Genomic DNA, 101655 nt, shown 5'->3' with positions numbered 1-101655 from the left:
CAGGTAAAAGTTTCAGAATGGATTACTTGTCATCTCCTGTGTAAAAATATGTGTGGACATGATGGAGATGTGACGAACAGATGAAAAAGATGCACAGCAGCTGGACAAAAGTGGAAGGAGAAAAAAAAAAATGAAAGGACCGTGCCAGTCGGCACTCGTCGTGGTTTTGCTGGAGGCCAGGTGTTAAATCACTCCACACTTGAGGCGCAGAAACTTGGGAGTGGGAGGTCACGGTGGTAGCAAATGCATGTGATTAACAGGCCAAAAAGACAAGAAACACACCCACTGACATTCAGACCTTCACCAAAGACGAGATGCATTAAAATATCAAAGAGGATGTTGAAAATTCGGGTTTTGAGCGTAGTTTAGATTTCAAGTTAGGGGTTTACGCGAGTGTTGCCATTACAAGTGAGGGTCATGTTTCAAATTAAGGCTCAAGTGTGCATTGGGGATTAAGGTTGGCTTTTCAAGCATCAGTGTTTTCAACAAGGCGAAAGGTTTCAAGCCAGGGTTAGGGTTTCAATTTAAGGTTTCATCCAAGGGAAAGGTTTCAAATTGAGGGTTTAGGGGTTACGGTTTTAAATGAGAGACATTAGGGGTCATGAAACCCAAATGTCTCCTGCATACAACAAAAACAAAGGAAGTGACTTTACAATATTTATGGAGGGGACCGTAGCCGTCTACTGTTACTGATGTTTAATTTTGTCAACACAACAGGAGCCGTCAAGTTGTCGCCTCATTTTATTTAACCGCCACCAACAGAATTGAATCTCAGCAAAAAATACCTGAAATAAAAATCTGTCACACGGCAGGCATAAAGTAATTACAATCAAAACGTACCGACAGTGATTGTACACAACTTATAGTGGTGGGAAAAATGTAACTATAGTCACAGTTTGCATACAAAAACAATAATAAATAATATACAATCTTTAAACACTTTCGGGGCTGCAAATTAACCAACAGTGTCGCATACAGAAAGTATTGCACGGTGAGGTGGGGAGTTGGAGAGGGAGGGGGGGGGGCTGACGTGGCCGTCAAATTAGCGTTAGCTTAGCACGGGCAGCAACAATAGCGGTAATGGCAAAGACGGGAACGCAGGAAACGCGGCGGGAGATCAATACAGATTAGCGGGCGGTGATGAGGCGGAGGATGTTTTGCTCCATTTCGGGGGTGGGGGGGGGGCCGCCTTCATCGCCATCATCATTGTGGTCACTTCCTGTAATTGTGCTCCTACTTAGTGTGTGTGTGTTGTGTGAGTAAATGGGTCACATGGTGAGAAAACAACATCTAGTGTTTATCGACCAACTTGTTTTTTCTAGACCAGCTAAGCTGATACCTCAATGTTCTCGTAAGGAGCAGTTTGAGAAGCAGGTTACACTAAGCAACATGAAATTTGGTCGGAACACGCCTGTCATGAGACCCACAGAAAAGTGTCAAAGGAATGCTCCAAATGAAAGGAAAATGGTATTCAAGCAGCTTTTTGTTTTCAAGTTGTCCTCTCCCATTTCTAGTGGTCCTTGACAATTTGGTCTGCTCGCTTATCAAATTGGAAGCACATATGCTCGACATGGCTAAATGCTAAAATGTAAAGACTGATTGTTGCATGTGGGTGGAGCCTGGCGGCAAAGTTTTACGATTTGAAAGCTGGTTCGGTAGGACATCTCAGATGGTTTTCAAATTTTTAGCCCGCAAAGCTAATTCGACCTAGCCTCGTGGAATTCGGCATATCATGAGCAGAAACAGAATTTTGCAAAGGCCTTGCCCCAAAAGGAAATGGAAGCCTACCAGGGGTCCTTGAAAAAAAAAAAAATTTAAAACGACTCCGAAAGAGTTTGTCTGATTGTTGCCAAAATTGAAGCACACTTGAACCATATGTGATGCAAAGTTGATAAAGCCTTGTTTCATCATCATTTCAGTGGCGCACTGCAGAATTTGGGGAAAATTCCACTTCCGAAGCTCCTCGCTCATCAAACATGAAATTGGGTATCCAATGCAAAATTGTTATGTGAGCTAAAATTGTTATGTGGGTAGTAAAGTTTAATGCCGTGCCATAAAACAGAAAACAGAGGCAATAAAGTCTGCGGCAACACTTTGCGTGATAAATTTCCCACACTGAAGATTTAAAGGTGGCACTTATTTGTGGCCGGAAATACAAGGTGCACTTGGGCTTTATTGGTGCTGTGTCCACATTTCTGCACATCGTGGCCCCCGAAAATATGTAAAAGCCTCAATTTCTATTTCCCCTTGATGGCGTCCAAGTTTCTCTTTTTGGCGCAAGTAGAAATAAGCCCCTCTATTTGCAGTACGCTATTCACAAATGGACCTATTACCCCCCACCCCCACCCCTGTGGAACCTATCCTTTGCCAATTGCAGGAAACTCACCTTTTTGTGCTTTTGATGCTCTAAGATGACAAAATGGCCGCCAAGCCCGGGTTGATAGGAAAGTAGTACTTGGTGTAAAGTTAGTCTGTTCATGTGAGGGAGGAGCTAAGTTTAGCCTGGGTCGACAGTGGAAGTCACGGGTCTTCATTGCCTGTGCGTGTACATGTCTGGCGTGATTTTGAATCATTTAAGAGTAATATGAGATGAGAACAAGAGTTTGAAATAGTATTAACGTGTTGTGAGATTATAGCGGGTGGTATAGTGATGGTTAAAACAATTAGTACGGGAAATGATAAGCATTTGGGGGCCTCGGTTACAAGTTTTTAGTTATTCGCAGTAAGGCTCAGTTCCTATACCCCGACGGGGTTGCACTGTGTCTAGAGAACAAAAGGTGAAGAATACAGGAGCAGAAGTATTATTAGTACAAACCTAAGTCCAATGAAGTTGGGAAGTTGTGTTGTATCAACAAACAAAAACAGAGCACAATGGTTTGCAAATCATGTTCAAGCTACGGTATATTTAATTGTATACCCTCCAAAGACAAGATGATCAACTTTGTTTTTGGCAAATAATCATTACCTTAGAATTTTATGGCTGCGACCCGCCCAGACTGTTGAACGGGGCTGTATTTTACGGTTCAAAATGAGCCATGCATTTTCAATGGGAGGCAGGTCTGGACTGCAGGCAGGTCACGCCCTGTACCCGCACTCTTATTAGGGAAGCCGCACCTTTGTAACACGTGCAGAAAGTGGTTTGGAATTGTCATGCTGAACTAAGCGGAGGCACCGACGAAAAAGTCATTGTTGCATGGCAGCTGTATGTACCTTTGATGCAGTGCCGCCTGAGGGAATCAGTGTTGGTTTTCGGCCTTACGGCTGACATGCAATTTCTTCCTTCAGATTCTCTAAAACTTTTGATTGGCCGTATAACCCCCCAAATTCCTTGCAACTGTACATTGAGAAATATTGTCCTCAAACTTTTGAAACTATTTTCTCAGGCAATCGGTCACAAAGAGGCGAACCTTGCCCCATCTTTGCTCGTGAAGAACGGAGCAAGCAGTTCATGGAAGCTCCTTTGATACCCAATCATGGCCACCGCCTGTTCCCAATGAGCGTATTCACCTGTCGGATGTTCCAAGCAGGTGTTTGATGAGCATTCCTCAACTTTCTCAGTCTTTTTTGCCACCTGTGCCAGCTTTTTTTGGAAGGTGTTGCAGCCACCCAATTCTAAGTTAATGATTGTTTGAGAAAAACACCAACGTTTATCTGCTTGAACATTAAATCTCTTGTCTTTGTAGTGTATTCAATTAAATATAGGTTGAACATTTGATTTGTCCTAACCTCATTGGAATTAATTGGCTTTGTCCAAAAAGAAAAAAAAAAGGTTTTGTGTAAAAATAGTCCCAGCTCTTTAAAAAAAAAAAAAAAAAAAGGGCAAGAAAAGAAGAGAAGATTGTGGTCAGTTGCCGCTTAAAATGAGCTCGATCTCCTCCAGCCTTTTCAAAGCGGCAGCACGCTTCTGCTCGATGTCGCTCGTCTGCTCGGCGGATTTGGCCGCAGTCCGTCTGTCGGGCTGGCCGGCATCCAGCTCTGATTGATCAGGTTCTGCGGAGGATTTCCTCGCATTCTTCTCGCCTCGGGGACTCCGCCTTTCCTCCTCCGCCGTTGTCGGCTTTTCCTCCTCCGCTAGGGGCTGCCCGGCCGCGCTCATAGCCGCCATCTTGCCCCTGACGATGTTCAGATGGCGCCGGACGTACTCCTCGTGGGGCGCCAGCGCCAGCGTCTCCTCCAGGCAACGCTCAGCCCGGGGCAGGTCGCGCTCCTCAAAGTAGACCACACAGAGGTTATGCTTGCCCTGCACGTTGCCCGGGTCCATCTGGAGAATGCGCTGGAAGCAGGCCTTGGCGCCAGCCGTGTCCTTCTTGTGGTTCATGAGGATGTCGCCTTTGAGGATTAGGCCCTTGATGTGCTCCGGATGGTGGTGCAGCAGTTCATCCAGCACGGGCAGCGCCTCCATCTCGCGGCGCGACTGCGAGTAGAGCAGCGCCAAGTTGAAGAGCGCTGAGCGGAAGCCCGATTGCAGCGCGATGGCCTTGTGCATCCAGCGCTCCGCCGCCACGTTTTCCTCGGCGTCCATGGCGAGCATGCCCAAGTTGAAGTAGCCATTTGCGTCATCCGGCTCCTCCTCCACGTAAGCCAGGAAGCGGCGGTTGGCCTCGGGCCAGAACTTGGCTTCACCTGATGAGCGGGTGGGTGGTGGGGGAGGACAAGAAGGCATTGGCCATAGTGTTAACTTCAGATGTTAACTTCCGAGTGACCCGACCTGAAAAGTTTGAGTTATGAGCTGTCGCTTGGTGGATATTGTGTTTTGTGCTGTGAGCACAAGCATCAAACACTCGTGCTCAAGTTAAGAGAAGGGGGGGGGGGGGGGGGGGGGGTTAGCCACAAGTGTTGTGAAGTGTCACAATCACATTTTAAGTTCAAAACTATATCTCCTTCAAGGCACCTCGATACTGAAACCATCCCCACAAAAAATAATTTAAAAAAAACATTTAAAAAAACAGTAAAACGCTATGGAATCATAGCTGGCAGCTAAATAAGTTCTTTTGTATTAATTTTGAAAATGAAAAGGATAGTAACGTGAATACTTTTTGATAAAATCATATTTGGAATATTTTCGAATACTGTAGAATAAAAGATGAACCTTTTTTACAGGCATATGAAAAAATTACGACACCCCTTTGAACAAACTGTTTGCCCAAGGCAAATCTTGTATTTATTTATTTATGGAAATAAAAGTGATTTAACTGTATTTAGACAAATTATATATACTGTATATATACAGGTATACTGTATATACAGTATATATATATATATATATATATATAAATTATCCCCCCCCCTCACCATCAACAAAAAATATAAACAAAAATGTGTATTTTAAAGCACTTGCAGACTGAGGGATTAGTATCTTTGACATTTGTGACTGCATATGAAATTGACCAAATTTGGCCATAGAAGGTTTGGGCTTGATAGCAGCGATGTGATTTCAATTTTTTCCATGTCAAACCAAATGTGTTTAGTTCACAGCAAAGAAAGTAATAATAATAATAATGATAAGAAGAAGAAGAACTAAATAAATAAAAACAAAAAAAAACCCACTATTGTGACATGATTTCTGAAAGGGAGTGTGTGTGTGTGTGTGTGTGTGTGTGTGTGTGCGTGTGTCTTTTCTTCCATAAGTTATGTCACCACTAGTTTGTACAAATAAAGGCTTCTCCTATCTGCAGTGGAGTAAATCATCAGCCCTCAGAAGCAGATCTGGCCAGAATGAGCGTGAGAAAGCCATTTGCAGTGAGCTACTAAAACGTGACGAGTATGCCAGCAACCTTACACTGAACTTTCATTTGTCATCCAACTTGTCATTCAAGGTAGCGAGCGCTAAACAATGCTAACAATAGGCCGGTTGACCGCGTTCCAGTTGTAGTTATGAGTGTTCTGACAAACATGCAAAGGAAAGGAACCCTTCCAGGAGGTGTTCAATTTATTTGGAGCATGCAAATGTTTCGGATGGACAAAATTAGCACTGTGGAGGAATGTCTTCTCCCTCCCTAGAGAAAAAAACACGAGCTGTCTTTCACAAAAAGTTTTTTTTTTTTTAAATAAGACATTCATAAAAAATAAAAATAAAATCCAAGAAAAAGTATTTTTGAGAAAACAAGTCAGTGCCATATTACAACGAATATGTTAAAGTATTTTTTAAGAAGAGAAAAGGGAAAAAATCCCCCAAAAAGGTAAGGAGATTAAACAAATATTTTTGCATTATAATTTTTGCTCTTTTTTTAACTAAAGAAACATGATTTTTTTTTTTGTTAATGTTTTGTTTTTGTCTTGGATAAAATTCTTTTCACAAGTGACTTTTCTAGTAAAGGAAGAGGTCAGTCTTACAAGGTCGCATCATTCCTTAAAAAGCATTTTTAGGAGAAAAGTAATTTTGTATGAAGTGTCTTTTTTTTCCTTGCTTTGTGAAAATCAAGTGGCATTTTCTTTGGAGACAACACCCAAGTCAACTTATGAGGAAAGTGTTAAATCATTGAGGGAAATAAATAAAATGTCTGAATGTGAGAGAATAAAGCCATCCTGTATTAATGTTCTGCCAGAGAGGGTAGATGCAGCTGTTTAAGTGACAGCTTTGACGGATGAGTGTGCAAACTGCAGGTGAGAGTGGCGGCGAGAAAAAAAAAAAATCAAGCCTTTCATCTTCATGACTCATCCCCCCTTTGTTGCAGCTGCTTGAATACAATTCAATAGTCATAATCCTTCCTTAGCCTGTGTAAGCCTACATTAGTCCGCCGCCGCTGTACAATGCAGTACAGTTTACAGAAAGCATTGCCATTCAAAGGGTTTCAAGAGCAATTAATGTTATTTTTATATTTTTTTATGCCTGTGTCAGTCAAACGAGAAAAGCCAAAGATCTGACGGTGCACCCAGAGTTCATTCCAGCTCGTTCCGCATTATTACTGTCAACGCCCTGATCGCCTTGACAGGCCACAGGTGGTGCCGCCTGCTGGTTTTTCTGGTATGTCAGCATGGTTTGGGGGGGAAAATACTTCTGATTGGCTGATTTCATGGAACATTTTGATGAGTTTAAATCCATCCCTATTTTTTTTTCTGCTGTATGGACCTTATCATATGGGCCTCTCGTGCTGTTATTAAAGGACTCCAGCAAAGTTCAGTTTAGTTATTTGTTTGTTTGAAGTTCCTGTCAGCAGCTGAATAGTCAGAAAAAATATGGATGGTTGCAGAAAAAAAAAAAAGTAATGTTGCAGGAACGTGTCTATTATAGTGTATGTGTGTGTGTGTGTGTGTGTGATATACATAGATAGATAGATACACACACAAACACAAAATTCATATCCTTACAAGATTAAAGATTGTTTTCAAGACACTTGTTAAAATAATCTTTAAATTGTAACTTGAATCTCATAATCTGTAACTTCGATCTCACGGGGTTTTTTTCTCTTACAAAATAAAACAGATAATGACTTTTCAAATTAAGATTATTTCCACGAGATTACATGACCACTAAGGAACCCAATGGAAATAAGGCTACATTCAAGACATCTACAGTAAACTGTTCTGTTGAACAAACTAAACTACAGTCAACTCAACTAGTAAAATCCATTGAAGCATAGGCATTGGTGTGGTGCCGGGAAATAAAAGAAAAGCTCTCACCTGACTCCTGCATGAGGAGAGCGGAATTGAAGAGCGCCAGCTTGTGGCGTGGGCTGAGTTGCAGCGCCTGCTCAAAGTTGCGCAGCGCCTCTGACGGCTCCTTCATCTCGATGTGCACAATGGCCAGGTTGTACCACAGGTCGGCGTTGGCTCGGTCCAGCTCCAGCGCGCGCAAGTATGCGTCGCGTGCCTCGGTCAGCTTGTTCATTTTCAACAGCAGCTCCCCTCTGCCGGCAAACGCAGCACACACATTTCATTCGCAACGACCAAAAAAAAAAAAAAAAAAAAACCCTGAATATTTTTTTTTCCTCTGAATGTTGAATTTGTCAAAAAGAAAAAAAGGCATTATTTTTCAATCTTACATGAATAAAGTTATATATGTCTAAGTTTTTTTTTTTTTTTTAAGAAAGTCTTTTTTCGGGCAATTGCTTTCTGGAGGAAATGAGGTCGTTTTAACTTTAGCAGAACGTCCTGTTCCGAGAGAGAAAAAAATGAACAAGAACTAAGACAAACATTTCCAAGAACTTGTTGACATCTTTTTTAAGGGGAAGAAAAACATTTGGGGTGAACTTCAAATAAAGAAAGACAAATCTACACCTCCATCAAACAGACACCACCAACTGTTTAACGTAGTTTTGTTCCATAACAACATTTGAGCAGAAGAAATTGGAGCCCCCCCCCCCCTCCATCTGCAAAGACTTGCCTGCTTATGTACGCTTGCTTGAAGTCAGGCCTCATACTGATGGCCTGTCGATAAAGCTGGTCGGCTTCCTCCAGCCGGGACTCGTTTGCGCGAATCAGATTGGCCAAGTTAATGTAGACGTTGAGATGGTTGGGGGCCACGCGCGTAGCATACTTCTTACCGGGAATAATCTACTGAGACAATCACAGTCAAAGTTTCAGTCAAGTCACGTGACGAGCGAGGCTTACCCTCAGCTCGCTTACCTGCGGCATGAGGGACTTGGCAACTAAATAGGCATCTTCAGCCTCTTTGGCCTTGTTCAAGTTCTTGTAGGTTCTCCCGACGTTCATGTGGGCGCCAATGTCATCTGGGATGGTCGGGATAAATTCACAAAAAGTTGGATTCGCAAGGATCGAAATCAGACTTCTTTCCAAATGTGAATACAAATCTGACACTGTAGATGAGCCTCCCAATGCGAGTGCAGGAGAAACACACAGATGGGTTCAAAATACACAAATTGCTCACGTGTGCACACTGGTGGCTGCTCATGCAGCAATGAAAACAAACAAACAAATAAATGAATTAATAAACGGTACAAAATTGGGCGTTTGCATATTCTACCCGTGCCTGCGTGGCTTTTCTTCGGGTACTCCGGTTTCCTCCCACATTCCAAAAACATGCATGGTAGGTTGTGGTACACAGTCAAATTGCCCTTGGTGTGACTGTGGGTGGGTGGGGGGGGATCGGTCCCAAGGACTTATGATGAAAACTGAAGAGGAAGTCAGTCAATTGTTTTGGTTTGATGCAGCCCTTTTGAGCGAATTAACTCATTAATGGCCAGGCAGGAGGCCGAGGGGAAGACCAAATAGGTTCATGTCAGCTCTGAAGGTGAGGTTTATGGATGTCGTGAAAGAGGACATGAAGGTAGCTGGTGTGAGAGAAGAGCATGCACAAAACAGGGTTAGATGGAGGCAACTGATTCGCTGTGGCGACCCCTGCAGGGAAAAGCCGAAAGGAAAAGAAGAAGAAGAAGAAGAAGAATGGCCAAAAGTTTCACCCATCAACACAATATTGGGTGAACATGTCTATCATAACAGGAGATGGAAATATTTCAAGGACTTGTGCCTGAAACAGGAAGTGGGCTATTTTTGTTTGAAGCTGCTAATCGTGGCGAATTCAAGGGACGTGAAATAAATGCACCCAATTGGAGACAAGTACCTTACACAGACAAATACTGATGTTTTTTTTTTTAATCCTTGGGCCTGAAACAGGAGGTCGGCTATTTTTGTTTGCAGCTGCTAATCGTGGCGAATTCAAGTGACGTGAAATAAATTGACCCAATTGGAGACAAGTACCTTACACAGACGAATACTGATGTTTTTTTGTTTTAATTTAATCCCTACTTGTGTCAAAACAGACAAGACTTACCAGGCTGCACGGAGGTGGCCTGCAGAAAATAGCGCAGCGCTCTGGCGTAATCGTTCTGGTTCTCCAGCGCGTGGCCAACATTGTTCCACAGCTTGGCGTTGTTCTTATTTACCTGCGAAAACCGCCGCCCCAAAAAATAAAACACTTTGTTCAATCAAGAAGCGAGGCGGCATTGTCGCCCTCCCTCCTCACCTTCAGAGCTGACATGAACAAAGTATATTCCGACTCCCAGTCCCAGTTCCTGTTGAAGGTCTTGACCGCGTGCGTTGTCAGCAGCACGCCGATCATCAGCCAGGAAATTTTCTTCAGGTACCTTCATAATAAGGGAAGAAATTTCATCTGTGCTGTATGTTACACATACAGTACATTTGACAATAAAGTTGATCCAATCCAATAATAAGGAAAATAAGTCGTGATCAATGAAGGGAAGCTTCCCTTCTACTCAAGGTATAAATGACGTTACCAACAGGCATGTTTTTCGAATGTGGGGAAGAAGCCAGAATACCCGTACAAAAGCCACATAAGCACCAGGAGGAGCCGGAGCCAAGATTCGAACCAAAAGCGTACAACTGTGTATTCTGTGCGACCTCTCAGTTAGTTTCCCAAAGGGATGGATATACAGTATATATCCATCCATTTTCCGAACCGCTTAATCCTCACTAGGGTCGCGGGGGGTGCTGGAGCCTATCCCAGCTGTCTTCGGGCAGTAGGCGGGGGAACACCCTGAACCAGTTGCCAGCCAATCGCAGGGCACACAGAGACGAACAACCATCCACGCTCACATTCACACCTAGGGACAATTTTAGAGAGTTCAATCAGCCTGACATGCATGTTTTTGGAATGTGGGAGGAAACCGGAGTACCCGGAGAAAACCCACGCAGGCCCGGGGAGAACATGCAAACTCCACACAGGGAGGCCGGAGCTGGAATTGAACCCGGTACCTCTGCACTGTGAAGTCGACGTGCTAACCACTGGACTACCGGGCCGCCCCTACAGTATATATATATTTTAAAAAGCTTTTATATATTTTTTTTCTTTCATGGAAATGTTCCACGCACAAGAGAAAACTACTATCTGGAATACAGTCGGTCCGCTTTCCAAACCAGATCAGGCAATTTGAGGTTTCCTCGCCACGGCTCTTGCTCCCTTCATTCCAGACAACAAGAGGACTGAAATGATGGAATGCACTTCAAATTAGGGGAAAAAAAGTTAAATATGGTCAGCTCAATGTCTTCCTTTCAAGTCATTTGATCTCGTCCGCCACGCTCCACATGTGCTAGAAGCTCACATGCTCTGTATGACCTTTCCGAATATAGATATGGATTATACAGCGCCATGAAAAAGTGTTTGTCCTGTTTTGTTCTCTATTTACAGGGAAGAGTCCCAGAGGATCTTTTCGGACGGCCTGTCACCATTGGATGAACTCATTAATCGTTGCGAAGATTGAAGGAACTTGTAAAGGAGCATGACTTTTTTGGGGGGGGGGTTAAAAAAAAATAAAAAAATTAAAAAAAAGCCCCTTCAAAGCAAAATGACTGATAGCCTTCATGTCGCAACTTCATGCAGCGTCTCCTCTGCTCACCCTTTGTGCAAAACGACCTTGAATCCGTGCGCTACCAGCACGCAGAAACCCATGCTGGGGACATACAGGACCCTCTCGGCCACGACAAACCCCACCGGGAAGAAAAGGTTGGATGCAGGAATGAAGGGCAGGACGATCAGAGACAATGCCTGGAAGGAGATGGGAGAGGATGTCAGGAAAAAAAAGGGCGCTTCGTTCAATGAGGCACGTTATCCATGCCAGCTGCTGTATTTTGACGTTCCATCTCTTGATTGAAACACGATGCAACATTTCCAAAATAAGCGCTTTGTGCATCTGAGTCCCCACTAAAGGTTGTGTTTTGCTTTTATTTGCGGTCTGTAAAAATGTTCCGGCTTGTTGCGTAACACAAGTTTGATTTCATTTCAGCGTGCCGGCAAAAAAATAACCCATAAGGCCACATTTATGTAACCAGCTAAGGTGAAACACGAGGGCTCGACTGCGGATGCGGGAGAAATGTTTTTGGGATGCGTCAATGTGATGATGTTGAGAGGACAGGAGCATAAAAGACACGTTAAAGGGATTGTCACCAAGAAATAAGGTTAACAGAGTACAACTACTAAAACATTTCGCTGCTCCGAGGGCACACAGAACAAACATGATGCTGCACGCAGATGAGCACAACTGGAACTCCAGCTGTTGCTAAAGAATGTGTTTGCGCTTCATGCAAATCATCTTTAAAATTAAACTTGGCAGAGGAAGTCGCGGAACAAAAACATGGACGTACACAACATTGTCAAGTGACCACTAGTCTAAAGAGAGAATAAACAAATTTTAATCAGATGGCTTTGTTTCCCTAAATGTATTTTTGACGCCGATTTCAAACATGTCATTACTTTTTCCAGGTCTTTGAGATATTTTCATTTTTTTGTTTTTACATCTGACCTATGAAAGTGATACGGATTTTACCATGAGTTGTAATACAGGAAAAAAAAAACCTCCACCTGTTGCTGAAATCATAAATATTACGATATGACATTTTATTATCCTAATATTTTTATGAAAACCTACCATGCTCGAGAAAAAATGAGGGCAGATTCAGTGGAAAGAAATGAATTGACAAAATAGTCATCATGATGAAGCTGACTCCACATGACGTCAGATCAACGTTTGAAACAAATCTGGGTGCAACTAATAAGTCACATAGCGACCTGAAACATAAACTTGGATACAGACAACGTTGTGGAGCGACCGCTCGGCAGTCTACGAGAACAAATTAAAAACAAAATAAACAGACAACCCCCCCCCACACACACACACAATTCCCATGAATTCGCCTCACCATGACGACCGTCTTAGCAGAGCTGCGTGAGCAGGTGATGCTGCGATACGCCAGCAGGCCCAGGAGGACGTAGAAGAGCAGCGTGGCCAGGTTGCGCTGGTCCAGCGCAGACTCCACCAAGGGAATGGTGCCCATGGTCCAGTCGCAGCACAACTCGGACGGGTTGAGCAACAACCACGCGTTGACGGGCAGCAGGTAGTTGAAGGTCAGCTGGCGGGTTGGCGTCGGACTGACGGCTGCCGGGTTGTCAAATCTGAAAAAGATGCGCGCGTTGTGAGCCCGTTTCAGACAGAGATCCTGAAAACTATCGTGCATCAGAAGACACCCGTGTGAATTTGACACACAACGCAGCAAAGCAGACAATTGAAACATCTTTGTTCATCTTTCACTCCGTGATGCGACATCCCGCAACTAATACTGGCTTAAGTCTTCTCTTTAAAAATAGACATCCAAAATTTTAACACATTAACTCATTCAGTACCAGCCAATTCTAGACCAAGTCTGAAAAGACGTTTAAAAACGTCTTTGGGAGTGAATGAGTTAAAAAAAAAAATCTCACTTTTATCCCATTGTGACAGAGAGTCCAGCGAAGTCAAAACCTTTTTGGATGCTTTCACGCGGCGACACGAGACCTTTGCAATCTCACGCTACCTCAAGGCTTTTAAATTCAGAAATACCGCAAAATGTGCGCAGTCGGGCCAAGAGGGCTGTTTATCTGCATTTGACAAGCAGTCATTTTAGGGTCTTGCTGCCAATGTTAAAGCACATAGACTGGAAAGATCGGCGTTTTCATTAGGTGCATGTGGGCAAAGCATGGCGGGCAAATTTGATGAATTCCCAGAAGACGGGAACCCACATGTGATTCTGCCAACCTCTAAGAACGTGTTATGGCGACTGCTGCGTTTATCCTAATCCTGCCCTCTTAACTCATATTCCTGTGTTATGGCTCGTACGGCTTATCCCGGGAATTCTAGCCCCCCCGAGAAGCCAAAAACAAGTTTGAGGATTATAGGCTTAGCACTTGTGGAACTAATTGTTGAGGAATTTTATCTGTGAGATGGCCGGTTCGATGGCTGGCAAAGGAGCAGACAAACCTTTGACTCATCAACAAGATAGGACAGACGAGGAGGCTCCGGAACATGAGGGATGACATTTAAGACGATTACAAAGAAGCACTTCCCAAAGTTGTTGCTGTGGTACGTGCCGTGTCTTCGTTGCAGAATGAAGAGTCGTGGGGAGCCCTTCCTTCTTTCATCCGCATACCGAACAACGTGAGGGAGCGGAACAATTTGCACACAAATTACAGTCTGCAACTTACACTCCCCCACCTGTTGATTCCTTTGCACATATACCAACTCACTGTAGTCGAAGAACGGCGGCCAGCGATGTTCTTATTCGATTTATTATATATATATTTTTAAATATCTATCTGCCAAGGTCACTCACAGGGGCATGTCACAATAACGGTCTTGAGAACAACATAACTATCATGATAAACAATAGCGATGTTTTTTTTATGCTACTGCTGTTGTAATAGAGCATCATAAATGGGATGTTATCCTTTTTTTAAAGAGTAAATAACTTAATTCTCAAGAACATTGGCATTGAAATGGAGAACAACAGAAATATCTTAGATCAATTAAAAAAATATGGAAGTATAACAGACCCAGGCTCTATTTACAAAAATTGACCATGCGCCATTGTCAAAGACTGGGAAGCATTTTAAAACGGTACACACGAGCTATGATAGTGACATTTCTGCACTTCACACGCTACAAAAGTGCATCCCTGCCTCCCTGTGTTAGGTCTCCCATAAAGCAGGCAGATTTTCGTTTCATAACTCAGCCTTATCTTGTATTGTATCCAGCTTATTTTTCAGTTTTGTCCATGTTAGGGTCCGTTATGGCTGTTGGTCATCATGGCATGCGTATGTGTGCATGTGTATATGCGTGCGGACGTGTTGGCGCGCACGTGCGGCAATGGGTCGATTGCAGGTTGGCTGCTTGAAAAGTCGCTCTTGGGTCAAAAAAAGGTCGGGCACCTCTGACTTACAACACAGATAACATCCCATTTAATAACGTGGAGACCAGCGGCTATTAGTCCGAAGCAGCTAATGTATTCGTTTTTTAGGGCTAAATTTAGTTGCGGCTTTTAATCATGTGTGGTTTATAGTCAGGAAATTACAGTGCTTGGGCTCACAAATTGGTGCCAGTCTGGAGTCCTGTAATGTGAAATATGCCTTGGCTCCAAAAAGAATGCAAAACATCGAGTTTAGAGTGCAGCTTACCTGGTGAAGACGGGTAACTGCGACTGGATGACCTGGACACGCACTATGACGAGCAGCAGCGTGCTGATGACCAGCACGATGAGCTTCAGCAACATCTGGAGGACGGCATACGGGAAGGCGCCCTTTCCCCGTAAAGCCTGCCTCAGCGTGTCCAGCAGCACCGGTAAGGTGAACTGGGAGAGCAGAGTTCATTTTGAGTTTATAAAAATGGCTTTGTTGCACCCGCTACACATTTTCAAAACAAATCGGCCCTGGCTGAACATTTTGTCATGATCTGCCAAAAGGTGGAGGAACATGTCACAGCCCAAGACCTACAAAAATGTCTCTGGAGACCTCCACTAAACTCAAAAGGAAGTCGGCCATTTTTAATTTCCTTTCAAATTTTGCCTCATTTTTGGCCTTGAATAGAAGTTCTATTTGATCAAAATAGCTTTTAATCCAATTGCAATTCTAATGTAACAGATTCCCAACGAGCCGGTACCCCAATGTTGCCAGTGCTGCGAGAGCCCTTTAAATCCAGTAATTGAATTTCATTTTTTTTTTTTAAAAGTACTTTAAAATGTCAATAAATAAATACTAATACCATAAAAATCTATTAAGTCAATAAATATGCAACAGATAAAATGCTCCAATTCATTTTTTTTTTAAGTTGGACAGTTAGTTTACAAAAAAAAAATCCAAAATACGAATAACATTTCAATTTCAGTAATAAAAATCTACTTAATGGCTTTTACACACAAAATCCATCTCCATCACACTTGATTGATGGTCGACGGTTCCCTCACCCCTTGCGCCACAAACACCTCGTACACGCAGCAGATGCCGACGACGGTGATTCCCTGCTCTTTGCACAGTGTCGCTGCCGCCACCAGCGCGACGGTCAGAGCGATGGGAGCCCACACTAAACGCCAAGAATACACAACAAGGTTGGAAGGAAGTGAGCACTGAGCAAAGACGTAGACCACTGTAATAGGCGCCGACTGGCCAGCTGCCACGGGTGCTGTCCAAGTCCGTGGTTTGGGTCTAAGAATGATAAACTTCTGATCTGGGATTTTTTATTTTTGATTTCTATAATGTAGTAAGATTATTACCGGTAGATAAACGCACCAAATTAACTGATAATAGCTGAGATACAGTAGACATAATCTGCCTGTTAAGACATTGCAGCTTCTGGGCCTTTACGATTCACATAACTTTCTAACAACAGTTGCATTTTATGAAACCAGTTGTCTCAGCTTTGAATTTAAAATAAATAAGTGGCTTTGTTGGAGGGACGGTTTCATGTTTTTCCGATTGCTTTCAATGGGGGGAATTGATTTGACATTCTCCTAAATTGAGCTATGACCTTGGTCACAGAACAAATGAATCTCCTCGGACAATGTACCACAGAATTTAACAGTGGTAAGCGTCACACTCATGTAAAAGCGTGTCAACTGCTGTATGCTATATCCTTTTAAGAATTGTTTTTTAAAAAAAACATGAAAACCTCTCACCCTTTGAAGATCCCCCATGACAGATGTGTCATAACGCGGGAACAGAATGAAAAAAAAAAAAAGGAAAGAAAAAAACGGGAGGAAAAAAAGAACCTCACCTATGGCGTGGTCTGCGGCAGTCGATTTGGTGTAGGCCAAGAAAGCAGCTAGGAGGAAGATTGACGACAGGAGTTCAGCTCTGCCAACCACACCGGTCACCTGGTTGGAGTGGATGGGTTAAAAAAAAAAAAACCATTAAAAATTAAACATGACCACACATGAAATAAAAATCACAAGTAGCAAAAATGAGTCATTAATTTTTGTGTTGGTACAGTGACAACATTCTGTAGAACTATTTTCCTAAAGTAAGTTAGCCTGCGGGGGCAGACCAGCCCCAACCAGGTTTGGAAGGCCCATCCAAAACGGATGCCAAAACAGTGGATGTAAGAAGCCTTAATTAAACATTTGGAAAAGGACCATCCATCATGAGGGAGGAGTGAGTCTCAGATAAGACTTCACACACGTGCATTGCGGCTTTCTGCAATTCTCCTTCACACAGGGAACTTCCCACCTTTTCCAACCATTCTACATCTGTACCGCTCCAACAGAAAAGAGACACGGGAAAACGGTTGAAAATGATCATGCTTTTTTACACAAAACGTGGCGGGAGGACTGAGTGCCGAGTGTCAAACTTTACGGCTAATTTCCCGGCTATTTCCTTTCACAGGAGCAAGCCATGTTGCCTTTGTCCCCTTGTTCCATGCCTTGTACCTTTCACGGAGGCAAAGCCGTGTGTTAACAAGATGACTTGGGCTGGCAGTTTGAAAGGATGGGCTTCAAAGCTGCCTGTTTGAGCAAACACAAGTTGGCTGTTGAAAATTAAAAAAACAGAACGTAATAGAAAAGGAATGCTTCACTTCGGGAGGTAGACTGGGGGGGGGGGGGGGGGGGATCCTCACATGAAATATGATGATGTGAAATATGAAAACGGCTCTTCAGGGCTGCTTCATGAGGCGCCATGTGCACACATCAAAGCCTCCGGGGTGAGTCATAAGACACCTCTTGTTAAGGGTGAAGCAAGCACACACGAAAAACAAATATGAGGGACACCCTGTCTGACAACAAGGTGGCACATTTGCACAAACTTTTAGTGCCCTCATGTGGACGTAACAATGTGCAGAAGGGGACACGTGACATGGAAAATGACAAAGATTCCATGCTTTTTAGGTAGTGGAAATGGTCCTAAAAGGCCTGGGGGGAAATGTGTTCTTGGATAGACATTTTGTGACTTCATACTTGGTTTCAATCCATTTTCTCTCCTAAAAATGGCAAGATTCAAAGCAAGTTTTCCCTTTTGTTTGGTCAACAAGCTTTTCAAAACAGAGCTACGTGTCTTGAGGATTGATCAATGCAACACTTGAAATGTGTTCAAATTACCTTGAGCGATATATATTTAATAGTCAATGAAATTTAGCAATGAAAAGGCACTGGACACGTTCATGATTTTTCATATTTGATAGCAAGGTCAGAAACAGATCAAAATCCATATGCAACCCTTTGCTTCTGTACATTTTTCATTTTGTCATGTCGATTTTTCCGACTTGGATTCAATTGTCATTTGGTCTGCCGTGTTGAAATTTGAGCCTTATGTTCAAACATTAAGGCAACAACATTACAGTCAAGGACAATGGACATCTAAATGAAAAATTTACCATTTAAGCACCTTGTGCGCAAATATTTGGCTCTCCAGAGTGCCTGCGCAACCATCAAGTGTGACCCCGCAGCAAGTTAGCCAGCCAACGGCTTTTGCGAAAGCTTGAACAACAGTGCAAGCAGACACAATCCATTCACAAATTGTGGCGTCAATCATCCGGCGCTGTCTCGCAGTCTTGGTACAACTGTGTTCGCCATTGCTCTCCCGCCGCTCGCAACTTCACTTTGGCTGTTTCTGTCCAATACCATGGCAACCAAGCACAACAATAAAAGGGGACATCGCGCGCCAAGTTGTGCGAATCGCTACGGTGCTGGCCCCACTTCTTCTCGACAGGGTGGTTCACCGGGATGTCGAAAAGAGTGGCACCTCATCCATGTTGATGTGGTTGGGCTGGTTTGCCGTTTGTCGGCAACTTTTTGTGAGGCGTCCTGTCCATTATGGAGAAATTTTAAGACTTTTAAGTGCATTTCATGGTCGTGAAAATACAGTAGGTCAGGTAAATTCAGGAATCATGAACCGCGACAAAGCGCGAGAGTGTACAATAACTAACATGATCACAGTGATATATGAAGCTTCATGAAGCAATTGGTGAGTTTAGACTCCTCTAGATGGGGCACTTGGTTTAAAAATGCTGTGGAAAGAAAACATTTCAATTGCAGTAACCTTTGCCTTGAAACCAAGAGCACCATCTAGAGTAAGACAAAATATCACAAGTGCTTCATGAAGCTTCGTTTTATCATTACTACATGACATCCATCGCTAAAACGGGAGCGCAGAGAACCACTCACCGCTTCTGTGTGGATGGGGTGCACGGCAAATAGCAGCGCCGCCACCAGGCCGGAGGTGCGGTCCAGGAAGAGGCGGCACACACGCAGGAAAAGCAGGCAGGTTGCGGCATGGAGAGCAACATTAAGCAGGTGGTAGGAGGCTGGGCTCAGCTCGCTCAGCAGATAGTTGAGGCGGAAGGTGAGCACCGTAAGCGGCCGGTAGGACTTGTGGCTACGTTCCTGGAATGGGAGTACGAAAGACGGGATTCATTTTTGTGTCATTTACATTTCAACAAATCAAAGTATCGCTTTGCAAAAACTGAGACTCAGGTGCCTTCATAGGCAGAGTACTTTTGTTTTAATTTACCTTCAGTTCGGGTTGGGTCATATAGGCTGAAAGACAATATCAGGGGTTTTTTTCTCACCAAAATCCAATTCCTGGTTTGAATTGATTTTCCCCTACTTTGCTTACAAAAAAAGCCACGGACAATGACATTTTCGGTGAGAGAACAGGTGGAAGCTGACGTACCTCTGCCATAGGCGTACCCCAAAAGTCATTGAGAAAGAGATTCTTCAATGGCGTGGTGGGCCGCAGGTCCTTGTTGTCGAGGATGGCCGAGACATCGTCAAACACGAAGCCGCACGACAGGCTGTTCCAGTAGCACGCCAACACCAGGCCAGTAAGCAGCAGCGCCTCTTTCCACGACACGACAGCCATTGCGCAGCGATGCCGTCATGGATCGCTGTGCAAAAAAAAAAAAAAAAGAGGTGATTTAGGATGGATGGTTAATCAATTTTAGCAATTATTTTGAGTTTAGTGTTCATTTTTCTGCAATGCAAACTTTTTTGTGGCTTGTAGACCACTGCTTGCACTTACAACATGGCTGCGAAAATAGGAACGAGCTTAAAAAAAACACACAATCAGTGTTGCAAACTTCGTGACCATGAGCAACTTTTCATTCCTGCTGAGGAACAAAAAAAAAAAAAAAAAAACAAGATGAATCATTTTAACATTGTTTTGTATATGAATAGAAAGCAGCCCTCAGGTAGCGACTGGTTGTGGCTCACTTGTTTTCTGGGTTTGGACGTTCGCAAGTTGAGTCATTTTCAGTCTCCTACAAGTGGCAAATTGGCCACTCAAGATGGATAAAAATGGGTGACTTTTTTTCTGCTTAACTCATATTCCAGGAACACAACATTTGGATTGTAGAGGAAGCCGAAAGTAGATGGAGAAACCCCAAGCCAGCACATGGATCCCAGAATCAAACCCAGAACATCAAAAATGTAGCAGCAGCCTCATCAATAATAAAGACAGCAAAAAAGAAGAGTGCACGTAGAATTTGGGCGCATCTTCCTCAAAATCAATATATTGTTAGGATAGCCAAGTTTTAAAACCACAATTTGAAGTTGTCAGTCATGTAATGCAACCGGAAACCTAACAGCTGACTTCAAACCCAAAAGCAGGGTGTAACTACCGCTATTGTGAGCCCCTTAGGACAGGTTTGGGTTTTAGAAGTCGCTTTTCCAACCAACCATATTTTCATGGCACATTCTATTTTGCTAATTTTTCACCAAAAGAAGTTTAATTTCAGCTCGCCACCAACAGCTCGAATGAGTTATAGTTTCGCAGCTAATAGTAGTTAGCCGCGAGGCACGAGAAGTAGCGAGCCGTGATCCTGTAAAGTTCAATCTAAAGTAGCAATTCGTGTCGACACGTACCGTGTTCTCGAGGATAGGGGTGCAGTGTAAAACGTGAAGGGAAACGACAAAAAAATTGCTGAATGGAAACAAACAACGACAAAAGTGGGTACACGATCCAGCAAGCAGTATTCAAGAAGTGCGCACGCGCCAGCAAGAATCGATTTGACACGATAACTTCCGGGGCAGTGGTGACAAGAAAAACAATATTGAGTCTTGTTCGCTTAGGTAGATTAAAATTGGCGAGAAAATCTAAGAGCTCATGTTTCATATATTTCTACAAATTAATTTGGACTTTATAAATAAAATAACAAAATAAAAAAGTTGATACCCCCAACCGCTAGATGGCGTTGTACAGCAGAAGACAAATAAGTGCCGAAGAAGAAAATCAACACCATGAATAAAATGTTACCGCGTTATTTGTTTTTGTTTTTTTCATTCACTGCAATATGGATTTTGTTTAAGCACTGATCGGCTTACTGGAATTTTGCACACGACAACGGAGAGGTAATTGATCTCACTCTTGGAGAACGTGTGACAACGGAGTTCCGGAAGAATAACCAGTCGTCTATGTTGAAACGCACACTAAATATCCTACGACTGTTGTTTTAGAGGCGCAAAATAGAGAGGCTTCGTTTTTCTCGGTTTAATGGCATTGTTTGATGGCTGAAATGTTGCCAACTCCTCACGTGATACGTAGCGTAGGAATCTTTTTTTAGAAGTCCGAGTCAACATTTTGTGATGTCAATCAATTTGGATGTTTTTGTGTGATATTTTGGTGTTTTGTTGACGGCTATCAGCTGTGGGTGGCGTCGCCATGGCCGGGACTACTGTTGCTCTCGAGTGGGATGAGATGAGGAGGATCGAGCCGCGCAGCCTCCACGAATGTGACAGACATGAATTGGACCACCTTGTCGCGCGGCTCACCTCGGTAACTATCCAACACGAATACATAGTTGGCCCAAAATAGATATACACTACTTCTCAATTTTTTTTCGTGTATGCAAATTTCCTTTGCTAACACCTACTTTTCTGCCTCTTCTCCCTTTTTCCCCCTGGTATCTTTTTCTTCCTGATCTCCTTCCGTGTCCATACAATATCCTTATTTTGAAAAAGACGAGGTTCTGCCTTTTATCCTTTGTTCCTAAAACATACTATTTTATATCTTCCTTCTACCCCCATTTTATTTAGCATCTTTCACTCCCTTTCTTAGAATTACTTTTCTGCCTTTGTTTGGTACTTGTATAATACTTTATGTAATTTAAAAAGTGTGCACTGAGGTTTGCTCCACCATATTTGCAGTACAGAATAAAAACGTATCACTGAAACACCTGCTCTCGATATTATTTCACTTTGGCTAGCTGATATTTCACATATGATGACCAGCCCTACTCACGGAGTATCATCTCCTGCACCTTTAAATCACATGGACATGTCACGAGGAGTCCATTTTCCCACAGTGTATATGCGAAATGTGTCTTTGAAGGTGCATAAAACAATAGTGTGCATTAAAATATGACAAGAGCGCTCAGTCCAGGGAGCATCAAAGGATTAACTGCTATGCTAGTGAAACACATAATCCAAAAGGCGGACTGGTTACGGGGTGGCAATACAAGTTGAGAATTTAATGCAAGTTGGAAATAAAATTAATCCTCCGGATATGGTGATTTTCTTTGGAACGTTGACTTTTTTTGTCAACATCACAAGACCTCACAAGATGAGAATTGGCCACAAAAGACTTGTGCGCGACGACTATTTTATTCTCGATTATTTGCTATGGTAAAGATTTGTAACCATGAAGAGGATAAATTCCGTTTAAACTTGTGTGGCTCCACATTTTGCGATGACCCTGGTCTGACGCTGCAACAGATCATTTCTTTCTATTAGGAGTGCAGTCATTTTTAATCAACAACTAATTGACAACGAAATTCATCGCTAATGATTTTTGATCGTTGATTCATTGTTTCGAGAACTTGTTTCATTTAAATTTGTCCAAATCCTCAGAATTTCTGCCTCTCAACAGTAAATGCGCTGAGATTGCTGTCGTCATCCATGAAAGCAGGCTTATCTTTCTCTGGAATCAAAATAAAACATTTCCAAAACATCTGTGCTTTGGAAAACAATGGTCAAATATTTTTCTACTTTCTGACATGTTATGGACCAACCCAGGAACTTTAATCCTGATTAATTAGTTCGAGCATTTTCTGCACTGTGAATTTCAATTGTAAAATTGAAACGTGTCGACGACAGTTTCGCGGGAGTGCTGGAGCCTATCCCAGTTATAGGCGGGGTGCAGCTTGAAGTGGTTGCCTGCCAATCGCAGGGCACACATAGACAAACACTCACAAGCACATGTAGGGACCACTGAGGCGCATTCAACCTCCCGTGCATGTTTTTGGAATGGGGGAGGAAGCCGGAGTACCCGGAGAAAACCCACGCAGGCATGGGCAGAACATGAAATTTCCACACAGGAAAGCCAGAGGGCCCTGAGTCGAACCCTGGACCTCAATACTGTGACGCAAAAGTGCTAACCAGTCATCACCCTCCCGCAGACAGATTAATCCATTCTTGAAATAATCATTAGACGCAGCCCTAGTTTCAATTATTTTACAATGGAACAAAACTCCTGCATTTGACTTTGGTATTGCCACTACTCTGTGAAGGATGTCTGCATGGAGCAGTACAAGCGCTTGACAACTGAGATATAAAGGCCCGGAAAGCCCAAGTGTTGTTAGTGCGAGCGTGTGCGTGTGTGTGTGTGCAGAATACGGTCATAAATATTTCACTGAAACTCGCCGCAGCAGCGAAGATAAAAATGATGCACATCAAGCGGAAAATGTTGATTATCCAAGATGGGCGCTCACGCAGTGATGCCAGACAGCATTAAACGAACTGAAAAATCAAGACTTAACTGGCTGACAGTAAATACTTTTCGACCACCCCATTAGGGAAAAGTCATTATTCAAGCAATGTATTTCTTTCTTTATTTTGTGTGTGGCCAAAATCCTTGGGTGGGCCGGGCCCTCTTGAGCTTTTCTTCATTGTCATCTGAATATCCATACTCATTTTCTCACACGAGCTATTCCCCAATGTGAGACAAAACAAGAAACCCAGCTGATGAAAGTCTGAAAGTACCAAATGTCACTCAGAACATTTTGCTGTTCACCGTTCAGTCACATTTAGGGTCATAATGAGAGTAAAATAAGTCCCAACTATTTACAGGCAGCTTGTAAATAGTTGGGGGGGGAAAATCAGTCTGTGAAAGGGGCAATTCTCAGTCCTCATTTGATGTCGTTTTTATGAGGCGCGTATGTTTTGTGTTGCAGACAGAAGAGTGGCGGGTGGAGCGTCAGACTCAGGAAGATGTAGTCCACATGCTGCGAGTGTTGCAGGCCCTGCTCAAGGTCTTTTTTTGCACCTTGATTACATACCATCAAGATCACAGTGATGATCAGAATTGTGCCTGGATTAAAATGCGATTTTGTCCTCTTCCCGCTTCAGATGAAACATCAGGAAGCGTCTCTCGCCGAGCAGTTAATAGAAGAGCAAGAGAAAAATGGTCGGTACGGATAATTTGTCTGAATAGGAGATGCTGCTTATGTGGATTTTTGACAATGATGTCTGTTGTGTAGAAAAGAAACTTCAAGCCAAGATATTGAGACAGGAGGAAGACCTCAAGGTAAGGCTTGGTTTATTAAAAACTTCAAAAAATGAAAATTCACCAGTCCACATGGACTCATGCGTCATATTTAGAGGCTTGTTTCAGATCTCTCGTTATTTTCACAATATATCATCTTCTGTTGGCCCGTCACTATCGATTATTCCATCCATTCATCAATAACATTGATTTTGCACGAAAATGAGGATAGGCGGTTTGGATCATAGATGGAAGTTTTGCAAACATTACTTTTTTTTCCTATTACGGTTTATGAACCGATGATCGCGGTTTATATGGTGATGTTCAATGACTAAACGACACCAATTAAACGGCAGTACCCAAAATGACATTGACAGGGAGTGACATTGTACTCAGTAACGTTTTTGAAACAAAGCCACTTCTTGGGTGCCGCTTAATGCAACGGGGTGCATTGTGATTGGCTGAGCACCTTAAGAGGATTACTGTACAGCTAATTCCGAGCATAGTCGCGGCCGTGCTCGTTTGGATTACGACTGTCTTCATTTGTTAGATTTTGTACACCGTCCAACGAGTCACCTGTTTGTACTGCAAAGAAGAAGGTACTCTTGGGCTAATCTGTGTCTACAACATGTCTACCTAAGTTATTCAGCGTTCATATTCTTACCGTAATTGCTGATCATTTTCTTTTTTTGTTGTTGTTGTTGTTTCGTCTGTTCTCAGTACGCCAAGAGCAGAGATGGTGGTGGCGGGACAGACAATCGCTTCCTGAGGAATGAAATCCGTCAGCTGGAGACGCAACTGGAACAGAAGGAAAAGGAGGTGACCCATTTGAGGAGGGAGATGGGAGGAAGCAAGAAGACCATCGATGAGGTGGGTCACCGTCACATCAGAATCATTTTGATGCTCTTTGTAGACCGGTCGGGCCGGATTCATTTGTGGGACGTTGTGCGCTAACATAAGCCCCTGCTAACAGCTGTTGCGACGTCACACATTCAGAATGATTTTGGTGTTCGGATACTACGGCATGAAATAGTGTCTTAATGTTTGTTATATAGCTGAGCCCAGCTTGTGAAAAAAAATCAAATAAAATGAGCACCTGTGAAAGGCAATAAGCAGTAGAACTACAATCGCTGTTTGTTATGTGTGTGCTTGCTGTGTCCTCTTGCAGTTGGTCCTGCGAGCAGAAGCAGCCGAGGACGAGGTCAAGACGTTGAAAAAAGAGGCACGTAGCCGCCACGCAATTGCTAAAGCTTCTCGTGTCCTCTCCTCTTCACCTTTGTCTTTTCTGTTCAAATACAGCCTTACTCAATTGTCTCGCATTTGTCATCCACATTTTTTGTTGTCACATATTTTCCCAATGTCCTCCCTGATCATCTTTGCCAAAGATAAAAAAGCTCAAGAGGAAGGTAAGACTCGTAGGTTGTACGATAAAATTAGATTTACGGCCTTAAATCGTATCGCCAAAAACAAGGTCGTGAACATTAGAAAGCATTCGGCTTGCTTACGTCCAAGTGGTTTCGGATCCAGGGATCCTTCCTTCGGCTTCTGTACGAACCTGAAATCGTTTTTCAAATTCTGCCACCAAAGCGAGTAAGCTCACAAAATCATTTCAAGTAGCCATGGTCGAAGACAGCCATGATTACCTCCAAACACCAACATGACTCAACATGATATTTTGAAAATTCAGCCTCTTTGACTGATAAGTATGAAATCTGGAGGCCACGTAAGCCTTAAGGAGCCCTGCCACTTTAGGAGTCACTTCCATCGGTCTTTTTTAAAGACCGACTTGTCGGCTGGTTAGCGCCGCTTAGAATGTTTTGAGTGTTGAGCCCCTGAAAAGTTTCACCAAGCAACTTCAAAATTGATCGGCATGTTTATCACAGTGCGGCACGGTGGTCGACTGGTTAGCATGTCGGCCTCACAGTGCAGAGGTGCAGGGTTCGATTCCGGCTCCAGCTTTCCTGTGTAGAGTTTGCATGTTCCCCCCCGTGCCTGTCTGGGTTTTCTCCGGGTACTCAGATTTCCTCCCACATTCCAAAACATGCATGGCAGGCTAATGGAACACTCTAAATTGTCCCACTGTGTGATTGTGAGCTTGAATGGTTTTTCATCTATGTGTGACCTGCAATTGGCTGGCAACCAGCTGGGGGTGTACCCCGCCTACTGCCCAAAGACCTCTGGGATAGGCTCCGAAATGCCCGTGCCCCTCCTGAGGATAAGCGAATCAGAAAACGGATGGATGGATGTTTATCACCAAAAATCGGACAAATCCAGCCCTGAAGGGACACAGGATTGCGACATCGAAGTGGCCATTTAGCAAGTCATTCATTCCAGGGGATCCTTCAAAGACAAGCTTGCCGACTTGGTCGGAACCTGGAATGTTTTATAAATTCTGGCCCCGAAGCCATATTCGCTTTGCAACACGAAATTTGACGGGCGCGTCTATCGTGAGTATAGACAATAAATAAGCCCTACCCGAAAAAAAACACAAAAGCGGAAGAATTTTTATCATGGATATCACTTGTACAGTATAGCAATAGTTGTAGGATTTGTAGAGCCCCTTCTTAGTATAGAAGTGTAAATGTGGGGAGATGAGTATGATGACCATTGGCGTTAAATTCATTAGTTCATTTCCTTGTGTAAGTAAAAGTAAATGTGTCCTGGACCAGAACACGCAGCTGCAGCGGGATGTCGACTTTTACCAAGGAGAGTTGGAACGTAAGGAGTCCGATGCGTCCAAAGAGGAGAATGCCGAAACTCAAAAGAAGCTCAGCTCAGCCAACCGCCAGCTTTCCCAGTGCCTGGACGACTTGCAGGTAGGGCTGCAGTACTCAAGTCCAGACTCAAAATGTTTTTTTTTTTGTTCTCTCGGACTTGACTACCGACTCCTTGGCATTTGAATCGGACTTGTTTCAGACTTGGCTATTGGACTCGCAAAATATTTTATCAACTTGACGGAGTCCAACTATGTTTTTGTTCCTCAAATGAATGTCCTCCTTCAAAAGTCTTTTGGCACGCAGTCTTTTGCCGTTATAAAATTCGGTTTTAGATCAGGTTGGCTTGCAGGTACCCCATCGCCTTCCTTGCATGACCATCTCCACAATAACGACCAGAAATGTGTCGATCTTATTTTAGCAAGCAGAAGAGGACATTTCACAGCTGAAGGCAGACAACCTCCACATGCAGAAATGTGTGATGGAGTCAGCCAAGGAGATGGAAAAGATGAGCGACGAGTACAACCAGATCAAAATGGCCGTCCATCAGTGCGACTCCTTGACAGACCAGCTTAGGAAAGACAGGGATCGCGCTGAGCTTCAGGTTAAAAACCTCCCCTCCAATGAAACACTTTTTAAGTGCTCTCGGTTTTCATGTTGCTGACATCTGCATCATGTGCAGGTCAGAGAGTTGACGCAGAAGATTAACTCCATGACAGAAGAGGATGACCCCATTATTGCAGCGGTGGACGCTAAAGTGGACCAATGGAAGGTTGGCGTATAACTTTTCAGGACCCCAAGTTACTTTCACCCAAAAGAACGTTCTTAGGAATTTCTATCGTGAGTAGTCTGAAAAGACACAGCAAGTCTGCAATCTTGAGTTGTAGTAGCCATTTTTGGGTCAGTTATGAGTTTTGGTGAAATGCAGACAATGAGGACAAAGCTAGTTTCACTCAGCAACAGCTGGTAGTACTGTCCCGTGAAAAAGTATTTGCCCCCTTGCTGGACTTTGCATATTTATCACATAAAGATTTCAGTTCATCAAATTGTCATTGCATGTAGGCCACTGGTGTCAAATTCAAGGCCCGGGGGCCAGATCTGGCCCGCCACAGCATTTTATGTGGCCCGCGAAAGCAAATCGCTTTGTTATAAACTAAAACATTTATATGGTATATTTGAATGACATTTGAGCCAAGATGTGTAGTGGCTCAACTGGTTTCAAGCGTCTTCGTATTCACTAGTAGGCAGATGTTTTCACCTACCTTGAGATTGTGTTCATGAGTTGATGTTCATTCGCAGAAAGTGCTCTCTGCAAAGGATGAGGACATTTTAGTGTACCAGCAGATGATCCGTGACCTGCAGCACAAGTTGCGAGTCGCCCAGTTGGACTTGGACAGAAGCAACATTTTAGCCTTGCAGCAGGTCCGTTCCATCTGCTTTACTTGACGTCTTCTCCGAAACATGTCACTGACACTGATGAAGACAAATGTTGGTGAATGAATGCCCTGCAGGCTGTGGAGGAGCGAGATGATCAGATTAAAACCCTGAGAGAGCAAGTGGAGCAGTTTACAGATGAAATGGAGAAGCAGACATTGCTCATGGAGGGTCTGAAGGTGCCCAAAAAGGAAAGTAGTGGTGAGTTGCTCCAGGTTGTTCCTCACACAACAAAGACATCTGTGATAAAAAGCCATTGTAAAAAGTGAATTTTGTTCTTTATGAAAAGCCGCATTTTGCTAAGGCCGTGTTTTACTACGGTTAGGTTTGTGACAAAAAATTTAAATAGTGTACACATAAATTGTGGCAAAATTGGGATGTTATTTGTTTTCAAGTGGCACAGGTCGAATGGTTTGGACACAATTCTGGGATTTTTATTTATTTATTTTTAATTGTTTTGATACTTAGGTTTTGTGTTCCAAGAAAATTGCTTCCAATAATTTTGGTTTCCTCGTCAGAATAACTCCAATGTGTTGTACCCCCCCGTGCCCCCTAAAGAACAGTGTTGTTTCGTGCTTGCACGGATAAGGCGCAAACAACACATTGGAGATGTGTCGTTTGGGATTTGGGGAATACAAAATCATTGGAACTGGGAAAAAAAAAACATTTCATTGAACAGTATCACATTTGATGCCAAGTTTCATTTCTTTTGTCTACTTCATCGTATTTATCTTATAATATTCATGGGTGTCAGAGCATAAATATAACAATACGGAGGCTGTTAAATGACGCGAAAGAGATTGTGTTTTGTGAATGTATTATGGAGAAAAACGTGTGTGTGTGTGTGTGTCTCCCTCTGGTTTAAGCATTGGTCCAGCAGAGAAAAATGGAGGAGCTCACATCCAAGCGGGATGCTGCTGAAATGAGAGCAGCAGAGGCAGAGGAGGCTTTGAAACGAGCCGAAGCTCATGCCGAAGAAAAAGACCAAGAGCTCATCGAGGCCTCAAAGCGCCTGAGAGAATATGAAAGAGTAAGTGGATAAACAACACACATCAGTCATAAATGCAATGCCATCGGTGTCACTGCGTGCCCAGTCGCTTCCTGACTTGTGTGACACAAGATGTTGGTGATGTCTCAAAATAAAGGCTCTTTTTCTGTATTCTAGGGCACTTATGGCCTGGAAGAAGCCACCGCTGAGGTCAAGGAGTGTAAAAGTCAAATCCAAAGGAGAGATTTGGAGTTGGAATCTGTGACCAAAGAGATCAACCAAGCGTACATGATGATTAACCAGCTTTCCGAGGAAAATGAGGATTTCCGGGAAAGACTCGGTGATGTTTTTTTTTTTTTTACCCCATCGCAATATGACAACAATAACAACTTTCACCTCATCTCAACTTTATACCAAGAGCACTTTAACAACAACAACCACAGCTGTATATAAGTGCTGTACATAAGACAAAAAAAATAAATCATCTGACCGTTTGTGTCTTTCCAAAGGGTACGAACCCAAACAGGAAGTGGACCTGAGCGAATTCAGACGAGCAAGAGACCTTAAACAGCGGCAATATAAAGCTGAAAATCAAATACTCGCTAAAGAGGTATAAACACAATCCGTAATGGAGCTGAACAATTTTGCAAAATAGTGTTCAGCCCGAATCCAAAATTTCAACCCAATATTTTTTTCTGCAATGATCCTGTTCAGATTGAACGTCTCGAAGAGGAACGACTACAGATGAAGAAACAAGTCAGACTCCTGGCCAAACAGAGAGGTGACTTAATCACTATTCACTCCAAACATGTGACACAGCAGCCACTTAAGACAAATAGATGTCTCCTTTTTCCCCATCGGAAACCGAAAATGGGGAGAAAACCTGTAATTTGCTCAGTTTTCACCCCATTTAAATTCAAACCAAAACAGCAGCAGCTAGCAAGGCACATAAACAATTTTACGATGAAGCAAAGTCATACACTTCAAAAACTCCCCTAGAAAAAATAAGTGCCCTGAGCAGCCATTTTGGTTGCAAACCCGCCATTTTGGACTTATTTCCAGAGTTTCTTCAGAAAGGAATTAGTACTGGATTTTGATCTGAGCAATACCGACGTTTTAGGGCTTTGTGTAATTTTCTCTTCAGCCGTGACCTACATTTCTGTGTCTTTAGGGCTGCCACCATCCATCTTGGTGGAGGAAGCTGTCTCACACAGGACAAGTCACACAGACGAAGAGCTCCGAGCCAAGGTCAGCACATTGGCACTATTTCAAATGAAAATTGAATTCCTGTCCTAGTCCTATATCATTTATGGACATTGTGTATGCAGAATGAGCATCTGGAAGAAGAGGTGCAAATCCAGAAGAGACAGATGGAGCTCAACAAGACACAGTTTCATCTCAAGTGTACGCAGAACCTTCCCAGTTGCGTCCCATCCTCCGTCTGGCCCTTGCATTTGACTATTTTCTGCGTCTTTTCAAAGTGGAGCAGCTCTCCAAGGAGAAAGGAGATGTGGAGGCTGCGCTCAAGGATGTCCTCCGGGCTTTGAAGGCCAAGGAGACCAGTCCGTCTGACGCCGACTCGGGTATTTCTGGTCTCGTGGATGTGAGTAATCTCCCTGATGTTCTTTTTAATCCTGAGACTCAACCCGTTCCTGTCTTCTGTAGTCTGTTCTGCTTTTGCCTCTGATTTCCAGTTTGCGCAACAGGATTTTCATATTCCTGCATCCAATTGTGTCTGATCACAGGTAGAGAACGTCATGGGCAAGCACCTGACGTCAGACCTCAAGTCTCAAATCCACGAATTAGTGGGTAGAAACGAGGAGCTCCGGCGGGAACTGAAGTCCACCCGTGAGGAAGCGACGGGCAGCGTCGCTCGACTCGCCGCCGCAAAAGAGAAAGTACGTCCGTGGCGGAGGCCGGAAGCCGCTGCCAACTTTGATTTTCAAGGCTATAATATCTGGTCATAGAGTTAACATTTAACAGTGATGCGAGTCTGTAAACATTCCATGTAGTCCAGTTTGCTAACTTTCACCAACACAAATTTACACGACAAGCGTCCCTTTTTTTCCCCACAGTGATCGAATCCAAAGCTCCTTGGGTTTTTGTTGACTTTCGATGACTGCTTGTGACAGTCCTGTGTGTGTCTCTTGTGTGCGTGGTGTCAGATGAGTCACCTGGAAGGCAAGCTGGAGCGCCTGAGCAAGTCGGGCGGCGGCATCACTGGCGGCCTTTTCCAACCACTGAGCCTCCCCGAGGGCCTGGAAATCAGCAGCATGGAAATCATCAACTCCTTGAACGAGTACGCCGTCCGGCTGCTTCAGGTCTGTGGTATCTTGTATGCGTTAATCAACGGATAAAAAGCATTAGCTAATATTTTTTTTTGTTTCTGTTATCGACGTTAACTAGGAAGTCCAGAATCAGGAGAACACACGGGACATGCTGACAGCAACACTGGAGGAATACAAAGAGAAGTTTGCCATTATTAGCCATCAGCAAGGGCTTCTGTATGAGGAATACCTCAGGTTTGAAGATGCAGTGTTCCTTATTGGATTCTTGAAACGTGAAGGATGTTTTTAGGTGGCCGAGTGCTGACATTTCATGGAATTCTGAATGTAATTTTTGTGCAGTGAGAAGTCGCAATGGGAGAAGGAGAAAGAAGCTTTGACGAGCACCAGAAGCAGACTTGAGGAGAAACAAGAGTTGGACTCTGTTAAACTCCAGCAGTTCAGTGTAAGCAAGATGAACTTTCACGCCAGGAGATTGCAAAACTGCCGCATTCCAGACATATCGCGTGCGAACGTTTACACAGACGCACGATCCCGCAATCAAGATAGTTAAGAGGACATTAGGGACAGCATCGGGTGTGACGTAAGAAATAATTGTTGGACAGCGACAATTAACTCATTCACTCCCAAAGACGTTTTTAAACGTCTTTTCAGACCTGGTCTAGAATTGGCTGGTACTGAATGAGTTAATATTTCAACAAAACAGGATGGGAGAACTGTCAGGTGTTAAACTTCATACCCTCATCCTGGCATTGCGGCATTTTCGTTTTATAGGCGTGTGTCCCACTTCGGTTACCCTCAGAAATTAGTCGACTTTGCCCCCCAACCCCCATTTTGTGTCGGTGGTGTTCAAAATCCCACAACGCTTCACTTCACTCCTACCACTAGGACCTGCTGGAAGCCCTTGAGAAGGACCCAGAGGAAGTCAGGCGGCATCTGAGTGAATCGCTGCGCAAGTTGACCGTGTCCAAAGTCAACGAGAAGAAGCTGACTCGACGCTGCACCACCCTGATGGAGCAAGAGCAGCACCTGCGCAAGGAAAATGCTCGGCTGAGGGACGCCGATGCTCAAATGCAGACTGCTGTCACCGAGAGAATAGGCTGCCTGCTCAGATACAAGGCAAGCGACCATCTCTCAGTCTGAGAGTATTTCAGGGTTCTTCCTGCCTCAAAGTGAGGCAAGAGGTGGTGGTATCCAGACTGTTGTTAGTGAACAGGAGACCCACGGCAACACGTTTCATGTTTCATCTAGCATTTATTACACTGTTTTTTTTTTGTAGGCCTTTGTCAGAGCCAGGTGAATTTGTCCAGCTACTAAAGATCAGAACTGCTGGCTCTGATTTGGGGAAAAATCTGGACAAACATGAACTTTGCTTTCGTATCATGAACCTCCTTTTCAACTGAATCGCGTCTCTTGGCCTCTATCTTCTGTCCTGAAACGTCATGGAATTTTGTTTGGAAAGGAAACTGCAGCGTACAGGATGGCGGTGCTGCAGAAGGCCTTGGATGACAGCGTGCCGGCGTCGGAGCTGGAGAAGGCCAACAGGCAGTACACAGAGCTCACAGTCAAATACAGAGATGTGCTACAGAGAGACGGACTGCTCGTCAAGAGAACCACAAACTTGGAAAATCTGGAGGTGCGCAAAAACACCACGGTGGAGTCTCAAAGGTGTAATTTGTTCCCTTAGGACAGCGATTCTCAATGTGAGGCGCCACGTGTGGAACACGACATCCCTTCAGATTATTCTTTCTGTCCCTTTAGAGTGAGAATGCATCGTTAAGAGGACACATGGCCACCATCAACAAGGAGCTGGAGATCACCAAAGAAAAGCTACACGCGTTGGAGCATGCGTGGGAGAACTCGAAGTTGGAAACGGGCAAGGGCGATGCAGAGAAGAGCCAAGGCGAAGGGGCATCGGCCGCCCGGCGGCTGGCCACGCTGGAGATGAAGGAGCTGAACGAGCGTCAAAGGGCGGAGCATGCCGCCGCCATGTACGAACGGCTGAGGAGCTCACTTAGCAAGGTGGAAGAGCGGAACAGTGAGCTAGAAGCCAAGTTTGCTGAGGTAGGACGGGGAATAGGGCACATATACAGCTCCATGGACAGAAAAAAAAAAAGAATCCACTGCAATGATCTATTTCTCTGATGATGAAATTACACATATCCTCACATTTAGCCAATTTATTTGCCACTTGCCAGCCATCATACTGTAATGGCGATCGTAGGCTTGGGCTCCAATGTTTTTGTTTCCCTCCTCAGTTGACCAAAATGAATGTAGAGGCACAACACCTGGAGCGAGAGCTGAGGGATGAGCTGGCTGACTGTGTCACCAAAGCAGCAAGCGATGCCGACCGGGCGAGGATCGGACAGCTGGAGGCCGTCGAGGCACAACTGCGCACGGAGCTTTCAAAGTATTGTGTCCAAAAATATCAATGCTACAGTTAAGTCTTTTTTTTAAATTCGGATCATAATGACAGGCTGCTTTGAATGATGATTGATAGGATTCGGGAGGTTTCCGACATTGCAATGAAACAAGCGTCAGCTTTCCAGGCCAGACAACATTCGAACGACAAGGAGGTGGAATCTTTGAGGAGACAAATCTTAGACTACCAGGTATGTGTGATAGCATAACAAGACTAGGACTTGTACATGAATACAGGGCATTATGTAAAATCCTTATTCTACCCGAATAAATGTTTCCCCGTTAATTATAAGAATAGCAAATGACAATGACATTATTCCCAACAAGTTTCGCCTTGCTCTTCCTGCAATTTGTTTTATCTCGCCCAATATCAAATAAGCTTTTTTTTTTCCTAATACATCTTTATTTAAATAGCGCTTTCACAACAGCTGCAGCTATCAGAACATTTAACATAAAATAACAAAAATACAACAGAACTCACTATTATGTGCTTTATGTTAACACATCATAGGTAGTAAAAAAAAAAAAAGTAACATCCATTTTTAACCTTGATTGTATATTATCTTATTTATAATTGTATGGGTGAGGCAGGGAAAAATGAGTAAAATATTTGTAGCTCGGAAGCATGTAACTCGGGTCAAAGGTTTCCAACTTGTTCTTTAATAGTCAATTTTAAGGGTTGGAAAAGTAGGTAAACAAAACATAGCAAACAAATCACTAAATTGGACAACACTTACTCTGCTTTTGTAAACTAATTGCCCATTCCTCCTCCATGCTAGCTTCTTTAACCGGGGTCCTCCTTTTAGAAAAATCTAAAAACAAACCCAGTAAAAACATTTTTGCTGCTGGCTTAAATGAGTTCCAAAACTCAACTCAACTGTATTTGTAGAGCACTTTCAAACAGCCATCGCTGCATACAAAGTGCTGTACATGGAGCAAATTAACACATAGAATAAACAGTAAAAAAAAACAACAACATACGTATCTTGTTCAATCTTTCATTTCTTGTTATCAGTCTCAATCGGACGAGAAGGCCCTGGTGGCGAAGCTACACCAGCACATTGTGGCTCTGCAACTCAGCGAGTCAGACGCCTTGGCTAAGCTTGCCGCTTCCGCCGCCCACGTCCGCCATTTAGAGGCGCTCTTGCGGCGCTCCGAGCAGCGTCAGGACGCCGGTGAGCGGGCGCTGTTCCTGACCCGTCAAGAGGCCAGCAGCCGTTGCTGGCGCCTGCGGCAGACGGTGCAATCGTTGCGCCGCCAGTTTGCTGGCGCGCTTCCGCTGCAACAGCAGGAGAAGTTTTCGTCCACCCTGGTGGGCCTCCAGGAGGAGAGGGCAAAGGCGTTCCAGGAGAGGAGGGAGGCAGAGGAAGCACGGAGGACAGCGGAGGGTCGCGCGGAAGAGCTGGAGTTGAGGCTACGAGGCCTGGAGGAGCTCTGCATTACGTTGAAGGATGCCAAAGGGGCCCTGAAGGTCAGTTGTCCTCCAAGCCTTGCCCCACAAGTTAATGTCAAAGCTTGCATCCATTCCATCAAAGGATATCAAATGAAGATGCTAAACTAACATAGCATAGAGATCAGAGCAAGAAAAGTCAACCGCTAAAATTAAGGAGCAACACTGTTGACATCCATCCGTTTCGAATAGCATTTGCGAGGAAACTTGCAGAAGTGTCGACTGTGTTCTGTTCGTATTTTACTGATCACGTGACATCACCAAAACAGGTACGCGAGTGGCACAAGAAGATGGAAGAAGCCCATCTGCAGGAGCTGAGGAAAAGCAGGGAGGTGACAATGCAAAAGGAGGAGATCCGGTACCTGAAGAACCTGCTGGAGGAGCAGGAGAGAAACATCCACTCACTTGGCGAGGAGTTTGTGCAGCAAAATATGGTAAGCATGAGCGTGAAAAAAAACGTTCACTTTTAGGCACTTTTGTACCTGATTTTCTTTGGTCCAAGATTCAAGAAGAGCGCCAGCTCGCGTGGGACCAGCGAGAGTTGGAGTTGGAGCGTCAGCTGGACCAGCACGAGAAACATCAGGAGTTACAGGGAGGCACTGAAAAGGTTCATTTTGAAGCATTTTTCCATGGCTTTTTTTTTTCGTTCTAAAATTAGCTATAGATGGTAAATCAAAAGATTTTATCAATGAATTCAGATTTATTTGTCAGGGCGATTTTTCTTATTTTCTTATTTTGCCTGCGGTTTTAGTAGTTCAAGGCCAGGTGGCACGTTGTGCCACTAGTTGGCACGTCCACTTCATAGTACAGAGGTGCAGGGTTCGAATCTGCATTTGGCTTCCCTGTGTGGAGTTTGCAACCCGTGCCTGCGTGGGTTTTCTCGGGGTACTCCGGTTTCCCCCCCACTTTCCAAAAACTTGCAAAGTTGGTTAATGGAACACTCTAAATTGTCCCTTGGTGTGATTGTGGCTGTGAATGGTTGTTTGTCTACGTGTGCCCTGTGATTTGCTGGCAATCAGTCGAGTGTTTCCCCGCCGACTGCCCCAAGATGGCTACTCTAGGCTCCAGCACGCCCACAACCCTCGTGAGAATATAAAGCCGTTGAGATAATGGATGGATGGATAGTTCAAAGCTGACATGGACTGCTTACACAAACATGACTAGAAGGGAGCCAGTTTACAAAAGCATTGCGTATGAATAATGTAGCCATTTGGTCGCTATATTCAGCGATTTATCCGACCCTAGCAAGTAAAATGGCAAATGAAAAAAAGGTCTTATTTTAAAGCCATATGGTTTCTGTGATTTCAGGCAATGGATATTCCCAGCTACCTCCCGGACACAAATCTACCTCTCAACCGACAACATGAGTTTGCCTTGAGAAAAATCAGTGAGCAAGTTGATGTTATCTTGAACACGCAGGCCGCTGGAAAACTTCTGGAGGAGGTATCATTTCCTTCCATTTTGTGACGCTTTCAATCTTGCAACGGCTGACAGGCATCCTTTTGGTCAAACGCAGAAACTGAAGGAGAAGGAAGAAGCCTTGAGAAAGTCCGAAAAGAATGTGGCGGCCAGGGACAAAGTCATCAACGAGCTGCGTCTCCGCCTCCCGTCCGTTGTCGCCGGCGGTGGGCGTCCACCGACGGACACTTCCGAGCGTGAAGGAGAAGCGCTCAAGCTGGTGCACAAGACCGTGAAAGATCTCCAAGGGCGATTGGACAAGAAAGATGCTGTGCTCAAAAAGTACCAGAACCAACTGTCACAAGCCGTAAAGGTACGGTGATACCAAACTGTCGTAGTTCTCTTCTTGTCACTGACCTAGCGACGAATCTCAGGATCAAGAGGAGCTTATCAAGAGGCATGACGAGGAGCTGAGGACACTTTATCAGAAGTTGGATTCTAACAACGACACCAACCTGGACCGCCTCAAACGGCAAGCAGCGGTACTAATAGCTGGGTTTGATTATCCCCCACACACCCCCACAAAAAAAAATACATGCATACAAGCGTTAAGGGTATTTTATTTATTATATAATTAATCGGTAACCTGAATTTTTTTAAACAACTATTAAAAATCGTATCAGTTTGGCTGTTGGCTATACAAAATAGGTCAGACATTCATTGGTTCCCAAATACTCCTTATGTCCGTCCCACGCGCCAGGAGATGATGAAAAAGCCGAGCATCGTCGTGCCTACCTCCAAACATTTGGACCGCATGGCAGAGTTGGAGCAGACTGTGGTCGAACAGGACGTGTCGCTCATGTCTGTCACCAATAAGCTGAAGATGGCCACCGTGGAATTGGAGCAAGTGAAGATGGCCATGGATGCGCAGGCAAAGAAACATGCAGACGAGATGTCCAGGTTATGGGGCGTTTCCTGAACTTGGGGGGCCATTTCTGTTGGATGATAACAAGCTATATTTTTGTATGTGGTTCCACACAAATTGCCTTTGATATCATGAGCTTATACAACGAATTGTTGGTTTAAAAAAATGCACGGATTGCATACACATTGTCCTTTTTTTTTTTTGCAGTCTTTGAATGACTTAGCCCATTTATCAGTTTAAAAATCCAAATGTGGCCTTTGAACACAAACATTTGCCCATGTCTGAGTTAACCCATCAAAAAGGGACTTTATGTGAAGTATCGCATTTTAAAAAGGTGCTGGATATGTTCAAAACCAGTAAGATGTTAAAGCCAGAACGATGTGGTGACAGAAGAACATCTGAAACCATCTTGCTAAAATCACGGCTCTTACACAGGCTCAAGGAGTTCCATAGCGTAGAGGTGGAAGATCTGGCCGTGGAGACCAAAGACCAGAGGAGAGAAATAACAGAGCTGAAGAAGGAGATTGACTCCCTCCGGAACGAGCTGGAGAGCCAAAAAGAGGCCAACGTTCTGTCTCCAAGCAACACCATGAAGAACTTGGTGGAACGCCTAAGGTTGCAGCTGGTCCAAAAAGAGAAACAGATCAAGGTTTGTCAAGAATGTTTTTTTTTTTTTTTATTACTTTGGATCACAAGCTTGCTTTCATTATGATTTGTTTCCTCAGGCTCTCAGCAAGGTTCTCTTAGAACTGCGGACCCAAATGACATCTGCTGCCGAACAACAAGTCTTAGCCAACGCCGCACAGACTGAGGAGAGGCTCAATGTACAGAAGTTAGTCGACAAGCACACCAAAGACCTGAAGGTGGGGCTCCAACTATCACATGACTGATGTGGATTATGATTGGTTGGATACAAACACCTCATACTCTCTCCACAAAGGCTCGGGTGCAAGAGCTCAGCAAGGAGCTACAAACGGCAAAGGAGTCAGCCAAGAGAAACGAAAGCACCCTCAGAAAGGAGGTAGACAATCTGAACCAAGAGCTCCAGAAGAGCCAGAATCATCAGAAGAGCCTTCAGGTCAAGAAGGAGGAAGGAGAACAGGAAATCCAGGAGCTCCAGAAGCAAGTCAAGAGGCTCAGCAGCTGCATTCAGGTTGGGGAAAAAAAACTTCTTGGTTGGAAAGACCTTTGCAGTGTTGTTCCATGAATAAATATTTCTCGACATAGAATGAAAACATGTTCGAAGCGAAGGGGCCAACCATTGAGAATCTACAGAAGAAGATCAGGAAGTTGGAGTCAGACCTGGAGAAGAGTGCTGAAACCAAAAGAGTCAATCAGGGAAAGGTTTGAATAACCGTCAACCTTTATTATGTACATGTCTAAATGTTTCATTTGCGGCAAGGTAAATGCTATGTACATTCGATAGTGCAAAGAGGAAATACTGCTGTGGGAAGAGGGCAAGAAGTGGCAGTCTAAGCTTGAGAAGATAAAGAATGCGCTGAAGGATAAGGAACAAGAAAATGACTCGCTGTCCAAACAGCTCAACATGCTAAAAGACCTCTATGGCAGGTCAGTGACAACAAAATAAGAATAACAAAAACGGTATGCATCACGTGATGCAGGTGCTGAACGATTAAGCATTTTTGAATTGAAATTGCGAATCGTGATCACATTTATCAGTTTGAACACCAAATACCTTTGTAGTGTATTCAGTTAAATGTAGGTTGAACATGATTTGCACATCACTTTATTCTGTTTTTATTTATGTTTAACACAATGTCTCAAATTCATTGGAAATAGGATTGTAGATCCAGCGTCTATGGTCACTGACGACCATTGTTTTCGCTGTGTTGTTAATGGCGCAAACGCAGACTAGAGCGAGAGAGGAACATACTGCTGAGGAAAACAAAAGCTCGAGGAGTGACGGCGGACCAGGTTGCGGGAGTCAGACGAGATGAGCTGGACAAGGACCTCGAGGAGCTGAGGAAAAAGAACGTAGAGCTGGAGAGTCAACTGAATGCCATTAAGTACGTATCCCGTCTTTTTCAGTACTATGGTTCACATCTTATGTCTCTGGCAGCACTCACTTTATCCAACGCAAGTCATTCAAATCAAGCCCCATGGGGTTTTAGGTGTGCCACAGAGATGTGCTCTGGGGGCCCTCCGCCTCTTTTGTATTCATGTGTTGGGACTGTTGTCCCGTTCAATAAATGGCTGAAAATCAATGGCCGACTCTTGCTCTCCTTTCCCACATACAAAACCATTCCACATGCTACTGCTTCCTTTTTTTTTCTCCCCGCTTCACCCAAGTGGCTATTGATGAAGCTCGACGATCAAATTCAAATGTCTCCAAATGTTGCATTGCAACACAAAGCCACGACCACCGTACTGATCTCCGATGTTTGTATTTTGGGGAACCTTCTAGGCAGCAACAGGCTCTAAGTCGTGACGCCGCTGTAGAAGATCTGACTCGGAGGAACCACCACCTGGAGGAAAGACTACAAGCAATAGAGACCCAGACATCTCCCTCAAGAATGCCCGTGAGTGTTACTGTAAAAACACATCCCAGATTTTCAGAATATTCTCAAATGGGACTTCTTCACACACATCCTCATCTGTTTATGATATAGCCCCACTATTTTTCTCTTGTCTTCATCTGTTTTTATTTCTTGACTGGTGTCAGTTGGATTCATCGCATGCAAAGAGGAAAACCTTGCAGGCTTTGAAAGGAATGACTTTTGATGTTAAAAACGTCTCGTCAAAAGCAAGTGCAGCGCACCCTCCGGATGAACTACAGTGCTGCTCCCCGGGCCCTGAGGTCAACAGTGTCACCTCTGAAAAGTCTGAGTTTGAAACTGACGCTGAAGAAATGAATTTGAACCTTGAGGCGGCCAAAAACCACACAGCACAAAACAACCACGTAGAGGGTGTAAATAAGATGGAAGCGTTGGGGAGTAACAGATCTGCGGACATACCGAATGGTTCAGAAGATGCAGAGCCTGAATCTGAAGAATGTGAATCATTGTCTTTCTCTGCAGAAGGTGAAACAAAAGGTCATGGGAATAAAAATGATGAATTGGTTAGTCGAGACAGTGATAAAGACGAGGGGCGATCAGATGCAGAAAAGCCTGAGGGGACAGAAGAAGATTTAGTGTCTACAAGGGAAGCAACAGCAGATATTCCAGATATGACCAAATACGAGGAAACAAGCCAAAACCTTGACAGGAAACAGATGGATGATGGTGTACAGAAGCCAAAAAGCAGGTCGCAAATATATCCGAAGGTACTTCAGGCCGCTGTAGTGCTCCAGCACTGTACTAGTTTTGTAGTACTCCTCACAGAGCTGAAGTCTTCCCAGTGTTCCCCTTTTGTGCTTTACTTTTCCATCGTGGTGCGTAGGCAAAAAGTTACACATGCAGCTTTCTAGATTTTAGTCTTAAAACAATATATCTTTCTTCTTTGCCTTACTCGAAGACATCAGAGAAGGATGCAGAGACACGAGACATGAACCTCCAAAAGGAAAACCTCAAACTGGCTTCAGAGAATCTGGAGCTCCGTCTCCAACTGGCACAGGCCAACATCGACCTGCCAAGGCTGAAGGTCCGCACCAACTTTCTACATGGTTGCTGAGAGTACCTTGTCACAATTATCTATAGAATCTAGATTCGTGGTGTATTGCTTTGCTTTTCTAGAGTAAAGTTGCAGACCAGGAGGAGATGTTCAGTGTCCTGAAGAAAGAACGCGCTGATTTGCAGAAGAGGCTGGCCAATACCAAAGTAGGATCCCGCAGAAAAGAACAGACCTGTCTCCTTTTTATAAAACCTGACAATCATTTGTTATGGGATCCTTAACAGGTTAGCTACAGCGGAAAAAATGTGCCCGAACTCGAGAAAACCATCCACTTGATGAGGAAGGTGGTGGAGAGGTTACAAAAGGAGAATGAGGCACTCAAGAAAACATCAGCAATTCAGAGTCAGGACAAGGCCTTGGAGCAAGAACACAAAAAGCTACAGGTTGGTGTCCGCATGACACGCATGCTTTCACCATAGCAGGCACGACCAATCGTCTTTTGTCTTCCAGGCCGAATACGACAAAGTGAAGAGCCAACAGGAAGCAGAGATTCGCAGATTGGAATATAAATGCAGAGGACTGGAGAAGATCGTGACAGAGAACGAACGTTTGCGAAAGCAAGTCAAGAGGGTACATTGAAGACCAGAAATAGATTAATGAATATCCAGTGCACTGTCGCTTCCATGACGGTCACCATTTGCAAATTCACCAATTCACTTTTTTTTCTGTGGAACCTGCCGTTATGTGGTTCACTGTACAAGCTCCATGTAGATCCCAAATTGATAAACCACTAAGTACAGACCACCATTTAAAGTTTACATGTTGTCAAATGTCGGTCATCAGGAAGCGAATGCCGTCGAGAAACTGCGAGTGTCCAAGACCAGCGTGGAGCTGGGCTGTGAGAAGCTGGAGGTTGAGCTGGAGGAAACGAAGCAAAGACTCCGCGACGCACTGTCCAAACCCGCCCTTCAAGTCACTGACGGCAAGTCCACCAAGGTGTCTGTGGTGACTCGGTAAGAAGGCCGGATTTTACCATCAAAAATTGGTGCCAACTGTTGTTTCTTTCTTCTTTGTTTGAATTGATTTTTCTCCCACTTGTTTCCGTAGAATGTTTGAGAACAAGATGAAGGAACTGGAGAAGGAACTCTCCACGAAAACCTCCAATCTGGCAGAACTCAAACAGAAGTTGAAGGAGGCGAATCTACGTGAGGAGACGGCGCAGATACGCATCCAGCGACTGGAAGATCAGGTCAGATTCGGCGACTTATTGTGCGTTCATCCCCCCACTCTCACATGAGCAATTAGTCCAGTCCTATTTTTATTAAGCCATTTGCTTCTCGCTTTGTACAATTTGTCTCGCACATCCTAGAAGTGAGCGCCTGGTAGGCTATAAATTCCTGTGGTGGATTAAATGGTCCGCATTTGACAACCTCAACCAAACTGGGGAGACAATGACCGAATTAAATACACAGTCCAGCGCCTTTGGATGTACCGCACAGACAAGAATCTGTTTGCTTGGTGTGAGGCTGTTGCATCTCGCTCAGGTTTGGTCACAAATTTCAAATGAACAGATGGGCCAGTTCAAAGAGATTGAAACTACAACATCACTTTGTCTCACGTTACATATTACACTGCCGCCGGTCACATCCAAGTTTGTGACGTTCGATGGAAGGTAGAGGTGGTACACTTGCGTTTGCCTTTGAGCCTGCCTTGAGCAGGACACCCCTTCCTCCCCCTACTTGCATCCCATGTTCAGATATTTTAACCTTCCCACTAAGCTAGGAAAACTGGAACCAAAATCCTTGTTTTTTCATTTGAACAGGTCGACAAATTGAATGTTGCCGACGGGGCGCATACAGAAGCAGATGTCTCCAAGAAAATGAGGTGTAACTATGAGTTTATGTTCATCCCTCTACTGTAATTGACATTGCCACAATCTGTTGCCGCTGTATCATACACATCAAAACATAATAAGAAACACACACACAAAAACCACACTGTGTGGTTGCTGCAAAATATTGTGTGTCCTAATTTCTGTTCCAGCGAGCTACGCTAATTACTTCCAGTATGCTACAATGCATGTGTTTTTGCTGTATTTCTCCACAGTATTTTTGGTTTGAATTGTATACCACTTTTACGTGCCACAACATACTAGCATTTCAAAACTGCATGAGGGCTAATCCTTTGGAGTAGGAGGGTACAAACGCATTTTCGGACTATTGTTTTAATGGTTTTTGTTTTTCCACAGCGAGTTGAGGAAACAGAACGCAGAGTTTAAAAAAAGACTGGATGAGTCCAGCGAGCAAGACAGTGGGACATCCAAACACGACACAGGTGACGCTGCCACACACGCTTTATTCCACACTCTGCCACGACAAACTAAATTCTCCCTTCTTGTACTTCATAAGAAAGCAGGAAGCTGAAAAGTCTCCTTAAATCAGTGGAGGCGGAGAAAAGCAAACTGGAAGCCCAAGTCCAGCAGCTGAAGGACGAATTGGGCAAGTTGGATGAAACATTCTTTGACGAGATTGAAGACTTGAAGTACAACTACAATGTGGAGGTGAAGAAGAACGTCGTGCTCGAGGCGCAGCTGAGGGAAATGTGTGATTGCACCTCAAGAGACGCCCTCAGTTGAGGTCAAATCGGGTGCAGCGTTTAATAGACAACTTCATGGCTTGGATTTTACTTACACTGATAAACCTTTCAGTGCCTTGGTAGCGATAAGCATCAGTGTGATTTGAGCAATTTGTCCATTGGACAATGTTATTTTTAAAATTGCAGGAACTTTTACGTCTTAAAATGTTACTTTCATAAGTGCAGCTTCAAATGTCGTACAGTATACTGTATTTTTTTCTGTTTTACAACTGTACAATTGTCATGTACAATCGTAGTGTTTGTGATAACTACAATAAAACATTACACGGGTTACTTGGGGAAGCCATTGGAGCATTTAGTTGACATCCCTGATATCCATCTTGACGTCTGTGTCCCAATAGGCTGTCTTCATGAAGCCACTTCAATGTGGGAGTGGGACAACTACTGTACGTGTTACTCGTAAGGCAAAACTGTGTTACCTGACAACAGGGTACTTTTAAGTTCACCCATGTCTTTGGCTTATATGTTTATTATTCAGCCCACTTTTACGATAGCCCACCATAAATCTGTTCTATAGTTTTTCGATACCCTACTAGTCCACTGAATTGTCTTACTAAGTGAGGACAAAGTGTGTACTAGTACATGGACCTTAAGTATGCAAGTACTGTTCTATATGTCAAATGAATGCTCAAACCGCTTTCCAAAGATTATCAGGCTGTACTTCCTACATTACAACCTGATTAGATTTAAATTGACATAAGTGTTTGTAACATTAAAATAAATACACTTGGAATGATTTTGTCTCTTGACAAATGCAGATAGATAGAAGAGACACTGAGCAGTACTTACTTTCGATTCAGCAGTCCAGTCTTGCTCGTGATAGTTTATATGGATCCAAATCTCCAATCAAACGTAATAAACCGCTCACTCGCCTGCCTCTCGAACCCTACAGATTGTCCACAAAAATATATTCTAGTCGCATGAACGAATCTTGATATGCTGGCGTTTGCAATGAAAAGGCGAAGCAGCCTACCAAGATGGTCGAACGCATGGGATGTTACTATTTTTAGCAAGAAGGACAATCCCCCTCTCATTACCTGTCCTGTCACAATTTAAGACCTTAAAATAGTTCATACAAATTGCTTCATTCAACACGTTGAGTTACACATAATCCCAGTTTAGGTCCAAATTTGCGAAATCAATTGACATACATACATGATAAAATACGGTTTAATTGGTTAGCGTGACGTGTTAGCTGCTATGCTCATCGTTAGCGCGTTTCACAATTGATGTACTAAGTTACCGAATTGTAAATAATTAAAAATTGTAAAAAATATATATATATAATTAAGACGCTTACCTGGCATAATTCTTCTCTTTTTGTTGAAAAGGCAAGTAAGAACGTTCACACACTACGGCGGAGAGGAAAAGGTCCGTCCGAAGTCCAACAAAGCTTGCAGACACCTAGTAGTTAGTTTAGCGCAGCCACTTACTACTGCATTCCACTCTGGTAGTTAAGTCAGGTATGCTCTGGGTGATCAAATAATGAATGTTGCAATGTGCCTGTTATACGATAAAATACCAAATTTATCAGCAACCAATTTCAAATCTAAAATGACCTAAAAACATTTTTTATTGCACAAACCGTCCAACGTCACAAATGAAGTATGTTTACCATCGTTACAAGAAATCTGCAGAGAATTCCCTCTGTTACCATCTTAAAAAATACTTTGAATGGCGATAAATTATGAATCAATGAAATCCTTCCTGTAACTTTCAAAGTTGCTTGCAAGCCGCCTGCTCGGGACCTCTTGGCTCCTTGGTATCTAAGTGAAAAAAAGTAAATGCTTAAAAAAATGGACTAGAGTATACCGCGTGCGGGAGTGTCACCTATGTTGCTTGGAGGGATCTCTCCATTTGGATCGCTGGTCTTGCCTGGCTTTTGTTCTCGTGCTGCGTTGTCTTTACTCAGCTTGCTATTGACACAAATGGAAGCTGTTTTTTCAGCGATTATTTATGGGTTTTTAAAGTGTATAAGATAAGCCAAGTCTGAATTTAGAGTCTACACGCCGCTGTTCAAATGCCATTTTTGTATTATGAAAAAAATCGCCAATGATAGCTTATAGCAAAAAAAAAAAACATCTAAGATAACTGTAACTGTACTGGAAAATCAGGAGACCCCCAAAACAGCATATTTGTTCATCCATTATCATCGCATCATCATAGAGAGCAATTTTCAACCCTTTTCAGTCATTTGTAAATATATAAGTAATAAATAACAAATGTAAAATAAATAATGTGTGAATACCGTGCCACCTACACTCACTTCCATATCATTTCGCCTATTACATCATGAATTTCAATTCACCAAAATGGATGGAAAATGACATGGTGTGGATGAACATTTCGATGTCAGTTTTACAGTGAACTTCATATGGGAGTGACATTCCTCCAAAAAAAACATTTTAAAAATGCATACTTGACTTCCTCTGTGGCGTCTGTGTCCGCCCCCACGTTGTCAGCAATGTTAAACGTATCCGCCTGAAAATGAAACAATAAATGCACACACCATTTTGAGACCAATAAATGAAATATTCCAAACGTTGCAGTAGCATGTATGCTTATATCTTATATTTTATATTGCAATCTGTACTGTGTACAGTTCTTTTTGTTTTAAACATTTATTTTGTGCATGCAAATACTTTTTCTTTTTCTACTTTCACCCCTCCAATTTTGCTGCTGTAGATCGTGAATTTCTCCATTGTGAGACAAATAAAGGTTTTATTATTATTCTTATTCTTACTGACTCACTATTCACCCTTACAGTGGATTTTGGCAAGTGTAGCCTTTCGTCTGAGAGCTTTCACAAAATATGCCATTTATCATTTATGAATGACAGCCACTTTACTTCAATTTTCAGGATCTTACAAGTATTTGACTTGTACCCTGTTAAATGCAGGTATGTGTGTGTACATATATTGTTCATGATTTTTTTTCTTCCAATTCTCTTTTGGAGATGTGAAGCAAGGAAAGACCACAAGCAACTTCCTCACCGTCCAAATACTTCACCAGTACACAGTATCATTTCCACGTACTTTACATGTTTGAGAAAGACTTTCAGCATTGTCATTCTTCAGTGCACTGCACAGCTGCTCCAGACTTGCAACTTTACGCTGAGGAAATAAATAGAAACTAGTGTGAATTACATCAACGTAAATCGTATCGCAATTGCAGTGACTCGACTCAATTACTGAATCAAAGTACATCTTAACTAGAGTGGCACGTTTCAAATGTTCATTCAAGTGAATCATATTGAACTGCACTGCATGCTAATTGTGAACTGAATCCCATTGACAAGAGAGTGACTCATATCAGACTGTAATGATTTAGAGAGAAGAATCGCAACGCATCGTAACTACCGAATCGAAGACTGCAATATCGTACCAACCTGTAACTGGGGTGAAACAAATTGGATGCTAATCGATGTGATTCCAATCGCATTAGAATTAAGAGCATTCTAATTGGAATGACTTGTTTTTGTAGAATTATTGATTTTATGTTCGTGTTGAAGCCTTCTTTTGAAATAATTGTTCCATTTTTTTCTTTCATCTGTACCTTGAATCTCGGCAGGTCTATGTTGGCTTGCGCGAGCTGGAGGCGCAGCTCCAGATTCTCAGAGGCTAGCTTGAGGTTCTCTCTCTTGAGGTATCCGTCACTTGGCGAGGGAGCTTCAGCATCTTTCTTTGGCACCTGAAGCGGACGCAACATCCAAATGGGCCAAGAATTGGGAACAAACACAAAACAAAACAACTCACAAGCGGTGATGCTGAAGACTTGTTCGAAATGTGCTCTTCTAAGGATCGCAGTCTCTCCTCCAGGGACTGATTCTTTTCCTCGGCATTCACTGGCTGTTGTGGCCTGCAAGATGATTAATATTCACCATGTTAATAGCTTGCGAGTAGCGAGGCACACTGGTGGAAAGCAGTAAAAGGTGTAAAATTTGCGAAATGCTTTGCATTGGGTAGAGTAACACCATGATAGCCAACAAGGGCATATATTAAGAGCATTAATATTAATTGATATTGATATTTAATAAATATATATACACATGAATATGATGTAAATACATAAAAACAAAGAAAGTGTTGAATTTACTCAATTTTATTTCGTCAAGTGGTTGCACAAAATAAAATCGGTCAATGTATTAAAAAAATGTAACTGATGATTTTTTGTTGTGCAGCCATTTGACAAAATACAATTGAATAATTCCCATCATTTTTTTTTCAGTGTGTGCAGCAGGTCTACAATAAAGGATTGCACTCATCCGTGAAGGTCATTGTGGGCTGTGCGACTCGACATTGCCCTCTTGCCCAAAGACAGCTCGCATAACCTCCAACTAATCAGTAACCCAAATGAGAACAAGCGTTTTGTTGCTAGGACGGACAGACGGATGCGTACTTGGCCGGGATCTGCCGAGTCTCCTTCTCTGCTACCCGATCAGCCGTCACTGGCCTTGCCTTGGTCTTCTTCGGTGTTGCGTTCTTTTCTTGCTCCAGCCTGCATAAACACAGTCGACATTGTCAATCGAATCGCTATTGATTGTTTGAATACAAAGCTTTTGTCATCCGGCTGGTAAACCAGTGGCCACACTGACTTGGCATAGAGGTCCTTTATAGAAATGAGCTGCCTGGTCAGGAAGAAGTTTTGTTCTTCCTTGTCCTTCAGAAGGCGCTTGACCTTATCCAACCTGGACCGCCATTTCTTAGCCTCTTCCCACTGCATTACTTTTTCTTTGCTCTGGAAAAAGAAGTTTTCTGAATGAGCACCATAAAGTTGGAAGTGAAGAATGGTGCAAATTATAATGGTAGGTTAGGTTGACGATCAGTGTTGGGAACAAGGGTTCTAATAGTTTGGGATTTTTCACTGGAGTTACGACTTTTGTTTTTGAAATTCAGTGAAAAATTGGTTCTTACAGCAAGTTTGTTTTTATTTTTTATTTTGCAAATGCTTTTAGTTTTTTATTCGTTTTAGTCTTCGCTTTAATCGTTCATATGTATCGAGTAAATGTTGAATGCAGGCGGAAAAAAACATTACTAGATATTGTGTAATCTAGTCAACTACAATTTACAAACAACTGAACTTGGTTCTTTTGTAACTACAGATGTATAATACCAAAATTAATTCATTTAAAATGAACCCCAAAAGCTCGTATAACCAGATGAAAATGAGGGATGCTTTTGCTATAATTATCATTAGTTTTACAAATGCAAGATGTACTTCAGGTAGGTTTAATTTTTTTTTAAAGCATTTTCGTTTGTATTTTGTAAACGAAAATGTTTTTTTTCAATTTTAGTTTTCATCAATTACAATAATCTTTGGTTTCGGAATAATTTCTATGAATCACATTCCTAATGGAGGGAATTGTATCACCTCATTCTTGGAGCGAATGGAATCACAGCAGCTTTATACGTATGGTGAACGTACGGCATCAGTGAATAAAGATACACAATGTGTCACGTCGGCCTTAGTGATGTGTGAGGCACCGCCCGAATATCCCACGACATTACTGCACACTCCTTAAACAACCTGAATGGGGTCAACGCGGTTCTTGAGTTGCTTCTCCACCACACGGAACTCTTTTTCTTTCTCCTCCAATTGAGTGCGTAGCGCCTTCTGAACGCTGAGGCTATTCAGCAGCCTCTTGCTGAGGTTGTCCACCTGAACCTTCAACTTGCTGTCATTCTTTCTGGATGAATCGTTTGTCGCTTCCAGTTGACTGTTCAGCTCCTGCACTTGAGCCTGCGTAGGAGATGAAGGCACACATCCGACGCTCACTCGATATGGGCCGTTATGTTCTTATGCAATGTGGGGTTTTTTTCGGTTTTGCATTGACGCTGCGTGTGCATGCCGACTGCACTTTTCACCCACTCACAGATGTAACTGTCTCCAGATTTCAAGGGTAGCTCATGGTCACTGTAATAATACCGCTCGTCCAGTTGTAGGATTTGCGAGATCATATCTCCAGCATGGGTTAATTTGTTTTTTTATGTTGAATACAACAAGGTAAAAAATAAAATCTGAAAAGAAAGAAGTTTGCCTGGTTCAATTTTGTTGCCCCAAAATCAACCCATGAATTGGAAAACAGACAAACGAAAAAAATACCTGAATCTGAATTACCCCGTGTGTAGTAGAAGACGCTTCCCCTTCTCAACTCCTAAATTAAAAGTTAATGAGCAGTTATTTCTTCATAATAGTGTGTTTTCACTTATTTCTCGATTGCACGACATGTATTTTTAAACACACGCTGATAAAATGGGATGTATAACATTTTGGGGGGGCCCGCTGAGACGGATTAATTTGATTTCCATTCATTTCAATGGGAAACATTACTTCAGTCGATGAACATTACGGATTACAAACGAGGTCATGGAATGAATTCAATTCATTCTGAGAATGCACCGAGCTTGATGAATGAGAATAGTCACAGGCACATTGAAAATGTCCGCAATGGCAAGTTGGTGACATTTGAAGCTCACTTTCAAGTCTTTGGTGTGCGTGTCAACCAACTTCTGAATGTTGAGTTTCTCCTCGGTCTGCGCGGTGTTCACCAAGACTTGTTGTTGTGAGGCAGACGCCACTTGGGCCCGCATTCCGATGAGAACTTTGCTGAGAGCCTGAGGAAACAAGCATGATGAAAGCGAGTTTCGAATTCAATATCCAATATTTATGACAGTAAGGTTCAGGGTCACTTGCGCAAATGTACTGTAGTTGTAACTCTGAAAAAAAAAATGAAGAGTGCCAAATTATCGGTTTAATGCCAACAAATGCCATTTCCCCCAAAAATCTTGACTGAAATGTAAAAGGAACTGAACTGTGCATGTCATTTTCTGTGGTATGTGATTTTGACAAATGCAATCCAAGCAGCAGTGGGCTCAATCATCTTATTATTTCCCAATTGGCCCACTGAGGGAAACCATAATTACGATGAGGCCTTAATGAAAATGCATTTGACCCGGCTTTTGTAATCAACATGTTGAAAATGAGAATGAGAACCTTGATCTGTTTCTCTTTTTGGACCAGTTGCAGCTTAAGGCTTTCCACCATGTTCTTCAAGGTGTTGCTCGCGGACATAACGCTGGCCTCCTTTTGGCTCTCCAGCTCGTTCTGGAGGGAGTCCACCTCCTTCTTCAGATCTGCAATTTGGCTCCTTTGGTCTTTGGTCTCAAAACTCACATCTTCCAACTCCGCCGCGTGAGACCTCTTCAGCCTTCGTCAAATCGAACAAGTTAGCACATGCGGGCTATTTGCGAGAAGAGAGGAAAAACAACAACAAACAATCACCTGGAGATCTCATCGGCATGCTTTTTGGCTTGTATTTCCACGGTTGCCTTGTGTCGTTCCGACTCGGCGGCGGCCATCTTCAGCTTCCTGTTAACGGATGCGAGCAACACGTCCTGTTCGGCCACCATCTGCTCCAACTCACTCACGCGGTCCAGATGTTTGGTCGTCGAGGCGCCGATGCTGGGATTCTTCATTGCTTCCTGCGAGAGGGAAGCAAACAAGGAACACTGAAGGGTTCATTTGGATATTCACCGCCACCGCCATGACTGGGCTCCCTCAAACACACCTCCACGATATGAGTAGCAACAATTATCATCATGTATTTATGCCCTTTGTTTATTCAGAGTTCCCTAAAAAGGAGTGCCAGAGAGTCGAGGATTTTTCCTGTTTGCCTCAGGTGTTGGTGTCGAATCCCCACGAATAGCAAAGGTCTACTACAGTTATTTTTGGGATAGTCAGTTATGATGATGTTCAAAAAGTAAGAATCAGTACAGCACCGCTGCTTGCCGTTTGAGACGATCCAGGGCCATGTTGTTGTTGGAGTCCAACTTCTGATACAGCATCTTCATCTCCTCGGCGTGTGTTTTTATCATCTCTTCTTGATCCTGATGACATCAACAACGATAGAACACAGTTTGCTAAAAAGTGTATTGTTAGCTACGAGGTCCGCTAGCCCGAGGCGGAGTTAGAAAAAGCGTTTAATCTCAGTTGAAATTCATCCAATGTAGATACCGCACACAATTTGTTGAGTCAAGGTTGTGGAAAACAGTGGAGATTGTGGAGCATAGCAAAGGCTAAGCAAGGAAAAAGCATCAATTAAGTCGGACCGATCCCCTTTGTGTCAAATGTACCTTTCCCACTTGCGTCAGTTGGTTCTGGTACTTTTTAATCACGTCTTCTTTATTGTTGAGTCGACGTTGGAGATCTTTGACGGACTTGTGTGCCAGCTTCAGGGCAGCATGGCTGTTTGCCTCTTCGCTGGACTTGTCTTGTAGTTTCTGGATGGAAAATGTCATTTTTAATGGTGTATTCACAAATAGGTGGGTCTCTGGATATTCCCTTTTGTGAAATGAAACAGGAAAATACTTTCTCATTTACCCATTTCTGAAAATGCATCGTCATGATGTTCCAATTCTGGGAATTGTGTTTTACCATGTGTCCGCTGCATGCACCACATGCACAAATCTGCACACTAATTGACATGTGCACAAAGTCCTGCCTTTAATAGTGGAAATGTCGATTGTTTTTTTCAGGTCGTCACTCCGAAGACTCCACCCTCGAGGCTATACGTCCAGAAGCCACTTGCCTGGTCGCAACTCGCTAGCTACACTCGTGAGCGTCATACTAATGGAAGACTTTCTTGCTATTTGGCAGATCATTTTATGGGGCATGCTTAATTTAAGGGGCATGAAACAAGGCTGTCCCTCCTAACAGTCGAATTTCAGCAAGTAATTGTGTGTGTGTGCTCCAAATCCTGATCTTTGGAAAGCTGGATCTTTGAGAAAAACATTTCACAGACACGTTAAGACACCTGGGAACCATTTTAAAATGTTGATTCCTGGCAGATACAAATGGGAGTTGGGTGGGAAAGTCGTACCTCTTCCAAACATCTGCAGGTTTCCTTCATCTCTTGAAGCCTCTGCTCCTGATTGTCAAGCTTCCTCCTGGTCCTCCTGCTCTCCTGTTCGGCCTTCGTCCTCTCCTGAATGGCCTTCAAATGCTCCTCTTGGAGGCTCGCCGCCATGTCACTGGCAAAGACCTTCAGGTTATGCTAATGAGGAATAGGAGGTGGTCAAAATCATGGGTTATAATAACTCAAACAGTTATGGGTCATTTCATGTTTAGCTAGCTGCTTTCGCTAACAACATAGTTTACAAAAGCAGCGCATTTTGCAAAGTTAGCAACTGGTAGGGGGAAATCATTTCTCAAAGCTTGTGTGGTATCATGAGAGACAAAGCAAATTCCTCCCAAATGAAGTTTTTTTTTAGGTGGAGGGAGGACATTTAAGCCATATTGCCAGCTCCATGCCATGTTGGTGCTTACATTGGTCAGCCTTTTCAGACTGGGGATGCTCGTGGTGTCTTTAGTCTTCAAGGCCTGGAGGACGTCTTTAAGTGCGGCCTCCAGGTCACCTTTCTCTTTGGAGAGCTGCTCCACTTTTAGGCAACACACACAGGAGAAGACCACATGAGTGAAAAAAAAGAGCGCATAGACATCCACAAAGACTTTCAGGTATATATTGTAAGAAAGCGTCTGGGCAGATATCATAGAACTGTTGCTGATGTAAATTCTCTGTGGGCCGGAGTAACGAACAAAACAGGCCATATGTGGCCCATGGACCACATTTTGCGAACCCTCGTATGCATGCAATTATGAACAAACAAACGGTCCACTGATAATATAATTGTCAAAAAGGTAATAGGACGGCACGGTGATTGGCTGGTTAGCATGACCGTCTCACAGTGCAGAGGTGCAGGGTTTGATTCCAGGCTCTGCCTTTCCTGTGTGGAGTTTCCATGTTCTGCCCGTGCCTGCGGGGGTTTTGTCCGGGTCCTCCGGTTTCCTCCCGCATTCCAAAAACATATAGTAGGTTGTAAATTGTTTCTAGGTGTGATGGTGAACGTCAATGTTTGTTTGTCTATGTGTGCCCTGCAATTGGCTGGCAACCAGTTCAGGGTGTCCCCCGCCGACTGCACAAAGACAGCTGCGATAGGCTCCAGCACGCCCGCGACCCTCGCGAGGATAAAAGCGGTTCAGGTAATGGATGGGTGGATATAAAAAGGCAATATTAATAAAGGTTTGGCAAAAGGAACCAAAATGGAGGATAACAACTGTAATTACGTTTAAACTGGAACTGGCGCTTGTAGAGTTCTGCCTCCCTCTTTGACATGGTCGCCGCTTCTTCCCTAACTTGATATTTGTTGCGTTCTGCCTCCCCCTTTGACATGGTCGCCGCTTCTTCCCTAACTTGAGATTTGTTGAGTTCTGCCTCCCTCTTTGACAGGGTCGCCTCTTCTTCCCTAACTTGATATTTTTTGAGTTCTGCCTCCCTCTTTGACATGGTCGCCTCTTCTTCCCTAACTTGATATTTTTTGAGTTCTGCCTCCCTCTTTGACATGGTCGCCTCTTCTTCCCTAACTTGATATTTTTTGAGTTCTGCCTCCCTCTTTGACATGGTCGCCGCTTCTTCCCTAACTTGATATTTGTTGAGTTCTGCCTCCCTCTTTGACAGGGTCGCCTCTTCTTCCCTAACTTGATATTTTTTGAGTTCTGCCTCCCTCTTTGACAGGGTCGCCTCTTCTTCCCTAACTTGATATTTTTTGAGTTCTGCCTCCCTCTTTGACATGGTCGCCGCTTCTTCCCTAACTTGATATTTTTTGAGTTCTGCCTCCCTCTTTGACATGGTCACCGTTTCTTCCCTAACTTGAGATCTGTTGAGTTCTGCCTCCCTCTTTGACATGGTCGCCGCTTCTTCCCTAACTTGATATTTGTTGCGTTCTGCCTCCCCCTTTGATATGGTCGCCGCTTCTTCCCTAACTTGAGATCTGTTGAGTTCTGCCTCCCTCTTTGACATGGTCGCCGCTTCTTCCCTAACTTGATATTTGTTGAGTTCTGCCTCCCTCTTTGACAGGGTCGCCTCTTCTTCCCTAACTTGATATTTTTTGAGTTCTGCCTCCCTCTTTGACATGGTCACCGTTTCTTCCCTAACTTGAGATCTGTTGAGTTCTGCCTCCCTCTTTGACATTGTCGCCGCTTCTTCCCTAACTTGAGATTTGTTGAGTTCTGCCTCCCTCTTTGACAGGGTCGCCGCTTCTTCCCTAACTTGATATTTTTTTAGTTCTGCCTCCCTCTTTGACATGGTCGCCGCTTCTTCCCTAACATGAGATTTGTTGAGTTCTGCCTCTTTCTTTGACAGGGTCACCGCTTCTTCCCTAACTTGAGATCTGTTGAGTTCTCCCTCCCTCTTTGACATGGTCACCGCTTCTTCCCGAACTTCAACCTGAAAACAGAAGGTCATGCCTTGTTTTGTTTTTTTGTTGTTTTTTTTTTTTAATGGAACACAATTTTTCTTTCCAAGTGCCAACCTTCGGACACAATTTGTCTTTCAAAATGTCAAACATAGGTTGGGGCTCTTCAATCATGGGTGTGGTGATGTTTTGTGTCGGAGTTGGGAGCCATTTTACAGTGTGGATGACATCGTCATCGTCCTCCTCCCACTTGGATGGTGGCAGCCCTGAGAAGAGACAAATACAGGTCAAGACTGAAGACAAAAACTAAACAAAGCGCTAAAACGTTTTAAAAATTGGATCAAAATCCCTACAAATAGTTCTTTTCTGAAAGACCACTCCCTAATGGCGCTAAAATGTCCAACTTCAACCAAAATAGCTACCCCAGCGCATTTACTGTGCACTTGTTTTTTTTGTTGTTGTTTTTTGAAGACTCATCCCTTCTCCATGGAGCGATGACTTCCAAAGTTGCAAGTATCGAAATGAGATGAGCCCCAAGTTGTCAAAGTATGTGACCATGTTGTGGTTTTCTATGCAATATCTGCCTGGTGAGCCTCTTGTGAATTTTCACTAGCTTTATTGGAGTTAAAGATCATTTATGACCATTTTTTAGGGGAATGAATTTGCCTTAAAAAGGTTATTTGTGATTGGGTGAACCCGTAACTTAAAAGGTGTATGCTGAGTAGGGGTGCTGCTGTTTTTGTTAGCAACAAAATTCAAAGGGGCTCAGTTGAACGCTTTCATGTACGTGTGTGAACAAGAACATCTATGAAATAAGATCATGACCGATTAGCACTTTTGAATAGGACATTTTGAGGGAGGCGCTTATTTGGTTTAAGTGGAGGACAAACCAAGCGCCTGAGGAACAAGTGGATAGTTCAACCTTTTTGTTTGGCGAGGTGTCGAACTTGTTTCTTCATCACTAGTCGTTCCTCTTCAAGACGTTCAATCTGAACAGGAAGTGAGCGTAAACAGAAAGAAAATAGCTGTTACGAACTTTGGCTTGTACTGACCTCTTTCGTCAGGACTTCATTTTCGGCTTTGTACTGCCGTTGTTTAAGACCTCTGGCTCGCCTGAACTCGCTAAGGTCGATTTGCTGGCTGGGTTCATAGCCTTTGAAAGGAAACCAAAGAGAGTCAAGAGAGTTGCGGAATTGTTGTCGTAATGTGATTTAATTTTTTTTTTAAACATCACCGAGTCTTTCCCGGAAGTCCTCATTTTCCTCTATGAGCTGGTTGATTGTTATGTACACTTGGTTGTTCTCTTTGGTCACGGCCTCTAACTCCAACTCTCCCCTTCGGATTTGAATTTTACACTCATTAATCTCGTTGATGGCTTCTTCGAGGCCGTAAATGCCCTGGAATACAAAGAAAGTGCCCTCCATCATGAAACATCACCAACTACTTTTGTCTTTGAGCTTTTCACAATAACTCTGAAAGGATTGGACACGCAGCGACACCGATGGCATCGCATGTGTGTCTTTGGTGTGCCGTCGTCCACTTACACGCTCATACGCTTTCAGGCGCTTGGAGACCTCGATGAGCTCCCGATCTTTTTCCTCTGCGTGATCTTCCGCTTGTTTCAAAGCCTCCTCCGCTTCTGTTGCTCTCATCTCGGCAGCGTCCCACTTGGACAAAAGCTCCTCCGTCTTTCTCTCCTGGACCAGTGCTTGAGTGTCCATAAATGCACCTATAAATTGTATTGCATTGTATATTTTTCAGTGAATCTGTAATCTGTATTTTTGTTTTCCAAAAGTCAGCAACAGCCGCAAAAAAAAAAAATCCGTATCGGTCGAGCCCTAGTTTTTAAGTCCAATAAGCAGTTCAGGATAAAATGGACAACCTGTGGTATGTGTTCATTACGTGTTCATTGAGCAAACTTTTCATACAGCGCCAAATCCATTTTAAGAACCAATTTTCATCACGGCTGGCTTTGTCGTGTTCAGAAACTCGAATCACTCACTTCCGCCTCCCTTTTTGGGCAACTTCAGACTTTCCATGAAGAGTGTCTGCGTCTTCATTTCGTCTGTGTACTGCTCCACTTGCTCCCTCAGCGTCTTAATCTGATTATCTCTCTCCTCTAAAGCCTGCCGAGCATTTGTTCGTCGATATTTTTCTTCGTTAAGGGGCATGTTCAGGAGAGGACGCCAGAGTAAAACAGTGGCTACCATACCTGCTCCAAGGCAAGACTGTTGTTTCTGTCCATGTCCAGCTGGGCTAGGCGCAACTTCTGTTGAAGGTCACGGATCATCTGCTGGTGCAACATAATCTCCTCATCCTTTTCCGACAGCACTTTCTGTGAATAAATATCAAATCATCAAGGTTCCGCAGCAGCAATGCAGGTTCACACATCTGCTTACCCCGTGAAGACAAAGACATTTGCAACCCGTTCAGCAACCGAATGGATTTCTTCTGCCCTTGTGGAGTTTACTTGTTGTTCTTTTTTTTTTTAAGTGGCAGTCAAGTCAAAAAGGTTCTTTGCAATGTTATGTGGCCTCATGAATGTAAATGTTGTATTCTGATTGATTTTTGTGTTCATGGAATAAGAAATAAGAAGATTAATCCACCCGTTTCGGATTGCTTGATAAAATGGCGGCTTCAAACCAAAATGGCTGACTCATCGTGTCTCTGTAGGCTTGGCTTCTTTAAACTTTTTGTCGGTCGACTCATGACAGACCTGACGACCAAATTTCATGTTGTTAAATTAAATTGGAGTTAGGGGTTGAATTTGAAATAAATGTTGGGGGCACGACGGAACCGATTGCAAGTACGGTAGCTTATTTTTTAAGGGCCACCGAAAACAAACGAAAAGATCAAAAATGGCTCACTTCACACTAAAATGGTAAATTTCTGTTTCTGTTACATGACTTCTTGACACTTTTATGTGGGCCTGCCAGAGTTCATGTTACGAACTGAAACAAGCTTCAGGGACGCAAAAAAGTGAACCACCAACCTTCCATTCCTCAACTTTAGCATCCACTTCTGCCAAAATGGGGTCGTCCTCTTCCGCCATGTCAGTAATCTTCTGCGTCAGCTCCCTGACCTACACAGGAAGCACATGTCAGCAACATTGAAAAAGTGGATGAAAAAGTGTGTCTTTTGAGGACGGCGTTGACCTGCAGCTCGGCGCGATCCCTCTCTTTCCGCAGCTGGTCGGTCTCAGAGTCGCACTGGTGGACGGCCATCTTGATCTGGTTGTACTCATCACTCATCTTCTCCATCTCCTTGGTGGATTCCGTCACACATTTCTGCATGCGGAGGTTGTCCGCTTTCAGTCCCAAGATTTCGTCCTCCGTTTGCTAAAAAAAAAAATTAAAATAAGATAAATAAAATGAACACCAAAACACCGATGTAAAGACATAGGTGGTGAGTCGGGTACCTGAAGTTCGTCCATGCATTGGGAGAGCTGTCGGTTGGCCAAGATGAGCTTCTGCTGAGTCTCTGCAGTCTCCTCTTTGGACACATCCGACTCCTTAAGCTCCAACTCGCCATGATAAAAGTCGACGTCCTGCTGGAGCTGCGTGTTCTGACCCAGGACGCGTTTACTTTTAGATGACCTCGTGGCTAACAAGACTTTGGATTCAAGCTCAAACAGGATGTTTTTTTTCTAGATGTATTCTTTGATCGACCCGCCAACTCAATTCCATTTCATGCTTGTGTTTACTTTTCAGCACCAACCGAGTTGTGTGATTGGTCAGCCAAATGCCATATGCTGTACCTCTCTTTTCAACATCTTCAGGTCTTCCTCCGCAGACTCCGCTCGCAGAAATAGCTATGGAAGATATGAAGGGAAAATGGCATTTAATTTTTTTTTTTTATGCTTTATGATGAAGTTGGAATAATTATTTCTCTTTATATCGTTTCCTATTGTGGGGGAAATAACCAGCAGTCCATAGTTACTGTTCTGTAAATTAATGAAACATTAAAACTGTATTTAAACCTTTAATTATTCAGCTAAGGCAGTTGATTACAGATCCTCATTTGCAATGCAAATCTGGCAGCAGACAGCAGAGTAAAACAAATCTGGACCATTGAGCCCCTGAAAGATTGAGTAACCAATAACACTGGACCGTGTCTTTGTTATTTGGACCATTTTTCATTTTCTACAAATAAATGCTCGAAATCACAATTTGAGAAATCACATATGAGGAACGTGTAATTCATGTCATCAGTTAATAGAATAAAACAGAAAGGTCCCCTTTTATAACCGACGTATAAATAGCAAGATCAGCGACAATGATGATTGTGCAGTGATCCCTTCATTTTGTCCAGAGCTGTAAACGATCGAATGTTTCTAACAAGATGTTCATACCTTCTCCGACGTCTTCTTCTCTCTTTTTATTTCTTTCTTCAGCTGGTTGACCATCTCCTCCTTGCGCCCCAGCTGGCCCTTCAGCTGCCGGATTTCATTCCTCAGAAAGCGGTTTTCTGGACCAGTGCCGGCATACTGAGGTGTAGTTAAGAGCGCCAACATATGAATTGATATTCCACCGACGAGATATGAGCATCCTCACGGTGCTCACCGTTAGTTCTTCCTCCAGTCTGGACACCTTGGTGAGAAGCGTGTTCTCTGCACAGCACAGAGAATCATTGGAACCCATGTCAACATGGCACGTTATTTTGAAAACCGTTGAGCATGCGTACAAACCATTTTTCTCTTGCTCTTCAACTAACTGTTCGGCCAAAGTCGCTTCCTGATGTTTCATCTGAGGAGACAAGGTCGCAATTACCACAGGTGGGCATTTTCAATCCGCCAATGAGGCGCCGTCAGCGTTTCGGGCCGGCCCAGTCCGTTCGAGTCATCGGTGAAAGGTAAAGGGTGTCGCGAACGGATTTACCGGAACTACTTCACATGCAGCCAAACATAGCACAATAAGTACACGTGCAGTACCTGCTGTTGGCCACAGCTCACACTCACAGATTTACATGTAAACTTGACAGCTTTACATGCCACAGCCCCACACACACACACACACACACCTTTTAAACGCATCCTTTTCCCAGCTATTTGAGGTGAGACAACAAGGCCTGGCGAATATCGGAGCAGAGTAACTCCAAGTATTTTAATGAAGTGTGAATGAGGTTCAGACGCAACAGATGAGAACACATGAGGTGGAGCACCTTGAGCAAGGCCTGAAACACTCGCAGTATGTGGACGACGTCCTCCTGAGCTCGCCGCTCCATCCCCCACTCTTCTGCCTCCAACACAAACACATCACAGAGGCCAAAGTAAGGAACATGTAACCGTTCAAATGATTCATTTAAACTTTGGAATGTTTTTTAATGCCAGCAGCCATGTCCAAAAAATATCAGTTGAGAATATAGATGATGTGCAGGTAATGTTGACCATTAAGCAAGTTGCGCTGCCAATAATAAGCAAGCAAGTAGTACCTATGTTGTCCCGTAAAATCAGCTCACAGCAGCATCCACCTTGAAATAATCGCAAACACGTGCAGAATCGCAAATTCACGTGACACCGAAGCGAGTCTACATATGGTTACCGAGGTGAGAAGGTCGATGAAGCTGTCCAGTTCATCCTTGTAACGCTCATGGAGGGTCGCCGGGTCCAGCTTCTTCACATCATCCCACTCCACAGCAGCAGGCATTTTGAGCTCTGAAATGTCCAAAACCACCAATAAAAAGGAATAAATGAAAATGAACTTTTTTGAGTTTCTTACTTTTCTCTATTCTATTATTATTCTATTCCATCGAGTTCTGCTCATAACTTTGATTAATCACACTATATACATTAACAATACATTACCACTCCCTATGTTCTTGTGGCTTTGCCTTTATGACATCATGGAGACCAGGTTAGTAATATGGATGTCCTTCCTATGAAATGATAAAAATGTCTCAACATTAGTGGTGTAGTGGTACCTTGACTTTTAAGCGCTCCAAGCTTGTCTTCATGAAAGGCATATTAAATGTATATACAGATAGATAGATGTTTTTTTTTTAAAAGTCAATAAATTATCACAAATAGAGAAAAAAACGTTTTTATCCATCCTTATTTCCAAGCTAATACTGTTCGCATTGCAACATTATTCTTAAATGAGCAACAGGAACTCACACTAGGGTACTTTTACAGCAGCCGTTACTTTTTAAATCATTCATGACAGTGTGTCAATTGTAGGTGTATTGTAATTAGTATTATAGATTAAAACAATAGCTGACTTGTAATGAAGGTCTAATAATATCCAAAGGGGAAAAAATGTATGTGTATATTTTCATATTATTGTAGAGTTCTTGAACCTGACCTGAATCGATGTTCAGTCTCTAAGAATCTAAGGGCTGATTGGTCATTTCCATTTATAGAGCCAATCACAGGTGGTCATACTAAAACGTCACGTTTACTCTTTATTTAGCTTAGCCGCTTAACCTGGCCCAGAAGTTGACAAAACTACGAATTTCAATTCACATAAATTTTAGATATTACTCAAACAGGCATTCACATTAAATGCCTTTGAAAACTGTTATTATTTTCTGTATTGCATAAAGTTACAACAATTTGTGAACTTATCAAACCAATGTGGTACACGTTTAACCTCATCTGTGTCAAAATAGCAAGCTATGCTTTCATAACCATAAAACATCTTTTCCTCGGCAGGCTCAAGGGAGTCGCTCCAAGCTGACCTTCGACAAGAGATTAACGGTGTTTTACAACGCACCAAATCTGCCAAATACAGTTCTAATTTATCAGCAGATTGATAGAATTTGTCTTCATTTGATAAGATCAAATAAAAATCTATTCCCACCAGAGCCTCTTGTCTGGTTGTGTTGACATGATATCCAGAGTGAAGTATGGCAAAGAGGGAGTACATATTGTCTAGTTTTGGGCGTGTAACAACCAAAGAATCACAATGAGAAGCTCTTGTTTACTCTGAGGGCAATACGGTTACACATTTAAACAGGGTAGATATCAACAATGAATTGGAACAACTTTCTGTGTTAAAAAAAAAAACCAACAACAAAAACTGTCATTTAGTAGCAAAATATTCAGATTCAATATTACTTCTATCAAGGAGGTAATGTTTTCAGTCAGGTTGAGCCATGACGGAATGTCTTGTATTATTATTATTATTACTTTTTTTTTTTTTAACAGTTGAAACATTGTGATCATGCACAAAACTGAGAATAATTGCAATAGTAAACGGGGCATTTTTCTCAAAAAGTGTCTGCAGCAAACTTATAGTGTCGCTCCACAATGTTGCGTGCGTCCACGGTTATGTTCCAGCAACTTCAGTCCATTTTACTCGGATCCTACGTTTATGGCATCTTTCATGTGTTCATGTTCCAATAGGCTGACATGCAATCATTTCACAACGTTGTGTGCGCGGTCATGTTTACAATCCAGCTGGCAATTATTTGTTGGGCCCAATCTACAGTATTAAAAGACAACGTCTTTGGTGATAACTAGCACTTCGGTAGAGTCTGAGAAGCAGTGGCTCCATTTGTTCCAAGTAATCTGCAGTATTAAAAATGATCTCGTGTGGCGTCGAGACAGTGTCTTTATTGACGATTAATACTGCCATGGACTTCAACCTATGGTTGCTCCACAATGTTGTGTGCGTCCCATTTTTATCTTCCGAGGAGCTTCACAACATTTTCTTCTCCCGGAATTTGCAGAGAAGCTGCCTTTAAGAATGATGTGTCTTCTCCAAGACTCTGACATATGGTAGTTACACAATTTTATGTCCAATCTGAAGTATTTGAAATGATCGAATATTGCGTCTTTAATGACAATAAGCCTTCCACTTGAGTCTCATATGTGGCCATGCCACAATGCCGTGTGTGATATTCCTGACACGAATTGCAGAAATACAACAAAAGGAAATATTAAGTTCCATTTGGCAGCCATGATTAAAAAAAAAAAATAAAAATAAAAAAGTGTGAATGCTTCTCGGCCTTTGGATGTGCTGAAAATTGTTTTCACAAGTCAAAGTGGATGTCACGCAGGCCGCTGAAACAGTGTCCATTGAGGTGGGATAATGACGCAAACAGACTCTTGCTGTTGTCGCCCGCTGCAACCGCTGTCCCACCCACACGGACCACCACTGGCTTGCTGCCCAGGTGAGTGTTCCCTGCTGGCCACTCCAGGCCCAGGTGGTGGCGGTGAACCTGCCGAGAGAGAGAGAATATCCTCAAAATACTGTAAAACAAGGAGCACAAAGTGACAATGTATTCGTAGTCTACAATAGCTTACGCCGCTTAGCTGCAAGTGCCGCCACCTCACCTTAAAAAGTGAGCCGTCACCACAGTGCCACACAATACCCTCTACAAGACCCTCGGGGCTGCTGCAGAACCACGAGTAGAGCTGCTCGAAGTTTACCGGTGAAGGGTTTTGGATGCGGACACTCCCGTGGGACACCAGCAAGTGGATGGGTTGCTTCTTGCATCCCAAGGCTGTCAAAACGTGGTCATAAATTCATAACTACTGAAACAAATTAAAACCAGAGTGCACTACAATTTGTTTCGACTCCAGTGAGCGATGCTAGCTACAAGATACTGCTAAATATAGCCACAATTCATCAGATTAAATTGGTTTTTGAGTGAGGGGTTTCAAGAAAGAGGGTCATAAATCAATGACTACCTGACTAAGATGATATCATAACTGCCACAGATTGACATAATGTGATGAGTCTACGGCACTAAGAGATACTTGCAACAAGATCACCTTAAATTTCGTCACAACGTGGAAACTTGACTATGATTGATGGGTCAGAAAAAGGTATGGTCATAAATCAAATGACTACTCAATGAAATTGACAAATTTATGGCCACTGAGTACCACAATTTGGATATTTCTGAGCCAATAAAACAAACGAAATTATAAAACAATGACTACCATAAGGGTTTCCATTGATGTTGGTGCCGATCAGCTCCAGAGTTTGTTCCTGGAGGTCAGTTAACGGCACAGCGGCGATTTCCAACGTGTCGTAATCGTTGTTGGCAGAGGGACGAAGAAGCAGCACAGTCCCGGCACCATAATCCACCGCGGATGAGTGCCAACAGTACTGCTTATTGCCATCTTCCACCGGAACCCAACCTGACATTTACAGGAAAACATTGTGCGGTTGGGGCATAATTTCAGTCTAAAAGACTTTCGTATGAAGCGCCTTGTATGCCTTTTTCCATGTCGCTGTGCTGTTCTGAATAAACGGCATTGACATGAAATGAAGCCCCTTTCATAATGTCTGAAAAGTCAGCAGACCTGGAATGTGTCCATGTTCATCGGGGACGGGATGACCGTTCTGATGTTTGACTCCGTGAGCCGGGATCCACGTGTCTGGCACCGTCTTAAAGTCTTCTTCCACATTCCACGTAAAGCCTGGAACACAGTCCACAAAAACCTTTCTAAGACACTAAGAGACACGAACTACGAGCTATCACAAAATCAGGTGTGTTGGAGTGGGGAGAGATGGAAAAAAAAAAGCAGGATAACAGCCCTCGAGGACTGGAGTTTGCCCCCCCGTGCACGAGAACGTCTGTCCAAATCGGATTATGATGGATTGAATTGAGAAAAAGAAGTCAACAAGAACCTGACTACAACCTCACAGACATACTCACAATTCATTGTTTCTAAAAGACTGGCTTGTGACGCTCACTAAGTTACCTTTGGAGCTCCTGTGGGCATACTGATATTTCTTGAATCTCTTCTCTGCTTGTTTATTGGCTTTCCTGTCCAGTCGAGCCCAGAGGTGCAGTTTCCCTGAAAGGACAGGGGGGGGGGGGCGACAGATTTTTTTACCACAATTGGCCAAAATGTGACGAGGGTTTTTGCCAGGAATTGTCACCTTTGTAGTGCGTAACGTAACAGCAGGTGCCGTCCAGTTTCTCTGTGGCCAGTGCGCTGTTGATGTCAGCTTCCAGCACGGCAGGGTTCAAAATGGTGGTGGCGACCATGTGAAATGGCTTAAAAAAATAAAACATCAGCACAAGGAGAATCTTTGACTGAACCTCACATTTTTTGCCTTTTTCCCCAGAAACCAACAATGTTCAAAAGGCTCTGACAAGGTATTAAATCTATTCCACTTTTGAGGTACTGTTTATTCGTAAGGGCCAGGGCGGGTATTTAACACCCCTCATTCTAATTGTATGAAGCCGTGTTGCTGCGTGAGAAACAAACCACAATATACCATTTTGCAGGGTTTTGTGTGAAAAGCACCAATAAAAGCAGGTCCTTTTCTTTTAATCTTTTTTTTTTATTATTATTAAACACCTCTGAAAAAAGGCTCATGACTCTGCCACTGCCTAATAAAGGGCGATGAGGTTTAACATGCAACAATCTGGTAATGAATGAGGACCATTTACTTTCTACACAACATGGTGGGTCAAAATCGTGACACTTGCTCGGACGTCACGCAAATTTAAGATTGTAGGACAGTTTCTGGCTCAAACCACTCACAATGACAGGCAATCAATCCCACGTTAACGTCGTTGAACACATTAGCTTCATCGTCGCTTTTTCTCGTCATGCACACACTCACTTGGCAGTCACGTTTCTTGGACGGTTCTTCTTTGACTTCCGTCATAAAAACACATGATACCTTCTGCTGAACCGAGCCGAGACGTCGCATATTGCCAGCCCTGCCAAAATAAATAAAACTATTAAAATACACTTTAACCGATTAGTATTCCGAGTAGGAGAGGAGATCCGTATTTTGATTGAAAGCCAGCGTGAGTATTTCCGGACACGTGACGTGCGCCTTCTTCTACGATTCGTAGTGTCGTGTCACGTCACTTTTTGCTGTTCGCGCATGACAGGCGAGCTTCACAATATCTGAAATAACACTAATAATAATAATACATTTTATTTATAAGCACCTTTCAATTGCGTCCAGCGTGGTGACATGGGGGAGAGCACTGGTTGTGTTTTTTTCGTTGTTCTTGATAATCGTGACATGACATCTGACGTATTTTCGGACACGGAATGCACGACAGATGGCCGTCATCATGTGGCAGTCATTTCGCACTTTAAAAAAATCTTTATTTGAAAAACGTATTAGAACATACAATAAAAATATTTGTGATTGACAATGACTGTCAGAAAAGGATTGATGAAATAAGATTTTCATGAAACTCCGCTCATTAATGGGTTCACACAAAGCATGATGTCACTGGAGTACTTTGCGTCTCCTTCCTCCTCCTCCTCTTTTTCCTCTTGCTCGTCGTCATGGTAGTCGTGTTCTCGATGAAGAGCCGTCCGGCTGTTGGTTGGCTTCCATATCTCGGCTTCCACATCATCCCCCTGCAGGGCTTGCGACCTACAGGGCCCACTATTCCTTTCCCAGAAGAAGAGAATAATAAATATCTAGGCATCTCAAAAATAATGTTATTTTTTAATTCCCCCACCAAACTCTTTGGATTTATACTGTATATAAAATGAAACAACCCATCAAAATTGGTAACTAATGGTTTTGATCCAAAACCATGAGAGCAGTGTATGCTTTGCCAACACTTTTTTTCCCTCCCAATAACAGAATGTCAACTAGACAACAAAAACTTACTTTCGTGTTCATACTAATACTGTAATAATGAATTAAACTTACAATTTGTAGTAGTAACACAACGCTCCAGCCACTGCCGCCATTATGAAAACGATGCCGAGGACAATGAGCGCCATCCAAACTGCTAAAAATAAATGAATAAAAGAGAAACAGACTATCTCAGCGAGCATCATAAGTTTAAAAACAGATGGTGTGTTTTGACTTTTCTTTGCAAGTCTAGTCTTAACCACAACAGAAATAACTTTTTTTGTTTTTATTGTAAACAGAGGCTGGACAGTCCATCAAATTCCATTTAGATCAAATGTTCAAACTACAAATATTAGATTGAAAAAAAACCAAATACGAAATAAAATACAAAATTCATAGAAATAATACAACACAAATTATTAGGAAAGGAAGACAAAATATTGCGGGGGATGAGAGGGTTTCAAAATTTTTAGAAAATGATTACAAATATTTCAAAATAATGCCTGGTGTTATAATGAAAATACTTGATAAAAAAGAAAATATTAAATGAAAACTATTTGGGGAAAATGCCAAAACATATCTGACAAAAAAAAAGAAAATATTATAATATGTAAAACAAACTACCAACTGCTAAAAAATAAAGTAGATGGAAGTGCAAAGTACAAAAATATTTTTTTAAATGAGACATTTAGTGTAGGAATGTTAAAAAATGCATCTTGAAGCACTGATCAATAAATGTCGGCCATGGACAAATAAATTCACTTCAGACATACCTTTCAAGGGTGCCTCGGCCGGCTTCTGGGTTTGCTGATTAGATGCATGAGTCGGAGCTGAGGTGAAGGATGAGGACGAGGAGAAAGAGGAAGTGGGTGATGAAGTGATGACATGAGAAGGAAGAGCATCCCCGGAAGAGAAGGAGGAAGAGGCATGGTGAGGAAGAGCTGAAGAGGAAGTGGAGATAGGGACTTGATGGGACGTCCAGTCAGGTGGCGTTGTTGTGGTCGTCGTCTGTGAATAGGAAGGCGGCGATGTTGAGGATGGGAGTGAAGGTGCAATGGGCGTTGTCGTGGACGAGGTCAATGTTGGCGGGGTGGCTGTTGAGCAGAAAAAAAACACACTGTGCATTAATTGCAAATGTTTGGTAGTCGACAACCAGTTTTCCCAGTAGTTATCAATACAAAAAAAAATTGCGATCAATATAATAATTTAAAAAGGAAAAAAGTGCACAACTTCTTGAAATAAATCATATCTGTCCCAAAGAGCTAGCTTAGCTGGTTGATAGCATGACTTGATTTTCTCCCTCCGAGCATTTGTACACTTAATACCTGTCGCAGTGAAGCAGAAGACGCCAAAGGCCTGCTCCGGCCTGGCATTCCACTTGACCAATCCCGTTTTGCCATTCCCGCACTTGCTGCTCGCTGTCAGTCGCGGGACGACGGCCACCTGTTCCGCTACCCACCCGAACCTGGGAAGGTGTCGCAGACGTCACTCTACAACACCTCACAGCTTAAGTTTTGTAGATCTGTTTATTATTTTGGTAATGTCCCAATTACATAGGCCATTCTAACCCGCTGTTATACCACCCGTCCACAAGGTGTCGCGGGAGCTCTAGGGTTGATTGGCAACACGAGGAAGCCTGTAACACATTCTTGGTGCTGCTGAGTAAAAACTACTTTCAAGCTCATAAACGGACTGGTCTCTTCATATCAAAACTACAAGTTTAGATGCTTAAAAGCCACCGTACCTCCTGATTGAGGCGGCACGTACCGGTAATTACACCACAGGTAACATTTGAAAGAGCAAAAATACTGACAGATCTTTCATGTCACATTTCAGAAGATGTGGTTAGCCACATACTGATTTTTGATCTTGTGACGAGTTCACTTTAATCTAAATCTGGGGTGGGCAACCTGCGGACAGCGGGCCACCAAGCATATCTCAAAACTACTCCCTGACTTACATTTTCAACATTAAGTTACAGTATGTGTTTTTGTGCTGTTTTGTGAGTTTCAAAAGAGCACTTCAGAGTTTGTCATTTCCTCACCATATGATGTTACTACATCAACTAAATAAAAAAAGCTCAGGGTTGCGGTCAATAAGCCCTCTAATATGATATTAGTTGTTGTGGTTTGTCACAAATTGAAGTTGATGACGAGAAAAGATGGAGAAGCCATGCTAAATACTAAGCTAATTTAAGACTGGCACCCCTAGCGCGTTTAACACCGCAATTAAGTGCTTGGGTGATGGATTTCACTGGAACCGCGTTATAGTGGAGAACATCTGACTTTGAACAGCAAAATAGCAGCGCAAATGAATAAGTGTCTGAATTCTAGAGAGAAAAATCATACACGCTAAACTGAACCAGAACTGGAAATGAATTAACGTAAACCAGGAGGAATGGTTGAAAGGCTTAAAACCATCCATCCATCCATCCATTTTCCGAACCGCTTGATCCTCACTAGGGTCGCGGGGGGCGCTGGAGCCTATCCCAGCCGTCTTCGGGCAGTAGGCGGGGGACACCCTGAACCGGTTGCCAGCCAATCGCAGGGCAACACATCGACGAACAATTCCACCGAGGGATAATTTAGAGTGTTCCATTAACCTGCCATGTGGGAGGAAACTAGAGTACCCGAAGAAAATCCACGCAGGCACGGAGAGAACATGCAAACTCCACACAGGAAGGCCATAGCCGGAATCGAACCCTGTACCTCTGCAATGTGAGGCCGACGCGCTAATCAGTCGACCGCCATGCCACCTGGGCAATTTTATGCAGAAGAAAATCATGCTTTTGGTTATTTTATTCATCTCATAAGGTCATACCTCTAAAGTGAACATTAAAGTCGTTAATATGCCACATGAGTCAACGTGGTGTATCCCATAAGTATTCTTTACCTCATGCAATTCTAAAAACAAACAAAACCGAACTGTTCTAAAACCAGACACACACTTGCACGTCTCCAGCCCGTGGCGCAGCGCCTCCTCCACGTTGGCGATGGTGGCCACGGTGGCATGATGTGAGTGGCAGGCGGCAGGCGCTGCGGTAAAGTTGAAGGTGTAAGCTCCGCCTTCGATAAACAGGAAGACCCCGGCGGCGCTCTGACCATGGGAGGCTACGGACAGAACGCATAAATGTTATGTCCAGAATTGGATTCATATTTGACACGTCACAAAATTGTGTGTGGACGCCAGTTCCGATTGGCCGCTTCTTTTGGGTATTTTCAGATATCCAATAAATACCGTCTTTACATTCGACTACTCAACATGACTCAACTTTATAGAGCACTTTAAAAAAAAACACACCGCTGTATACAAAGTGCTGTACATGGAGTAAAAATAATTCACACAACAAACAATAATTAAATTAAGAACCAAGCATGATTTTTCACCTGCACTTCAAAGCATTCACACTTGGGTCTGACTTCACATCTGTTGGCATCTTATTCCATTTGCATGCAGCATAACAGCTAAATGCTGCTTCATGGTGCTTTAGGCATACCTTACTTGAAACCCAACTTATTAAACCCAACACACGCTCCTCCCCTCAAAAAAGAAGAAATGGCTCTTGCCCCTAACTAATGGAACTAATCTACAGCGGACAGCTGTGCTCATAGATTTCCCGACGAGAATTTGTAAAATATGTTCAACACTTCAGCAGTTCACAAAAGCACAATCATCAAATAAAACACAACAATCAAGAAAACAATGACATGGACCCCCCATTCAGTCTTATTTTTCTCATTTAAAAAGGTTTGACAGGTTAGATACATTTATTGCCACAACTGTATACAGGATCATAACATAATTCGGGTGTTCCTAATGAATTGTCCAAAATCATTCGCATTTAAAGGATCTCTTCATTCATATTCATGCACCCATGACAGAATCATCACCGAGCTCAAAGCGTAGCCTCCATTTATCCGGGTACCTGTGAGGAGCGTGGAGGTGAGTGTCAGCGTCAACAAACAGGTCAACATGTTGGAAGCGGTCACGTCCACCGCCACCGCGATGTTCTACCAAGCCAGGAGACAAAGCCAAAATGCTCAAGTGGCTTGCCATATGAGGCAGACAAACAAAAAAGCGGAGCGAACGCGACGGTTGATGGGAGGAAACAGGAAGTGGAGGTCAAATCTGCAGCGTGGCCCACTGACCAGATAACCACCAGGACCTGCACTGCTATCTATCTTGTTGCTGTTGTGTTGTCAAATAAAACTCTCTTTAAAGTCGTTTCCTGCTATGGGACATCATTACAATATGATTTAGTTAAGTCTCTGTCTGAAAATCATGGATTTGTCCTCCACCCCACCTCACCTTTTTTTGTGCTTGGTCAGCTCTTAATGCCCTTTGGGAAAACTGGAATTTCCGCCATAGTGTTCCCGTTGTTCTTCTCACCTTAACTGCAAAGTTCATTTGGAGGACTAGCGAAACGTCACGACCTACGGGTCGTGACCGAAAGAACAAGATCCCGGACACAGGCGGGCGAAATGAGCTTTCTCCGCAGGGTGTCTGGGCTCTCCCTTAGAGATAAGGTGAGAAGCTCGGTCAACAGTGGGAGGGGCTCAGAGTCGAGCCGCTTCTCCTCCATGTTGAGAGAAGCCAGATGAAGTGGCTCGGGCATCTGATTAGGACGTCTCCCTGGTGAGGTGTTCGAGAATAGTGACTAGTTGAGAACACCTTGGTGACATGTTTATTTTAGAGCGATGTCGCAATACAGTAGGTTATTCATATAGTTGTGTTGAAAGTAATGGTCAGTCTGACTGTGATTTTCTACGTCACACCATACGCCAAACTCATAAAATTTCCTGTGTCAAATCAACCCTGAAATTTCAATTTAGCAGTGTCCGGCATGAAAGCTGGCCTTTCTCCAGCGTCCATAATTTGTGCACCGACAAATCAATCCCCGCAAATTTCAAACTTGATCGTGTCAGAGCCTTTGCGTGACCATATATTTACGCAAATGAACTTCCGAGTGGATCTACCGCCTATTTGCCTCTCGTGTCCAACCAATTAACCAATTCACCTTCCTGCTGTTTCCTCAAACCTCACATTTGTCCCGTTTCTCAGAACCGTGTTCCGGGTGAGCGCACCGCAATCCCCGAGGGACGCCGGGCCTGCCCACTTTGACGAGCTGTCCGCTTTTGAGGGATCGCACCCCGAGTCGGCAACAGGCCAGGAAGCAAGTGGAATATTTCAGGATCCCCACAGACCAGGGTGAAGTCAACCATTCAGACAAGTGATATTGTTTTTATTGGTGTTCATTTAGTGACTTTAATGACATTAAAGCAGGTGCACAATCATGAATGAGGATGTTCACGAACAATGACTCAGTTTTTAAGTAAGGGGAGATGAGTAAGGAGAACTAGGAGCGGGGCACTTGCATCATTTTATTTTATTCACTGAAACGTTAAAAAACAAAACACAAACATGATCAGTGTTGTCATTTGTTTCACTTAACTTAAGGGATCACTGCCGTATGTCATGAAAACGGCAGCAAGGAACGGAGCATTCATCAACTGCAGTTGGGTGGGAGGCCTTCATTTTAGGACTATCATTTAACAAAATTGACCTCAAATGAAATTGGGTCACGAGGGAAGTCGACGCACAGCATTGTGGAGCGACCGGCACGCTAAATGTAACAAGGTAACTTCTCAAATCAGCCACTGGAACGAACCTGTATTTGTGGTTTTAAAATGCAAATAGGATCTGAAGGTTCCTTGTAACGCAAAATCGGCTTCAATACAGCTCGGGCCAACTAGTTTGGTAACGTGCCTCACTGAGTGCTGCTGTTTTGGCGAGTGACTTCCAAAGAATGTCAAGAATTCCAATGATTATACGCTGTGATGTCATTGTTTCTCACGTGACTAATTGGGGCCATTATTTGAAGAAATACGGTATCAAGCACAGCGCATAGGGCTTTAGATTTCAGAAAGGGCACAAAATGCCTGTCTGAAGAGGTAGAATGTCACCGGTGACTGGTTGAGGAGGAATTTTGACGCAAAAAGGTCAACACATGCCATCGAAACCAAATATTACAGCCTTGATGGTTGCCCCGGAGCGAGTTAATTAGTCGAAAGAAGGTAAGAGGAGTTAAAAAGGAAAACAAGAACAAAGTCATGTCACTCCACACGTGTCCACAGAACGGAAGGAGGAAGGGGAGAGGAGCGTTTGGATGTGGCGGTGTTGCTCGTTAGTGGTTAATCGATCAATCAACGGTGGAGGTGAATGCAAAGGCAAAATGTCATCTTGTGTGGCTGGCGCCTCTTCAATCGCCGTCGTCCTCAGACTCCTCTTCCTCGGCCGTCTCCAACCACGTGAGCCACTGATTGACCTGAAGGAAGACCACAGTTGAGCTCAGTGGAGCTTTGCAGTGTTTTTCAAAATCAGGATGAGCTGCGTATTAATGGCAAAATCGAGAGTTTTTGCTGTCACCATTGTGTTTTACGATACTCAAAATTCCTAAGTCTCTTGAGTAAGAGCTAAAACGCAAAAAAATAAACTGGGTCAAAATTCTGCTAGAAAATTGGAAGTGTCTTGGATGGCTGCGGTAAAAAAAATAAATGGTTTCTTACGCTCACACGTTTTGGTTTCCGACATTCAAAATTGGTCCATACATTTTGGAAAATGTTGATAACCGTTTTGCTAAGTAAATGTTTTATTTTGATGCAATATGACAGCCTGTGTGGATGACTAAAGAAATCAAGAGAATTTTTACTGTTGAGAAGCTGAAATTGTGAACAATTTTAACTTTAAAAAAATATTTCAACGATTGCGATGGAGGTAATCTGTGCCATGCTCAAGCCCGCTTGACACCAACGTTCTGGTGCGTCGACGTTATTCATGACAAATAAACGACGAATCGAGCTCAAGTATCATGCTATGCTCGGCGTAGGCCTGCAACTGCCAATTTTAATAACTGACGAGACCAATTTCCACGCAATAAAAATAAACGTTTATATATATACTGTATATATTTGTTTTTAAAGTACCTGGAACAAAGCTTTTCCTTTCCCAGGGAATTCTTGGGTGATGTCTTCTTTCCATGCGAGGAAGGCTTCTTCTTCAATGATCTCCATGTCATAGAAATTGACAAAGTAGCGCAGCAGCATGCCTTGAAAAATAAAACGGCACTAAGTATGCGGATTTTTGGGGGGGGGGGGGTGTAAATAAATAACTTTTACACCGAACCCACTGCAGGATCATTTACGCACAATTTGACTGGGGTGTACCTAATAAAGTGACCCGGGGCGGGTGGTCGTAGCGTACCTTTGGGGAAGCCGTTGGCGTTGCAGTGCACCTGCAGGGCGTAGAGGGCGCTGACCTGCAGCTGGGTGTGGTCATGCAGGAACTTCTGCATGACGGGTTTGAAGGCCAGCAGCAGCGTATTCTCCTGCTCCAACTGCTCCTTGGAGGGGGCCGACAGCTGCTCGTCGCCCTCGGACACGCACAGCTCTTGGGCAATGTACTGCAGGAAGCTGAGGTGAAAAAAGAAGGTTTCGGTCCAAGATGTGAAGGCAAAGGATTTTTTTTTCTTCAAGTTTTTGGGGTGGCCAACAGCTGTCTCTCACACAGAGTAGATCCAGCTCTACAGCTAGCAGTGGTTTGTTTGTAATCTTCAAATATAGAGAAAAGCTCTCCAAAGTACATAAACAAATTCATTTGGAGTAATGGCACCTATTTTTCTGACAAGCAGCCTTCTCAATCTGCCCACCATCACATTTTTAACCAACCTTGAGGCCAATGTCAAATGTCATTTTTAGTTGTGGCTTTTTTTTGGGTCATGTTGCGGGCCGCAAAAAAAATGGATGGTGGGCCGCAAATCACCCCTAGGCCGTATTTTGGAAGATTTACTGTATGTACAAAAATTAGGTGGATAATTTAGAAAAATTTGTCTTCTAATCAGTGTGAAAGTCTTCAGATTATAATCTAAAAATGTTTTTTGAATATTTTTTTGGGGGGGGGGGGGGGGGTTGTTGAAACTTTACCGTGGTTTTAAAAAGGTTTCAACAACCGCTAATACTGTCGGCTCAACATTTTTTTCCCCAGAGAACTCATAAGCAGGGCATAATATGATTGCCTGTTTGCAGAAATGAGTAAACAAAACAACTCAAGTTAATTGTGAATATTTTTTGGTCGTGTTGTCAGAATCTACTATCAGCTCATGCCTCGTTCAGATTTTGTTGCTTTCTACCTTACCTGGTCATGAGGATGTTGACGAAACCTTTGTCGGTGTGGAGCTTGGGCGAGATATTGTCCTTGATCCACTTGTAAATGGACTGTGGAGATGGGTCTGCCGTGATCTGCTTCAGCAGCTCCTTCTCCAACTTGAGCAGCGGGAACAGGAAGCTCAGGCCCTTGCCCTCCAGGATCTCCAGCATGCGATCCCTGTTCTGGTCGATTTCTACACAGTGGACGAGGGTTTAGCAAGGATGCTACACCTTCCGGAGCTTAATGCGCCTTAAAAGAAAACTTCTGAATTTCAACCGGGCTAAGTCTATGCTGTGGTCAATCGGCGTTGTGTGATTGACCATTGTCGACCAGCACAGAAAATGGACGGCCATGAAGCACCTACCAGGCAGCATCTTCTGCATGTTGACTTTGCTCTGTTGGAAGATGTCGGTGAGCCACTCGCGGTCCTTCAGCTTGGCTGTCTGCTGCAGGCAGAGCAGGAAGAGCGGGAAGTGGGTGCCGTTCTCCAGCGGGTGCGCCAGTTCGGCCACGCTCAGTAGCTCGGCGATGACGGCCCGCGCGACAAACTGGGCCAGGTAGGACTTAACCAGGGGCACGTCGACCTCGATCTTGGGGCACTGGTCCAGGACATTGAGGAAAGCCTGCAAAAGGAGAGACGTGACCATGCGGCCATGTTACCGGAAAACAAATGACAGCATTTTTCACATCATGCACACCTGCATGAAGTTTTCAGCTGTGATGAGTCCGTCGACACGCAGCGCGTGGATGAGGGTGCTGGCGTGCTCTTTGTCCTCGTCGGGTCGGTCCAGAGAGCACACGATGATCTTGCTCAGCATCTCCGACAGGAAGTGCTTGGGGGCCTTCATTTCGCGCACGCTACTGACCGCCTCGCTCAAGTTCTTGCTGGTGAAGTACTCGCTTATGGTCGCCTCCTATGGTCGGTCATCCATTCAAAATGCATCATCATCTCTTAAACCTTTCATGAGAGTCTCATATCGGCACATACATTAGGCAGTATAGTGAACCTCCACATATTCCTGGAACACCAGTGTGTCTTTTAAAGATCAGAATCTATGCTGTCAAAAACACAATGTGACCGGCCGAATAAGTTTGGAGGTGGTTTTTTTTCTACTTATCATGATACTGGTTGACCTACCGTCATCTTCAGCAACTCCTCCCTGGCAGGAGGTGGTTTCTTGTTGGTCTTGGGAGGTTTCTCTTGAATGGGCGGCGGGTTGGTTTTCAAGCCAAGCTGAGGGGGCTGCGGTGAAGAGGTGTGCGATTAAACACACAGGATGTTGAATTCTTTTTAAAAAATTTTTTTGCTTCCTTTTATGCCATGAAATGACCTTCATTTATTTTCTTTCATTAAACTTGGACTCCTATGTATTCAAATAAGCACCTAAAACAAAATGAGTCGTGGTCAGTGAGGGAATGAGTACAGTGGTACTTTCTTCTGAGTGCCTCAAATCAAGAGTTTTTCACATTGCGAGCAGTCCACGGATCACTTTTTGGCTTCATGTCCCGAGCCAAATTTTGCATGACGCGCCACTTTCACATATACGGCTGCTCAAGTGAAGCAGGGGGGGAAAAAGGCGACACACACACACGTACGCACTTTCAGCCAAACAATTAGACAAGGAAATCACTCAAATAGTACATAGCAGAGGTGGAAAACTGCCAATTGAGCTGGAGCCAGAACTCCTGATGACGGTCACAAAGACCTTCAAAGCACACTAGCAAGCGAGTGCACTACGGTGTGTGTATATCAGCGTAATTTAATCAATTAAAAAAAAAAAATCAGGATATTAAAAAAATGGCATTTCACTTACGAGGAATAAATTGAGTTACAAGCTTGGCCATGGCACAAATTCATCTCGTAAATGTGCAAAGGTACCATCGTACATTTTGATGGGACAGCTTGTCCAGTTCAACTTGACACCTGCACAAGACCCGCTCACCTGTCCCAGGGGTGGGGTTTGCGTGCGAGGGGGCTGGGTGCTGGGAGGCATCATGGAGGGGATCTGCGGTGTGAGTTTGGGAACCTGGCTCTTGTTGAGGAGGAATGACTGAGCTGGCCGCAGGCTGATCTGCGGGAGGACACACACGCACAACACAAAAAAGGGCATTTATTTATCTCACATCTTAAAACAAATCCACCACCTCAGCACCAACAGTGGTCATGCCCTCAGATCTCATAATCACAGTCAGAGGACCACCAACCAGCGTGAGGAAGAAGAGCAGAGGAGGAAAGAGAGAAAGGTGGAGGAGGAGAGGGCTGGTGGCAGTGTGCTTCCTCAGAATAACGCGTCTTTTTATCATCAACGAGCATGAAGGGGGAGGAGGAGCGCACGCTAACGGGTGCAGTGCAGGCGAGTTACCTCATCCGCATTGAGCTGTCCTTTCTTGCTGAAGCGTGGGGGCAAGTCCTTGGACGGGACCTGCTGCTGTGCCGCGTGGTTCTGGCTCTGGCTGAGGAAATGCTGGTTCTGAACCTGCACGGACAGAGAGGAGAGTGAGACATCTGGGAATGGGATGACATGTTAAGAGGAGGTAAGGTGCTCGCTTACCTGGTTGGACTTGACGAAGGATGACTTGGCCCCAATGTCGAACTGCGACTGCGGCTGAGGAGCGATGTGGCCGTTGAAGAGCGGGTTGGTGCGATGGCGTCCCATGGTAGGAGAGTACCTGTCCTGGATGACTCCCGGTCCTGTTCCAATACCACTGCCTGGAGGAGGGCCACATGTTAAAAACGTACGTTTGAATGTGGAGTCATCTTTGCAAGTCATAAAATATCAAGCCAATAAAAACAATGTACTGATTTTTGATCAGGTGGAATCTTTGGATAAAAAATTACTTCATGTCGTTCCTGCAGATCTTCCTGAGGATATCTGCAATTTTGAGTTAAATTGTAAACGTTTTGTGGCCATCACATTATATCGCAGGTGAAATTTACCCGATACAAAGTTTATAAGAAATAATTTTCTACATGGAAAAACAACATGAAACCCGATTTTTGTTTTCTTTTTATGTATGACACAGGTCAACGGGCGGAAAAACAAAGTCATTCACACAGACTGAAATATTCAACTTTTTATAATTTTGATGATTTCAGCTGAAAGCACTTGTTTCAAATTTAAGGCCTGTATTCAGCTCATCACGTCACTTTGCGTCTACCTCATGGTTAATGCTAAACATTTATACCAGAATTGTAAATTGTCTCCACTTTTAACACCCCTGGCTGACAAGACAAACCACACAATTAACTCAAGAAATTAGCATGTCACATAATAACTGAAAATTAGTTTTTAAAATCCTATCTAAATATAGTTATGATTTTGAAAACACAGATACATGACATATTAAATATTGAGGATTCGAGTCAATATTAACTGACCAGCTAGTAATGGTGTTGCGGTGAGGATAGTTTTTGGTTTCTTTATTTAAACTGACTTTGCAGTTGATCACAACGACCCTTGCATATTTTGAATGTACCAAGTCATTTTTAATCAAACACGGTTTCAGCATATGAGAAGTTCATTCATAAACGGGTGTATAGTGGCTCCATTTCCTGACTACTCATACCCGGCATTTGTCCAAACATGTCGGCCAATCCGCCCAGCGTCTCCCTGTCCAATTTCATTCTGTTGGGCATGAAGGGGCTTTCCAAGAAGAAGTCCATCCTCATGCCCTGCGACATGGGTGCTGGGATGAAAACGCCCAAATCCTGCAGGTAAAAAGATGCCAGTTCATAAATAAATAAATAAAAATATCACCAACGCAGAGATGTTCTGCTCGGGAATGTGGCGCGCTCATCCAAGACCCGCTAACCTTCACCGCGTCCTGTCGGATCTGGTTGATCGTCTTCGGTCCGTTGTCGATGAAAGCCTTGCGGGGGACCCAGTTGTTCTCTCGCAGCTCCACTGTGTCTTGCAGCAGGAAGCGGATCCTCGCTGGCAGATCCTTGTTGTTCATTAAGGATCGCATACGGCCAAAGTACTGATCCATTAAAGACTGTGGCAACAGAAAAAAAAACACCTTAAATTGACACAAAGGATTATTGTGAACCACAGTAAAAGCTCCCGTTAAACATATTAAAAAAATAAAACAAGTACATTTTTCTTGTGGAAAAAACAAAAAAAAATTGAATCGATGATCACATCTTTTTAGAATCGATGATCCTATGGGTTATTCTAACGAATTCTCTGACTTGTTGCTTTTTTGAAAAACAGAATACGAGGCTTGGTTTGTTGTGTGCCCTCATGCTGCAAGTGGTTATCATGGTAACAAAAGTCTGACTTGGCCTTTGCAATGTGGGGAAAAAAAATCCCACCCCCAAAATGGTGCTATGGTTAATTGTGCTGTAATTCTTGATTCTTCGGTCACAGTACAAAAAGTAAGTCACTGGCCTTTAGACACCTGGCAACTACTAAGCATGAAGAATACTCAACCTCAACTTTAGAGACGGAAACGAGTGGAAAATGGAGCCACCTTGAATGTCTCCCCTAAGAGGCAACTGTGCCATCTTTCTGATTGCGGTTACCTTTGCTTTGTCATGGTCGAGTCTCGGCCCGACAGTCCTCATTATCTGACAGAGACACTCCAGATCCTCGCCCATATCCTTAAGTTGGACTCTCTTCTTCTTTTCCAGAAGCTTTAAAAAAGGAGAGAGGGTCACACAATATTCGCCGAAGGACATCTTTTCCAAAGAGCCGGGGAGGATGTGTACCGTTTTGATGCACTTATGAAGGATAGATTCATGGATGAGGTCAAGTTTGCCAAGTTCCCCGATGAATTTAATGTTGCCAAGCATCTTGATCTTGGCAATGGCTCTCTGCTCTTCCTCCTCAGAAGTAAGAGGGTTGTCGTGTTTGTCATAGACTGATGGACGAGACGAGGCGGTTAGTCGGGACAAATTAAATTGAACCAACAGGCAAAGCCACTTCTCATCAAGTCGACGTACTTTCAACATTTCTGGCGCGGTTTTCAAATTCATCTTGAAGCTTGGAAATCAGCAGTCTTCTGAAGGTCTGGAAAAGCAGCACCGTCAGCGTGGAAGGTTAAGCATTTTTTTTTCCAATGAAAAAAAGGGTATCGAATGCACATTCAAAGCTCTAAAGATGACGCAAATAGTGGCCTGTGATGTTTAGTAAGCGTGTGTGTATGTAAAATACGTCGCCGCCGATAGAACCAACGGTGAAGGAATTCCACGCACTGTGCTCTGCTTTTGGGAGGTTTGGCTCTCGGTCGAAGGGCCATCAAAGTTTGGTGCGTCCTCTGCCAAGCGCAGACATAGCTGAGCATAGAGCGAGCTATACTTGGGCTCTTCTAGGGCTTTGTCCACAATCTGCACGACACAGAACGAGCGGTCGAGAGTCACCCGGTGAAAGCTTACGCGTCGACATTCGAGTGCTGCGTGTGCGTGTGCATGTACGTACCAGCAAGATGATACCTTTAAGGACGAGTTTGGAGTCTACGCCCACGTTGAGGAGCTCAAGGCATAGCTTGTCAAACTTATCAGGCGTGAGTTTGTTGAGTATGCTGGAGGAATGAGAACACATGCCGTCTCAGTGTGACGACCAAGAATAAAACAAGCCATCTTCGTATTTGAATGCCACACAATGCAACGGACCACACTGGTTCTGGCACAAAGTTGATTGTTGGCTAATTGTCTAATTGGCCAATTCACATCAGAGTTTTCAGTCTGCTTGTCTGCTGCGGCCGCCAGGCTCTAATGCCTTGCGTGGCAACGAAACATTCAACCAACAAGTCGACAGTCTTCATTTGTTTGTGAGCACAAAATAAATTTTGTTGTGGAGGAGCATAACGGTTGGCTTCGCTAGCTTTGGCTTAACCAATCACTTTTGTGAAAATAGTAAAACCAGCGGCACTGGGGACTTCTGTAGCACTTTGCTAAAACAATTGTATCAACGTCGTTGAATAATCCACTCCAACTCAACTTCCATGATGTTACGGTTGACAACAAAATGTCTTTATTCACTCAACTCTGTGTATGTAAGCAACGTTTTTTTCCATGTTTAGAAAATTAGCATGGATGAATGTGTGGGTGTGTGTGGTAGTGGGGAGGGACCTGGATTAAGAGGTGAAAAAGCACGCTGGCTTACCCTCTCACTTTCCTGAAGATGGCATCGTGCCGCTCTTTTTCATTGCTGGAGTTGGCATCTCGTCTAGTGCTTCGTGAAGGAACCCATCTCTGAACGCTTTGCCCTGGGGTTTTCCCCAGGAACTCGCTGCGCAAGCCCAGAGGAGACCATTCGTATTAACAGACACCCACACACATTTCTTCCCCCCCAAATAAAATTAATTAAAAAAAAAAAAAAAAAACAAGCATGATTTCATAACTTGAAATGACAGTTGTGGGTTACAGGTGAGGATTAAAGCATCTGTGGATGAGTGTTGACATGTTACAACAAGCGTTGGAGAACGGTTGAGGTGGTGACACACCTGTTGCCGACAGTCTTGGGATAGTGCTGAGGTGCACCCCTACCACCTCCTCCCCCCGAAGAAGCACTGCGCCAGGGAGCACAAGCAAAATACAAGCTGTAAAACTGACAACAGAGTAAGACTTTATTTGTCACAATGTGGCAACTGTGAGTGAATAAAATAAATACTGCATGCAGTTGATGCTTGCCTAACACATGATTAAGAAAGCATGGTACAGCACAATCTAATGAGTTCCAGTACAAGAGCTGGTACTTTAAATATGCATTTTTCACTTTCGCATTAAAAGCATTTTGGTTCACCCACGAGAGGTTCTGGATAATGATGTATTAACTGGAAGTGTAATGATACACCAAAATCAAGGTTCAGTTCTCATCTCATCGTCTTACTAATAGTCGAGAATTGATTCGATTTTTTTTCCGGGTGGATTTTGATCTGAAAAATTATAAATGATTGTCACAAACAACATTGTCTTTGAGGTAATACATTTCCCATGTGACGGTAAAGCAGAAATCTAGCAGGTAAAAAGAGAGAAACCTGTCTTTTCTGTAGCAAGATCAAATGCATAGAGCTAATTTCTACATTGAAAATTAAGCGAAAGATGTTTGCGCCCCACTTAAAATTATTTTCTAAATCGTGTCAGTGAAAGCGTATTAACATGTTCAGTGTGTTGCCCAGGACTTGGGGAAAGTTTTTTTTCTTAAAGCACTTACTCACATAGCTGATCTATCAGGAGGTGTCATTTATTCTCCTGTCAAAAATAGTCATCACACGATGATGCACAGATGAAAGTTTAATCAAGAAATTTATCTACACTAGAGACTGAAACTATTTATTATATTAACCTTGGGAGCACCGTTCGCTCGTACAGCGCCATTTGGACTTGGCTCTCACTCAATTGTCGACCTAATAAAATGTCCTCACATCGAACTTAACACAAATCAGAAAACAGATTAGCAGAACATTGTGTCGCGGTCAAATGCAACAGGTACCTTCACGTAACAATTGGATTGAATTATAGAGATGCACTGGCAGCGGTTTATGTTTGGCGCCTACGACAGTCTAAGGTGGTGGTGCCTGCGTGTAGACTTTATCTAACACCGCATCACACAGAGTCGATGGCATGCACACTGCAGCAGGGTTGTGCTGCCATCCACCACCCAGAGGACTCAAATCATCACAAGGCTCATATCAACAGAACCCCCGCCTCCTCACTTTACTCCTCCGGCTATAGAAACAGCTATTTTGAGCCTTTCCCACATCCTGCTTTGTTCTATGCAGCCGGAAGTTAAATGATTGGGGTGGGGGGGATAGAAATACAGTACAACACAAGAGTATTTACCTGAAACGAGAAGCACCCCCTTCTGCAATCACACTCTCCACTTTGGCGGCTTGACAATGAAGAATAGTGGAAAGAATAAGGATAATAGGAAGGGATGGGGTGGGGGGAACGGTGCTGGGGAGGAAGAAGAGGAACAACCACCAAGTCAATAGACGAGCAATCACACACTTGTCATAATCTATAATCCAACAAGGAATAAACTTGCTTTAGTTCATATTTCAATCCGTAGTATCTTTCGTTACAGCCTGGCCTCGTCACTGACGAATACGCATGATATGAAAGCATTCATGAGGTCACCACGACAATGCACGCATGATGCCGTTATTACACAATTCATTTCTCTGCGAAGGGTTGGACACGAGTGACAAGACGTGGAATAAGTCATTCGTGACCATCTCTGTTGGAACAAAGCTCGCTCACTCACTCCCCAGTCTCTTTGGGGTGGCCGGCGAGGCCATCCGCTGAGCGAAACGACGTCGCGTGCTAAAATGCGTTCAAAACAACGTTTAATGTCTGCAAGATATTGTTCGGTTGTGTTTTAATTGTTAACATAATTAGATGATACGAACTGTCTGATGCGACAAAATCGGTAATCCAGTTGGAGAAAATAAAACACATTCCAGTGCAGTAGAGCGTGGAAAAGCGCCGTGAATAGCCGTTTACCAGAGCCCCAAATCTGACACGACACCCGTCCTTATTCTGGCCAGCGAGCAATAAATTGCATTTGATATCACACCAAATCGAAGCAGTATCAGAGAGACGACGACGACGTTATGGCCAAGGATGGGTTACGAGCAGCCGGCTCGGATGCTAATATGCTAACAGCTAGCACGACTGGATGGCAAATTTTCGCTTGTCAGCTAGCGCGACGCCATTTTGGATCAACCGGTGCGGCGTTTGCGTCGCAGGGATAGAGAAAAATAATCTGCCCTACCTTCACCAAGGCAGCGTCAGTTTCGTAAATGTTTTGTGACTACCTAAGGGGAAAAAGGGAACTGTGCAAAAGACAAGCGCTGAGTGGGCTTGCTGGCGGAAAACGAAATGGCGAGCGGCAGGAAGACGAGCGCAAAACATAGCACGGGCATCAAATGTCTCTTGCTCGGTCGGGCTAGTTTGCGTTAGCTGCCTAGCAGTTTCGATTAATTTGGGCCACGCGAGTCGCCAATCAAAGCGTTTCGTATCGGTGACGAATTTTGTTGCTATCCCGAGTCGGACCAATTAAAAGCCAGAAGGACATTATAAGGCGTTACCAGTATGAAGATCAGCCAATGAAATGTTTTAAAAGAAGACAACGAACCGCCCTCTTTTTAATTGATTGACGTCCAATTTAACATCTGCAGTGCAGGAAACCACATAACGTGGGTTGGTTATTTATAAATAAAAATCGGCTTTAACGTATACCGAAAATCTGTAAATGAATTCAAATAGAATAATTTTCCATTTCTCATTATATTAACATTGAAGTTCATGCAAACCATTTAGTTGGCATGCATATTAATAAATACCATTCCACAATTTTTCTGCCATCATCCTCATTAATTTGGTTTTAATGCACAGGAATGAAGCAAACCTGGACATGTGATTAATTTCCATAGCTAAAAAATGTAGGGCAAAACTTAAAGATTGATAACTTTATTGGAATTACGGAGACAAAATACAGACAAAGTGGTAGCTTTTAACCAGTGAATTGTTTAGTTTAAATTGAATTTTATTACTGTATCATTACGGAGACAAAATACAGACAAAGTGGTAGCTTTTAACCAGTGAATTGTTTAGTTTAAATTGAATTTTATTACTGTATCTATAAAAAGTGCTTAACATTGTATTAAATGCTACTTTTTATCAAAATTATTATTTTTTACATTTTCAGACTGGAATTAATTTTAATTTGGGGGCTTTTAAATGAACAAAAATAGTTTAGAAAATAAAAAAGTAAAATGAAATGCATTCGTATTGGAAAAAAGCACATTTTAAGGCTGATTAAAACAGAAACAAATAATTAGCCGACATCGCAGTTACCGTTTCAGTTTTTCGTCCCGCGAGACTTGCAGAGTGACTTACAGTGTAACTCAGTCGCCACTAGAGAGCAGAATAGTCCCTCCTATTCAGAAGATTTAAATTGAGAAATTGAAGCGTTTCCCTCATGTGGGATGTATCCACAAGACCCCCGTTTAAAGCAACAATCAACCACACCAACCTAAAAGTAATTATCGCTTTAATTAGCCATGCACCTTGCTTCCATATCTGAAGCAGAAGAGGAAGACGAGGAATCAGAAGGAGCTCAGCTGCACAGTGCAAATTGATTCGTGGCACTTTCTAATTGTTTCACCACAGCATAAACCAGAGAGCATTCAGGCGTGAGGCTAAAAATATTCCGGAAATTAAACATGCCAACCATAAGAGAATAATAGCTTATTCCCTTTAGACAACTTTTCCACCCATTAAAAATAATGGGAATAGAAACACCGTAATTTTTTTTAAGATACTTTAGTTTAGTGACTGATGCACAACTTTGTCATCAAGACTCATGCATAATAGAAGGGAACAGATATTGCCCTCTGTTGTGACTGATACACACTGTAACTCGTGCACATAAATATTTGATTTCCTCCAGCTGATTGGCCCCATATGGTGCATCATTTTCAGATACATGGTGACCGGCATTCATCCTGGGGTTGGATTTGGGAGAGAAAGTAAGTCAAGCCAGCCCTTATAGATTGAAATTTAATACATAATGACCGATGAACAATTCCATTTATGAAAAGCCTTTGGGAATGCACTGTGCTCTGATCTTGGGGACCTATTCAAGAAAATAGATCCGGCATGAGCTGCATGAAAGCTGTTCAATTCTTTCATAAGTGAGCCAGGGAGAGACTAAGCCTTGTGATATTTTCACAGGCTGAAGTTGGCCTAAGTACAGATGTCCAAATACATTTTGATGCAGATGCACATTATTCGCCCCGTATGTACAATGATTTGGAATGTACAAATTATGTCCGATTCCTCTGCTGACTCCCACCAAGTCATGGGAAGAGGGGGAGGGGGCGTGGTCATATTGCTGAGGAAAAATTGGCGTTTTAAGAGTAGTTATTTATCTCCTTGTTTCTGTTAAACAAATTGATAACATTGAAAATGCAAGCGGAAAAAAAAGTTTTGGCGTGAAAAGTGGGACTTCGTTGCCGGACCGTTCTTTAACAAGACCCCTTTGTATTTTTAAAATAAGAAATAAACGATGTTAAGGAGCTAAGATGGAGGCCAGTGTTTCAGATGTGACAAGCGTGACCTTATCCAAACGTGCTCTCGTTCTAACAAAATGCAAGCCTTGGACATTTAAAAATAATTGACACCATCTTTGGGGTAGAAACAATAAGGCGGTAATTTTTCCTTACTCGGATCTCCTCAAAGGCTCTTTTGGCTTGACCTCAATGCTTCACCTACGTGCCTCCCATGTGTGCCCCCCCTTCATGACCTTGGGGAGGCTTGGGGCAACGAATGCAAAGTAAAGGACAATCATTGAATTCTCCTCATAAGGCACAGTGACCTTGCAGACACATTTCTGCTGAGCCCTTGTATACATACAGTATAGTCTTACACCTGTCACAGTGGAGGGTTATTAAAAAAAAAAGGGGTAGTACGTAATACACGCTGACCTCAGCATTCATGTACATAGAAGAAAACAGCTTTTGAATAGCCGTCAACTGTCGTGACTGATGCGAAGCTTTGACATCAAGACTCACGCCTGTCAAGAAAAATGGGTATTGAATAGTTGTCTACTGTAGTGACTGATGTGCATACAGTAGGAGGCTTGTGCACACATTCTTGTGATTGGTGGTCTTTTGTGCGGGGAAATAGAAGAGAGCAGAACAGGAATGAGCTGGTTTGCTTCGGTTGTGGTGTCAGACAGCGATAACCTATTGTCCAATGAGTCTATCGGAGAGCGTGTAATGGATAGCAGGGGAGATTAAAAAAGAAGATATCGCCGCTGATCATCGATCCCCATGTAAAGAGGGTCACCTGGAGCGCGATTGCTCAGAGTAGCACCAGCGAAGTTGACAGATATGTTATTTGAGGCGAAGTGCGGAAGGGTGGGGATGTCAGTCAAGCGTTATTCACACGCATACAATCTGACTTTTTACTTTTACCAAATAGGAATAAAAATAAAAAAAAAAGAAAAATCAAGACGATTGTATTCTCGTTAAATTATGACTTTTTTTCCCCACAAAAATGCACTTTATTCTCGCAAACTCATGATCCTTTTCTGGGAAAACATTTTATATAAAAAGACTTTTCTTGGAAAAATTCGACTTTATTGAACAATATTAGAGTTTTATTCCTTCCCCAAAATGACACTTTATTTTTGAAAGAATGCAAAGTTTGCTTTGTAAGACAATTATTGTGATCTTTTCTTTTTTTAAATAAAAGGTGTCACGTATGCAAGGTGGTGGTGGACCCCAAAGAGCAGGCAGGAGGGGGGATCAGGTTGTACTTGATGAATTGTGTTAAAACAAAACTAAATCCAAAAGTAAGTCCCAAGAACAAAACGAATCCAAAGTAACAAACAAAACCACGGCAGAAGCTAAAACCTCAAGAACAGAAACATGACCGAAACAAACCTGACAGGAACAAACAGCAACAAACAAACATGACAGTAGCCAAGAGCAAACAGCAACAATGACCCGACAATGAGTGGTCAGGCTGGGAGTCTTTTTAAAGCACTAATTACCTAATGACCAACAGGTGTGCAGCTGCAGAGGGAGCCCTACAGTGCCACCTGTTGGTCCCAAACCGAATCATGACAAAAGGATTCTCACGTGATGACTTTTTCCAACCAAAAAAGTAACTTAATACTTACAAAATGCAGTTTTTTCTTGTTCTCAAATTCTGACTGCGGTCCTGCAGTAGTCTAGCACCCCCACTGATTTTTTATTTTTTTTTGAATGGACCTTTAATTTGAAAAACACAACATTTTTGTGTAATAGTATTGTAAATTTTTGTTGGGGGGGAATAAATATGACTTAATTAAAAAAAAAATATATATATATCCATCCATCCATCCATTTTCCGAACCGCTTGATCCTCACTAGGGTCGCGGGGGGTGCTGGAGCCTATCCCAGCCGTCTTCGGGCAGTAGGGCGGGGGACACCCTGAATTAGTTGCCAGCCAATCGCAGGGCACACAGAGACAAACAACCATCCACGCCCACACTGAGGGACAATTTAGAGCGCCCAATCAGCCTGCCATACATGTTTTTGGAATGTGGGAGGAAACCGGAGCACCCAGAGAAAGCCCACGCAGGCCCGGGGAGAACATGCAAACTCCACACAGGGAGGCCGGAGCTGGAATCGAACCCGGTACCTCTGCACTGTGAAGCCGACGTGCTAACCACTGGACTACCGGACTGGACTATATATATATACACACACACACACACACACACATACATATATATAGAGGCTCCAGGACACCCGCGACCCTCGTCAGGATAAACATCTCGGGTAATGGATAGATGACTTATTTTGGAGAAATATAAGACTTTTTATTTAAAAAACAAAACAAAACAGGTTTAATTTTTTTCAACACTGTTTTCTTCGTCTCTTCATATAATGAATGTTTATCAGCATATGTATTTTACAGTGCATTTCATTGGGTGTCATTTATAAGCACATTTTCACTCTTCACGGCCCAAGTAGCCAGTCATCTTATCGTTCCTTGTCCTCAAACAAGTGCAGTGGAGGAACTTCAACAAACTGCTCCCACGAAGTTGGAAAATTGTTTGATGGTTTCTGGATATGGCAACTCATTAAGATTCAAGCACTGTGGTCGAACCTGATCGACTCATTAACTGATTAAACAAAACCAGACATGAACTCCTAATCTGTTTTCCCTCACAAAACACCTGCCGAGGTTCCAACGTCAGGCCTGTAGGCTCGGCTACGCTAATCTTCCTTTTCGTTTGCCCGCCATCTTTATCTGAAGCGTGCAGATCAAGGCAAACAGTGGCTTATTTGTCAATTAAATCCCGATGGCTGCGTCACGCTCTGTGCCTTTTGCTCATTAAAAGACCAAAACGTGGCTGGACCACACCATTAAAGCCATTGTTAATGGTGCAGGCAATGTTTGAAGTCACATTTGAACATTTTTGAATGTAACAAATTTAATATGTTTCGTGACAACTCTTGTATCAAATCACTCTTATCTCAAATTTATTTTTTCCACTGAAATGAATGTGAATGCTGTTAATCTGTTCCAGTCCTACAGAAAACATCAACACATTTTTGTGTGCGTGCGTGTGTGTGTAGGTGTGTGTGTGTGTGTGTGTGTGTGTGTGTGTGTGTGTGTGTGTGTGCGTGTGCCTTGCCCCCCAGTGGGCAAAAAAATGCTTACAAACAAATCAGGGTTGGGCATTTCTCCAATAGAAGACGATTCGATTCATGTCTTCATATATGAGGTGTGATATGATCGATTTTAGAGCTAAAACAAAAATCCAGATTTTATATCTTGAAAAAAAACCCCAACTTTTTCTGAACAAAAATATAGAATTTTCGAAAGTGGTCAGTGTGCTAAGCCCAAGCAACACCAGGACTTTCCACATTCTAACTTGGGCCATTTTTTCACTTTTGCGGCGTTGGAATGTCAAACGCACCCCCTTTTTTTTCCTCAGAAAAAGAACATTTTTATTTTCTCCAGAATGGTGGAACCTGCCGTATATTCCACTCGGGAGCAGCTGTCCAATTCGTTTCCTCTTTCCATTTGTTAGGTTGTTGTGTTTCCTGTTGCAAACTACGAGTCGGCTGGTTGAAAAAAATAGCATTTATTGCATGCGTGCAAGGGGGTGGTCCTGGTGGTCCATTTGACCTCCTTTTACGTTTCACCTCATATCCTCAAATGGTAAATAAAGCGGCAAAAATCAAACAAACGATATTATCTTCATGTTATTTTTCTTTTATTCTGACCCGTCAACTATTTGACCCTTCAATGTTAAAACAAATAAAAAAACGTCTTCAGATTTATTGATTTTATTCATTGGACTCTCTGTTTTGTATTCTTTTGTTGTGCTTGAGTGGTTAAAAAAAATCTTCAGATTAATTGACCGCACCCCTTGCAGTCGCTCCTGTTTTTTTCTCAAGTGGTGAAAAAAAAATGGAGTTCCCTTCTTGCTGTCCTCTCTCCTGTTTCTACTGTGGCTGCTCAGGTGAGAATACATTTTACATTTGTAAAATTGAACAAATTTCTTTTCTCCTAGTCTATGTCCTGTTTTAATGTTTTTTGTTTGAGTTGCATGTTTTTTTTCCTTCTGACAGTCTCTCACCAATATGATATTTTATTTTTAAAAGCAGCTCAAAATGAATCGATTGGTACTGGTACGCCTCCTGTCCCCAAAAATCTTCACATTCCTATAGTTCTTTCTGTTTTTGGTTTTTTTTATTGCAACTCAAGCAGTCAAACAATTTATCATGAAATATTATGTTTTTTTTTCTTCATCCAGTCTCAGTCCTGTTTTCTATTTGTCACCCACACGGTAAAAAAAAAAATCTTCATTGATATTTATGGTCTGCCCTGTTTGTCTCTATTTGTTGCTTGAGAAGTTTTTTTTCTTTTTCAAGTGTATTGATTCACAGTCCCTCCCCTGTCTTTTTCTTGGTTTTATGTGTCGCTTGATCATTATTAAAAAAAAAAATACAAATCTTAAAATGGATTAATTTTTCTTATCTTCCAGTCCTTGTCATGTTTTCTATTCAGGTGCTGTGGCAGTAAGAAAAAAAGAAACACATTTAAAACTTTCCTGCCCCCTCCAGTTATTTGCCACCCCAACAGTTGGGGGGGAAAAAAATAAAATATATTGATATTCTTCCCTTTCCAGTCTCTGTCCTCTATCTTTTTTCATGTCAGCACTCTTCTCATTTTGCAATCATTTTCCTGGCAATTGAAACATTGTCACCTTTCCTCTTTTGAGGCTGTTACAGGCCCAGACGCATCAAGGGCGGTAAAACACCCGCCGGGGTGTGAGTTGGACTCTATTAATCCATCTCTCAGAAGATTACTTGCTCACATTTGGCTGGTGGTAACCATGGCGACCTGTCCACTGTCGAATTATTCATCGGGCGCGTCCGACCTGCTGCTCATTTGTTTTGAAAGGCCAAAGCACCTGGTTTCTATTCGGCATTTTGACAGGAGTCTATTAAACAAGTGGTACAGTTGGAGTAAAGTACCATTCACAGTGAAAAGGCCAAAGCTACTTGTTTCTATACTGGGATCAAGAAAGTAAAAAAAAAAAAAAAAAAAGGATTAATTTTGAAGCGCTTAATGATCATTGAATATCTAAGGAAGAAGCCTATCCATTAAAAAAAAAAGCGGCCACGTAATGCAGGAGGAACACGTGACTGCTGCTGCAGCAGAGGTAATAAAGGTGAAATACGCTGAGTATTGATCATGTGACCATGTGATTGACTCCCCCGGGGGTCAGTGAAGGGAGGTGGGCTAACCCCCCGCCTCCCCATGGCTCGTATCCGCCACGATCGATCGACGCTCACAGGCCAGCTGCAGCTGCATAACAAAGGCAAAAACAAAAACATCTGCTACCAGAGACCTTAAACCCTTAACTGTCATCTGATTGTGAGCATAGCATTGTGTTAACACGTCCCCTTTCCCAACACTGAGCCAAACTACCACTATTTTTAGTTATACTGCTTCTATCTTCTCTTTAAAATGGGATAACAATCCTCAGAAGTTTGAATATGTTTTTTTTTCATTGCTCAAGATCAGAATAGAAACAAGAGGGTTGGCATTTCCACTGCAAATGACATTTGACAGTACTGTCCCACAATTGCAAACATGGATTCTTGCTTTGACAGTCAATAATCCCCTAAATGTTTAAAAAGGAATCAAACATTTTTATTGCTCGAGCACCGAATAGAAACAAGAAACAAGAAGGATTGGCATTCCATGCACCACAAAAAATGGGACTGTGGCTTCTTTGAAGACTCAAAATTATCTTTGATGTTTGCATAAATATCAAGTGGAAACTTGCAAGGCCTCCAACTAATCTAGGGAATTAGCCCATCCTCCTGACTTGCTAATCAGTCTGGAAAAGAAGGGAAAAACCAACGCTGGCTCCCCTCTCTCCTTGTGCGGCAAATTTACGAGTCGAGAGGGCCATCCTGCTTCCATCTCATCGCTCCGTGTTACGGCATAGGCCATGCATCACTTTTTGACAGCAATAATCACGCTGTCACTTGCGTGTACCGCCACGGCGGTTAAATCACATTCCGTGTTGAAAGCACTACGGCACCGTGATGAAATATTCAAATGTCGGAGTGGATGGTTGGTAATAAAAAAAATAAAAAAAAAGGCCAGGAGCGATAAGTGGGAATCATGGAGGGACGATTCTAGTGTGACGGATGAGGACGGGAAAGTAGGTCAGGAGCGCAGGTTGGTGGACGGGGGCCCAGAGTCAGGTATCACGGGGCTGGTTATGTCCAGCCTGTTGCCACTCTCAGATCAACTATCCAGCCAGGACATTAAAACAATGCAAAGAAATGTAAAACTTAATTACCTTTGATGTTCAGAGAGCACATATGTTTAGGTAGGCTTAAAACGGCAAGTTGTCTTTCATGTTAATTAATGTAAAAGTGCGCTCAGAGTCAAAAAATAATGGCCAGGTTCCTTACACGTTGTGAATTGAATTGTGAAAATACAATCATCTATGCAAAATACATGCTCTTAATATATTTCAGTTTTCATAACCCATTTCTCCATGCTTGGGAGAGATCAACATGCAACAACTTTGTGAACAGTATATGTCAGACTCTGACTGGCCTTCAGGGTAACCGAAGGCCACATAGTTTTTGATATTTACAAAAATGCACCCGTGTAGTTAGCTGAAGGCAAAATTGTCTTTGATGTTGACCAAAACAGGCACGTTATCTTAAACAAAGACTACGTTGTCTTGTAATGTTTACAAATACAACCCCAAACCCCGGGCCGTGAGATAACTTACATTACTTCCGATTTATTTATTTTGGAATCTGAAAGATGTTTTATTTTGAAAAAGGACCGGATTCTCTGTCACATCCGCCTACAGTACAGTACAGTCTTGACGCGCTTCTCGTGATAGGTTACCGCGAAAATGACACAAGGGAGCTAGCAAAAGGAGTAAAAAACAAACGTCTTTGGAAAGTTTCTTTGGAAAGGGGAAAAAGCCCAGCCAGGAGACTGAAGAGGAGCCTACGACTTTCAAGAAAAAGAAGGCTACATTTCACAAACAGTATCAGGAGTTTTACTTAAAATACGGATTTATCTCAACGGGAGATTCCTCGCACCAAGCCCACTCTGCGGCGATGGTGAGTCGTATTTTTAATACACTTGGTATTTGGGGTGCACCTTATTTTGAAGGCACGTGTAAACGTTACCATAGCGAATTGAGAGTGTTGCGGCCAAATAGGACGTTCCTCCTGTCATGATTCGTGTTTATCATTGTGTTTTAGAAAATACCACAATATCATGCATGTCATATCATCTTATTTAGTACCCGCCACACATTAAACCGGTCCGTGGGGCACAAAAGGTTGGGGACAGCTGAACTGGAGTATACATTCTGGTAAATTGAAAACTTTATTGATATTTATAAAAACATAATCTGAAAACTTTATATTTTCTTTGATGTTCACAAAAAGATTCACGTTAGGCTTGTTGAAGACTAATATGTCCTTGATTGCATTTTCACCAAAACACATACATGAGAGTAAACGAAATCGAAATTGTCTTTGATGTTTATTAAACACCTATTCTAGCTAAGGACTAAATTGACTTTGGTGGGTTACAAACATGTGCACATGAGGTTAATTGAAAACTAAATGGTCTTTGTGGATTACAATGTTTTTCATGTTCACCAAAACACGTGTTAAGCATATTTTCATAAACACATTTGATGAAGATTGTTTATCAACGTGGGATAAACCCCTTGAGATACAACATCTCATTTGCGAGGGGGTCTCACACAGGAATTACAACAGAGCGATGGATCACAACAACAAACAAACAAAACAAAACAAACAACCCCCAACCCCCCCAACATACGATAACACTTAACGGAGACAAGCAGTAATAAACACTCCAATGTGAAAAGAGGCAAGTCTTCTTGTTAATTCATAACAAAAGATAAAGATAAAATAAGATGTTGCGTGACAGTACATTAAATTGGAAACATTGGCAATTGGGTTTTATTTGAAGGCTTGATTTTTGAAGGTTTTCTTTGGTTCATTGAAGGCAAGATTGTCTTTGATATTGACCAAAATATGCATACTAGATTAGTTGACAGCGGTTTTTGATGTTTAAAAAAAATCAATATTTAAGATTAATTTAGGAGCAAATTGTCTTTGATGTTACATTTGTTGAGGGCTAATTGGCTTTGATGTTTACATCGTGTTTGTTTGGTACATTCGTCGTGGATATTATCAAAGATGCTTGATTTTGACCGGAAGCTTAATTGAAAAGTTCATTTGGATGTCTGGACGTCCAATTTAATTGTTTATCGTTAGCGACGTCACAGCAAGCTCATTTTTAATCATCAGCAACTTAACGGCAAGTTGTCCCGCGCTCGGGTAAACGTGTCAAATGCTGTTTTTTAATTTTTTTTCCGGTGGTGCAATGCATCAGACACTAATGCTTGTGTCAGCCGCACCGTGTTGTATGCCGGCCTAATGATGTGAATTTAAAAAAACAAAACAAAAAAAAAACAACGCACTTTTGACTTTGGAAGCGGGCCGCTGTGATTATCTGTCTCGTAATGACGCCCATGACATTTCTTAATGACCTTCCTCCTCATTTATCAGATGCCAGTGTGTGAGAGAGGAGTGAGGGTGTGTGTGCAGCACTAGAAAAAAAAAAAAAGAAAATGTCCATGAAAAAGATGACAAAGGACAAAATCATTTTTGTGCTGCAAACAGAGTGGACCCATTATCCAAAAACAATAGTTCAAAACAGCCATTGTGTGCTTAATTGTTTCTGCTGAGTCATTCAAAATCAATAGTGTTTAACTTTCTCAGTACGTGGCTGTGAGTGTGAGTGTGCGTGTGTGTGTGTGTGTGTGTGATATTAATGCAAAATCAATAGGGTTCAAAAGTGGATAGTAGATACGTGACACCATTCCAAATCAACAGGAATCAACTTTCGAATTAAGTGTGTGTGTGTGTGTGGGGCGGGGGGGGCAAGGTACAATTCAAAATCAATAGGTTTCAACATGTCGTGAAGCTGATCTGTCTGGCTCCAGCATTGGAGGGCCCTGTTCCGAACCTGTTACCCATCGCGTCATCACTCCCGCCTGTCATAAGGGACTGATCAAATCATCAACGGTTGTCGGAATATTCACCTTGCACACGTCTCTCATCCAAGTGCTCATCTCCGGGACCGTTCTCGATCTCTTTTCTATTCCTGTTTGTATTCTGGAATGTTTCTCTTGCTAACTCTGTTTTTGTTCGGTATTGTTATCCTCGTGCGTTTTTTTTGTTTTGTTCGTTGGTTGGCTTTTGCTTGTCTTTTTTGGGACTTTTTTGCATGATTTATTCCTTTTGCCTTTTGCAAGCTCTTTTTGTTTTCGGCGTTATTTGCCCTGGGTTGTTCTCGGCGTTTTATTTTGCACTTTGTCGGTCTTGCGACCTTATTTATTGTAATCGATCCTCTTGGTCTGCGTTTTTGGGATGCACTCCTGTTCCGGAACAATAACACAAGAGTTCCATTATTCACATATTATTCCAAATCATTAAAAGTCACAGTATATGATTTGTTATTTTTCTACATTGTCAAAATCACGAAGACGGATAGTACTGGATCTGTCCGCTTTCCCCCTTCTCTCGTTGACTACTTTCAAGAAATAAAATCGAGAAAAAAAAGCTTCTCGTGTGGTATGGTTGGTGATCTTCAACTCTGGGTGGACAGCTTTATCTCTCCATCCCCTGAAATCTGCAACCTGGGCATCACCCTGGACTCTCATCCTCTCCTTCTAGTCACATGGTCACCAAATCTGCCAACTCCGGCTGTCGGGGTACCATCATTCAAAATCGATAAGGTGTGTTGCAATGTGGGCGATTCAAAATCAATTGGGCTCGAGATGGACAGCACATCTACTGTCGTGCCAGGATGAGGATAGATGTGGGTAATTATTCTAAATCAATTGGGTTCAAAGGTGCCAGGGTTTGTTTTGTTGCAATGAGAGTGGAATGGGAGATCAGTCAAAGTCAGTAGGGTGGATACAAAGAAAAGTTTTATGTGTGCGTGTGTGTGTGTGTGAAAACGTGCTGACTGGGCTTACCCTCTCAAACAGGCAAGACGTGGCAGCAAAGGTGAACGACCCGCTATCTGCTGACCCAGCAATTTAATGGGATAGGTCGCCCAAGTCAGCAGAGAGGTTCCGATCTCGGGATACAAACGTCTATTTTATCTTTGGCCGGTGGCTTGGCGTGAAAACGTTTCATGGCCAGACAGTGATGAAGCACCGGAATGCCTGTGGAAAAAGGTCAGCGCTTCCCTACACGCAGAACTCGGGCAGGGGGAAATGGGACCTCCAATGCTGAATGCGCCGAACTTTTCATGTCGCCGTTAACCTCCTGACATTTTTCTGCACCAAGTACGTAGGAGTAGAAGTTGATCAGTAAAAAAATGTGGATGGACCGATGAATGTGGGCAGACAAGTAGACATTGGATGGATGGATGCTTGAGAGCAAGGATTGATGTTTTCAAGCCAGATAAGTAGAAGAAAATAGATGGACGGACATTTAAGAACAGGATAAGGGGAAGACAAATGGATGGATTTGTGTTCAGTGGCGTGATAAGTGGTAGAAAATGGATGGACGATTGTTTAGGAGGTGGTCGACTGGTTAGCAGGTCGGCCTCACAGTGCAGAGGTACAGAGTTCCATTACAGGCACTGGCCTTCCTGTAGTTTGCATGTTCTCCTTGTGCCCTCGTGGGTTTTCTCTTGGTACTCCAGTTTCCTCCCACATTCCTAAAACATGCACCGTCGGTCAATGCAACACTCTAAAATGTCCCTTGGTTTGATTGTGAGCATGAATACTGTAGTTGTTTGTCTCTATGTGCCCTGCGATTGACTGGCAACCAGTTCAGGGTGTACCTTGTTTACTGTCTGAAGATAAGCTCCAGCATGCCCGCAATCCTCGTGATGATAAAGTGGTTCGGATAATAGATGGTTGGATTGTTTAGGAGTATTGGTATGTTTAGTGGTAGAAAATGGATGGATGTTAAGAGCTTGAAACACCTTATGGAATCCTACTTAACATAATACTAGATACAGTATGTATACTACTACATATGTATCCTCCTACTAAAAAAGCAGCAAAAATAGGCAGATGGTTATTACGCTCGGTATAAAAAGTCTACACACCCCAGTTCAAATGCCGAGTTTTGTGATTATTAAAAATGAGACAAAAATAAATTACTTAAACTTTCACACAATCAATGTCACCCATAAACCTTGCAACTCAATCAAAAAAAATCTCTCGAGAGATGAAGTAAAAGTGACAGATTTATTTATTTTTTATCTTCACGTATGGAGTCAGCGACAGATAAACTATCTTTTAAAAGTTGACACCTGGGGTTCTATTTTCGTAGACAACACATTTGCCCTCAGATGTAAAAACAGGAAGCAAGTTGGCTGCATTCACGCCCACAACGGCGCAGACACCTATTTCTAACCGCGCACACAGACAAAAATAAAAAAAGAAAGAAAACTCAACCCATGAGCACAGTTAGAGAGCGACAGATTCTTCCCCTCTTCACTGACTCCTCCATGATGGCGGAAGACCAAAAGACTCACAACCAGCTCTGAGGATGGGGACCACCTGCTGGGCCCACATCCAGCGCCGCCTCTGACTTATTATCCTCTTTAAAGCGGCCAAAGGTTGCGCTGTGTGTGTGTGTGTGTGTTTGCGTGTGTGCGATGCATTTGTCCGCCCACAATCCTCACGAGGGCCCTGCCAGCCTTGCTGCCAACTCTAAGCACTCTTATTTAGAGTGATGCATTTCCCTCGGCTTCCCTACTGGAGTGGACCCTCCATCAAACCCCCACACACACACGCTACAAGTGTGTGTTGCAGGCAGGAATTGGAGCGAACACTGTGTGTGTGTGTGTGTGTGTGTGTGGTACCAAGGGGAAGTTCTCTTAGGCTCCTACATACAGTACACAGCTAAAATTCAAATAACAATCTGTTCAGGGATGCCAGTCGACCTCCTGGGGGAGTCGAAGGGTAACATGAAGAAAGAGAAGGAAAAACATTTTCATTTAAAGCATTGCATGTTGTTGTTGTTGGTTTTTTTTCAGAAACAAACTTTTAATAGTGCAGGATTTAGAATGTTATGTTTTTTTTAACTCATTCAGTACCAGCCAATTCTAGACCAAGTCTGAAAAGACGTTTAAAAACGTCTTTGGGAGTGAATGAGTTAAATATAAAAATACCACCCACATGTGTGAACTGACCAGTCCAATATATTTTTATTGATCAATTAAGCTGCTCTGCATGTTTGTGGAAAACATAAAAACCATGCAGGCACGGGTAGAACATGCAAAGTGCACACAGGAAGGACAGGCCTTGGAATCGAACCCATGACCTCTGCACTATTAGGCGGACGTGCTAATCTGTCAACTACCATTCCACCAGTTTGAAGTAATACATCTTTTTAGTTTTAGAAAGGAACTTTCTTTTCAGAATGACATTGCATTCTCTTGAGATACTGCAAAGTCACCTTTTGATCCATTTCATATTGTTTTGAGAAACTCTCTCGAGCATACACTTGGATTTGCTTGACTTCTCTCTCTCACACACACACACACACAGACACACAAACGCACAAAACAAACACACATAAACAGGACAGTAAAAAAATAAGCTATTCAGGGATGCTGTTCGATCAAGGTGTTTTCGAGCCACAATGAAAGAAAAATGAGACAAGTGACATATTTTATTAAGCAAAAAGCTTATTTTTGTAGTGTTTTTTTATTTGTTTTTAGAAAAAAAAGTCTTTTTTTTTTCCATAATCCATAATTTCATTATCATACAAAAACAGTCCTTCAAGTACGAGACAAAGCATCCTTACTTAATTCTGGTTATATGTCACTCCCGGTGGAAGTTTAATGTAAATGTGGCACCCCGCCCCCAAAGGAATTAAATATTTAATACATCATTTCAATAATAATAATAATACGCAAACCCCAGAATGTTCAACCAAACCTTATTTGAAGTCCACCAGCTTCATGCAAATATATATAATGCAAAACATCATCATCACGTGGCGAATCGAAATAAGCATCAGTGCTACGATAATTATAAGCCTTCAAACAGCTGCCACTTTAACACACGCGGAGCAGCAGCCCAAACAAGCAAGCTCTGACTTGAGGAAATGTGAACAAAATATACACACTTTTACAAGTAGACGCACACACACACACACACACACACACACACACACACACACACACACACACACACACACACACACGCACAGACACATCTCTACCTGCATAAAAGTAGAGCGAGATAAAGCAGCGAGCGAGGAGACGCGGCAGGCATGGAAAATGAGCGCGTGGGACAGTCTGAGGCGTCCCTGAGAGTTTAGGCTTTGAAAGCAGCTCATTCATATTTGAATCACACCGCCGGCTCAATTAATCATGGCACAGTTTAAGGGTGAAAGTGATGAATATTCACATGCCGAGCCGCTCGACTTCTGACCCCCACCGGATAATATTCCCACGCATCTTCACACTGATTCCTCAAGGTCTTCCAAGGCTGCTTCTTTGGTGAATGCTTTCCCCATACCGCATTGTTGTCTTGGTGGTCCTGAAGGATGGTCGTCCATTTGCATTAAATATGTTTTCATTCTTTTACGTCATCAATTATCTTATTTTATATTTTCATTTTGGTTGCTTTTATCATTTCATGGTCTCATATTTGAATTTTTACATTATTCATACTTTTATTCTTTAAATTATGATTTTAGTGTTTATTTTCCTGTTTTACTATTTGAATGGGATTATTTAGGTGTTTAAATTTTTGGGTCAATTTTAGTATCTATTTTTTAAAATTGTATTGATGAGGTATGTGCTTATTTCAGAAAGGCCATTTTGGGGGGAGAGAAATAAGTTCATTTAATTCTTTTTAGATTCTTAATTTTTTTCTTTTTTTTGGAGAAAAAAAAGAAGCTGTTATCCATGTGCTACTTGAAGAATAAGATTTTCATTGCTTTTTTTAAGAGAGTCCAACTTTTGCTCCTCAAAAAAAAAACAACAACATGAGATGTGAGCCATCATGCCACTGATTATTAAAATTGATTTATTTTTTGTTGATTTCAGGGAAACCTTTTGAGATATGGGCACGTGATGGTGGCAGTGAATTCAACTCCGCTCACTTCATAGTAAGCAGCGGTGGGGCGAGCAGCTCATGAACAAATCCTCAGAAAAGAGTCTTCAAACTGCTTATGGTGCCTCTCAGTTGAGGTTTATCATCAATCTAACCAAAACAAAGAGAATTCAAAATGGCGTATTTTAAACATCCACATAACGTTGCCGCTTCTGATAGCTTAATCAAGTAAAGTCAAGTACAACTTTATTGTCAAATGCGCTGTATGTGCAACATACAGCACAGATGAAATTTCTTCCCTCTCAACCAGACAAGACGAGAGGAGCCGCTGCGGGTGCCCGCGTCGCCATCAAAAGAACAGTTAACATAAAAACAACAAAATAATAGAGCACAACACATAAGACACAGACAGTCGTGCCATCTTAACCACTTTTCCTGCATACACTTTGTTGTTTGAAGCAGTTATAGATGCATAAAGGGAAACAGCACAGGTGGGCTAACGAATAGCATCTATAAGACAGTTATAATGCTATAACACAAATGGTGCAGCAACATAGTATGTAGACAGACATTAAAATCGATGGTCACTAGCATATATTCTTTATCCTCTGTAAGAAAAATGACTATAATTACTGCAGCTTACTGAGTCACGTCCAACAAGTTTTATTTTCTTTACTAAAAAACACATTACAAAAATATTTTTTGGGGGGGGCTGGAATTTCAATTGAGAGAGATAATCACCTACTGCAGGTTTCGTTGAAGCGTTAAAAGCGTCGAGTAAAAGTCGTTAAGTCTGCAGAGTCTGGGTCATTTGTTACGGCACACAAAGCCTCCGCCATGGCGTCCCGGCCCACTTGTTCAGCCGAGCGACCTGTGCTTCTGACCCACTTTGCGACCTCATCCGTCACGCCAGACTCCCGTTCATTTCCCAAGAAGCCAATTTAGTGCCGCTGGACTCCTATGTCACCATTACTACCCAGCCCCCTTTTTCCTCATTTGAATATGTCATTATAGATGACGTAACACTTTAAATATGCCACAGGATGGGATTCATACAAGGTGTGATTCATACGGGTGAGGGAAAGGAGGTGTTCTGTGTTATTATTGGCAACCCAAAGAATTATCAACGTGTGAGGGAAGAACAGCGCCACCTGATGACCTCGCTGGAGGCAACCAGACTGAATTGATTTTAAAGCCTTACTCTCGGGAGCTTTCAAAGGGATCTGTGGCCCCAAAGCAGTCGCTTTAACACCGTCTGCAAAAGCCAATTTATTCCACTGTTGCTGTTCTGTGTGAAAAGTTGCAGACTCATTTTTTTTGTTGAAAAAATAGTTAAAAATAAAGGAGAAGAAAAACAATAATCAATATATTTTTTGAAATATTATTTTAGAAATATAATTTACCATTTTAAAAAAATATAATAATTTCCTCCACAAAATATCATTTTTATCACTGGATATCATTTGAACAGCTAGCAATGATAATTTTAATCATCATTATTTCTTTGAACAAT

The 101655-nt window shown here is 42.9% G+C and overlaps 6 protein-coding genes and 1 non-coding gene across 13 annotated transcripts; 1 reads left to right on the top strand and 6 right to left on the bottom strand.

Annotated features, from left to right (window-relative positions):
- Window positions 1-726: 726 nt before the first annotated feature.
- On the bottom strand, window positions 727-20704 carry tmtc3 (transmembrane O-mannosyltransferase targeting cadherins 3). Its single transcript, XM_086109788.1, has 14 exons — window positions 20572-20704; window positions 19382-19595; window positions 18874-19092; window positions 16491-16590; window positions 15685-15800; window positions 14900-15072; window positions 12613-12865; window positions 11313-11461; window positions 9923-10043; window positions 9731-9842; window positions 8566-8669; window positions 8324-8493; window positions 7621-7847; window positions 727-4623 (listed from the first exon to the last, which is right to left on the bottom strand). Exons 2-14 carry the CDS (start codon window positions 19568-19570, stop codon window positions 3845-3847), a joined length of 2712 nt encoding a protein of 903 aa, XP_085965914.1. The 5' UTR covers window positions 19571-19595; window positions 20572-20704; the 3' UTR covers window positions 727-3844.
- A 223-nt stretch (window positions 20705-20927) lies between these two features.
- On the top strand, window positions 20928-44300 carry LOC147206651 (centrosomal protein of 290 kDa-like). 6 transcript variants are annotated; one of them, XM_086108862.1, is made up of 52 exons: window positions 20928-21057; window positions 21351-21481; window positions 23877-23954; window positions 24052-24109; window positions 24183-24229; window positions 24908-25057; window positions 25356-25409; window positions 26857-27003; window positions 27323-27505; window positions 27584-27673; window positions 28201-28323; window positions 28413-28536; window positions 29202-29365; window positions 29501-29663; window positions 29833-29933; window positions 30038-30104; window positions 30495-30571; window positions 30652-30727; window positions 30805-30926; window positions 31069-31221; window positions 31489-31644; window positions 31730-31845; window positions 31951-32053; window positions 32497-32727; window positions 33071-33244; window positions 33370-33672; window positions 33867-34018; window positions 34109-34220; window positions 35045-35500; window positions 35749-35913; window positions 35982-36086; window positions 36788-36922; window positions 36996-37250; window positions 37312-37419; window positions 37638-37837; window positions 38238-38451; window positions 38528-38665; window positions 38743-38955; window positions 39030-39146; window positions 39229-39371; window positions 39674-39829; window positions 40228-40342; window positions 40486-41085; window positions 41277-41402; window positions 41495-41578; window positions 41657-41815; window positions 41883-42002; window positions 42216-42385; window positions 42480-42621; window positions 43195-43256; window positions 43621-43706; window positions 43781-44300. In XM_086108862.1, exons 2-52 carry the CDS (start codon window positions 21368-21370, stop codon window positions 44005-44007), a joined length of 7734 nt encoding a protein of 2577 aa, XP_085964988.1. In that variant the 5' UTR covers window positions 20928-21057; window positions 21351-21367; the 3' UTR covers window positions 44008-44300. The 6 variants fall into 6 exon arrangements, with proteins under 6 accessions (XP_085964988.1, XP_085964989.1, XP_085964990.1 ...); XM_086108863.1 differs by having other exon boundaries at window positions 43785-43936; XM_086108864.1 differs by having other exon boundaries at window positions 43788-43933.
- Window positions 44301-45743: 1443 nt separating this feature from the next.
- On the bottom strand, window positions 45744-60921 carry LOC147206650 (centrosomal protein of 290 kDa-like). The gene is made up of 34 exons (XM_086108512.1): window positions 60817-60921; window positions 60437-60514; window positions 59964-60021; window positions 59839-59885; window positions 59628-59762; window positions 59034-59087; window positions 58695-58841; window positions 58432-58614; window positions 58269-58358; window positions 57489-57611; window positions 57279-57402; window positions 56821-57005; window positions 56511-56673; window positions 56329-56429; window positions 56199-56265; window positions 55369-55542; window positions 54961-55301; window positions 54150-54162; window positions 53352-53464; window positions 52906-53079; window positions 52160-52306; window positions 51806-51913; window positions 51309-51508; window positions 51021-51234; window positions 50504-50641; window positions 49554-49766; window positions 48622-48764; window positions 48426-48524; window positions 47783-47885; window positions 47583-47717; window positions 47063-47140; window positions 46447-46508; window positions 45858-45943; window positions 45744-45793 (listed from the first exon to the last, which is right to left on the bottom strand). The coding sequence occupies exons 1-34, from the start codon at window positions 60919-60921 to the stop codon at window positions 45744-45746; spliced, it is 4251 nt and encodes a 1416-aa protein (XP_085964638.1).
- A 1252-nt stretch (window positions 60922-62173) lies between these two features.
- On the bottom strand, window positions 62174-66018 carry rlig1 (RNA 5'-phosphate and 3'-OH ligase 1). The gene is made up of 7 exons (XM_086110195.1): window positions 65806-66018; window positions 65113-65230; window positions 64932-65027; window positions 64530-64646; window positions 64164-64364; window positions 63552-63721; window positions 62174-63436 (listed from the first exon to the last, which is right to left on the bottom strand). Exons 1-7 carry the CDS (start codon window positions 65893-65895, stop codon window positions 63248-63250), a joined length of 981 nt encoding a protein of 326 aa, XP_085966321.1. The 5' UTR covers window positions 65896-66018; the 3' UTR covers window positions 62174-63247.
- A 261-nt stretch (window positions 66019-66279) lies between these two features.
- lyve1b (lymphatic vessel endothelial hyaluronic receptor 1b) lies at window positions 66280-71239 on the bottom strand. Of its 2 annotated transcripts, none has more exons than XM_086109276.1 (7): window positions 71101-71239; window positions 70718-70802; window positions 69740-69902; window positions 68118-68257; window positions 67566-67886; window positions 66868-66946; window positions 66280-66600 (listed from the first exon to the last, which is right to left on the bottom strand). In XM_086109276.1, the coding sequence occupies exons 1-7, from the start codon at window positions 71197-71199 to the stop codon at window positions 66390-66392; spliced, it is 1098 nt and encodes a 365-aa protein (XP_085965402.1). In that variant the 5' UTR covers window positions 71200-71239; the 3' UTR covers window positions 66280-66389. The 2 variants fall into 2 exon arrangements, with proteins under 2 accessions (XP_085965402.1, XP_085965401.1); XM_086109275.1 differs by having other exon boundaries at window positions 66868-66949; window positions 71101-71237.
- A 774-nt stretch (window positions 71240-72013) lies between these two features.
- On the bottom strand, window positions 72014-90850 carry eif4g2b (eukaryotic translation initiation factor 4, gamma 2b). Its single transcript, XM_086108511.1, has 21 exons — window positions 90831-90850; window positions 82781-82894; window positions 81442-81507; window positions 81102-81227; window positions 80415-80517; window positions 80192-80323; window positions 79940-80006; window positions 79706-79857; window positions 79520-79630; window positions 78808-78990; window positions 78562-78703; window positions 77547-77704; window positions 77358-77471; window positions 76938-77066; window positions 76133-76237; window positions 75693-75908; window positions 75359-75617; window positions 74983-75187; window positions 74053-74261; window positions 73776-73897; window positions 72014-73117 (listed from the first exon to the last, which is right to left on the bottom strand). Exons 1-21 carry the CDS (start codon window positions 90848-90850, stop codon window positions 73052-73054), a joined length of 2799 nt encoding a protein of 932 aa, XP_085964637.1. The 3' UTR covers window positions 72014-73051.
- On the bottom strand, window positions 77159-77308 carry LOC147206647 (small nucleolar RNA SNORD97). Its single transcript, XR_015100854.1, has one exon. It is a non-coding gene; the product is annotated as a small nucleolar RNA SNORD97 (small nucleolar RNA).
- Window positions 90851-101655: the final 10805 nt, after the last annotated feature.

The sequence above is a fragment of the Hippocampus guttulatus genome, chromosome 4 (genome assembly GCF_054856545.1).
Source record: "Hippocampus guttulatus isolate MCC_2025c chromosome 4, RoL_Hgut_1.0, whole genome shotgun sequence".
NCBI lineage: Eukaryota > Metazoa > Chordata > Actinopteri > Syngnathiformes > Syngnathidae > Hippocampus > Hippocampus guttulatus.
This window is presented reverse-complemented; position numbering and strand designations above follow the sequence as displayed.

What these genes read in the sequence shown, in the direction of transcription:
- lyve1b (XM_086109275.1), bottom strand. Translation starts at nt 71,199, where the DNA reads ATGAACTTTGCAGTTAAGGTGAGAAGAACAACGGGAACACTATGGCGG. An exon ending in CACCTCCACGCTCCTCACAG is followed by an intron (nt 69,903 to 70,717) that starts GTACCCGGATAA and finishes TTCTGTCCGTAG; the next exon opens with CCTCCCATGGTCAGAGCGCC. An exon ending in CACGGGCTGGAGACGTGCAA is followed by an intron (nt 68,258 to 69,739) that starts GTGTGTGTCTGG and finishes ACACCTTCCCAG; the next exon opens with GTTCGGGTGGGTAGCGGAAC.
- LOC147206650 (XM_086108512.1), bottom strand. Translation starts at nt 60,921, where the DNA reads ATGCCTGCTGCTGTGGAGTGGGATGATGTGAAGAAGCTGGACCCGGCG. An exon ending in TGAAGAGCAAGAGAAAAATG is followed by an intron (nt 59,886 to 59,963) that starts GTTTGTACGCAT and finishes TGTGCTGTGCAG; the next exon opens with AGAACACGCTTCTCACCAAG. An exon ending in AATGCATGGACGAACTTCAG is followed by an intron (nt 58,615 to 58,694) that starts GTACCCGACTCA and finishes TTTTTTTTTTAG; the next exon opens with CAAACGGAGGACGAAATCTT.
- LOC147206651 (XM_086108862.1), top strand. Translation starts at nt 21,368, where the DNA reads ATGGCCGGGACTACTGTTGCTCTCGAGTGGGATGAGATGAGGAGGATC. An exon ending in CTAAAGTGGACCAATGGAAG is followed by an intron (nt 27,674 to 28,200) that starts GTTGGCGTATAA and finishes GTTCATTCGCAG; the next exon opens with AAAGTGCTCTCTGCAAAGGA. An exon ending in CATGCAGACGAGATGTCCAG is followed by an intron (nt 37,838 to 38,237) that starts GTTATGGGGCGT and finishes GCTCTTACACAG; the next exon opens with GCTCAAGGAGTTCCATAGCG.
- eif4g2b (XM_086108511.1), bottom strand. Translation starts at nt 90,850, where the DNA reads ATGGTTACCACCAGCCAAAT. An exon ending in CCCAAGACTGTCGGCAACAG is followed by an intron (nt 81,228 to 81,441) that starts GTGTGTCACCAC and finishes GGGCTTGCGCAG; the next exon opens with CGAGTTCCTGGGGAAAACCC. An exon ending in ATCTTCAGGAAAGTGAGAGG is followed by an intron (nt 80,518 to 81,101) that starts GTAAGCCAGCGT and finishes TCATTCCTCCAG; the next exon opens with CATACTCAACAAACTCACGC.
- tmtc3 (XM_086109788.1), bottom strand. Translation starts at nt 19,570, where the DNA reads ATGGCTGTCGTGTCGTGGAAAGAGGCGCTGCTGCTTACTGGCCTGGTG. An exon ending in TGCCGCAGACCACGCCATAG is followed by an intron (nt 15,801 to 16,490) that starts GTGAGGTTCTTT and finishes CTTGGCGTTTAG; the next exon opens with TGTGGGCTCCCATCGCTCTG. An exon ending in CCAAGTCCCTCATGCCGCAG is followed by an intron (nt 8,494 to 8,565) that starts GTAAGCGAGCTG and finishes TTGTCTCAGTAG; the next exon opens with ATTATTCCCGGTAAGAAGTA.
- rlig1 (XM_086110195.1), bottom strand. Translation starts at nt 65,895, where the DNA reads ATGCGACGTCTCGGCTCGGTTCAGCAGAAGGTATCATGTGTTTTTATG. An exon ending in TGAACATGGACACATTCCAG is followed by an intron (nt 64,365 to 64,529) that starts GTCTGCTGACTT and finishes TGTAAATGTCAG; the next exon opens with GTTGGGTTCCGGTGGAAGAT. An exon ending in GTGACGGCTCACTTTTTAAG is followed by an intron (nt 63,437 to 63,551) that starts GTGAGGTGGCGG and finishes CTCTCTCGGCAG; the next exon opens with GTTCACCGCCACCACCTGGG.